Here is a 144179-nt window from a genome sequence, read left to right on the forward strand (position 1 = left end):
CCGGGGACCACGGAAGCACCGCCAACAGGCTGGCGGTGCTTCCCAGCCCATTCTCCGCCGCGGTCAGAAAAGGGGATCCGGCGGTTTCCCGACGGATTTCCCCTGCATGGGCTGAATCTCCATGGCGGCGCTGCAACCATGGAGATTCCGACCCCCTTCCTGCCATCCTGTTTCTGGCGGTTTTTACCGCCAGGAACAGGATAGCGGGAACGGGTGTCGTGGGGCCCCGTAACAGGGCCCCATAAAGATTTTCACTGTCTGTCACCCGTCGCACCCCTCCATTCGGAGCCGGCTTCCTTGTTGCAGGGCCTTTCCCGCTGGGCCGGCGGGCGCTCTTTTGGCAGTCGCCCGCCGGCCCAGCGGGAAAACCAGAATGGCATCCGCGGTCTTCTGACTGCGGAGCGGCCATTTGGCGGTTCCCGCCAGGCAGGCGGCTCCCGCCGCCCGCCAGGGTCAGAATGACCCTCTATATGTTTTGATCAGTATAGCTGCCTATTGGCTTTGACATGGCATTAGCCATTACATTTTGTATTCTGTTCAGCCGCCTATTGGCTTTGACATGATATTAGACATTACATTTGATATTTAGGTTAGCTGCCTATTGCCTTTAACGTGGAGTTAGACATTGCAGTTGAAACATCGCAGATGTCTGTATTCTTCCAAGCTGTGTTTTTCCACAAGATGAACCAAGCTGTTTTCTTCACACCAGACTAGACCTGATAAGAGAGAGTACATTTGGTGTTTTCCTTTCTGCTCAGCCTTGGGAAGAGGAGAAGTCTAGGAGATCTGGCCAGTCTCCAAAGGCTTGCGTAGTTTTCCCGAGTATGAGAGGAGGGGGCACGCTTTTGTAAGGATGACTCGGGGCTTCAGAGATTTAGATTCGGATCTGCTTGACTTCAGGCTGGAACTAGGCACCAGTTGCCAGTCTCCCGTTTTGGTAGATAATCTCTTTCTCGCAGTTGACCGGAGGCATCAACTTGCGGACCCCAGAAAGATGAAGCTGAAGATAGGTCTCAAACGGTGATGCATTTTGATCTATATGCTTTGCATTGAATATATATAATCTGCTGTGTACATTGCAACTGAGAAGTACTGTGATATATTTTGTTTTCATTGCTGCGACTACTTTTACTCTTTTGAACGTGTGCTTGAAATCTATTAATTCGTCTCTCAAGAACTTGTGGGTGGGGAAGAATTAACAACAATAAAGGTCTTCTTTGAACTCAAAAGTGCATTCCAGAGAGGTTCTGTAAGCTCTGATATGAGATAAGTAGGAAGGCAGAACATTTTGGTACCAGGAGTGGGGTCGAATTATAGATTTCTACGTGCAAAATTTAAAAGTGTAATTGTTTTTTGTTGTTTAGAGAATTACAGAAGCACGGCAGACCATGTTTGAAAATGCATGTGTAGTTAAACTGCCTGATGGTGCTGGGAGAAACATGTTTTCTTTTTGTGATAAAGCATATTTAGAAAATGTGCCTTTTGGAAGCAATGATGTTCCTTTTGTTTTTGACAGAAGGGTTTGGATACTTTTATCTACTTACAGAAAAATGCAGGAGAAATGTAGGCAGTTGGAACATGAAAATAAGAATTTACGTGAGCAAATTAGCCAGAATACATTAATGCAAGATAATGCTGAAATGTATAAAAATGCTGTTTTAGAAGAATCTGTCTTTTCCCATTCCAGTAATGAGGGGGTTAAGACAGCTGTGAGACAGTCTGAGTCTCCGTGTGAGCCAGGTTAAGTGGCAGTCAAAGTGCATTCCTTAACTGATAACACGGAGAACGACGGAGCTCAGAATGTGATTTACGAGTTACCATCGCAAAATGCACAAGTGAAACAAAAGATTTTAGAGTTTCTTACTGTTTGCACTAAGCAAGAGACACCGAGTTTCATTAGCTTGTTTGATTTTTGGGAACAGAATAGCCCTCATCTGAGTGAAATCCTAACACTTTGGTATATGGTCACTAGGAAAAATTATATGCAGCTGCGCGCTTGTGATTTGGCAAATGAAATAATTCAGACTTTAGGTTTTTGCGCAGTGCAAGAGGGAAACACTGATTTACATGTAAATCAGGAACAGGGGAAGAAAAGCTAGGATCATACACTGGATCTGGTACCTGCAAGACAGGGCTAGAGTACCACAGGTAAAAGAGTCACCAGTGAAATTGAGTGCACCATTTGAATTCGTGTCCACTGAGGATAAAAAGCATGTCTGTTTGACCAATGATTCATTGACTGAAATGTTGTTTTCTAGCACAGTAGAAGGAACAGTGTTGTACAATGTGTGTCAGATTTTAAAGCAAGAGCTGCGTGAGATGTGTAATTTTTACACTGATTCTTGGTTTATTGCCAGTGATTTAGCCGTTTGGTTTTCCACATGGCTTGAACCTAACTGGTTAAATTCCCTTGCAGATGTTAAAGAGAAAAATTCAGAGAGAGAAGTGTTCACCCAGAATTCTGACTTAGTGGGGATGGCTAAGTGGGTGCACCAGAAATGTGAACAGCTGGGAGAAAAAGCCACTTACAGGTGGGCAGAGATGAGAGAGATGCACATTCCCCTAGATTTGAAAAAAACTGTGCAGCACGCACAAGAGAAATCTGTCCCACAAGCTGTCACAGAGCCGTTGGGGAAAGGAAAGTTACCAGGACAGATATGGCAAATTGAATAGGTTTTAGGGGGAATGATTGCTGCAGATTACCAAGGAGAAATCAAAATTATGCTGATAACTAGAAAAGAATCTGATTCATTCATACAAATTGGAGACAGAATGGCCCAACTTGTCAAAAGTGCAGTGAATAGAGGTTTGGTAAAGAATGAGTCTGCCCCAGCCATTCTGATAGTGCAAGAAAAGGGAAGCTGTGGCGCAGCAGATAAAACCCTCTGTGCTGAGGTGTGGGTTGAAGCCCCAGATGACCCTCCAGAACCTGCAGAAATTATAATAAAGGGCCCCAAAAACGTCCTGCTGATTATAAAACAGAGAAAAAAGGAAGGGCACATTTCAAATGACAAATGTTATTTGCAAGAAAAGTCATACTTTTTTCTTTTGCAGATCCTACCACGTACCGCCACTGTCCCTGAGTGTGCTGTGTGGTCCCCCTTCGGGTGTGTGCGTGTGGGGTCGGGGAAGGCACCGAACCCCCAACCTGAACCTGACTGACTAAAGTGCAAGCACCATGGATCCATTTTGCGCAAATGGCGCCTTCAGTTCAAGTTCAACTTGTTTGATTACATTCTTCCACTGGAACTAAGCAACCTTAACAGTTAACTGTCTGTGTTTTTTCGTGTGGAACTCTGACTTTTGCTTACATTCCTGCAAACCTTTCAGGTGGACCGTGCACCTTTACATGAGTAAAACTCATGCTACATTAAATTGCTATTTTAGAGACACTATAATCTCATTCAGAGTATAAAAGTTTCAGTCTTTTCTGTGTAGATGTATCTGATGTGAACGGTTATGCGATCAATATGTTAATCCACTTCCATTGCTTTACAGTAATTGCTTTTATCATTCAAATCTGATTTGCTGATAATGTTTTTTTTGTGCTGATGTTTTTTTTTTTTTTTTTGTTTGAAACAAGAGATATGTGAAACAAAATCATTGGTCATAGGGTGGAATGTGATGCTATTAATTGTGTTTGACCAATGACTTTGTGTTTCACCACTGCGCATATTAGTTGCTCAGTGTTCACCAGTAGCACATTATGGGGGTCATTCTGACCCTGGCGGCCGGTGACAACAGGCTGGCGGTGCTCCCGAGGGCATTCTGACCGCGGCGGTTCAGCCGCGGCCAGAAAGGGTAAACCGGCGGTCTCCCGCCGGTTTACCACTGCCCTTGTGAATCCTCCATGGCTGCGGAGCGCGCTCCGCAGCCATGGGGATTCTGACACCCCCTACCGCCATCCTGTTCCATGGCATGGGCACTGCAGGGGCCCCCGTAAGAGGGCCCCGCAAAGTATTTCAGTGTCTGCTAAGCAGACACTGAAATACGCGACGGGTGCAACTGCACCCGTCGCACCCCTGCAACTACGCCGGCTCAATTCTGAGCCGGCGTCCTCGTTGCAGGGGCATTTCCTCTGGGCCGGCGGGCGCTCTTTTGGAGAGCGCCCGCCGGCCCAGAGGAAATGTCTGAATGGCCGCCGCGGTCTTTTGACCGCGGTGCGGTCATTCAGCGGCGGTACCTTGGCGGACGGCCTCCGCCGTCCGCCAAGGTCAAAATGACCCCCTATATGTTTTGTTCAGTATAGCTGCCTATTGGCTTTGACATGGCATTAGCCATTACTTTTTGTATTCAGTTCAGCCGACTATTGGCTTTGACATGATATTAGACATTAAATTTGATATTTAGGTTAGCTGCCTATTGCCTTTAACGTGGAGTTAGACATTGCAGTTGAAACATCTCAGATGACTGTATTCTTCCAAGCTGTGTTTTTCCACAAGATGAACCAAGCTGTTTTCTTCACACCAGACTAAACCTGATAAGAGAGAGTACATTTGGTGTTTTCCTTTCTGCTCAGCCTTGGGAAGAGGAGAAGTCTAGGAGATCTGGCCAGTCTCCAAAGGCTTGCGTAGTTTTCCAGAGTCTGAGAGGAGGGGGCACGCTTTTGTAAGGATGACTCAGGGCTTCAGAGATTTAGATTCAAATCTGTTTGACTTCAGGCTGGAACTAGGCGCCAGTTGCCAGTCTCCCGTTTGGGTAGATAATCTCTTTCTCGCAGTTGACCGGAGTCATCAACTTGCAGACCCCAGAAAGATGAAGCTGAAGATAGGTCTCAAACGGTGATGCATTTTGATCTATATGCTTTGCATTGAATATATATAATCTGCTGTGTACATTGCAACTGAGAAGTACTGTGATATATTTTGTTTTCATTGCTGCGACTACTTTTACTCTTTTGAACGTGTACTTGAAATCTATTAGTTTGTCTCTCAAGAACTTGTGGGTGGGGAAGAATTAACAACAATTAAGATCTTCTTTGAACTCAGAAGTGCATTCTAGAGAGGTTCTGTAAGCTCTGATATGAGATAAGTAGGAAGGCAGAACACAGACGCACGTGCCATTATCTCTTCCAGACCGAGGTTACAGCAGCACTTGCAGTATAGGTCCTCTCCTGTCGAAGATCAGGTATCAAGTGATTGAACAGATAGAAAATTGCGGTCACGTCCGCAGCAGTGACGTCCACGGCGGTGCGTATCATCACCGCCGGCGCACTTCGTCATTGGCTCCTGGGACCCATAGGGTCCAATGTTAACTAATGCAGCATTGCGCCACGGTCTACGACCGCCTACCGCGACGGTGTACAAAGCCAGTGCAGTTACCTCACATCCCATTGTCCCACTTTAGAGGTCAGGCATCCGCCATTTCAGGGGCCCACATGGCTTCATTTTCAACTGCTTCACTCATACCGAGGCCTGGACTCAACACACATACAGACAACTTTTTGGAATTTGTTTCGTGTACTGTATAGCTGTGGGTACATACCTCTGAATTGCTTGACTCTGTTGTCGCTGTTGTCCTTCCTAGGCACCGTCAGCTGGGACATGTGAGGAGATGGCGGAATCCTCCGGTGTACCGACCGCTGGTGGACCTGTTGACAATGGAGGAGCGACATTTAATCATCGTTTGACCGTGCCACAATCCAGGAACTGTGAACTCAGTTGGAGCCAGACCTTATGTCACCAATCCGCCATCCCACAGGAATCCTCCCTCAAGTGCAGGTGCTATCAGTGCTCCATTTCCTAGCAAGTGGGTCAGTTCAAACAACAGTGGCCATGGCATCAGGGATGTCCCAGCCCATGTTTTCCAACCTGTTGTCCAGAGTGTTGTCTGCCCTGTTGAAACACATGAGGAGCTACATCGTTTTCCCTCAGGTGGAGGATTTGGCTACAGTTAAAGGTGACTTCAATGCCCTGGGGCATATTCCTAACATCATAGGGGCCATTGATGGGACCCATGTAGCTCTGGTCCCCCCCCCACAGGAGTGAACAGGTGTACAGGAACCAGAAGAGTTATCATTCGATGAATGTACAGATGGTATGTTTGGCAGACCAGTACATCTTGCAGGTAAATGCTATGTTCCCTGGCTCTGTGCATGACGCCTACATCCTGCGGAATAGCAGCATCCCTTATGTGATGGGTCAACTCCAGAGGCACCGTGTGTGGCTGTTAGGGGACTCTGGTTACCCGAACCTGTCATGGCTACTGACCCCAGTGATGAATCCCAGGACCAGGGCAGAGGAACGCTACAATGAGGCCCATGGGCGGACAAGGAGGGCGATCGAACGCACCTTCGGCCTCCTGAAGGCCAGGTTCAGGTGCCTCCATATGACAGGTGGTTCCCTATTCTACTCACCAAGGAAGGTGTGCCAGATCGTCATCGCCTGCTGTATGCTTCACAATCTTGCTTTGCGACGCCAGGTGCCTTTTCTGCAGGAGGATGGTCCAGATGACGGTGTTGTGGCAGCTGTGGAGCCTGTGGACAGTGATGAGGAGGAAGCAGAGGAAGAAGACATTGACAACAGGGACTCAGTCATACAGCAATATTTCCAGTGACACACACGTGAGAACACTTTCTTTACTAATACTTTTACTTTCACACTTCTACCTCTATCCTGTCTGTCAATTTCAAGCAGTATTTGGTAACTGAGTTGTACATTTCCATTACGGTTTCACAGGTGTGGTTACCAACATGTGTCATCTGCTTGCATCCTTCATGGACTTGTGATGTGTGACATAGGTATGTTGACATTACTATTGAGAACGCATTTTGTCATTGTTATAGCTAATACACATTTTCAATATCACAGACTGACTCCAGATTGTTTTGTGGTTCAAGGGTGTTTATTGAAGTGCTGATTATTTGAAGGAGTGGTAAAATGGTGATGGGTGATGGTGGAGGAATGTCCATGGCAGAGTCCAGTCTATTAGTCTCACAGGTGCACTGCCCATATGGGCATAGGAAGTGGAGCTGGGCCAGTTCCAATATGGACAGGGTTACAAAGTGGGACAGTGGGATGACAATCAGGGTGGTCTCACTTCTTGGCGGGGGTCTTGCCATTGTGCTCTGTCCTGTTCCTGGATCTCAGGGACGGCTTGCGCGGTGGTTGTCCGTGTGCATGGGGTGGGGTGCTGGTGTGGTGGTCCTGTGGCGGGACGTCCTGTCCACTAGCGTCGGCGGAGGTGGTGGGCAGTTCATCGTCCAGGCTAGTGTCAGGGGCCCCTTGGAGTGCCACGGTGTCCCTCATGGTGTTCTGTATGTCCTTCAGCACCCCTACAATGGTGCCCAGGGCAAGGCTGATGGTTCTGAGTTCCTCCCTGAAGCCCAAATACTGTTCCTCCTGCTGGCGCTGGGTCAGCCGAAACTTGGCCAGGAACGTAGCCATCGTCTCCTGGGAGTGGTGGTATGCTCCCATGATGGAGGAGAGGGCCTCGTGGAGAGTGGGTTCCCTTGGCCTGTCCGCCCCCTGTCGCACAGCAGCCCTCCCAGTTCCCCTGTGTTCCTGTGCCTCTGTCCCCTGGACCGTGTGCCCACTACCACTGCCCCCAGGTCCCTGTTGTTGTTGGGGTGGTGGGTTATCCTGGGTTCCCTGTAGTGGTGGACACACAGCTGATTGACGTGTCCTGGGTACGGAGGCATGGGCCCGCTGGTTGGGTGCTGTACTGGTGTTCTCAGAGGGTGGAAGGTCAGTGTTGAGCTGTGCCTGTGCGAGGGGAACAGACAGTCCCGAGGCCCACGATGGTCCGGGCTGGTCATCTGGATCCAGTTGGACAGAGCTGCTGTCATCACTGTGGGCCTCTTCTGTGGGTGGGGTAGAGATGTCTGGACCCTCCTGTCTGGTGACGTTAGGTAGTGGTCCTGCAGGGGTATAAAAGCATGATTATTGCATGTGTGTGTGTCATGGTGTGCAATGGGTGGGTGAGCGTGTACCCCAGTGCTAGCATTCCTGTGTGGGGGCTTGTGTGATGATGGTTGAGGGGGGTGTTATGGGTATGTGCAGTGGGCATGCTTTAGTGATGGGTGTCCATGCTTTGTTGTGTCATACAGGGCTTGGTGTTGGGATGGGTGGTTTGTGTTATTAGTACATTAGTGATGAGTTGGAGTGATAGGGGTTGGGGCGAGGGTGGGGGTGTGTGATAGCATGCAGGTAGGGTGTGGGATATGATAGTTAAGATTTGACTTACCAGTGTCCATTCTTCCACCGACTCCTCCGAGGCACTCAGGGTGCATAATGCTCCTCCCATGTTGTTAGTTGTGGGGGAGGAGGTGGGGGTTCGCCACCAGTCCGCGGAACCACGATGTTGTGCCTGGAGACCACGGAACGCACCTTCCCCCGTAGGTTGTTCCACCTCTTCCTGATGTCCTCCGGATTTCTTGGGTGCTGTCCCACTGCGTTGACCCTGTCCACGATTCTTCGCTATAGCTCCATCTTCCTAGCTATAGAGGTGTGCTGCACCTGTGCTCCAAATAGCTGTGGCTCTACCCGTACGATTTCCTCCACCATGACCCTGAGCTCCTCCTCCAAAAACCTGGGGTGTCTTTGGCGTGCCATTGGATGGTGTAGGTGATGTGTGAGGTGGTGTATGTGGTGATGAGTGTGGTGATGTGTAGTGGTGTGTGGTGTTTTGTGCGTGGATGTTGTGTGGGTGATGGTGTTGTGTGCCTCTGTGTGATGGGGTTGTCTATTGCTGTGCTCTCTCTCTGGCCTTCGTCACAAATTTTTGGTCGTAGGGGTTTGTGGGTGATGTGGGTGTGTGTTTTATATTGTGTTGGGTGTGTGGGAGTGGTTTTTGTATGTGTATCAGGTGTGTGTATTTCGAATAGTCCAATGTGGCGGTGTTTTGAAGATGTGTGTGTATTTTGAGTGCTGCAGTGTGTACCGCCAATGGAATACCGCAGTTGAAAGACCACTGCGTGGATTCGTGGGTCGTAATAGCATGGGTGTGTTTCTTTTGGCGTGGCGGTGGAGGTTTTGTTTTCACCAGTTTATCACTGACCTTTGGTGTGGTGGACTTGTGTGGGTGTCTGAATTTCGGCAGTTTCCGAGATGTGGGTCATAATAGCTGTGGCGGTATGTTGGCGGTCTTCTGCACGGCGGTAAGTGGCTTTTACCGCCAATGTTGTAATGACCCCCAATATGCCCTTTTTCTCTAACTCCAACCACCAGCTCAGTGATCACTTGTACATATACCCCTGTTTGTTAGCTCTCTAATAAAGTGTACTCACCTGGGAGGATAGCATATGTATGGTGTTTAGAGTAAAGGGATTGACCTGACTGCAACTCCCAACAAGCACTGTTTCTGTAGCTTCAAACACCAGCACAGTGGACGCATGCCCAAATACATCTGTTTGTTAAGTCATAAATAAAGTGTGCTCACCTGGGGGGATACCATTTGTATAGTGTGTGTAGTACAGGGACTGCACCCCCAGAAGGCCCTTTTTCTGTATCTGCAAACACTAGCACAGTGGTCACATGCAGCAGTATATCTGTTTGTTAAGTCATTAATGTAGTGTACTTACCTGGGGGATAACAATTGTATAGTGTGTGCAGTACAGGGATTCACCTGACTGTGACTCCTAGCAGTCCCTGTTTCTATAACTCCAAACACCAGCACAGTGGTCACATACCCCATTACATCTGTTTGTAAGTCACAAGTGATGTGTACTCACTTAGGGGGATAACATTTCTACAATGTGTTTAGTACAGGGATTGACCTGTCTGCGCCTCTCAGAAGGCCCTATTTCTGTAATTCTAAACACCAGCACAGCGGTCACATGCCCCAATACCTCTATTTGTAAAGTCACAAATCAAGAGTACTCACCCTGGGGGATAACATTTGTATAGTGTGTAGTACAAGGATTGACCTGACTCCGACTCCCAGCAGGCCCTGTTTCTGTAACTCCAAACACCAGCACCGTGGTCACTTGTCCAAATAGCTGTTTGTCTACTCCCAAATGAAGTATACACACCTGGGAGTGATAAAGCACAGATCATACACAAACCAGAGATGTGTCTATCAACATAGCTCCATGTAGACCTGCTAACCCAAGAGTAAATTAGTGAGGACAGGAAATAAACCTTACCCAGCGATTACAACAAGAATTCCTTAGGCCTCAAGATGCATCACCAGATTGGTATTGACAGCAGACACATTGATACACCACTGTTCACATGATGACTTCAGTCACATACACAACAAAGTCCTGGGTCTGCCTGCATCACAACCAACTAGGCCTCTAAATGACCAAAGCCATATCTTGCCTAGCCACTGTTTTGCCTGCACTGGTGGCAAGATGTCATTTTCAGGTCATTCTTCCAAGTTCAATTGATCTGCACATCTCAGCAGCTACTTGAGTCAAATTGGGTTGGCATGCTTCATGCATGTCATGTCAATACACCCAATACCATGGTTACTTGTCATAATGGGCTTAACTACAACTTAAAGGGAGACCCTGCCAGAGGAACAACAAGCCCCATGCACCCATGCCTCTGCAACAGCAGATCCCCCACATAGCAGGGATGTCCAGCAAAGAATCTAGGAGGTGCAGATGGAAAGACACCCACCACTGCCAGTAATAAGCCTCTTCCTTAAAGACCTCTTTGTTTGTTACACATTCACTCTGGGCTTATCCCGAGCCACCTACCATTTCCAATGGGAGGACTACTCTGGACTTTGGACTCCCAATGGTGTGGCATCTAAACCACTGATTTCATTCACCATGACTGACCTCTTCACATTTGACTTTTTGTTGAGTCATGTTTCATATATTTTATGTTAGTCATAGTTGCACAATAAAATCACCCTTCACTGTCTCATATTTAGCCATATAGCTATATCAGGCAATGTGAACCATGCAATGATGATCCAAGGTACTTGTTCAAGATTGGACATCTTGCATGTACACAGTGTCCAGTTCAGGATTACAACCCTCCAATACAAACACATACATAAAAGTGTCTGGTCAAACGAAACTTTTATTACAGTGTTCAATAATATGTCTGAACTACAGAAAGAAGGATTGACTCATACTGAATAAATGGACATATTGATAGATACAGACCCCCAGACCATGGAAGGAAGGGATTTGTCAGACATTGTCCTGTAGAATAGGCAAACACTGATGTGGTTTATGTCAGCAGGTTGAGGCTTATCACATACCACACCAAAGTAATTCAACAGCACATAATCACAGGGCCATCATAATCCAATTTTCATTGATCTGCTGGTATGACACAAACATATGTCTGTGTTGTGGCACAGGCACTGTGGCCTACAATGATGAAACACATCTACAGCTTACATACAGGTCATACAAAAAATAAGGAAAAATAACTTGATTGTAAGCTAGGACTACATATGTATTAACCAAATGATGATGTGCATGATGCATCATGCCTACCACAGCACACAAAATGAGCGCAATGGGCACTTCTGAACCTCAACACAAACACTGTGTAGACTGTCTTGGTACAAGTCTCAAACCCCCATGTCAAGATGTCATGATGAAGGTACCTGTACAAAGAACAAAACAGGGAGTATAGGATTGAAACCATCCTTATGACACAAGTCATCATCATCATCATCATCATAAACGTTTATTCATATTTAAAGGAATCCATAAAAGTATCTATTAAGAACAATACTCAGTTACGCAAAACATCATACATATAATTACAAATAAATATAGTAAAAAGATAAAAATAATTAAAAGAAACATTCAAAATAGCAGCATTACAGTGATCAGTCCTTAGGCTATCAACCTAAGCGTACCAATTCATGCTACTTCTCAGGGCCAGCAATTGTTTTGTAAAGTTCAACGTTGCCCAACACACAACGTCAATGCACTTATAGGAGCCCATTGTTCCAAATGCTCAGATAGCCCTCCCCCGAAAATAAAATTGTAGTAACCTGTCTTACCTTTCAGGTGATATCAGGTCACCAGCCAGAAGGAAGGCGAGCATTAAGACAAGACTATTTAAAGCATTACCATACGCAGAATGTGAGAGGTGGGTAAGCTTTTGGTCCTCCACCTTTACTAATCTGTAACTTGTTTAGTATTTAAATTACATAATTTTATATTAAAATCCCCAACCCAAAAAAGCCTGATGTTAGATTTTGCCTTTGCTATATATGACATGATAAAATTATCAAAATCAACAATGGGCTCTGCATCAGGATCTTTAAAATTATTATAATAACAGTTGGCCACCAAGGTTTCGAAGTCCCCCCAACCAAACACTGAAATCACTCATAAGAAAGGGGATGACCATATCCTGGAAGCTTTTAAAGTAGGATTTGAAAACTACACCAAAGTTACCAAGCCTCAATTTGCTATGTCTGCCCAGGAAGGCCGGGCTAGCTCCCATAAAGCATGAAACCCTTTTAAATAGACAGCTCTTGCATCCATATTTCCTGCACACAAATTATATCACCATCCTTAACAAAATTGATCCAATATGGATTGTTTAATTTAGCTCAGTCCAGCTATACTCCAGGAAATCAGTTTAGAGCCAGCACCAATTACAAACTGAGACAAAAACAGTAATTTCCGCTCGCAGAAATAGAGAGTGGATCAAAGCAGGGAGCCTCATTTACAGAAGGATCAAGTCAGTCTAGGAGGTCCAGGTTGGCAATAGGTTCAAATGTGTTCAAAATTGATACAGCAAAAGTGATAACAGGCCCTTGAGATACCAAATTCCAGGTCACATTGGGTGGTCTATAAAAAAAGCCAAAAGGGTGGGCCTTCATTTGAGTTGGGAAAAAACTTGATTGTGTCAAAATGGACAAAACCTGACTTGCCAACTCTTTACTTCTATAATTGATCACAACACAATCAGCCACCTCTTCTTTTGGGTTAATCCCCACCCAGTCAACCCTCCTCACATGATTTATAAAATGATGAGTTATTTTAGTATTAAATTAATTTTTGTTTAACCAATAAATTACTCTATTTTTCAATTGGTCATGATCTTTAGTTACTCCAACCTGAAGAGGCGGTACTCCTTTTAACACAACAATGTAGGGGGAAGCCTGAGCTTGCCGACAGACCAAACTGGGGCTCAGAGTTCCCTAAAGGCCCTTCCCATCCAGGTTGTGACAATTTGTTTTTTGTCAAGTGATGAGCTACAGAATTCCAGGATCCCTCCTGCGAAATTAGAGGGTTAAAAATATTCTTATTCTGCTCCCCTACTGGTTCTACAGATTTGTCCTAACTATTCCAAATATTACCATCATACATAGATACAGGAACTTCCCTTTGCTTCTCGTTATCCACCAAAATATTTTCTATAGCTGGTAATAGCTGATTAAAAGTACTCTGTGGACATAGTGCTTTATTTAAGTTCATGTGCAAAAGGCCAAGGTGCTCTTCAATCTTGCCCAGACGTGACACAACCGGGGCTAAGACCTTGTTCAAAACTTTAGTAAATGCTGAGCATGGAGACTCTCTGGTGTGCTCTCTAATTGACTCACAATCCCTATCCCTGTCAACAGCACCTTGTAGTATATCCAAATAAGGGACCGCAGCACCTTGTGGTGTATCCAAAGAAGGGACCTGCTGATGGCTTAAAGAGGCTGGACAGGATATCTTTGTTTTCATACCAACCCCTATTCTCTTTCATTTGCCACATTTCAATTTTAAAGATTCTATTAAACCAGCCTCCTGTCCAGCTCTAGAAGTGGTACAAGAGGGGGAGGAGACATGGCCGATAAGCAACAACTGGTCAGATGAAGCACCCAGCGCCTGAGGGTGTGGTTGAATACCTCTATCCCCCTCAATGGTAGACTGTATTTCAATCAATGGTAACTCAACAGGTGATTCAGGGGAGGGCAGAGATATCATTTTTTATGCCAATTATATTTATTTGTTTAGCACCCCCACAGCCCACGCTGAGGTGCGATCAAGTGCTTTTATAGGGCACAGCAGGCCAGCAATAAGTGACTCAACAAACCCTGCTTGGGGACGTAGTCCCAACCCAGCAGGATCAAACTGCAGCCAAAGGGTCCCAAACATAATACATAAGTCACATAGTGTTAGAAATGGGTTCTCTGGTTGGCACTCAGGTTACCCCCTGTTCAAGCAAGGATCCTCACTCTAGTCAGGGTAAAAGAGAATCCCCCTCAGCTAACCCCTGCTTACCCCCTTGGTAGCTTGGCACGAGCAGTAGGCTTAACTTCAGAATGCTAGGTGTAAAGTATTTGTACCAACACACACAATAACTCAATGAAAAAACTATTAAATGAGACAACACAGGTTTAGAAAAATAGGAAATATTTATCTAAACAAAACAAGACCAAAATGATAAAAATCCACATTACACAAGTCAAGTTATCACTAAAAATGCAACAAGAGTCTTCATGTAATTTTAAACATACACTAACACTATTAGCTTGAAAATGTACCTTGGGCAGATCAAAAATGACCCCGCTCAGGCGAGTGTTCATGAAAAAGAGCTTGCGATGCATCAGTTTCACTCACAAGCGAGACCTTGTGTCGTTTCTCCTTTCGTCAGGTTGGCGGGTGTTGTTTCTTCTCTCCGCAGGAGAGCGATGCATCGATCCAGTCAGCACTCTCAGGTCCGGGCAGGCCTTGTGTCGTTTCTAGATGCCCAGCGGTGTTTGCATCAGAAATTCAGCTGCACGATGATGTAAAAACCACACAGCGAGTGTCGATTTGCGAGTGTCAATTTTCAGCTGCGAACCTGGCGGTGCGTTGATTTTTCAGCTGCAGATCAGAGTTGCGTCGATCTTTTCCCCACACGGCGTTCTGTGCCTGGATTTCTTCCTCTTACGCTACCAGCTTCTCCTTTTAGGGTCCCATGTACTGGATGGGCACCACTTGGCACAGTAGGAGTCTCTCCAGAGACTCCAGGTGCTAGCAGAGAGAAGTCTTTGCTGTCCCTGAGACTTCAAATAACAGGAGGCAAGCTCTAATTCAAGCCCTTGGAGATCTTCCCAAGAAGGAAGGCAACACAAAGTCCAGTCTTTGTCCTCTTACTCTGGCAGAAGCAGCAACTGCAGGATAGCTCCACAAAGCACAGTCACAGGCAGGGCAGCTCTTCTTCCTCAGCTCTTCAGCTCTTCTCCAGGCAGATGTTCCTCTTGGTTTCCAGTAGTGTTCTAAAGTCTGTAGTTTTGGGTGCCCTTCTTGTACCCATTTTGCCTTTTGAAGTAGGCTCACTTCAAAGGAAAGCCTCTCTTGATTGTGAAATACTGCCTTGCCCAGGCCAGGCCACAGACACACACCAGGAGGTTGGATACTGCATTGTGTGAGGGCAGGAAGAACCCTTTCAGGTGTGAGTGACCACTCCTCCCCTCCCTCCTAGCACAGATGGCTCACCAGGAAATGCAAACTACACCCCAGCTCCCTTTGTGTCACTGTCTAGTGAGAGGTGCAACCAGCCCAATTGTCAGACTGTCTCAGACAGGGAATCCACAAAGAGGCAGAGTCACAGAAATGGTATAAGCAAGAAAATGCTCACTTTCTAAAAGTGGCATTTTCAAACACACAATCTTAAAATCAACTTTACTTAAAGATGTATTTTTTAAATTGTAAGCTCAGAGTCCCCAAACTCCACATGTCCATCCGCTCCCAAAGGGAATCTACACTTTAATCAGATTTAAATCAGCCCCCATGTTAACCTATGAGAGAGACAGGCCTTGCAACAGTGGAAAACGAAATTAGCAATATTTCACTGTCAGGACATATAAAAACACATTACTATATGTCCTACCTTAACCATACACAGCATCCTGCCCTTGGGGCTACCAGGGCATTTCTTAGGGGTGCCTTACATGTAAGAAAAGGGAAGGTTTAGACGTGGCAAGTGGGTACACTTGACAAGTCAAATCTACAGTTAACACTGCACACACAGGCACTGCAGTGGCAGGACTGAGACATGATTACAGAGCTACTTATGTGGGAGGCACAACCAGTGCTGCAGGCCCCCTAGTAGCATTTGATTTACAGGCCCTGGGCACCTCTAGTGCACTGAACTAGGGACTTACTAATAAATCAAATATGCCAATCATGGATAAACCAATTAGATACACATTTTGTAAAGGAGCACTTGCACTTTAGCACTGGTTAGCAGTTGTAAAGTGCTCAGAGTAACTAAAACAGCAAAAACAGAGTCCAGCACACATTAACAACCTGGGAAACAGAGACAAAAAGTTAAGGGAGACCACGCCAAGGACGAAAAGTCTAACACATGGCAAGTATTAGACCTGGCAGCCTTAGGGTGGTCAACGTTTTGCCTGCCTCCCTCCACTTCTGACAGTGTTTGTCCTGGTTTTAGGACTCTGCACACTTTACCACTGCTTAGCAGTGCTAAAGTGTATATGCTCTCTCCCTTAAAACATGGCAACATTGGTTCATACCCAATTGGCATACTTGATCTACTTGTTAGTCCCTAGTAAAGTGCACTACATGTGCCCAGGGCCTTTAGATTGAATGCTCCTAGTGGGCCTGCAGCACTGGTTGTGCCACTCACATAAGTAGCCCCTTGACCATGTCTCAGGCCTGCCATTGCAAGACCTGTATGTGCAGTTTCACTGCCACATCAACTTGGCATTTAAAAGTACTTGCCAAGCCTTAAACTCCCCTTTTTCTACATATGTCACCCCTAAGGTAGGTCCTAGGTAAGCCATAGGGCAAAGGGCTGTGTAGGTAAAAGGCAGGACATATACCTGTGTTTTTTATGTGTCCTGGTATTGTAAAACTCTTAAATTCATTTTCTACTGCTGTGAGACCTGCTCCTTTCATAGGCTAACATTAGGCCTAACCTTATATACTGTTTGAGTGGTAGATTATGATCAGAAAGTGTTAAACTGATCATATTTAGTATGGTCAAAATGTTAATAGAAAATCCTGCTTATTGGTGAGGTTGGACTTTATATTCCTCTTTTAGAAATGCCACTTTTAGAAAGTGAGCATTTCTCTGCACTTAAAATCCATCTGTGCCTTACATCCTGTCTCCAATCCACATCTGGGCTGGGCTGGTTGACAGCTCCCATGTGCATTTCACCCAGACAACCACACAGGATACTCAGTCACACCGGTGCTCATCTGCATACTGAATGGGTCTTCCTGGGCTGGAAGGGTGGAGGGGCCTGACACTAACATTTCAAAGGCTAGTGGCCTGCCCTCACACAATGGACTGCCAAACTCCCTACTGGGACCCTAGCAGACAGACCTGTACTGAAAGGGGACCTTGCACACTTCAAAACCACTCTTTGAAGTCTCCCCCACTTCAAAGGCACTTTTGGGTATATAAACTGGGTCCCTGACCCCACCAACTCAGACACTTCCTGGGACAGACACCATGAACGCGATCCTGTAAAGTGTCAAGAGTAGCTGCCTGGCTGCCTAAAGAACTCACCAGGACTGCTGTGCTGTGAAGGACTGCAGCCTTGCTATTGCCCTGGAGCCTTTCTGGCCTCTGACTCTGCTGAGAAGTGCTCTCCAAGGGCTTGGATTGAGCTTGCCTCCTGTTCCTGAAGTCTCAGGGCTAAAAAGATTTCTACTCTCCTTGTGTGGTGAGAATCAACGCTCAGCCTGCCGGAATTGACGCACAGCCTGCCCAGTGTTGAAAGAATCACCACATCGTCGAACTGCAACACCGCAGCCCGGCACCCTGAGCAGAAAATGTATGCAGCGTCTGCAGTGCGATCGGAACATTGATGCTCAACCTTACTGGATCGATGCATCGCCGAGGCCGGGACAACACAGCCCAACTTCCTGCGTGAGGAATCAATGCATTGCCTGCAGTGCGACAGAAACTCCGGCACATCGCCACACCGGATAGACGCAGCACCTGTGACTTCCTCCTGCACGCTCAGGATTTCCACGCATCATCCCTGGGCATCAAAAGAACCCGCATCGCAGTGAGGATCCAAGACTGCATCAGAAATCAACGCAAAGTCCTTGCAGCGTGGGAAGATTCGATGCATCGTCTGTGTGCATCAGGAAATCTGATGCACACCTTCCTTTTTCCACTCAACTTCTCCTCTGCGGTCTTCGTGCATGTCATTTTGACACATACCAGGTACTTTGTGCATGCAAGAGACAATTGTTGAGTCTTAAAGACTTAGGCCCGTATTTATACTTTTTTAGCGCCGCATTTGTGTCGTTTTTTACGCAAAAACAGCGCAAACTTGCAAAATACCATTGTATTTTGTAGGTTTGCGCCGTTTTGCGTCAAAAAGCGTCGCAAATGCGGCGCTAAAAAAGTATAAATACGGGCCTTAATACCCTTCTTAACATTAGTTAAGCCTGACTGCTCAGTGGCAAGCTACCAAAGGATAGGCATGGGATAATTTGGATTGTGTGTGACTTACCCTGACTAGGATTGTGGTCTCTACTTGGACAAGGGTTTACACCTCTGCCAACTATATAGCCCATTTCTAACAGCAAGCATCTGGAAAACAAGTTACATTGCAAGGATACAAGGAAAGCAACATCATCAAGATGGGGATGTGGCAAACGCGATCTTATCAAGCAGTCTTTGGCTGCATATTGCAGTTTCAGCTCCCTAGCAGTTTCAAAAACACTCAATTCTACTCATTGTTGTCTGGAAGGCATATCATGACTCACTCTGCCCTTCAGGTTGCCACACAAAGCACAGGCCATATTGATGATGGGCACATGATGTACTGTCATGCATGTAAGTGGTGGAAATGTGAGTGTCATGTAGGCTCTGTATGTTCAGCCAGCAGAGACCAGAGTCTGTCAAATGTATCTCCCAGTATGGGCCATACTCCACGCTGTGGGAAAGTCACTGTGCCTATGCAACTGTGGCACTGTACCAAAACAATGTACACCAGTAAATTCTGCCACATGGCCAATATGATGCTCGAGTGGCAAAACCTGCACAGAATACCAGGAATGCCAGGAATGGGTACAGAGGTACATCACTGAACTAGTCCAGATGCAAATTTTGCATCATTGTTAATGTGTGTCTTTGACTCATGACAGGTCCCTTAATCCCGCAGCTCTTTTGTCATAGTCACATGTCATAATTGTCCTGTACAACTGTATTGCACACATGACAGATCTACAGTGCACACAGTTTTCTGGCAGACCATGACATGTCTTGGGCAAATAGGAGAAACTGTACAATGCATACCTTTGTATGATGGATGCCATCTCTGTATTTTAGACACATATGTCGAAAGAAGTGTTCTGTGGAACAGGTACACATGGCAGATGCCCCTCTGAAGTGGTTTGAGTCTGCATTTGGTAGGTCACATATCCACACATGCAGAGGGAAGACACTCCCTGTACACACCATGCTGCCCCCTTTATTGTCACTCAAGTGAAAGGGTCAAGTTTGTACTATGTTAGTTGCCTGCAGGGAATGTATGCAGTGAGTCAATCTCGATGACTATGAATGTGTGGTTCAGTCAGGCATAAAGAGTTTACCCTTCAGAAGCCACATCTGTGTGTAGTGTTTCGTTGTGGTTCACATCACAGTACATGATGCTGGAGCATTGGCTACCTGATGTGAGGAGGCTTGGTTAGGCATTGTAGGCCACAAGCAAGGTAGTTGGTTAGTCCGCAGATGGATGCAAAAGTGTGTAGTCATGTCCCTATATATTTATTGGCATGTGTGATGGCAAATTGACCATTTCCTGCTTGGTGTTTTTGACATGTGTATAACACAACCATTGTGGCAAAAACTTGTGGTTGTAATTGCTTGATTTGTCCCTTGCATCCATACAGGTAAACACCCATCAGACGAAGGAGATATGAAGAGCCATCACCCGGAAGGTGCGGACCCTGGGGGTCCACAGCTAGCAGAGTGCCCACTGTGGCGTTTGAGAGAGATAAGACACGACTGTGTACACTCCACAAACAATTTGCTCTCCAGGAACAACACATGGCTGTTTACATTGATCAATCAAGCAATGTTTGTTGTGGGTGTCAATTCTATGCTACAGACCACTACTCATCAGTGTTACAGGTCAAAGAAAAAGAAGTGATGGATCACTGTCCTAAGTCATGTGTCTGGTCAAGTGAGTAAATTCACATCTGACCCCTAGAAGCCACTTGTCTTCAGTGTGGATGAGTGCTGGTGCCTCACAACTGACTGTCATGTGAAGATGGCCATCATACATGTGACAGAGCATACATTGTTCTTTGGGTAAGATACAGATCAGAACGTTCCCTTGGTAAGTGGAAAATGTTAATTGAAAAGATTTATGTACCATTACTGTTGCCCACATTCCTTGTGCCTCCATGTTAGCATGTGTCCCTTACTTTTTTGACAAAATGTGTGCACTGCTCTTTCATGCATGGTCTACCTGTGTTCATGTGATAATTTATGTATTCCCTCACATATATGTGCATGCCAACCTGTGTTTGGAATATTATATTTGCAATTGGGCTAAATTTCATGTGGTGCCTTAGACAGGAGTGTGTCACCATTGATTGTTGGCTCACACATACCCTCACCCATCATAACATGTAATTTGGCATGTGCAACTGCAGTAGCAATGAGGGACATGACCGGGAGGACTAGAGTTTGTACCCACAATGTGCATTTCTCTGCTCTTGATTTAGTATCATGTGGAAAAGTACACTGCACATATGTAATTGGGAAGGATTGTTACCTGACTATTGGTATGTATTATGGAGTGGCTTGCAGTTATGATGGAATCATATATGGTTGGGTACAACCATTCATCCACAGACATCTGGGTTTGCAGGACCAAAATGGAGACAGTGATATAGCTTCCCATCAGCAAAACATGTTAAGGACCTTCAACGAGTACTTGCAAATCTCTGGGCCTCTCCAACATAAAATGGACTCATGGCATCTACTGATACAATCAGAGTATGGCATTGTAAAGTATGCTAGACATCAGTAGTGATTTGCCTGGGCCTTGCTGATTCATTGTGTTTTTGATTTTAGAGACCTACCTCCCTGAAACTTTGCACATTTTGGCCCTCATTATGACATTGGCAGTGACTGTTGAAGTGGCAGTAATGCTGCCAACAGGCTGGTGGTAATTACTGCCAAATCATGACCATGGCAGTGATAACTCCCATAGACAGCCAATGTACCACACCATATGTCAGGGGGTTAACAACACGCACCACAGTGGTAGCCATCAACAGCCAGGCGGAAGATAAGGTACCGCCCACCACATTATGACACAGCACACCACCAGGATTGCCGGGGCAGTATCAAAGCCATCAAAAGCCTGGTGAAAGCACATCACAGAAGACCATAGAGTCACCAACAGAGACACAGAGAAGCTCAACGCCTCCATGGAACTGGAACTCCAAGTCTTCCCAATGCTCTTCTGTGCCATGCTCCACCTGGAACACCAACATCCGACGAAGAGAGATAATACAAGGACTAGAGGTCGGCAGTACTTAAAATGTAATTGCAAGGTAAAAGCCACCATTGGAACCAATTTTAGAACAGATATACATAAACAATTGTCCAGAAAGGGCCAATGCTCAGTCCAAAGTCCATAAGGCCCACATGGCCACAGGGCACAGTCCAAGCCCCAACTTGATCGTGACTAACTGCGCACAAAACTGTGCAGGGGCAACATCACGGAAGTGGACAGGCACGTCAGGGGGAAGAGGGGTGGGGGACACCTAAGCTGAAGTTGGGAACTTGCCCACTGGTTCTGGAGGGGGCTTCATGCCCAATTCCCAATGCTGCGGAGTGCAAGGTCACAGTCTCTGAGGTGGGGAACTTGCCCACTGATCCTGGAGAGGGCTCCTTGCCCATTTTCCAATGCTGGGGAGTGCAAGGTCACAGTCTCTGAGGTGTGGAACTTGCCCACGGATCCTGGGGGGGGGGCTCCTTGTACAACAGTCCTTGGAGGGTGGCCAACATGCCCTCTGCTGGAGGTGAGGGCTGCTGGGGGAGGTGTCTCCTGGGCAGCCTCTGCTGGAGGTGAGGGCTGCATAGTCTCTTCTGGGGGAGGTGTTTCCTGGGCAGCCTCTGCTGAAGGTGAGGGCTGTTGTGTCCCAGCTGGAGGTGAGGGCTTCTTGCTTGTCATTGGTGGTTGAGTGGGAACCTTTTCTTGCATTGGTGGTTGAGTGGAAACCTTTTCTTGCATTGGTGGTTGAGTGGGAACCTTTTCCTGCATTGCTGGTTGAGTCAGAACCTTACCCTTCCTGGCTGGTGGAGTGGGAACCTTACCCCTCCTGGCTGGTGGAGTGGGATAATTCCCTTTCCTGGATGGTATAGTGGGATCCTTCCCCTTCCTGGCTGGTGGAGTGGGATCCTTCACTGTCTTACCTCCACAGCTAGGAGGTGCCTCCACTGTTCCTGTGGACTGTTTGGCTGATGTGCTGGGCTGGGTCATTGGGACCCAGCCCTTATGGGCAGGATGGGAGGAGGGGCAGGGAAGAGGTCAAGTTGGGCAAGGAAAAGCTTCTTAGGGACGGTGGGGTGGGATGAGGGAGGAGGGATGAGAGTGGAAGTTGAGAGAGTGGTTGTTGGAGGAGTATGCCTGCTGGACTTGGGTTCAGGTGCATGGGCAGTGTGCTGATGTGAGGTGGATGGCTGTTGGGTGTCTGAGTGCCTCCGTTTGTGTCCTTTAGGAGGGGAGACAGACAGGGTGGGAGAGGACACATGGGACGTGTGGATGGATGTTGTGGAGGTGTCTGCTAGTGAGGTGTGTGTGTTGCTTGGTGTTATGATGCTGGGAGTGGCTGTTGAAGCAGTGCATGCAGGTGTGAGTGTAGATGTGACTGTGAGGGAGGAGGAGGGGGAGACAGTGGAGGCAGTTGATGTGGATGTGTGTGCAACTGTCTGTTTGTGTGAGTACTTGTGTACTGAAGTGTGGTGCCTGTGTATGACTGGGCCACTGTTGTGTGATGTCTTGTGCGCATGCTCATCTGTATGTGTGCATGGGATGGGTTGGCATTGAGGAGACTGGGACTGGTAAGTGGTATTTGGAGGAGGGACGGTAGAAACAGGGACAATGGCTGCCATCAGAGAGGAGGCCAGAGCCTGACTCGATCTCTGTTGGGCCGCCAATCCATTGTGGAGGACCTCCAGGAATGCATTTCATTGCTGCATCTGGGATACCAGCCTGGATGGCAGTCACAATGTTTGACTGCCCTACTGAAATGGATCTCAGGAGGTCAATAGCCTCCTCACTGAGGGCAGCAGGGCTCACTGGGAAAGGGTCTGAGGTGCCTGGGGCGAAGGAGATGCCCACCCTCTTGGGTGAGCGGGCAAGAGCAACTCGCTGAGGGGCTACTGGGAGGGCGGTACTGGTACGGGTGTGGCGGCTGTACCTGCAGCTGGGGTGGTTACAGAGTTGTCAGCCACCACCAGGGAGCTTCCTTCGGACGAGGAATCAGAGCCAGTGTTGTCAACACCTGTCTCCGCCGTGTTGCTCCCCTTGCCCTCCGTCCCTCTGGTTCCCTCATCGTCGGTAGACTCCGCCTCCTGGGTCCTGTGGGATGCAGCGCCCTCTGTTGCCCGTGCCCCAGCTCCCCGCTAGATGATGCTAATGCACACATGAACAGGATGACAGAAGGAGAAAGGGGGGGAGGGATAGAAAGGGAGCACTGGTCAATTACAGCACCAACACCACAGTTGGCATACACAGTACCGTCACACACCGGAATGAGCACTATGCTTTGCACTTGCATTCAATTGGCTAGATGCCACAGCAAGATGAGGGCCAAACACTGCCAACTGCACCCCTATTGGGACCCACAAAGCCCTGACTGACATGGAATGCCATGAGCTAGGTTACCTGAATTTGCTAGAGGCCCATTACCCTTGAGCTGGATCACGCTGCAAACTCTGACCTGGCATTAAGGGGCACCCACTAACTCACACCCACCTCCCGGATCCCAGGACACCTACCAATGATTGTAGTAACGCCCAATGTACTCACCCCCTTGTGGCTGCTGTGATGCCTTCAAGCGCCCATCCAGCTCTGGGTAGGCCACCGCCAGTATGGGGGCCATCAGGAGGGTCAGGTTCTGATGGGCACCCCTTCCTCTTTGGGAGGCCATCGGCAGCTGGGCCTCTGTGGTGCTACGCCTCCTGTAGACCCCCATGGTCTGCATGTCGTTGGCGATGGCACGCCACAATCCCTTCTTTTGATGGGTGCTGACCTGCGGAGGTAATACAGACGGGAGGACACCATCACACATACAATCCAGCCTGTCACACATATGGCCCACAAATCCCGTTTCCAGCTCCATTGGCACACACATCTCCTGGCGTCGACCATGTCCCCCCAAATGGCACGATGCCTGCACACACATCTCCATGCAACGTTCCCACATGCATCATGCCCAAGGTGTACTCACCTGTTGGTCTGGAGGCCCATACAGCTGTCCATACTGGGGTGGGACCCTATCCGACCAGCGCTCCAACTCCTCCGAAGTGAAGGCAGGGGCCCTTTCCCCAGTCACACGGGCCACAGTAGGTTCCAGACACAGGGCACAGCAGCACACGCAGTGTAGGTGTTCTCCTGTGGAAAGTCAGGAATCAAGTGAGGTTATAGACAGAAAATGGCAGTCATGACCACGGCGGTGTACACCGTCACTGCTACTGCTGATCCCCATTGGCCACTGTACTCCATAGAACCCCATATTAGCCAATGAGGAATTGCATGGCGATACAAGACCGCTATCTCCCACAATGCCAAACATCAGCGGAGTTACCTCACTGCCACCTGTCCCTAGATACAGGACAGGTGGTCGCCATTTCATGGTGGTGGACTACATACAGATCTTCCATAACTGCATTATTGCCGAAAATTGCACATACATTGCCATTCCCACTGTCCCATCACATTAATGCTGTATGCACACTGAGGTGGTGTTTCCATTGTTCAAATTTTGATGGCCTACTCACTCTTGTGTCCCTTAGATACCTACCACTGTGGATGAATAGGAGGAGGAGACAAACCCCTGTCTACAGACCTCTTGTGGACTTGGCTACCATGGAGGATGGGCACATTATACTCACCTAGAGACTGGACATGGCCACAATCACAGAGCTGTGAGCACAATTGGAACCTGACCTGATATCAGCTATCCTGTCATCCCACTGGGATCCCCCCTCTTGTTCAGGTTCTATCAGCAGTCCAATTGCTGGCAACTTGTTCTTTCCAAGTGACAGTGGGCTCGGCAGCAGGAATGTCACAGACAATGTTCTCAATCGTTCCGGCAAGGGTATTGTCTGTTTTGGTGAAACACATGTGCAGCTACATTTCTTTCCCCCAGGTGGAAGATTTGCCCACTGTGAAGGCCGGATTCTATGCAATGGGACATATACCCAATATTATTGGGACCATTGATGGTACACATATTGCGTTTGTTCCCCCCCTGCCAGAAAGAACAGGTGTTCAGGAATCGTAAGAGTTTCCACTCACTCAATGTGCAAATGGTGTGCCTGGCGACCAGTACATCTCATAAGTCACTGCCAAGTATCCTGGGTTGGTGCATGACGCCTTTGTTCTGAGGAATAGCAGCATCCCAAATCTGATGGCCTAACTAGAGAGGCACAGGGTGTGGCTATTAGGCGAGCCAGAGTCCCCACTCACTGTATGTCAGTGTATGCCTTCAAGTATTATCCCCATAGGATTGTGTAAGGCTAGATTTTGTCCTTCAATATTTGCAGGTGATGCTGGCTACCCAAACCTATCATGGCTCCTGACCCCTGGGAGGAATTCCAGGACAGGGGCTGAGAACCGTTATAATGATGCACATGGGCGAACCTGGAGAATAATCGAGAGGAACTTTGGCCTCCTGAATGCCTGGTTCAGATGCCTGCATCTGACAGGTGGATCCCTGTGCTACTCAACGGAGAAGGTCTACCAGATAGTAGTGGCATGCTGCATGTTGCACAACCTGGCCCTGAGACAACATGTGGCTTTTCTGCAGGAAGAGGACTGGAGATGACCCTGTGGCAGCCGTGGACCCTGAGAGCAGTGAGGATGAGGAGGTAGGGGATGAGGATGTAGACAACAGAACACCAGTTATAGGTCAATTACTTCCAATGACACACAGGTGAGACAGTGCAACTGACCATTACTCTGACTATTGATGTTTCCTGTGAGGCTGTAGCATGAAGACATTCACGTCCTTTGCATCTCAACTTGCTTTCACCTATAGTTTGTCCTTCTACAGATGTTGGTGATATGACAACAGTGTCCTGATGTGTTTACTGCAGACAGCTACAGGTCATTATTTGTATGCTATCACAGAGTTCAGATCATTTGCACTAAATGTGACTGTTCCCATGAATGCACATTTTCAACATATAAAACGGTGTCACTCAAATTGTGTTCAAGGGTGTTTATTATAGTGCAAATAATTGACTGAAAAGTGCAACAGAATGGGGTGATGGTAGAGGAAAGTCCAGTGTATTCTTTCAGTCTGTTTGTAGCACAGGTCCAGTATCCAAGGGGCCATAGGAAGGGGAGCAAAGGCAGTTCAAAGTGGACAAGGTGACAGGGTGGGACACAAGGAGATAATCAGGAGAGTCTCAATTCCTGGCTGTGGTCTTGTCTCTGGCTTCTATCTGGGTCACAGGCAATGTTTGCGGGATGGTTCACCTTCTGCAGGGGAAGGGGTGCTGGTGGCCTGTGGGTCTTGTGGCGGGGCCTCCTGTCCACTAGCTGCAGCGGAAGTGGAGGGCTGGTCAATAGACTGGCTAGTGGTAGGGGCCTGCTGGTATGCTGTCCATTCCCTCATGATGTTGGCCATGTCTGCCAGCACCCCTGCTATGGAGATCATGGTGTGTTGAGAGCCTACAAGTCCTCCTTGATCTCCTGATGGTATAGCTTCTGCAGTCGCTTGTTCTCCTGCATGTTGTTAAGGATCTGGCCCATCGTGTCCTGGGATTGTTGGTAGGCCCCCAGGACATTGGTGAGTACCTCCTGGAGAGTCGGTTCCCTGGGCCTGTCCTCCCCCTGGCGCACAGTGGTCCTCCCAGTGTCCCTGTTGCCCTGTGGTTATGTCCCCTGAACAGTGTGCCCACTGCCACTGACCCCAGGTCCCTGGTTGTCTTGGCTGTGAGGTGTGGACTGGGGTTCCTGTACAGGTGGGCACACTGCTGATTGACGTGTCCTGGGGACAGAGGTGTGATAACGCTGGGTGGGCGCTGTGGTGTTGGATACTGATGCGGGAGACTCTGTGGTTGACTGGAAGTGGGCTTGGGTGACCAATGGACCAGTGGCCCCTGATGGGCCTGGTAGTTCAGCCAGATCCTGAAGTCCAGAGTTACTGTCATCACTGGGGGCATCTTCTGTTGGGGGACTGGTTAGTCGTGGCACCTCCTCTCCACTGAGATTGGCTGGGGTACCTGTGGGGATGTAAGTGATGTATTATGCTTCATGTCTGTGACATATTGTACATCCCGAGCTTCCCCTCTATCGTTGCTGTTGCCCTGCCACCTTTGTTTGTCAATGGTGATAGATTGTGGGATTGTTAGTTGTGCATGCTTTTGTGATGGGTGTCCATGCAGGGCTGGGAGGACTGTCCATGCATTGGTATTGCATGCAGGGCTTGGCATTGGGGTTAGACATATGTGTAGGTGCAGTGTGTGGGATGGAGTGGAGTGATGGGAGTGAGGGTGATGGGGTGAGATGGCATGCAGGTATGGGGGTTGATAAGTAGTACATGATGACTCACCAGTGTCAAGTCCTACGGCAACTCCAGTGAGTCCCTCAGGATGCAGTAATGCCAAGACTTGCTCCTCCCATGCTGTGGGCTGTGGGGAAGGTGCTGGGGGTCTACTGCCAGTCCTCTGTAGGGTGAGCTGGTGCCTTGCTGCCCTTGTTCTTGGATGCTGTCCCACGGCGTTCACCCTGTCCACGATTCTCTGCCATAGTTCAATCTTCCTGGCAATGGATATTTGCTGTATCTGTGCTCTAAACAGCTGTGGCTCTACCCTGACTATTTCCTCCATCGTGACCCGCAACTTCTCATCTGTGAAGCAGGAATGCCTTTGTGGGGACATGGGTGTTGTGTGGTGTGTGTAAGTGTGTGGGTGTTGGGTACTGTGGTTGGGTATGCAAAGTGGGGTGCTTGAGGGATTGATGGGTGTATGTGTCTTGTTGTCGTAGAAGTCTTGGTGTCAGGCTGGTGGCAATTATTTGTATTTGTGAAGGGTTGTGGGTAATGTGGGTGTGTTTTATAGTGCTGTGGGTTGGTGTGGTGTGTGTATCAGTGTCAAGTGTGTGTATTTGGTGTGGCCCAATGTTGTGTAGTTTAGTATTTGGTTGGCCATTCTGAGTGCACCGGTGTGTACCACCAATGGTTTACTGCCATTGACTGTCCGACGTGGTTATTCGTGGGTCATGATGTGGTGGGCGTTGTTCTGTTGCGTAACGGTATGGGTGTTGGTACCGACACTTTAGCACTGACCTTTGGGCTTGCGGATTTGTGCATGTGGCAGTATTCTGTCGGATTGGTGTGTGTGTGTCGTAATATGGAGAACGGATGCTCGCCACTGCGGCGGTATGTTGGTGCCCGTCACCGTGGCGGTATTTTGAAAGCAGGATCTACTGCCAATGGGCCTTTTATCTCCAGTGTACATTTCCATGTCAAATGTGTAGCATATCTGAGCAACATTAGTTCTACCTCCACTACCCCATTAGGACAACTTTTATATGGTGAAGTGTGCATTGATGATATTTTTCCAGTGTGACATGAGTATTTCCATGACACCTTCTCCAGGCTACTGTACTGTTGTCAGCAACTTTTAGGAGCAACTTTCTTATTGCTATGGTATTGTATATGTGACAAATAGATGGTTACATGACCTTGTGTGGGATCTGTGGGAATGAAGTTGGCATTGGCTTACTATTGAATGACAACAGGTAATTTAGCTATTTTCCATGAGGCAAAGCATTGAAGGTGATGTGGTCTCCTACTTGTTCAATGTTTACTGCGACTGCAGAACTTCAGCTATGCAATTGTAGATGTCTGAGATCTTGATTTTCCTGTGGGCAACTGTTGAAAGTTCAGATGGCATGCATGCATATGGTATGGTACATGTACGAGGTACTTTGATGTATTTTGTTGATGGTAATCACAGATGCGAATCACAGATGTTGTTCATATGTTATCAGGAGTATGTGGTGACCTATTTTCTCTTTGTATTTTCAGCATCAGCCAGGCAAGTGAAGGAGACATGGCACAACCAATTGTGGAAGCATTGTAGCATGGTACCTCATCATGAGACCACTGTCGCAGAAAGGCCCAGTGGCCCAGAGGGTGAGGGAAGTACCACGTAGGAGACAGGATCTACATTCTCATCGTCAGTTTCTACCTCAAGTGGCCACTTCCTTGTGGTGGCAGACCAATCAGGAACTACTATTGTACCATCCTTATCTGCTACCCTCACTTCTATTACCACACTCCCTCTTGCTCCCCACCCAGTTGCCCATGCACCTTCACTCAAGAGGGTGGCCGTCTACTTTGTTGAAGGCACTTCCACTCCAACCCCTTTTCCAGCTGCTGCCCTGAGTGAGGAGGCTATTGACCCGGAGGAGCATCTCTCTGGGTCAGACTACCATTGTAAATGCGATGCAGAGGTTGGCCAGCCAACTTAAGCAGATCAATACTTTCTTGGAAGGCATTCATAGTGCCATGTCCAGTCTACAGAGATCTTTTCAGGCTCTGGCCTTCTCACTGATGGCAGTCAGTCACCCCTCACATTCCATCCACCCTCCACATCCGAACCGATCCTTTCCACATTGAAGTCCTCACCTCTCAGACCTGCCCCCACAAGCTCCCATAACCCCCAAGAAGACTCCCATTCCGCCGAAGAAGACCCCTCTCCCAACCCTAACCCCAAACCCTCCCAACCCTACCCAAGGATGTTGCCTGAGGTGCCTGCCTGCTCACTTGATGCCCTTTCCTGTGGAGGTTCCCTGGCAGGGATTGGAGTCAAGTATGGGAACAACCGTGTGCAATCACATTAATTGAACTGGCCATTGCTCTGAAGATTTTCCAGTTAATAAACCCAAGTAGTTGTTTTTTGGGGTACACATTTCTCCTGCAATTCCTTTTCTACCTTTATGTTGTTCCTGAGTAACTTGTGCTGCAGATCCATTTGCTATTGTTTGCAAAATCTGACTTTTGTGGGCAGTGCTGGTATCACCCAGGACAAGGGTAGATGTTGGCAGTCCAGATATATGTTTGTTAATGCAATTGTGGTGCCATTGCAGTGTGCTCTGTTTGGTGTGGTAAGTATTTCATCTTGTGTTGTCCAATGTCAGCATGTATGGTGTTTGACTTGTCCCCCTGATACTGATTGTACATTTGTCTCATGTGTGGAAGCTAGAGTTTGTCCAGACATGGAGGATGATCAATTGTGCTAGCTTCCTTTGCATGACTGTGCATGTGCCCATTTTTATGTGTGTTCCTTGCAGCTACTTCATCTAGATGCTGTTGCAGTTGTCTGTGCTTTCTTGATTTGCACTTCCACATTCTGCAGATAGGCATGTCACTTGGCTCTACTACTGTTTGCCTCAGTGATACCTGAAGGGCCAGTTCCTGTGAAAATGTTGTTTTAGGGGCATGTGCAAACTGTAATGTCTCCCAGTGCATCATCCTTCCCTGAGTGCTCCTAATGCTGCCATCCCTATTGTGTAGGTATTCTTTGCATAGTGAACTTTGTATATTTGTCTCTCAAACTATTGTGCATCCCATTGCAATGTGGGTGATGTGTGGGTCCATTGCAGGGCTGTTTCATGGGAGTTGTGTTTGTGTTCTATGACAAATCCATACATATGTGTATTGAATCTTATGACAGTCCATGGCATGTGTGCAATGCGAGTGTGTCAGTTGTATTTGGAGATGTGATGTGCTGTGATGTTGCTGTGTTGCTGGTGTTGTGTGACACGTTGCGTACAGTTAACCCTCCATGTGCCTGAGATGAGCATATGTGTGTTTTTGTGTATTGTCGCCGTGTAGTGTCGGAGACTTGCACAAAAAGGACATTTAATGGCTGTGAATGTGTCATTTGTTGTGAATGACTCCAACTGTGTACAAACTGACACGTGTACTTGGTGCTAGCGTGAGCCCCATCCCATGTTTGCGAGGGTACAACAATCTGTTTTATGGGCTCCATGGAGACGCAGGATGTGTATCACTGCATGCAGGTGAGTTTTTCCCTTTATACTCTCCATTTCCGCCTGCTGGGATGTGGTGGTTGTACAGTCATGGCCACATTAGCGGTGTGCAACATCATAATGATTCTGGCGGCAACCCAGGCTTCATCGGCCTGTTTGCACTGCCTCATCACTGTGACAGTCTATGATGTCTGGTGGTGCTGGCGAGACCGCAGCAATCTTTGCTCTATATGCCCACCAGCGTCGTAATACAGTGATCCAACCGCCAAGTAGATCTTGGACGGAGCGCGGCCATGGCTGTGCCTGGACAGCCAAACTTGTAAACGGGCCCTTAATTATTTTTCTGGGGAGTTTTTGTATAGCGCAGACTTAACTCAAAGGTATTGGAATGATTTACAAGAGTATCAGTTACATTACACAAGGAAACATTCATTTTGGTTTTGTGCATGGAGAGATTGAGTTATTTGCCCAGAATCACAGGATGTCGAGCTGACGCCCAAAGTTGACCCTGGTCCCCCAGCTGCAAAGTCTGCAGCTCTGGCCATACAGCAACATCCTGTCTCCTACGTTTAACAAATAATCAAGTGATCCACTGGACAAAACCATAAAGATAGCAAATAAATTGAAAGTGCTTTGCCACTATTTGAGAACTCAGAAAATATGTCTTTGTTTTAGTTTTTGACAGCATTAAACATAATTTCTATGGAATGAGACCCATTTTCATAATTTCTGAAGGAAATACATTAGGTCTTACAGTTTTGATTTCATCAAGATGACGTCAGGTGTGCCACGCTTTTTTAATAAATATAGAATGTTAACAATCTAGTTGTTCATTAGAAGAATGTGGGGAGGCAGAGGTTAGGGACACACACTAGGATGATTGAGAGCAGGGAGGATGTTGTAAAGGCAACACATTGACCATGCTTGGCAGGCGAGAGGGACAGTGGCACCATAATCAACTATGGAAGGCAGGGAAAAGGGGTGAACAAACCAACCATGCAGGGCAGGCAAGAGGAGCTTTGGCAATATAACAGACCAATCAGGGCAGAAGAAAGAGGCGATTGCAGTTCAACCATACATGCCAACGGACATGGTTTAGGTAAGAGACTCCTTTTTAAGCCCAAAAGGGCTTTATTTTATCTACCTCCTGCCTAAAATGTTCCGTTTTTCAAAATAAGTCAGTGGGGAAAATCATTTTCCTAGGTTTGTTTTTTTTTACAAATTTGTTGTGGGCTAATTTTGTAGTATGTTTTCACTGTGTTACTGTTTGAAGTGTTGCACACATTATTTACACATTGCCTCTAAGTTAAGCCTGTCTGCTCTGTGCCAAGCTACCAGGGGCTTGAGCACAGGTTAATTTGGGTTTGCTTACCCTGATGAGAACTGTGGATGCTGCTTGACACGGGCACACAACCAGGTGAACCGACAACCCAATTTCTTACAACACTCCTTTCATGTCTCTATTCACACAGGTCTGTCCAAAGAACACTCTCTGCAGTGATATTTGTGACTCGAGGTGCTTTCTCATCTTTGACATAGAATCTCACTTGAAGTGTAACTCTGTCAGCACTTACAAGGCTAAATCAACATAAACTTCATGAGTAACCTACATTGTACTTTCTCTAAAGGGGCCAGGAATACTGTGTTTTATTTGGAATGAACAGTGCCTTCACTTTGCCTGCAATCATAACTTCAAACATACAGTTTAATGATGGACCAATCTATCATTATGTGCTATTTCTGTGTAGGAGCACTCTTTATGCCAAATCATAGAGTTATTCAGAAGTATATGATACTTGGGGGCATATTTATACTATGATTGCGCCAAATTTGTGTCATTGTTTTTACGCAAATTCAGCGCAAACTTAACGCCATATAATTTTATTTTGATGCTAGACATGTTTAGCATCAAAATATTAGAGTTAGCACCATTTTTGGGATGCAAAAAATGAGATATAAGGAAGGCGTTCCCATCTGAAAAATGGTGCTATCCCCTAAGCCCCATATTTATCCCCTGTGCTAAAATGATGCAAGGGTGGAAGGAGGAGCTAAATAATGACCTGAGTCAGACCAGGCGTTAGGGTACCTGTGGACTCATTTCAATGGTTAAACACTTTGGAATGGGTCCACAGGTGCCCTCCCCAAGCCCCAGGAACACCCCCACCCACACCAGAGAGATACCAGAGGATGGAGGATCCCAGGTAAGTAGGGTAAGTAGGGTAAGTATTGGTAAGTATCTTTTTATATTTATTTTTTAAGTGCCATGGGGGCCCTAACTTGGGGTCCCCTGCATGGCACTGGGTGCAATGGCCATGCCCATTGGACAGTGGTCCCATGTGCTGGCCACTGGGGTGGTGGGAATGACTTCTGTCTTTTCCAAGACAGAAGTCAGGCGTTAGGATGGTTGTGCATCAGGAAATGATGCTAGGTAGGTTAACAACAGTTGTTTTTTGCCTCTAGCCAGGCTATCGTCATTGTTTGGGACAAAACCCCCTTCGCCCTTACCACCACCCCCACCCGGCCTACTGATGGTAGCCCAAGCTTAGCGCCGGGTTGCGGCATTCCATAAATTTGGCTGGCACTTTGGAATGACGCAAGCCGGTGCTATGCTTTTTGCTGCAAAACTGTATTTGTGCAGTTTTGCGGCAAAAAGTATAAATCTGGGCCTCAGAGTTATGCATAAAGATAACCCAAGGTTATAATTACATTGTCAAATCTCTTCTTTTCATTTCTTATAATCCACATTTGGTAAAGGTTAAACTACCACACACTGAACTGAAATTGCCACTCTTGTAATGAACTATCAATTCACTAGAGGCAAAACACAAAGTATAAACTTCCTGTAAATCCTTATGACTCTCTTTAATGCAGTTTTCTATATTCAATAGAGTTAAAACATACATTAAATACTGCTGTGACTGGACAAGAGACCTAACTGGGGAGCAAGCTGTCACTTTCAGTGATAAGTTCCTTTCCCCTACTTACGAATTGATAAACACTCCATTCAGTCCAACTGTTCTTAAAATTCTGGCAGCCTTATCTGAGTGTCATTTGTCATGTCAGGCTAAGGTAAAACATTGAAAATGTTGTCACCTCAGTCCTGCAAAGATAGGAAATCTATTGGTTCAGTTCGGCACTAAACCGTATGGAGTTTGACTCAAGGAAACATAATCTATGGTTACTTGTGCATGCAACTTTTTCAGGATAAGACTTGAGGTAAGAGAGAGAGGTCCCAAGTAGCATTGTTAGAGCTATCCAGGCATCACCTGCACAAAAGCAGGGCTGGGGTCATTAAAATGGTCAAGCAGCTGGCATGCACCCCATTTTCAGTGACAGATTTTGAACTTCACATATTGATTTTGTTTCCTAGCTCTTCACTCACCTGTGTCATTGCTGTAAATTGCATCTTGAGTTGCACCTTGGCCAAGTATGGACCACAGTCCTGCTCAGGGTGAGTCAGATACTCTTCCTAAATTAACCAGTGCTCATCCTCTGGTAGCTTGGCACAGAGTAGTCAGGCTTAACTTAAGAGGCAATATGTAAAGTATTTATTCAACATTTTAACCAGTAAAACAGTGATACCATGACTTCTTAATTTAATGAACAAAACAAGACCAGAATGACAAAAATCCAATAAGTAGAAGTGGAGATATTAATTTTTAAAGAATGTCTACAATTGTAGTGCTTAGAAACTTAAAGCACTAACCGGGGCATCGAAGATCTAATGCGATGAGCAGAGGAGGTGACGTGAAGGTGATGCATCGGTTCCTATCAACGTTGCCAGGGAATGCATTGTTGCCGTAGTGGTTGATGCGATGTCTTCGAGGTGTGGCACCAAACCCTTTGTAATGAAGGTGATGCATTGTCATTGAGCCGTGCTGCTGGCGATGCACTGCGACTGGGGCTGATGGTGATGTGGTGATCCTGATCCGTGCATTTGGCGATGTGAAATCCTCAGTGCCATTGTTGATGTGTTAGTGTTGAATAGAGATTTGGTGGTTCCAATTAGTGCAGTGATGGAAATGCGTTGATTTGTCACGCATGGATTTTCTCAGAATACAACAGCAGAACCGACTTCCAAGGGCCCAGGACTGAATTGGCATCACTTGGCAGGGTAGCACTCACAGCTGGCAGAGTCCAGAATCTGTAGGAGAGATGCATGCCCTTTTGTTGTTGAAGTCCAAAGTGCGTAGCTGGTGCTTTTCTTATGAGTGCAGTGTCCAGGTGCAAGCCAGAGGTTCAGCTGTGCAGTCCTTCTTCCAGTATCTTCTTCCAGCAAGGATCTGAACTGTGGGGCAGCTCTACCAAATTTTTCCTTGCTCCAGGGGTGGTAAGCAGGGGGTATTTCTGTCCAATAGAGTGCAGGCTACCACCCTCTTAGGTGACAACCTCCTGAGAAGTCTGGCAAAAATCAATCCCAGGGAACAACATTCTTCAAAAGTCCAAGATGGCAAAAAAACAGTCTTAGATTTTAGATTTGGCTAAGTCCACTCACTGATGTGAATAAGTTCCTGTTAAAACACCCTTTCCAGCTTCTTTCCTAATCCAATCAGTTGGACTCCCAGCTATCTGCAGATGCAGGAAATGGAGGAGGTCCAGTTTCTGTCCCAAGTGGCTTTCCCTCCTTACAAGACCAGTTTGGCTACTGTTCCCCCATCCTGCTCTGCCATCTGTTGTAGCAGTTATACGTCCCCCAGATGCTTCCTTTGTGTCAGCCCAGGCCACTTCACACCTTATCAAGGTAGCCTGGCTTAGGCTGCCAGAGGCTGATCAATCAGGAAAGGGCACTGCAGGGCTGAATTTGGTAACTTTCAGAAAGAATTACAAAATTATTTCTCTGTGCTAGTTATATTAAATTAACCATTGCCAAGTTGTTAGATTTATTATAACATTACATTTGGTACCAAACTTGCTATATTTAGCTCATCTCTATTGAAAATTAATTTAAAATAAAGTCTCCAGTGTTAGCCCATGGGGCCCATTGACTACAATAGGGGAAAAAAAATTGGCTATTTTTCTCTCATGAGGGCTTATAGAACATCTTCTAGAAATTCCCTGCTTAAATTTACACTGCACTCACCCCTGGGGGCACTTAGAGCAGGCCTTAGGGGAGACATATGTAAAATTAAGGTAGTTTAGGACTTTTGAAGTACGTTTAAGTCCAATTTCGAATTTGGTGTTCACTTTAAGCCAGCAATGCAGTCCTGACTTTACAATGACACTGGACACCACATCAGTGCACCTATGGGTGCACTATCCATGCTGGGGTCCCGAAACCTACATGTCCTACCATAAACTGGGGACTTACAGGTAGGTTGTCTGAACCAATTATAATTAGGTTTCATTTGCATACACCATGTTACACAGAACACTGGCTTTGGGACTGGTTAGCAGTGCTCAGGGTAGTCAGAGTCAGTAACCACCAGTATCAGTCCAAAACATTTGGGGGTGATCAAGGTAAAAAGGATGTCTTTCCCACACTGATACACCCACTCACAGTCCTACTATGAGACTCGTGCACCCACTCACAGACCCACACAAACTCTCAGGTGCCAACTCACAGAAACACTCAGATCCTCTCGCACCCACTCACAGACCCACTCAGACCCTCACGCACCCATTCACAGACCCAATCAGACCCAATCAGACACTCATGCTCCTATTCGCAGACTCACTCAGACAATATCAAGTACCTACTCACAGACCCACATAGACAGTCATGCATCCACTCACAGACCTACTCAGTCATGCATCCATTCACTCATAAACTCATAGACTCAAGCACCCACTCACAGAACCACTCAGAGACCCATACACCCACTGACAGACCCACAGAGGTACTCCTGCACACACTCACAGACCCAGTCAGAGACTTATGCATGCTGATCGGGTAGTTATAGTGGGTAGGCTGCAGGCCCTGTGGCCAACCTTTGTCGCACACAGTCTAAGACAGTGCTTTGCATGGGGTTGGGTAGTTATGTTGGGTTGGCCGCAAGGCCTGGCCACATCCCAGACCGAGGCGATTAATGTATAGTAATTAAAATTAGTTTACATTAAAAAACATAGAAATACACTGGAAAAACCAAAGACTACAGGGAAGTTATAGTTAGGGAATAGAATTAAAAAAACATTAAAATTCACTTAAAATAAGAAAGGTTACAGGGACAATATAGTTAGGTTCTGAATTTGCTCACACAAAACCATAGAAATTCAGCAGTTAGAGTTATTTCAAGTGATTGTAACTTCTTTCCTAAGGTAACTATAGCTTTCATCTATTGAACCCAGAATGAATCCGGGGCTAGTTGGATGGCCTCCTGATCTGAAGATTCAGGGACATAATAGTTTTCCAACAACCTTGCATATGAACCTGGACTCTCCCATCTGTGATTCAGCCCTGCCAGTAGAGTCACTGCAGTCCTGGACCCTTGAAAGTGGCCTAACGTGCTCTGCCAGCCTGTGAATCCAGCAGAACTGATGCACCTCCTCTTCTGCAAGCAGAATGAAGCATTGTCACTGATGTGTGGATTGGACCCATTGCAAAGACCCAAGTCGCAGCAGCAGCATGCATTGCCCTCAGAACTGCCACTGTGTGATGCACCCTCAGCACAGGCCTTTGCTTCTCTCATTAGCAGCAGCCGAGTGTGACGCCAAACTCCGCATTGCAGCTTTTCGGAACCGCTGCATCAGCCTGACTGGGCATCACATTCCTGACACTGGACTTAGCACTGCAAGCCCTGTCAATGGGATCCTTGCCATCGATGCAACAAGACGTCACACGCACTCTTGCCGCATCTCAGAACCGAAGAATCTCCTTGGCTGCGCAAAGCATCTTTTATGCAGATCCATGAAACACCCCGCAAACCAGAATTGAAGGTACGTTTGTTCAGTTGGCCTAACTGGGCCTCTGTAGCCAGCCAGCACTCCATTGTGGTCAGCCTGAACTTTTGACATTATCCCGGTTCGGGACAATGAGATATCCACAGGTGGTGCTTTATGCCTTTTGGTGCTATTTTCTTTAAAAAACGTTTTTAATTGGATTTTTGTCATTATGGTCTTGTTTTATTTATTGAATACTGCTCTATCTTTTTAACTCAGTTGAGAGCTCCTTTTGTAGTGTGCACACTGTATTATTGTTTAAATTGTTGCACAAAAACTTAACATATTGGCCCGTATTTATACTTTTTGACGCTAAACTGCGCTAACGCAGTTTAGCGTCAAAAAAATTAGCGCCGGCTAACGCCATTCTGAAGCGCCATGCGGGCGCCGTATTTATAGAATGGCGTTAGCCGACCGGCGCTGCCTGGTGTGCGTGAAAAAAAAACACGTACACCAGGCAGCGCCGGCGTAGGGGAAAATGGCGTATGGGCGTCTCAAACTGGGGCAAGTCAGGTTGAGTCAAAAAAATCGCCTCAACCCGATTTGCGCCATTTTTTTACGACGCCCATCCCCCATTAACATGACTCCTGTCTTAGCAAAGACAGGAGTCATGCCCCCTTGCCCAATGACCATGCCCAGGGGACTTATGTCCCCTGGGCATGGTCATTGGGCATAGTGGCATGTAGGGGGGCACAAATCAGGCCCCCCTATGCCACAAAAAAAAATAAAAAAATATACTTACCTGAACTTACCTTAATGTCCCTGGGGTGGGTCCCTCCATCCTTGGGTGTCCTCCTGGGGTTGGCAAGGGTGGCAGGGGGTGTCCCTGGGGGCAGGGGAGGGCACCTCTGGGCTCATTTTGAGCCCACAGGTCCCTTGACGCCTGCCCTGACCCAGGCGTTAAATTCAGGCGCAAATGCGGGGTTTTTTGCCCCGCCCACTCCCGGGCGTCATTTTTGCCCGGGAGTATAACTACCACGCACATGCCTGGGAGTCATTTTTTTAGACGGGAACGCCTACCTTGCATCTCATTAACGCACGGAAGGTGTTCACGCCAAAAAATGACGCTAACTCCATGAACTTTGGCGCTAGACGCGTCTAACGCCAAAGTATAAATATGGAGTTAGTTTTGCGTCTAATTTGCGTCGAAAAAAACGATGCAAATTCGGCGCAAACGGAGTATAAATATGCCCCATTATCTCTTAGCTAAGCCTGTCTACTTTGTGCCAAGTTCCCAGGGCGATGAGCACTGGATCATTTGGGTTTGCTTGTGCCTTACCTTGACAAGGATTGTTGTTACTGCTTGACTAGGGTGCAAATCCATGTCAACCAACAACCCAAATTCTTATAATACTCCTTTCATATCACAAGAAAGAGAGGTGTGTTCAAACGGCACTTTCTTGCAGTGATATTTGTGCGTTCTCATTTTGACACAGTATCCAACTTGAAGTGTCACCCTGTCAGCACTCGTGAGGCTAAATGAACATAATCCATTTTATTCAAATTTCTCGAGCAACCTACATTTTAAGATCCATAAAGGGACCAGGAATAGTGTGTTTTCTTTTGTATGCACAGTGCCTTCACTTTGCCTGCAAGTATTACTTCTAACGTACAGTGTAATTAAAGGCAAATCAATCATTGTGTAATAATTCTGTTTATGACCACTGTCCATGCCAAATATGAGCTTTATTTATTACCACATGACACTCAGAGTCGTGCATAAAGTTAACACAAGGTTACAATTATATTATTTATTGTCTTTTTGACTTTTTAGAGTCCCAATTTGGTAAAGGTCAAACTACTCTACACTGAACTGAAATTGCCATCCTTGTAACGAACTATCAATTCACTAGAGGCAAAACACAAAATATAAACTTCCTATAAATCCTTATGAGTTTCCCTCATGCAATTTTTCATATTCGTTAATGTTAAAACATACATTAAATACTGCTGACTGGACAAAACACTTAGCTTGGGAACAAGCTGTCCCTTTTAGTGCTTAGTTCCTTTCCCCTGCTTGCGAACTGATAAACATATTTTCAAGTCCAGTTGTTCTTAACTTTCTTGCAGTATCGTCTGTCATGTCAGGTAAGGTTAAAAGCATTGAAAATGTTGTTACCTCAATCCTGCAAAGATACGAAACCTATTGGTTCAGTTCAGTACTCAACCATATGGAGTTTGACTCAGTGAAACATAATTTATGGTTTCTTGTCCATGGAGCCTTTTTCAGGATAAGCCTCAGGGTATGAGAGGTCCTAATTAGCATTGTAAGAACCATAAAGGCTTCACCTGTAAAAAAGCACGTTTGGAGTCATTAAAATGATCGAGCTCCTAGCCTGCACCCCATTTTCATTGACAGATTTTGAACTTTACATATTGACTTTCTTTCCTGCCTCATCACTCATGTGTGCCATTTCTAGAAATTGGGTATCTAGTTGGCAGAGGTATGTACCCTGTCCAAGTAGGAACCACAGTCCTAGTCAGGGTAAGTCAGATACACGGTCTAAATTAACCTGTGTTCATCCTCCGGTAGTTTGGCACAGAGCAGCCAGGCTTAACTTAGGAAGCAATGTGCAAAATATTTGTGCAATACTTTAACCAGTAAAACAGTGAAAATACCAAACCAAGTTAAAAAAACGAATCTTAATTTAATTAACAATACAAAACCAGAATAACAAAAATAAGTAGATGTTGAGATATTCATTTTTAAAGAATATCTACATTTGTAGTGCTAAGAAACTTAGGGCCAGATGTAGCAAAGGGTTTTACCCATTTTGTGTCTTTGGGAAAATTCTTTGGTACATATGGCCCTTAAAGTGCCAACTGGGGCTATATGATCGTGCTAGACTGGGGTAAATCCAAAGTTCAGGCTGACCACAATGGAATTCGGGCCAGCTACAGGGGCCAACCTTGTCCTGCTGAAACAGTGCCTTGGATGGAGGGTTGCATCGACGTTGAAGATCTAATGCGAGGAGCAGAGGAGGTGATGCGAAGGCAATGCATCGGTTTTGATCAGTGCAGTCAGGGAAGGTGTAGTAGTTAAGCTGCATAGTCATTGATGCGATGTACTCAAGATATGGCATCAAGCCCTTTGCGATGAAGGTGATGCATCATCACCTAGCCGCGGAGCTAGCAATGCAAAGGCGATGCACCGGGACTGATGGTAATGTATCAGTCATGATGCGTGCAATCAGTGATGCAAAGTCCGCATCCTCAATAGTGACGTGTCAACCTTATGTAGAGATGCAGGGTCTCATTGGTGCAGTGACAGCAATGCGTGGATTTGCAATGTGTGGATTTTTTCAGAATACAGCTGCACAACCCACTTCCCAGGGCCCAGGACTGGATTGGCACCACTTGGCAGGGTAGGACTCACAGTTGGCAGAGTGCAGAAGCTGTAGGAGAGATGCATGCTGTCTTTGATGTCCCTGAGACTGCGGAATAGGAGGCAAGCCAGCAAGCCCTTGAAATCACTTTGGTTCTGGCAATGTAGAGAAGGAGGTCTTTCTTACCCCCTGGCAAGGAGGCAGGAGAGCAAAGCAAAGCTTGAGTCCAGCAAAGTCCAGCAGATTCTACTAGAGTGACAATTGTTTCGTCAGCACAGCAGTCCTCCTTCCTGGCAGAAGGTCCTCAGGTCCAAAAGTGTACTGATTTGGTAGGCTTTGGGGTCCACTACTTATAGGTGGTTGTGCTTTTGAAGTGGGTAGACGTCAAGAGAAACCTTTAACATGCCCAAGGTCCATGGCCTTCCTTCCCTGGCTCCAGAGGGACAGGGGGTTATGCTGCTCTTTGTGTGGAGACAGGCACATACCAATTCAGGCGCAACTGTCAGCTCCTCCCTCTCATATAGCGCAGAAAGTCCCATCAGCATGGTGATAGGCATTAGGGTGTAAGAGGCTCACCTTGGCTTCCCTAGTGTGTGGCTGTCTGGAGGGAATACAGATGAGCCCAGCTGTCAGCCAGCCAGATGTGTTTTCAGAGACAGGCAGAGGCACAAAATGGTTAAAGTAAGGACATGCCAGTTTTCTAAAAGTTTTTCAGACTGGCAACTTAAAATCCAACCTCACCATAAGTTGTGAGTTTAAATTATGAATCCAAAGACACCAAACTCAAAATATTTATCGAGCCACAACAGGAAATTACACTTTTGAAATGTAATAGTGCCACACCAATGTTATACTATGGGAGAGATAGGCTGTGCAGTAGAGAAAAACAAATTTAATGGCTTTTCACTGCCTTAACATGCAAAACTTTAAATTACATGCCCAACTTTTAAAATACACTGCACCCTACCGTAAGGGAGTCTCAGGGCCTACCTTAGGGGTGACATATGTATGGCAGTTTAAAACTGCACACAGTCTCTACAATGGCAGACCTGATGAACGTTGTAAGGGCTAGTGAAGTGGGTGGCACAAGCAATGCTGCATGCCCACCAGTCGCACTTCATTTACAGGCCCTGGGCACATGTAGAGCACTTTGCAAGGGACTTATAAGTACATTAAATATGCCAGCTGTGGATAAGCCAATGTTAGCATATTTTAGGGAAGGAACACATGCACTTTAATGTGGTCCGGCAGTGGTAGAGAGCCCAGACTCCTAAAGCCAGCAAGAACGTAATCAGTAAAACAGGAGGTCAGAGGGCAAAAAAGTCAGGGGAAACCATGCCGAGAATGCCATCTCTAACAGTTACCTTAAGAATTTTGGGGACCCTGGGCAAGACATACTTTGGGGGCCTCGTTCAGATCATGTTTGTTTTTTATTACCCAGTTTCTAATTCAATCCAAATAATGCCAAACAATATTTAATAATATGTTAAAGGTAGAGATGAAGAAATAGAAATGAGCTAAGAAGATGAGTTGACTTTCTCACGGGTCCCTTAGAAGGTGGGGCCCCTGGTTAATTGCCCACTTTGCCTGTGTCTTAAAACACCGCTGTGCATTCATGTCCTACAGACATTCAACTGTCAAAGCATTCTTCTTCACCTCAGCACCAGCTGCAATATACCAATGGTGACAGGGCACCAGGCTTCAGCTCTAGCTGGTACATGAACATTATGCACTGCAGAACACATGCACACATGATAAACAAGCGCATAAAATCCTAGTAATTTTACTCACAATCCATTTCTAAAAATATTCTACCTTGAACTCTGCTCAGACTTAGTGAAACTAGAGACATTAAGGCCCTCATAATGAACACGGCGGTCGAAACCTCTTTGTTCGTGCTGGCGGTCTTACAAGTGACCGCCAGCTCTCCCGAATTTTTTTTTCCACCCGCTGGCCTAGAGGAATGCCTGGCCGGGGCATGGGGCTGCCACCAATGCCTCTGTGCGGCGGATGCAGCTGCATCCATCGTGCAGATCACTGCCCATAAATCGGGCAGTGACCTGCACGATGGGGCACTGCACAGGGGCCCCTGCACTGCCCATGCCAAGTGCAGGGGCCCCCAGTGGTGCCCTGTGCATCCCTTCCGCCAGCCTTTCCCTGGCGGGGAGACCTGCCAGGGAAAGGCTGGGGACTGCAGGTCATTATCCGAGGGGCAGCACCGCTGCCCTGTCAGATGATGATGTCGACTGCCGCCAGGCTGCCTGAGGGAGACAGTCTGGCGGTGAGTGAGGGTCGCCATTATGTGGCGGTGTGGGCCACCATGCCGGCTGGCGGGTTTTCCCACCACCGCCGGCACGGCGGCCCACACGGCCATGATCATAATGACCACCTAAGTGTCCAGTAGACTAGCACAACTATATCTGTACAGGCATCTGAATTATCAACCTCATGAGTGCTGTGCATACATGATGTGTAGAATTATACATGGTTACGGGTCAACAACAGCTGTTTTCAAATGAATGGTGTCAAATGACATACATATAGGTAGAAGAAGCAAAACTGAAGTTGTTTATTATGTCAGTTTGAATGTTTCCATGTTATCTCTATGTATTCATCCCAAATTGTATATTGTGTATGGTTCCCAATAAACACCCTCTTAAAGTTTGTCATATGAAGCACCTTTGGAGGAAAAAAGGAGTCATCGGGTATCCTCCCTCACCTCACCCGTATTTTCCTCAGGCTCCCCCCTCTTATGCCCTTCCTATCTCCAGCTCTACCACCAGTGAATATTACAAATAACAATAAGTAGCATCATACTAACCTCATCCCACAGGTCCCTCAGCAACATCCTCGCCTACCAAAAGGGTGTACATTTACAAGGTGTCCTGCCAAACTCCTCACCACCATCCACAATGTTCTTCATCAAAGCTCAAAAAGCCTAAGAAAAGTACCTATCTTCTTGCCACCATCCATGACAGCCCTTAGAAGTCTGCTCAGCATCTCTAGCCAAATATTATTTTTTAAAAACCTGAGGCCAGATGTATCAAGCGTTTTTGCATTCGCAAATGGTACGAATGGCCGTTTGCGAATGCAAAAATGCCTTTCATTATGTATGAAAGGCATTCGCTGTGCAATTTTAAGGAATCGCTAAAAGAGCGATTCCTTAAAATTGCAACCCCGTTTAGAAAATTTCAAATTGCGATTCTCTAAATAAGGAATCCTTATTTGCGATTTCTTAAGCACATGTATTAAGCTTTTCCTTAATGCGAATTTGGCATTAAGGAATCACAATTACCACCAAATACAATTTGGTGGTAACCAGGTGCAAATTTTAAAAACGCATTAAAAATGCATTTTTAAAATTGACATGTGACGCACACATGCCCCTTTGGCATGTGTGCGCCTACATGTCCTTAAATAAGTTTATGGGGTGCAGTAGAGGGGGCCTTAGCCACCCAGCACCCTGGGGTTTGCATTTCCCAAATTGCAAATTCCAGTTAGGAATTCGCAATTTGGGAAATACAATAAATTCACAAATACGGGTGCGAATGGGGTCAGAATCGCTATTCGCGATTCGGTAATAGCATTTGCGATTTTTAAGAAATCTGTATTAAACCGAATCGCAAATATGATACATACCATTTTGCGACTCTGAAATAGCGATTTCTTAAAAATCGCTATTAGAGAATCGCAAAATGGACTATTGATACATCTGGCCCCTAGTCCCATGTTTTCTACAACACACTCACTCTATGTAGTGTCCCATCTTCCCTGCATGACTTGCTTGATATACATTCTCACTGAACGAATAGAGATTTGGCTCTGTACTGACAGTTGCTGTCCCTCAGCAATATCTGCAAGCAAGTATTCTCCCATCAGTTATGGGTGGCAACAGAAATAGGGGTGGTCTAACAGTACCACCATCTTTATCCCATTTCACTCACATGTGTTAAGGCCTGAGATAGGAAAGGGAGAGGGCAGACTATTCAGAGATGTTTTAAAGCATGTGAAAAGTGGGTAATTATCCAGGGTACTAGCTTCTTGAGCACCTCCGCAGAAAGTGAATACTCTCTCTACCTGATCTTTCGCTATCCTATTTCTCTATCCAAGCCCCTCTGCCTTTCTGCCTACCCCTAACTCTGACACTGCCTCTCTGCTGTAAGTCATTGTAAGGATTTTTGGGGTTCTAAGCAAGACATACTTCAACTGTTTTTGTGTGACCCTTTTTAAGTTAAACATATGACTTAGGGCCTCATTATGAATTTGTCCCAACAGGGTCATGAAGGTGGTATAAATGTTGCTCAGATAGGCCACACAAGTGGCATGAAAATTGTCACTGTAGGCATCATGTCCAATATGTCAGGGAGAGATGTCCCCAAAATCCACAACACAATGAATCAGCAATCCCCAGGCTAATCACCACTAATGCCTGCCACCCCTCACAATTACATAATCTGAGTGTATTAGTAGACACTATTAGTCCATCGGCCACCATGGCGGCTGTGGTGGTCAGACCGCAGTCAGGTTGGCGGTTGGACTACCATATTGCGAGTCATGCAGGCCTATGGATCAAAGACCGCAGTGTTTCCGCCAGCACCGCAAGGCAGCACAGACCACTGCAGTCACAAGGCAGCACAAACATGGCAGCAGAGACTGTGTTGCCGCCAACCACATTACGACAGTGCACACTGCCATTGTGACTGTGGGGGTCCAACCACCGAGTCCCAGTAGGAGGAAAGGGGGACTATAAAGGGAGACACACAACTGTAGGCAGCCTTACACGTCCACTATCAGCATGGAGCCCATCACACACATCCTGCCATTGCTGATTATCCTCAAAGGATGGGCACAACCGACCGCAAGTACACACACCTAGCTGTGTCATCAACCATTACAACAGATTGATGTGCTGTCGTGCAGATGGAATGTGGCTCATGCTACAGGCACCAAATACACACCTCATTGTGTACACAGTCAGAATCATACATTAGGATGGGCACATTCACAGGCACTATACACCCTCTTTCAACACTACACAAAAACACATGTCTGACCATGGGGACAGAGAAGGATACACAACATTGTCTCACACAACACCAACAACACACCAACATCACAAATACATACACAGCTCACACACTCACATTGCTCACATGCCATGGGCTGTCATCACATCCAACACACCTAAGTATGGATGTGGCATGGAAAACAAACACTCTCAATAAACAGCCCTGCAATGGACAAACACATCACACACATTACAGCACAATGGAAGGACAATGGCATGAACAATATTCAGAGACAGAAATGTCCCAAGCTCACTATGCAAACCATACCTGCACAATTGGGATGGGGCCACCAGGAGCCCTCAAGGATTAAGCTCCACTGAAACACATATCATTATGCACATGCCCCTCAAACTACATTTTCACAGGAAATGTCCCTACATGTATCTCAGGGACAAACAATACTAGAGTCAAATGACATGTGTTAGAAACAGGGTCTCTAGTTGGCAGAGGTATACACCCTTCTCCCAATAGGGACCACAATCCTAGTCAGAGTAAGTCACACACAATCCAATTATCCTGTGCCCACCCTATGGTAGCTTGGCACTGAGCAGTCAGGCTTAACTTAGAAGGTGCTGAAGCAGATGTCTTAATTAGAAATGATTAATGAGTGTTTATGTATTTTGAATAATGAATTATGGAGCAAATGAATAACGTAGAAAAATAATGTGCACGTTTGAAATTGTGACCTCGAAGAATGGCCACCAGTGTTCACGAAATGTACTAATTATACGATTAATACATGTGAAATATTGAAAATGTATTAGATTATTGTAGTAAAATGTCATATTGAGAGTCATGAAATATGTTCTTGCTTTATTAATTGTAGGCCTTAATTTAGCGAGTGTCTTGGCTTAGTTTCGCCAGGCCTCATGCAGAAGCTGAATGTTTTAGAGTTTTATAGAAAATGCTGACAGAGTGAACTAACTGTGAAATGCTCATTGTTTTAATAAAATGCTTAGCAAAAGCTTTCCATGAGAACCAACTAACAGGAGACAGTGTCCTTAAAATTTATCATACTGTGTGTAATACGTGTGAGATGTACTTTCCCAGGACGCGAACAATGAAGACACTGACTGGAGAAGAAGATGCAACAAAATTGATACCTGACGAGCCTGATGATGAGAACATTGTAAAACAGACCAATCAACGTTGTGTGAAAGGAAACATAATAGAAGTCATAGATTTGGGACAATAATATTATTGGATAGAGTAATAACGTACGATTAACTGACCAATTGGGAATTAGGGATAGTTTGGGTGACTTTAATATAACAATGTGACAGAGGGAAAAAGACCTCAGAAGGGAGAGAGATTTTAGGAGAGAGACTAGAAATTAGACTTATGCAGATTTGGAGAGAAGAAGGGACTTTACAAGAGATTCAAAATACTGTCAGTGGACTCATATTCTCTGACTGAGAGCCTGATGTGTTGCTGATCGATTGATGACCTGAGGATGAAGACTGATTCTGATTGCTGACCCACAACGTGGATAGGTAGATATGACAATATGATTGAAAAGTATTTTCAAGCCTTTTCTTTCTAGGTACCAACTGCACTGTCTTAATTAGTTTTCCTTAGCTAGATGTGTTCTAAATTCATGTTCTAAATTGTTTTGCATGAAGCCCCACATGCTGATTCTAATCTGGGTTATTTGAGGTTATCTATATCATGACTGACAATTTGCAGAGACAAATGGTTGACAAAGTGTTTTTGCTGAATATTATGGATTGTGTAGCATTACTGAAGCTGACTTTAATGATGATTTGCACTGAAGCTTTGGAATGTATTGTGTTTCAAGCTCTAATTTGGTTGTGTTTCTTGCGTCTTTTTAGCTAATCAATATTATTCTCATTTGCGTTTTTATTTAATATTGAGACTAATCTACATGACTTTAGTATTGTCAATATGAGGGAAATCAAATTACTAAGCTTTTACTAAGGGTGTGGTTATTCATGATGGTAAAATCATGGTGTGTGACAATTACTGACTTCATTGATTATTGATTATTGATTTGACTAACGATTGTTGATTATTGTGTATTGATTATTGTTCCCTATCCTGGAGCTATGGTAAGAACATCTTAAACGAGTCAAAAGGTCAATCGACCTGTACACGTCCCCTTGTAAGTTTACTTATTAAGGACCGACGAGCTAACAGTTATGGTAGCAGACTGATGGTTTGCCTCTTTAGGAGTTTGCCATACGTGTACAATATAGGGTATTAGTGGTTTTGGTAAGGGGTCTAATGGTTATTCTCTTTGAGGGCTCGTCATAGGTGTCCAGGACGGAGCGACAGGGATTGACAGTTGTGGTAAGAGACTGATGGACAGGTGTTCTTAGTTATGGTAATAGCTTAAAAGCGATACGCTCAACAGTCCACTATTTTTAAGATTTAGATTTTGCTTTTCAAAGATGACATTTGTAGAAAATATGATGTTCCCTAAAGCCCAGAAATGACTTTCTCAGAACCTGGATCTTGTTAGTGGTGTTGAGTATTTTCTCGGTGTTCTAGTGATAGAGTGAGAGAGATAGGTTGCGGTTGCACAGCTTATGCAAATCGCATGTGAATTGTGACATATGTGAGGGAATTTAGGGAGTCTGCATACTTTAGATTAAGTTTTAGGAGGAGTGTACATACTCCACAGTATGAGAATAGGGAAGTCATCGAACTTCACATGTGTATGGCGCTTTGTGCTCAAAAATTGTCCATGTGGTTGTTGATGTACGGACCCTGCGTGGTCTAAGACTCCAGAGTATATTGAAAAGTGTATGAGACACTTTATTATATGTTGTAATTTGTCTGGTTTAGTAGGTTGACCGGGCATGGTCAATAAGTCTGTGTGTGAGTTAAGTGAGCGAGAGAAACTTTAGACTGAGATTTGGCAAGTCCTTTGTGCACCAGGACAGACCAATTGATTAGTTGAGAGTAAAATTTACGGGTCGAATTTTGCTTGCAAATCTGGGAGACCGAGAAAGAGGAATAGCTGCATGAGCAAAAGGGCCATCAGTGAAAATCTGTAAGGTTTCTGAAACAATTGTGTTACCTTTCCTGTAGTAAACCAGCAGATTTGTTTCTTTATGGTCATTGTTTTTTGATTAGTGCTCGCAATATTTTGCATTACTTTTGTGCGAATTGGAGCTTAGGAGGATGAGCCGCAAGACTTTGTCAACCGCAGCACGTGGGAGTGTGACGTTATTGGAGCTGCGCTGGGATAGGTTGGTTAGTGAGAAAGGTAGTGCACAGATTGGCAGCCGTCCGTGAGAGGCAATCGGTTGAGAACGTGGGTGAAAGGAATCTTGGGAGTAAAAGTAATTTCCTGATTTGATTTGAATACACAAAAAGTAGAAACGATGAAGTTTTTCAAGGCATTGAAAAGTGCCCTAAGGGTAGATACTTAAATTAGAGTGAATGTAGGGGAGCCTACACTGCCGGAGAATACACCGGCTTACGTTGAGATGGAGGAGCGAGGTGTCGCACCATGCCTTTGGTTAAAGCAATGGTGCAAGTTGACAGAGAAAAATGGGAGCTTAGCATTTCTTTCGAATGGGACGTTCAATTTGAGAATTTTGGAGCAGTTGTGGATGGCACTATATGAATCAAAGCCCCTTCCGAGACCAGCACAGTTTGAGGCATTAGCAGTTTGGGAGCTGGTAGCTAGGCAGCAACAAAAAATGAAATTCTAGAGGAGAGTAAGAAAGGTAGAAATGTCTTTAGCGGAAGCGAGATAGGATTGGGAACAGAAGAAATGGAGATCAGTGACATTGAAGGATGTTAAATTGTTTCCTGCCATTACACAGGAGGATGAGACGGAAGGAAGGAAAGCAATTAGAAAAACTAATAAGAGTCCGTATGGGAGTAAGGAAGTAAAAAGGTCTTCCATAGTGGAGGAGGAATCAGATGCTGAGGATCTTGTTACACAGATATTGAGAGACTGACCACCACCTTATGTGTAGTGTTGATGCAACAGCCCTGGCACAGGGAGTGGGGACATTAAGTCCAGTGCAGGTTAATGCAGACACAGGGTGTGGTGCAAGGTGGTTCTAAAGTGTTGACTACTCCAGTAGTTCAGGCACAGATGCTGCCACCACCGATACGGAGAATCTATCCCGATGTGCCTAATCTAGAGACAACTTCGAATTTAGTGGTGCCTACGGAGCAAGTGGTTCCTAGACCACTGCTGGTTCAGACTGAGCCGACTCCAATTTTGTTGCCCCAGGCACAGCCGCAGGGGATGCCGAGGTTTACACCAATGACAGGGACACAGTCAGACTTGACTCCGGTAATGAATCAGAGTATGGGAATTACTCTCCCACAGAGGGCAGGTGCCAGAGCAGCCCTAGATGCAATATCGCTGCTGATTACTGTTGGTCCAGCAGTACCATTATTTGCGCAGAAGAAATCAATTGTGAATGAGCAAGGAGTGATGTCTCAGAGTCTAATGAGGAGGAGAAAAAATGAACAAGTATAGGTAGTCTCTTCCGTGGATCAGCGTTTGATGGATCAAGGTCATTGTTGGATCTCAGTCCACTTGCTGCACTTCTAGAGGCTGTGAATGAACCCAGTGCAGGTCAGAGCTTAAAGCTACTGACAACGCAGACACTGAATGCAGTGGTACAACAGGTGCCACAAGTACATGCGAGTAACATTTAATTACAGGGATTGACAGCACAGCAGTTGACTAAATAGTTAGACAAGCTGAATATCCCACAGAATGTTTCCAAGGGTAAGGAGCAGCTCAATTGTGTCAGATTAAGCATGGAAGCGGGTGAACTGGTTGAGGAAACAATGGGGGTGAATAGATTAGAGTCCTACACAGAAGCAGAGTTGAGATACTTATGCCAGAGAATCACAAGAGAGGTGGGGAAGGTACACCAGAGATTGGCAGATCTGGCAGAAAAATATGGCATAGAAATTGAGAAAACAAAGCATCTGAAAAGGAGTTACAGACTAGATTTTGAGGCAAAGGATTTTGAGCACATGAGGTCAGCCGGAATGAAGGCACACCTTAAAGAACTATTGCAGAGTGCACAGGTTTGGGGAGCCTTAGAGAAGTGGGAAGGCAGATGGGTAAAGAAAAGAGACAAAAAGAAACAAGATTCACTAGAAGTGACTGGAATTGCACAACAAGACAAGGACCTAGTAAAGATTCTACCAATGAGGGAAATCCCAGTGGGAATTTTTGTCATGTCTTTTGGAATAGGAGTGATATTCTGTCATTCACAAACGATTATCCAAAAGTGAGAGAAAGGTCAGTAGAGTGGTACCAGCAGACAGACAGGTTTGTGAAAATTGCGAAATGTTTGTGGGAAGACTTGAACACCTTACTGGAGATAGTGGTTCCAGCTGACTTGTGGGTTGAGTGTAAGAGAGCTGTAGACTGGCCAACGAGTGAACCAGAGAGAGATCAGTGTACAGGTGCACCTTCTCCTGAAGTAATGAAATATTATTACAAGTTGATTGAGTTCCTGAAGACGAGGATTTCACCCAAAAACATTGATTGGCAGAGGATTGATAGGACAGTGCAGGAAGTAAAGGAGTGGATACATGCATACTTTGAGAGATTGTTGAAGGCATTCAAGTAGTACATTGGCAAGGAAGCAATTGAGCCAAAAGACATGCTGCATTTTGTGTTTAGGTTGGTGGAAGGAGTGAGACCTGAGATAAATCAGATGATTAAGAGTCATTTGATTTGCTGGCAGGTAAAGCTGATTGATGAGGTGTTGCAGTATGCGAAGTACTGTGGTGACGAGATTGAATTGAAGCCGAAAAAATTGAAAGAGAAAGCGATGGTGATGCAGATTAAGGCAGCTCAAACAGGAGTGCAGGGAACTTTGGTGCAACAGATGCCACAGCAGGGAAATGTCATGTTTCAGCCTCAGATGAGATGTATGGATCGTGGAGGCAATATGGATCGTGGTCTGGATTTGAATTCGATAGTGGTTCAGAATGATGTGCAGGGGATGAAGAAGCTATTGCCGTGTCACATTTGCCGAGCCGTGGGACACTGGAAGCAGGAGTGTCCGATGATGGTGCAAGAGGGTGTTATTCAGCAAAGTAACAACGTCAATTCATTTCAGAATGTGAGAGGACGGAGATTAAGGGGTCCTAATCCAAATTTCCAGAATACAGCCAATCAGATGCAACATTTTCAGCCCATGTAGCAGGTGCAAATTCCCCGTGCACAAGTGTCACAGTTGCAACCAATGCAGCAGCAAGTTCCTATGGTACAGAGTTAGCAGACACCTCAAGCCCCGATGGAGCAACAACAGATGATGCTTTCTCAACAGGACCCAGGTCAGAGACATGACAGAAGTAGTAACGCAGTGCACCAATTCCTGTTACACAGTGAGAATGAAATAAATGGTAAATGGATCAGTGATAGTTTAGATGAGGAGCCATGTGTGCTTGCAACTTCTTTAGAAGTAGATCAGAGGGGACCCTATGTGAGGGGAAAGGTAATGCGTCACAGAGTCTAATTTTTGGTGAACACAGGAGCTACACGCTCTACAGTAAGAAGTGCAGAGGTACCAAATTTGTCCCTTTCAGGAAAAACAGTTCAAGTCGTGGGGGTAGCGAGTCAGTATTTGACAAACCTGATTACGGATCCAGTGCAAGTAGAGACTGGCAATTTTCAGGGACTGCATAAGTTTGTAGTCTGCGATTCGAGTAAGGTATCCCTACTGGGAAGGGACTTGTTGTGTAAAACAAGGTGTTTGATTACTTGTTGAAATGATGGGATTGAATTCCAGACAAATAGTGATGATGAGGAAGACCCAGCTCCAGAACCCGAGAGTGAAACTATAAATGAGGAGTATCCCTTGATTGAGTTTTACCCGATGTTCACAGTGAGAGAGCTTCATTCTGCTTTGCAGGGAACAGTGCAAGATAATGTGTGGGATTTGACAGGGAAAGAAGTGGGTTTGATCAAGGGAGTGGAGCCGATTAAGGTTTCTTTGAAGCTGAATGCAGTGTTTCACAGCTTCCACAGTACAACATAACACAAGATGTCCTGATGAAAGTGGCTCAGATAATTGCAGATTTTGTGAAGCAGGGAGTTTTGAAGGAGGTCTTGAGCAGTCCATGTAAATCACCAATAACGGGCTCGAAGAAGCCATTTGGGATGGTTCGAATTGTTCAGGATTTGAGAAAAATAAAAATTATATTGTGGTCAAGTGTTGTCCCATAGTGCCCAACCCAGCTGGAATAATGTTACAGATTCCATGTGATGCAGAGTGGTTCACAGTGGTTGATCTGTCACAAGCGTTCTTTTCTGTGCCTCTTCACGAGGATAGTCAATTTCTCTTTAGCTTCAAATTCTTAGATCAAGTCTACTGCTGGTGTAGACTTCCTCATGGGTACACAGAGTCACCTTCCTTGTTTAACCAGATTTTGAAAAAGAATTTGGAGTCATTAGAGTTATCTTTTCAATCGACTCTGGTGCAGTACATTGATGATTAATTGATGGAGTCCAAAATAAGGGATGAGTGTAAGTATGACTCGATTGCCTTGTTGAATCATTTGGGAAAGTATGGTCATAAAGTGTCACCACTGATATTGCAGTACTGCCAAAGATATTGAAGTATTTGGGTCATCAGACTGAGAAACGGTCGAGAAAATATCCAGAGAGAGAATCACAATGATACTGCAGCTAAGTCCCCCGTCTTCACGGAGAGATATCAGGATGTTCCTGGGAATGGTGGGCAATTGTCACCAATGGATTCTGAATTTTTCAGAGATTTCAAAACCATTGCAGAAGTTGACTCATAAGGATGTCACCGATCCCATAGTGCTAGATCAGAATGAGATGGAAGCATTCACTGAGTTGAGAGAGAGCTTGTGCAGCGCTCCAGCGTTGGGTATGCCTGACTACACAAAGCCTTTCACATTGTTTTGTCATGAGCGTGATGCATGTTCATTGTCGGTCTTGACTCAGGCCCATGGAGGTGCTCATGGCCCAGTAGCATATTTTTCAGCTACCTTGGACCCAGTTGCAGCAGCCTTACCCGGTTGTTTGCATGCAGTTGCCGCAGTTTGTCAGAGTCTTTCACAGTGTGAAGGAGTAGTGATGGGATATCCCCTGACTGTAATGGTCCCTCACTCGATTGAGATTTTACTGATAAGGATGAAAACCCAATACTTGACTGGTGCTAGGTTGACTAGGTATGAGACAAGTATATTGGGTGCACCAAATGTGAGACGGAAAAGATGTACAGTGCTGAACCCGGTAACTTTACTTCCAAGTGATAATACTGAAATTGAAAAAGAGGAAGAACATGATTGTCTTGAGGTAACTGAGTTGTGCACAAAACCGAAACCTGACATTAGAGATACTCGATTGGAAGAAAATGACCAAATTGTTTTTGTAGATGGTTCTTGTCTGAGAGACAACAGAGGGACACTGAGAGCAGGATATGCTGTGTGCACGATTACAGGTACCTTAGAAACTTCCTGGCTTCGAGGAGTGTATTCTGCTCAAGTAGCGGAATTGGTCGCTCTTACTAGAGCATGCCATGTTTCTGCTCGATTAAGAGTCTCTATTTTAACGGATAGTCGATACGGATTTGGAATAGTTCATGATTTTGGTCAATTGTGGTTGCAGGGAGGTTTTCTGACCTCTACCGGTTCACCAGTGAGAAATGGTGAGAGAATAATGGAGTTGTTGTATGCGATACAATTGCCTGAAGAAATTGCCGCAGTGAAATGCAGTGCACATCTAAAGCCACAGGACTATGTGTAACTGGGGAATGGATATATGGATCAAGTCGCAAGGTTTTGCACACTGAACTGTATATCGTTCAAAGATAAGGGGGAATAGTTACCTGAAGGGGATACAACATGTACAAGTTTTGCATTAAAAGTAATCAACACTATGGATTAGTTAAAACCATTGCAGAGTAACTTTGACAAAGAGGAGCAACATTCATGGATTAAAATGAAATGTGTTCAAAGACAAGATGAGTTGTGGGTATCTGAGGAGGGTCAATTGGTTTTGCCAAATAGTCTGTTGTCTCAGGTGGCGAGGTACTATCATGGTCAGGCACATATTGGGAGGGATGCCATGGTTCGTCTGTTCAAAATTGATTGGTTTAACCCCAAGTTTAGACAGGCAACTGAAGCAGTTTGCCAATGCTGTGTCATTTGTCAGCAAGTAAATGCGGAAAAAGGGACCGTGGTAATTTTGAGCCACATTGGAAGAGCAGGAGGTCCATTCAGCAGAATACAATTGGATTTCATTGCGATGCCTACATGTGTAGGTGTGAGATATTTGTTGGTGATTGTGTGCATCTTTAGTCACTGGATTGAAGTGTACCCTACACGGAGGTATGATAGCCTCACAGTAGCAAAACTGTTGCTTAGGGAATTGATACTGCGCTTCGGATTTCCGATCTCTTTAGAATCAGATAGGGGAACGCACTTCAATAATGCGGTGATTAAACTATTGTGTGCAACACTGAACAGTGAGCAGAAGTTTCATTGTAGTTACCGCCCTGAAGCATCAGGACTAGTAGGGCAGATGAATGGTACTCTAAAGTCAAGAATTGCAAAGATGTGTGCAGCTACGAATCTGAATGGCCTGATGCATTGCCTTTGGTGTTGATGTCTATGAGAAATACACCTCACAGGAAGATAGGATTTGTCGTCCCATAAGATCCTCATGGGCAGAGCAATGAGGTTGCCAGCAGTTCCAGCAAATGCACTTGTCAACATTACAGATGATATGGTGTTGGATTACTGCAAGGGACTGGCTGATGTAGTCCGCTCTTTCTCTCAGCAGGTGGAGGACCCACACTGCCACCAATCCACAATCCAAGGCACAACCTGAGAGCTGGTGACTGGGTTGTTGTCCGGAAGCATGTGCGCAAGATGTGTTTGGAGCCTTGTTGGAGGGGACTGTACCAAGTGGTCCTAATGACTACGACAGCTGTGAAGTGTACTGGGATCCCGAACTAGATTCATGCGAGTCACACAAAGAAAGTGGCATGTCCACTGGATCATGAAGAAGCGTTGTTGAGGGTACCAACAAATGTGTGACAAATTACAACACCAGAACAGGAAAAGGAGCAAGGAGGAACTGAAGTTGAAACTGAGCTTGTTGAAGACGATTCCATCACTACAGTGAGAGACGAGGAGGGAGACCTCCAGGAGGATGCTGGGGAACCCAACTCAATCAATGTGGCAGGAGAGCCTAGTATAGAGGGGGTTCTCCCAGAAGCAGATGATTCTGAAAGGCAAACAGAGCCAGTGCCAGACCAAGAAGGGGAAGGAGTTGATCTGGATCAAAGTCAAGGTGGTCCGACTTCTCCTGAGCCTGTTGCAGGTCTGTCAAGAGAAAACACCACAGAGAAAGAAAAGGATTTGAGTTCAGTTCTGAAGAGAATATTGACAGAAGGTTCAAGAAAAAGAGACAAGTGGCCTGACAAGTGGCCTGAATCACAAGTGGAGAAAAGGAAAGAGGTGATTGTCGAACCAGCAGTAGAGGAAGAAGTAGATACTACGAGAAAAGAAGAGCTAAGTGAAGGAGAGCTAAATGGTGATCGAAAATTGAAAAGAATGAAAATAGCAAGTCGAAGATACGCAGGTCCTGAATGGGGGTATGCAACTACAAACAAATGGTAACAAGAGTTTATGTCTTTTTGTTTTGATAGGGAAGTTCCAAGTCAATATTTCAAGGTGACCTGAAGAAGATCAAGGAGCTGCACTGTTGAAACAATTTGAGAAAATGTTTTGAGAAAGAGACTGTTGAAAGTAACTGGAAAAGACATTGATAACCTGATTTGACTTTTTGAAACCTGATTCGACAAACTTCTAACTGATTTTGACAAGAAAGAAGGGTTCCTTGAAGGGAAACTGAAGTGCTGAAAGAAAAGCTGTCTATTTACTTTAAGTTACTTCTGCTTTCTGATTCTTTACAGCTCATGGCTGATTCTGATAAGCAGGTTAAGGATGCTAGGCGCTGTAGATATATTAGCATTGGTTTGGCAATTATGTGTGGAGTTCTGTTTATAGTGTTGATTGTGGGAATGTCTGTTCTTGATGCAAAAAGACCCAACCATACTTCTGCTTTTGAGACTACCACACTAATGGCTTTAGAGAGGTTTAAGTTAGATGAGAAGTATTTGCATGATTATACTATTGCACAGGGAGAACTTTCTTCTAATGTTTTCTATCGCTTGTTGAGTGAGTATGTTGAGACAATGGATGCAAAGGATTGTCTTCTGTGTACGCAGATTCCTTCATCAGTCGAGGAAGGAGTCACTTATCGTAGTCTTCCATTAACATACGGGATAAGTTGTAGTCTGTTACTAAGAAGGTTTTATAACCAGGAGTATATTTAGTATTTTTATTCCAATCACGACATTGTGTTTTCGTTTGTTCCTATTATTAGGTATTTGAGTAAAGTAGCTAAGGATAATGACATAGTATTGGTTCGAGGATTCTTTGAACCTACACTAATTTTTGGGACAGCTTATGCTCACAAGAATAACCTGACATGCTTGCTTACACCTTTAGAAAAGAGATTCTTAGATCATACTGATGATAGGAGAAAAGCGTTAAAGGACAAATTAGAAAGAGGCTTAGAGAAAAGGAGTTAGATGAATGATTATGCTTATAGTGTAATTAAAACGTAAGCCAAATTAGCTTTAGATTTATTACACATAGGGAAGCTTTGTGTATATATAGGCCAAAGTTGGTGCGAGTGAATGTAGGCATGTGTTTTTGTTTCAGAGTAAATGGACATTTATGTTAAATGGGCAGGACCCTGCAATTCCGGGAATCTATTATATTTGTGGACTTAATACTTATTACCGTCTTCCAAGAGGATGACATGGGACATGTTATTTGGGGATAGTATTCCCAAAGATTTACCAGATGCAGGATTTGAAAAAGTTTCAGAAAATGACAGAATTACATCATAAGAGACAGAGCACAGGAGTCCTCTTCTGCGATAGTGGGAGATATATTTAGTGTGGTGATTCCTACAGTGGGAGTCATCCTGAATTCGATCGAGATTAAAAAGTTGTCTACTATTGTGGATAACATCCTGACACATTTTTCAGGGGCCATACTCCTGATAGATGCTGAATTGGCTGTGGATAGAGCTATGACTCTTCAAAATTGTCTTGCTTTAGACATTCTTTTAGCAAAGGATGACAGAGTCTGTAAAATGATTAACTCTAGGCGCTGCTGTTCTTACATACCTAACAATAGTAAGGAGATAAGGGACTTAGGCCCTCATTCTGACCTTGGCGGGCGGCGGAGGCCGCCCGCCAAAGTCCCGCCGTCAGATTACCATTCCGCGGTCAAAAGACCGCGGCGGTAATTCTGACTTTCCCGCTGGGCTGGCGGGCGGTCGCCTTCAGACCGCCCGCCAGCCCAGCGGGAAAGAGGCTTCCACTATGAAGCCGGCTCGGAATCGAGCCGGCGGAGTGGAAGCTGTGCGACGGGTGCAGTTGCACCCGTCGCGTATTTCACTGTCTGCGCGGCAGACAGTGAAATACATGTAGGGGCCCTCTTACATGCACTGCAGGGGCCCCCAGGGGCCCCGCGACCCCCCCTACCGCCATCCGGATCCCGGCGGTCGGACCGCCGGGATCTGGATGGCGGTAGGGGGGGTCAGAATCCCCGCGGCGGTGCAGCAAGCTGCGCCGCCGTGGAGGATTCTATGGGGCGGCGGTACACTGGCGGGAGCCCGCCAGTGGTGCCGGTCCGACCGCGGCTTTACCGCCGCGGTCGGAATCCCCATTGGAGCACCGCCGGCCTGTCGGCGGTGCTCCCGCGGTCCTCCGCCCTGGCGGTCAAAGACCGCCAGGGTCAGAATGACCACCTTACTTACTAATCTGACTAACACAAATAGTGAGTTGAAGGAATTGAAAGAACCAGGTGTTTGGGAAAGGGTTGGTAAAGGGTTTGCTTCAGTGGGAAATTGCTTAGTAGTATTTGGAACGGGATATTGTTAAAAATTATACAGTGAATACTAAGGGGGTCATTCTGACCCTGGCGGTCATGGACCGCCAGGGCCAACGACCGCGGGAGCACCGCCAACAGGCTGGCGGTGCTTCCGGGGGCATTCTGACCGCGGCGGTACAGCTGCGGTCAGAAACGGAAAACCGGCCCGCTGCCCAGGGGAATCCTCCATGGCGGCGCTGCAGGCAGCGCCGCCATGGGGATTCCGACCCCCTTACCGCCAGCCTGGCTCTGGCGGTTTTGACCGCCAGAACCTGGCTGGCAGTAACGGGTGTCGCGGGGCCCCCTAACAGGGCCCCACCAAGATTTTCAGTGTCTGCCAAGCAGACACTGAAAATCGCGACGGGTGCAACTGCACCCGTCGCACCCATTCCACTCCGCCGGCTCCATTCGGAGCCGGCATCCTCATGGAAGGGGGTTTCCCGCTGGGCTGGCGGGCGGCCTTCTGGCGGTAGCCCGCCAGCCCAGCGGGAAACTCAGAATTACCGCGGCGGTCTTTTGACCGCGCAGCGGTATTCTGCCGGCGGGACTTTGGCGGTCGGCCTCCGCCGCCCGTCAAAGTCAGAATGACCCCCTAAGTGTTGTGGGTAGTCTATTAGGAACATGGGGATTATGTAAATTGTGCAAAAGAATTACATTGAAACGGTCTAAAAAGAATCAGAGGAGGGAAGAAAAGAAAAGGGAAATAATTTTTAGGGAAAATTCGAGGAGAAGACAAAATACTGAAGAAATACTGTTATAAAATTGTGGGTGGTAAATTTGGTGTGATGACACATTTAGTCATCAGAGGAGGGATTGCTGATGCAGATGTCCTAATTAGAAATTATTAATGAGTGTTTATGTATTTTGAATCATGAATTATGTAGAAAATGAATAACGTAGAAAAATAATGTGCACGTTTGAAATTGTGACCTCAAAAAATGGCCATCAGTGTTCACGAAATGTACTAATTATATGATTAATACATGTGAAATATTGAAAATGTATTAGATTATTGTAGTAATATGTCATATTGAGAGTTCTGAAATATGTTCTTACTTATTAATTGTAAGACATAACTTAGCGAGTGTCTTGGCCTAATTTTGCCAGGCCTCATGCAGAAGCTCTATTTCTTAGCGTTTTATAGAAAATGTTGACAGAGTGAACTAACTGTGAAATGCTTATTGTTTTAATAAAATGCTTAGCAGAAGCTTTCCATGAGAACCAACTAACAGGAGACAGTGTCCTTAAAATATATCATAGTATGTGTAATATGTGTGAGATGTACTTTCCCAGGACGCGAACAATGAAGACACTGACTGGAGAAGAAGATACAACAAAATTGATACCTGACGAGCCGCATGATGAGAACATTGTAAAACAGACCAATCAACGTTGTGTGAAAGAAAAAATATTAGAAGTCAAAGATTTGTGACAATAATATTATTGGATAGAGTAATAACGTACGAATGACTGACCAATTGGGAATTAGGGGATAGTTTGGGTGACTTTGATATAACAACATGACAGAGGGAAAAAGACCTCAGACGGGAGAGAGATTTTAGGAGAAAGACTAGAGATCAGACTTATGCAGATTTGGAGAGAAGAAGGGACTTTAGAAGAGATTCGAGATACTGTCATTGGGCTCATACTCTGACTGAGAGCCTGATGTGTTGCTGATCGATTGATGACCTGAGGATGAAGACTGATTCTGATTGCTGACCAATAGCGTGGATAAGTAGATATGACAATATGACTGAAAAGTATTTTTATGCCTTTCCTTTCTAGGTACCAACTGCGCTGTATTAATTAGTTTCCCTTAGCTAGATGTGTTCTAAATTCATGTTCTAAATTGTTTTGCATGGAGCCCCACATGCTGATTCTAATCTGGGTTAGTTGAGGTTATCTACATGACGACTGACAATTTGCAGAGACAAATGGTTGACAAATTATTTTGCAGAACTTTATGGATTGTGTAGCATTATTGAAGCTGACTTTATAAATGAGTTGCACTAAAGCTTTGGAATGTATTGTGATTCAAGCTCTAATTAGGTTGTGTTTCTTGCGTCTTTTTGGCTAATCAATATTACTCTCATATGCGTTTTGATTTAATATTGAGAATAATCTACATGACTTTAGTATTGTCAATATGAGGGAAATAAAATTACTAAACTTTTACAAAGGGTGTGGTTATTCATGACTGAAGAGTCAAGGTGCGTGACAATTACTCACTCCATTGATTATTGATTATTGATTTGACTAACTATTGTTGATTATTGTGTATTGATTATTGTTCCCTATATTGGAGCTATGGTAAGAACATCTTAAACGAGTCAAAAGGTTCATCGACCTATAGTCGCCCCTTTGTAAGTTTACTTATTAAGGACCGATGCGCTAACAAAGGCAATGTGTAACATATTTGTGCATTTAGTCATACAGTAACACAGTGAAAACACCATAAAAATACACCACACAGGTTTAGAAAAATATATGAATCTGGTTAAATTAAGGTCAAAAAGATTCAATAAGCGCAAGTTGAGATATCACTTTTGCAAGATAGAAAAGAGTCTTAAATCTTAGAAATCAACAGCTGTCTCTTGTTTGCACAAAGTACCTGGTTTTCATAAAAAATAACATGCATAGAGACTGCAGAGGAGGAGATGCATGGAAAAATAGGGGATGCATTTGAATTTCCGACGGGGCACAGATGATGTGTTATTTCTTTCCACGCTGCAAGGGGCTTTACATCAATTTCCTGCGCACAGTTTTGGTTCCTCACTAATATGCGGGGATCTGTTTGACACCCAGGGAAGATGCATTGAAATCGTGGCTGTGGAGTACAAAGTCACAGGAGTTGTGTCAATCCGGTAGGTGATGTGTCAAATTTCCTAATACATGGCAGGTGCAGCATCGATTCTTCACTCAGGAAGTCAGGCTGCGTCATTCTGGTTCTGCTGTACGTCAATCTGGTAGGGCTGAGCATCAAATTTCTGGCCGCAAGGCAGGCGCTGTGTCGATTCTTCACTCAGGAAGTCGGGCTGCATCATTCCAGTTCGGCTGTGAGGCGATTTCTCTATCGCACCGAGCTTAGCAGGGCAGCAGTCCTTCTCAGCAAAGCAGTCCAGGTGAGTCCTTTGAGCAGCCTGGTAGTTCCTCTTGACTGGTTGCAGGTTCAGGTCCAGAAGTGTCTGAGTTGGCGGGGTCAGAGACCCAGTTTATATACCAAAAATGCCTTTGAAGTGGGGGAGACTTCAAAGAGAGGTTTTGAAGTGCACAAGGTTCCCTTTCAGTACAGGTCTGTCTGCCAGGGTCCCATCAGGGGGTTTGGCAGTCCAGTGTGTGAGGGCAGGCCACCAGCCTTTGAAATGTAAGTGTCAGGCCCTCCATCCTCCCAGACCAGGAAGACCCATTCAGTATGCAGATGGGTGCAGGTGTGACTGAGTATCCTGTGTTTGTGGTTGTCTGGGTGAAACGCACAAGGGAGCTATCAACCACCCCTGCGCAGACGTGGATTGGAGACAGGCTGTAAGGCACAGATGGATGTTAAGTGCAGAGAAATGCTCACTTTCTAAAAGTGGCATTTCCAAAATAGTAATATAAAATCCAACCTCTCCAATAAGCAGGATTTTGTATTACAATTCTCACCATACAAAATATGACCTGGTTACCCCTTTCTTATCAGAATCTACCACTCAAACAATATATGAGGGTAGCCCTAATGCTATCCTATGAAAGAAGTAGGCCTCACAGCAGTAGAAAATGAATTTAGGAGTTTTGCACTACCAGGACAGATGAAACACACATGTAGCTGTCATGCCTTTTACCTACATAGCACCCTGCTCTATGGGTTGCCTAGGGCCTACCTTAGGGGTGAATTATATGTAGAAAAAGGGGAGTTTAAGGCTTGGCAGGTACTTTTAAATGCCAGGTTCAAGTGGCAGTGAAACTGCACACATAGGTCTTGAAATGGCAGGCCTGAGACATGGTTAGGGGGCTACTTATGTGGGTGTCACAACCTGTGCTGCATTGCCAGTAGCAGAATTCAATTTACAGGTTCTGTGCACATGTGGTACACTTTACTAGGGACGTACAAGTACATCAAATATGCCAATTGGGAATTAACCAAAGTTACCATGTTTAAGGGAGAGAGCATATGAACTTTATCACTGGTCGCAGTGGTAAAGTGCGCAGAGTCCTAAAACCAGCAACAACAGTGTCAGAAAAGTGGAGGGAGGCAGGCAAAACATTGGGGGATGACCACCCTAAGGCTGTCAGGTCTAATAACATGCCTATCTGCAAAATGTGAAAGGGCAAGTCAACAAAGTACATATAACTCCAACTGCATGGGACATACACTTACAGGAACTAGCTGCAAGGTACACATTTGCAAACAAAGGTAGCACAACTGAACACACTCCATGTCTACACAAACAAAACTCAAGCTGACACACATCAGATGAATACATGATCCTTATCAGGAGGACAAGCCTAACACCATACATGCTCACATTGGACAACACAAGATAAAATATTCACTATAGCAAATACAGTACACAATGCTATGACACCACAATTGCATTTACACGCACATATATAGACAGTCAACATATACCTTTACTCAGGAAACAACAGCACTGTCCACAAAGTCACATACTGCAAACAATAGCAAAAGGAACAGCAAGCAGGCTGAAACACACACAACAGTGGGTAGACAACACAAATTACTCAGAATCGACATAACGGTAGCAAAGAAATTGCAGGACAAAGGTGTATCTAATAAAACAACAAATGTTTGGGTTTATTTAAACTAAATAAATCTGAACTAAGGCCTTTGGCCAGTCTATTTTACTGCCCATAATAGCACAGTATTGTGTCAAAACTTGACTCCTAACTGTAATAGAACCTCCACAGGAAGGGTCATCAAGTGGGCAGGCAGGCACCTCAGGGATTATCCTTGGGTGATGGAGGGGCTTGGATTTTGGTGGGGTGTGGTCTTTTGTTTGGGAGAAGTGGTCAGCTTTTGGGAGGGGTAGGCTTCTTTTTGGGGGGGCAGGGGATCCGTGGAGGTGGAAGGGAGGGGCTGGAAGGTGGGTGGATGCCTCTTGGGTCTGGAATGGGGTGGAGAGAACAGGGGGAAGGGCAAGGTCAAACACAAAAACTTTCTTAGGGACACAGGGATAGTCAGCAGGAACGGTCAGGACTTGGAGGTCGAGGGAGTGAATGTTTGCTGTGTAGGTGTGAATGTTGTGGGTATGTGCTTCTGGGAGGTATTCATGTGTTTGGTGGGTGTCTATTGGGTGGGTAAGTGAGTGTGTTTGTGTGCCTTGGGGGCTGGGAGGTAGAGGTGCTGGGGATGGAGTTGTGGATATGTGTGTGACTGTTGGGGTTATGTCTGCGGGTATGCTGGATTTCATAGATATACGTGTGTCTGTTATTGTACTGACTGTGGGTATCGTGCTTGTGGTGGATGTCTTGGGGGTCTGCTGGGGTGGCATGTGTGGGTATGATGGGTCTGGTGGGTGTGTCACTGACTGTTGGTGTGGTGCCTGTGGGTATATTGGATGTGATGTGTGTAATGCTGGGGGTGTCTGGGGAAGTAGTGACTGTTGTGTCTGTGGGTGGATGTTTGTGTGTGTGTGCCAGTGTGTTTTGAGGTGCTTGTGCTTGTGTGTGCTGCTTCTGTGTGTTGATGAGTGCGGATATGTCTGTGTGTTTAGGATAGGTAGGGGAATGGGGATTTGGAGTAGGAAGAGGGAGTTGAAGGGGGTATGGAAGGTGGGGGTGACTGACTGCCATCAGTGTGGAGGCCAGAGCCTGAAAAGATCTCTGTAGGCCAGACATTGCAGCATGAATGCCTTCCAGGAATTCATTGGTCCGTTGTAGCTGACTTGCCAAGTCCTGGATGGCATTCACAATGGCTGTCTGACCCACCGAGATACTTCTCAGGATGTCAATAGTCTTTTCACTGAGGGCAGCAGGGGTAACAGGAGCTGGGGCAGAGGTGTCTGCAGCAAAGGAGATGCCCACCCTCTTGGGTGAGCGGGCCCTGCCAACAAGGTATGGAGCAATATGGAGGGCAGTGATAAAATGGAGGTGTCAGAAAAAGATGATACAGTGGGATGCCCCGATGGGTCAGCCACCACTAGGGATTGTCCACTGGAGGAAGAATCAGATGATAAAAAAAAAAATTGTTTAGGTCTCCACTGTGGCACTCCCTTCGCCCTCCAGGCCACTTGGTCCCTCATTTTTGGTGGTGTCTTAGGTCTCACGGCCAGATGGTTCCCCACTCAGCTGTGCCCTGTCTCCTTCCCTTGCCGGTGCTGATGCTGCAAATACAGAGAGAAATAGGGTTATCACATGCCCATGATCACACTTGAATAACAGCTCTGATCACAAAACATTACCAGCATATCAAGTAGGCCCCAGCAACAAACTCCACCTAAGTGGCCCATACATGTACCAAACCATATGCATGTATGCCATCTGAACTGCTAACAGTTGCCTACAGTTAAATCAGGATCTCAGACAACTACAATTGCATGACTGAAGTTGTGCAATCAAAATAACCTTTCAGCAAGTAAAAGACACCATCACCCTCAAACATTTGCCCCGTGGAGCAGATCCCAGTTATTTTTTGGCATACAATGGTAGGCTAATGACACATGCATTCCCACAGATCCCGCACATGGTCAAACACACATTCATTTTTCTCATACATAATGACCCTTCACTGAGAAATGAAGATACAAATTCCTGCCATGTTGATGACTAAAGTACAATAGAGTGGAGAACGAGACATGGAAATACCCATGTCACACTGGAAACATATCAACAATGCACACTTCACCAAGTGATATTTGTCCCAACAGGGTATTATAAATGTTGCTCAGGTACGCCACACGTGCGGCATGGAAATTGACAGTATAGGTATCATTTCCAATATGTTAGGGAGAGATATTCCCAAAATCAACAACACAATGAATCAGCAAGTCCCAGGCTAATGTATGGCACTCCTTACAAATACATACTCTGAGTGTATCAGTAGACATCATTAGTGCTTTGGATGTTGGAGAGTCCCTGAGATTTGCAAGCACTTGTTGAAGGCACTTAAAATGTTGCCCAATTGAAAGTTACATCATTGTCTCTACTGTGGTCATGCAGGCTCAGATGTCTATGCATGAATGGTTGTACCCAACCACATATGATTCCAACATAACTGCAAGGGACTCCATGATGCTGGCCAACAGTCAGGCCACAGACCTTGCCCATTACACACATGCAGTGCACTTTTCCACACAATGTCACATCAAGGACGGAGATATTCACATTGTGACTCTAAAATCTTGGCCTACCTGTCATGTCCTTCATTGTCACTGCAATTGTACATGCCAGATGACATGCTACAACAGGTGAGAGTATGTGTCAGACAACAAACATTGGTGACACACTTCTGTCTGTGGCAAAACATTAAATTTACCCCCATTGTAAATGTACTATTCCACAAACAATTTACCATGCACAGATATGTGAGGGAGTACCAACATCATCCCATAAACATAGGTAGACAATGCATGGGACAGAAGCTTAAAAATGTTTTACAAAAGAGAAAGGGACACATGCTATGTAATGTTGGCAAAAGTGATGGCACAGATATCATGTCAATGGATATTCTCCACTTACCAAGGGAAAGTAGCGACCTAAAGCTGCATCCAAAAAACAATGTAAGCTCTGTCACATATATTTTGGACATCTTCACTTTACAGACTGCAGTGAGGCAGCAGCATCCATCACAAGCTGAAGAAATCTGGCCTCTGGATGACAGATGCCTATATTCACATTTACCCAGACACATGGCTGAGGACAGAGATCAATCACCTTATCACCTTTGGCCTGTAACATTCAGGAGTAGTGATCTGTTGCATAGAAATTACACCCACTACAACAAACAGCAGCTGTATGATCAATGTACCCAGCCATATGTTGCCCCTGGAGAGCAATTAGTTTGTGGATTCTACCTAGTTGTGTCCTAGGTCCCTGGGCTAATATGCAAGGCACATCAATATGCAACACATGGCATGTCTACACAAACAATCACTCATCTACTGTGTGACAAATGGCTCATCCCTAATAGTAAGAGGGAGCTGTCAGAACCAAACTGATTCACTTGGCAATGTGGCAGGGAGAAATGTGCCCTGTACTCACCCCCTTGTGGCTGCTATGCTGCCCTCAAATGCTCATCAAGCCCTGGATAGGCCACCCCCAGAATGTGGGCCATTAGCAGGATCCTGGTCTGACGTACGCCCCGTCCACTTTGGGAGGACAGTCAAAGCTGGCCTCCACAATCTTTCGGGGACAGCGTCTCAGGTCCTCCCACCTTTTTCTTCAGTGGATGCTCCACTGGTTGTAGATACTGGGGTCTGCACCTTCTTGACGATGGCTCTCCATACTCCCTTCTTTTGATGGATGTTGACCAGCATGGATGCAAAAGACAAATCAAGAGATCATGATCACAAGTTTCTCACAAATGGCTGAGTCACATGCATGTCAGAAATATCAAGCTAGGACTTTCCTATTTGTCAATATTCCCCAAGTGTGACACATACAAGCCAATGAGTACAGGGACATGACTACAAACATATAATTCTCCATCTGCAGACTAGCACACTACCCTCCTCAGGACCTGCAATACCTAAGCAAGCTTATTGACATCATGTAGCCCATGCTCTTACAACATGACTGTGATGTAAGCCACTATGAAACACATCACACTTATGTGGCGTCTGAAGGGTAACCTCCTTAGGCATGAATGGACCAACACATTCACACTCGGTGAGATTGACTCTCTGCATACTGTCTCTACAGCCAACTGCCAGAGTACAAACTCAAACATCACACATGGGTAGCATTGAAGGGACAGGCATGGTAGTGTATTGCTAATTCAAAACTTAAATTGCGAACAGGAAAGAACCTAAAAGTAAAGTGAAGGGGTCAGTCATGGTGAATGAAATCATTGGCGTAGATGTCACCCTATTGGAAGTCTGAAGTCCTTAGTATTCCTCCCATTTGAAGAGGTAGGTGGTTCCGAAAGTCAACAAAGTGAATGTGTAACACACAAAGGAGGCCCCTTAGGAAAAAGGTCAGTTGCTTACGTTGGTGAAAATCTTGCCATCTGCAGGGGTATCTTGGTCTGGTGATTTCCCTGGCAGGGCCTCCCTTCCAGTGGCTAGCACTGATGCCAGTGATCCTGGTATTATTGCGCCAAAGGAAGGGGTGGAGTGATGTTCAATAGCCCTGCCCAGGGTGGTGTTGATGTCCCTCAACACCCCTGTTAGGGAGGCCATATTGTTGTCTGGGCCTCCAATTGCTGCTGCATGTCATGATGGATGTCTCTCTGTAGCTGCTTCAATTCCTGGAGTTCATTCAGTACCTGGCACATCATGCCTTGGCACTCTTGATAGACTCCCAAGATGTGGCTGATAGAGTTCTGTCTAACAGCAGCCAAAGTGGCCTCACCCAGTGGCCAACAGTATCCCTCCCATGCATAGAACCCTCACAGGCCTGTCCCCTTGCAACAGGTTGCCCTCTCCCGCTTGTTCTTGGACCCTCATTGTCCGAAATGTTGCGCTGCAACTCATATTCCAGGACTGGGGGGCATAAGATTGTCAACACTGTGCTTGGTATAACAGTTGGGGGGGGGGGGCGTATGGCTGTCTGAGATTTTGAGGCAACTGAGCAGGAAGGTATTGATGTGGGCACAGTGAGACTGAATGTAGCCATCTGACTAGGTTGTCCAGATGACCACATCCAGCAATTCAGGAGTGCTGTCCTCACTGAGGGCTTCATATGGGAGGGGGGGCATCTCCTCTATGTGCCCAGTGGCAGGTTGACCTGTTGATGTTAAAAGTACAATGTTACTGACATTTACTTGCAACAGTTTAATGTTATAGTAAATTGAGACCTTCTTCAAATTTAAGTTGCAATTGATCCAATTATGTGACCATAGTATTGGGTGTTTTGACGTAACATGTGAGAAGTTTGCCAATTCATTTTGACCCAAGCAGGTGATGTGTTGTGCAGCTCATTTGCACTTTGGAAGATGGCCTGGAAATTACGTCTTGCCACCAGTGTAGGCAAGACGGTGGCTGTGCAGGACATGGCTTTGGCCATTTTGTGGCCTAGTTGATTGAAATGCAAACAGAAGCAGGGGTTTGTTGTATATATGACTGGAGAAATCATGTAGTATGTGCAGTGTGAATATGTCTCCTGCAAATTCCGTGCCGGTGTTGCATCTTGAGGCCTTGGGGCTAATTTTTTGGTGCACTGGGTAAGGTGCCCTTCCTGTCCTCAGTAGTTTCATCTTGGGCTAGCATGTCAAGATGGAGCTAGGTGGACAGACATGCCTCTAGGTTGAGCATGATCTGTATCTTGGTCACTCCCAGGTGAGTGAACTACAATTGAGAGTTACCAAGCAAGTGTATTTTGACAAGAAACCACTGGTCTGGTGTTTGGAGTAACAGTTACAGGGTCTACTGGGAGTTGCAGTCAGGTCACTGCCTATACTCTCAAACACCTGACAAATATTATCCTCCCAGGTGAGTGAACTTCAAATGGGATTTCACAAACAGAGATATTTTGGCAAGTGACCACTGGGCTTGTGTTTGTAGTTTCAGAAACAGTGTTCCCAGGCACCCCGATTCATGTTACTTACTCTACTTCCTACACTTGACAAATGCTGTTCTCGCAGGTAGCTACACTTCATTTGTGGGTTACCTAATGAGGGTATTTGGAGACGAGAAAACTGGTCTTGTGGTTGGAGTGACAGAAAAAGGGTCTATTGTGAGCTGTAATCAGCCCATTCCGTTTACTTCACATACTGAAAAGATGGTATCCCCGAAGCTGAGTAACTGCTTTTTGGAGTTGGCAAACAGGTGTATTTGGGCAGGAGTGCACTGGTCTGGTGGTTGGAACAACAGAACCAGGGCCTATTGTGAGCTGTAGTCAGCCCAGTCCGTGTAATTCACACACTGGAAAGATAGTATCCCCCCAGGTGAGCAAACTACATTTTGGATTTCGCAAACAGGTGTATTTGAGCAGGAGTGTAATGGTGACAGAAACAGGGCTTATTGTGAGCTGTAGTCATCCTGGTCCCTGTACTACACACCCTCAACCAATAGTATCCTCCCAGGTAAGTAGACTTCAATTGAGAGTTGACAGACAGGGGTATTTTAGTAAGTGACCTCTGGGCTTGTGTTTGTAATCACAGAAACAATGCCTCCTGGCCTTGGCAGTCTGGACTCTCTCTACTACCCAACACTTAACAAATGTTATCCTTCCAGGCCTTCCTGGCCTTGGCAGTCTGGACTCTCTCTACTACCTAACACTTGACAAATGTTATCCTTCCAGGTGAGTGTAGAGCGTTGGAGTGATTTCAGACAAGTGTATTTGGGCCTGTGAAGCCTTTGCTGTTGTTTTGAGTCACAGACCCAAGGCCTGCTGGTAATTGCAGACATGTCACTCTCTGTGCTACACACATTGCTCAAGTGTCATCCCCCAGGTAAGTCCACTTCAATTGTTCTTTGTTACTACAGACATCTAGTATCATGATACCATTGTGGTAGTGTTTGTAGTTATAGGAACTGTGCCTGCTGAGAGTTGTAGTCATGTCATTACCTGTACTACACACATTGTACAGATGTCATCTTCCCAGGTGAGTATGCTTCAATTGTGATTTGCCAAACGATAGTCTTTGGACAGGTGGACACTTGGCTGGTTAGTGGAGTGACAGTAATTGGGGCAAAAGGTGACATATTCATGCATAGCATGTCATTTTTGTGACATTTTATTGTGGTAACTTAGCAGACTCCAATCTCCCAGGTATCCCTGTCAAGCCCTCAGGATGCAGGATGACCAAGACCTGCTCCTTCCAGGGCAGTAGCTAAAATGGGGCACTGGGAGGGCCACCATCAGTTTTCTTGGCCTGCAGCTGCTGCCTGGTGCTCAGGGGCAAGGGAATGGACCTTGGACCTTGCCCCTGAGGTCATTCCACCTCTTTCTGATGACCTCCATTGTGCGCATGGTGTGGCTACAGAATTCACTCTGTTGACTATCCTGTCCCACAGTTCCATTTTCCTACTGAGAGAAATATGCTGGACTTGTCTTCCAAACAATTGTTGCTCTACTCTTATGATTTCCTCAGCCACAACTCTTAACTCTTCATCTGTGAAACAGGGATCTTTAAGACGTGAAATGGAGGTGAAAATGTAAAATTGGGATGACAGGAACTTGCTTAACATGGGAGGTGCGAAAGGGGGTGAATGGTCAGGGGTGTGTGCAGAGTGTTCCATGTGATTGAGAAATAAATTAGGTTGTCTAACCTCTGTGCTCTCAAGATATAGGTGCTCTGACTTCTGGGTGTTGCAGTGTAGAGGCAAAGGACTGTAGTGTGTGAAGGGGCGTGTTTTATAGTGTCCTTTGCAGGTGTGCCCAGTGTAGCAATATGTGTCAGCTGTTTTGTTTTCAAATTCATCCAATGTGCAGTTTCTCTTACTTTGCAGACAGCGAACCGCCGTGGTTTGGACTGCCAGTGGCTGACCACCGCTGAAGGACCGTCACAGCAGCTGTGTGCTTGTAATATGCTCGGTAGTTGGTCGTGCGGCTGACGGTTTGGAGGTCGCACCGCCAAACTCGTAATGAGGCCCTTTGTATTATTTGCCATCACAAGGGCTTGATTCAACGGGAAATAGGTAACACAAATGACATTTGTTCCATACAGGGGCTCCAAAAGATGTCTTTCACTGGGCCTCCAAAATCCTTAAGATGATATTGAGGCCATCATCACTTAACATTCCGTTACTTTGCTCAGGTATCTGTAGACCTGGGCAAAGTGAGGGAAAGAATGTAGAAGAGGGTACTTCTATGTGATGTTGCAGCAGTGACAAATACATTTTTTTCCACTGCTATGATGTAATAGCAGTCAATCGCCGTATGTTGTATCCTTTATTTACGTTGGTGGCATCGAAAGGTAACAAAATGCAATTAGTACTTATTAACTTACTGTCCTGCTATTAGTTTATTAATCAATATTACTAATCATCAAGAATGTTCAGCTGTTAGTAGCCCAAAATATGGAGAAATACTTTTATTGCCTTACGGTTACAATTTCATCAACTTCATTAAAAACAGTGTTTAAGAGGTTTGGGAACTTTTGCGAAATTAGTTTTCATTGTGGAAAAGTATGCTATTGTCCAGACATACGACTTCTTTAAACTTGCGCCAGGCTTGTAAGCTACGAAATGTGATGGCAGTGATTGTGACCATCTGGCGGTACCATGCTGTGAATGTGTAGGCTGTTGTAAGACGTCTCCCATAACTGTGAATTAAAAAATGTAGAAATGGTATACAATATATTTCTTCAATGTCTAGAAAGATTTAGCTGAACAACAGCAAAGCAAGAGCAACACTTGTATTTCTGAAGACACAACACTGGCAAACAACAGAAGAGAGAGACATATTGCGGCTGACATAAAAAGACTAACGATAATTAGGTTTTAATTATAATATTTCCCTAATTAATTAAACAACCTTTAACACATTGGAACTAAGTGCTCCATCACAAGAGATTTTCTTGGCAGCAACTAGAAATAGTATGCTTTGCTCAAAATAGTGTTTTTGATGTGAAAATATAGACGACACTTTTTAAGATGTGCACAGTAACTATAGCATTATTTCCATAATTCGTTTTATGTACCTTTAAAACTACACCTGAGGAGTGGGCATAGTAATCGTAGAGCATACGAGAGCATATCGTAGCATATCGTAGAGCATATTGGCCCTTTTTGATTGTGTCACGCAGAATGATGACATCACAGCACTTGTTAAAGGTATGAGAGAGAGTGCGACCCCTTCTTGTACTATGGAAGCATTGAACTTATTACTCAGCCACTTACTGCTGACTCCTGGGCTTTCTTAGTACTAGGAGGGAAACTAACACTACGCTCACTCTCTTTTGCATATAGCATGCCATCTTTATTCCTTTCTAGGAGGTACAACAGTGGGATGAGATAGAGAATTGAGCACCACCTATCTGGCAACACAACTGAAGTTCTTTTGCTTCTGGAAACATATACTAAGGGCCTCATTTGGACCTCTGCGGTCTTTTCGCAAGACCGCCGAGGTACCGCTGTGCTGAAGACCGCCAGTGTAGGCGGTTTTCCGCACAGCGTATCACGACTGCTGGCAGCTCTCCACCCTTTTCTGGACAGAGAGCTGCCAGCAGCCATACTGGCGGTCGGAGGTGAAGTGGAGGCTGCTCCACCTCCACCGCCACGTCATCAGAACACCGCCCACCGAATCACGTCCCATGATTCGGCATGGTGGTGTTCTGGTGACGGGGAGCTGGCGGCGGAGCAGCCCCCATGGATCCTGTTCCCTTCCGGAGGATCACCGGACCAGGTAAGGTGATCGTCCGTTAGGGGAGGGGGGTGGAGGGGTGTTGTCTGTTGTGTGCGTGCATGGGGGTGTGCGTGTGAGTGTGTAGAGGGGGGTGTTAGTGCGTGTATGCATGCAGGGGGTGTGTTGTGTGTATGGAAAATGTGTGCGTATGTGTCTGTGTGTATATCTGTGTGTATGTCTGTGTGTATGTGTGCGTGTATGTGTGCATGTATGTGTAGTTGTTGTGTGAGTGTGCGTGTAGGGTGGTGTGTCAATGTTGGGGGGTGTGGGGAGGGGGGTCCTACCACATTTGGGTGGTAGTGGGGGGGGTTGTGGGTTTGGGGGGAGGATTCGGGGGAGGGGGGTGGGGGAGACCCCTATCAGTGCCAGGGTCGTTACCACCCTGGCGGTCGGATTGGAGAAGTGGTGGTTTTGCATGGCGGTCACTGACATGCTTGTAATTTCATTTTTTTACCACCCGCCTGTTTGTGGTATTACCGCCACTTCTCCACCGACCGCCAGGGTTGCAATGATGGCCTAAGTCTGTTCTTGTGTCTCTCTATGTATCTAGTTCTCTTGAATTAGAACATTGAAATGTTGGGCACTCCAGTGAGAACAATGGAGTGCACCGACTTTTTAATGGCCGGTAGAAACCCGGAGTGCCAACATTCAAATGTTTTTGTTTCCAGCTGTTGCTGTGAACAAAGGCCTCTCAGAGCCGAGGGGATTTCAATCCCCTCAGGCTCCTTGAGACTTTAGTTTTATTTATGAGAACATTCTGCCTTCTAATGGCAGAAGGTTTTCATAGCCTTATAACCCTCCATTGCTGGGCTATACTGGCATTAAAGTCCAGCTCTGTTTTTAATGCTTGAACGGGCCCTTTATTGCCGGTATAGCCCCTACGGCGGGCTATAAAGCTAAATTGGATGTTACCACATTTTGATTTTTCCTGCTTGTGTAAGAAAATGCCCTCTTTCTTGGCTTGGTTACCTCCATTTTCTGCCTGTTGTCAGTGTGTTTGTCTGTGTCCACTGGGATCCTGCTAACTAGGTGCCAGATGTAGCAAAATGCAAAATTGCGACTTGCAATTTGCGAGTCCATCCGACTCGCAAATTGCAAGTCGCAATTTGCTATGCAGTACGGTGTCTCAGACACCGACTGCGACTCGCAATGGGGTCGCAATGACCCACCTCATCAATATTCATGAGGTGGGTCGCAAATTGTGGCCCCATTGCGAGTATAGGCACTCGCAAACATGGAGGCCTGCTGTATTCAGCAGACCTCCGTGTTCGTGACTGCTTTAAATAAAGCAGTTTTTTTTTTTTTTTAAGTGGAGCACGTTTTCCTTAAAGGAAAACGAGCTGCACTTAAAAAAAAAAACGAAACCTTTAGTTTCGCTATTTTTTCAGGGCAGGGAGTGGTCCCTTGGACCATCCCTGGCCTGAAAAAATATTTTTGGGTCCATTCACAAAGTGGAAGGGGTCCCATGGGTACCCTTCCAATTTGCGAGTGGGTTACCATCCACTTGAAGTGGATGGTAACTGCGACTCCATTTGCGACCGCGTGGAATTGCATCCCACTGCGAGTCGCAAATAGGAAGGGAACACCCCTTCCTATTTGCGAGTCGGAAATGCATTTTGCGAGTCGGAGCCGACTCGCAAAATGCATTTCTGCATTCCGGTGAGGCTTTTGCGACTCGCAAACGGCGTTTTTGGCCGTTTGCGAGTCGCAAAACCCTTGCTACATCTGGCCCTAGGACCCCAGTGGTTATGCTCTCTCCTGTACATTTTGGTAACTGTACCTTTTTCTTCCCACATTTGGCATAGTGGCCCCCCTGTCGCATAGGTTCTCATTATGCTAATGAGGCTACTGGATTTGGGGGCAGAATCGCATGGACTGCGGGTACTGAATACGATTCCACACCACATGACACCTGTCAGCCTAATCCGGGTTCTCCAGCTAACCAGCAGCACCTCTTGTCTGGCCCAGATGATTGTGGCAACCGGGCTCTTGACAAGAAAGACTCCTCAAGGGAATCGTGATCAATCAGCTCTCATCCCTTTCTCTCAGTTACCAAAGTCTTACATAGGCAAATACCACAGACACAGAATATAGTTCAATAAGAATTTATTGAAGTAACTGTATCTTAGATAAAATAGCATGTATTGCAATAACTAGGATGATTAAACACAATAAAAACAGGCATGTGACTAAAAGAGTGAAATACAAAAACATTCCTACCATACTGTCAAATAGGAGTGATCTATAGTCCTCCAGCCGACGCTATTTTTGAGCACCGCATAATAAGCCTAATCCGCCTTTCAGGTTTCCCCCTGGGAGAACATCATCACTCATACCTGGAGAAAGATACATGTAGTTCAGAGAGACACCATCCCCATGTGGATCAGGGGTTCTGCTGTCTAAGCAAGTAGCTGTAGCGAAGCAATCAGCATACAGTCGTGGTCACATGGCAGGAATCTCCCGCTAACGTGTTTGGGACAAAGGGGTGTTTTTATAATAAAACAGGTGACGTTCTAAGAAACGGTCCCCACATATGAGTGTGGGTTTTTCTGTGAATGTTGGAGACACAGCATACCACGTTTGTCGGCAAACCTATCTGACTGTAGCCTTGGAGAAAGCACAGAGTGAAATAAGTCTCCTACTAAGAACGTAATGCTTTCCTAGGCGAAAGAACAATGAGATAGAGAAAATAAAACAGCACTGCAAATCTGACTATTGATGGAAAAATACAGCGATGCTGAATTAAATGTAACTGGGTTAAAAGTGCACAGCGGCAAGCCTAGTTAGCTAATATAATGTGTCTAAAATACGGCTAAAATAGCCATACAACACCCTCCTCTTACTGGTCAAAGGTGGTTCAAAAGCTCAAGTTAAAATAAGTCTAAGAAAACCCCAACAATAAAAGCATATAAGCATATATGTCAATAGTGACCTGTTAAGAGACACAGGAGCAGAAAAAAAGGACAATTTGAGAAGCAACAAGTGGCGCAAAAAGACCAAATTCAATTTTGGAAATCGCCAATTACATGCAGTACAATTGAAGCCAGGAGATGTTCCACTTCGGCAGGTGGTAAAATATCCAGATCATGTCCAAGGAAAATCACAGAGCACTTGTATTCTAAAGCCTGAACCCCAGCTGAGGCAGCAGCATTCTGTGTCGTGCCCACCCTTGAGTTAAGAGTCGCAGTATCCACAAAGGGCAACTCATAGACGGCTTCCCGTAGCAAATGCACCCTCAATGTCTGATAATGAGCCCTCATCGAGAACATCAACAGGACAGCATTCAATAAAAGTAAGCGCTGAGTAGAAAGACAGACTTTCAGTGCACATTCAAAGAGGCACCAGGGGCATCGAAACACAGGCTGCACACAATCCAAAACCTGTCGGAATGCCAAAGACCAGTCGCACTCCAGTTGTTCCAGGAGTGGTGCTCTGAAATACTGCATCATGCTTTCATGACACAGTTGCACAGGCGGAAGCGCTTTCAGTCATCCTTGCTGTGAAGGGACAGCCATTGTCCAGAAAGAGTAGCAACAGCAAAATGCCACGTAATATACAAAAGTAATCGTAAATCCTCCGAAAATACATGAAAATATTGAGTGTATGGCTGAAGGTATTAAGCCGAATATGGAGGAGAAGATGTGAATGAAACCAGAACCAACAGCCTTAAAAAAGTGGGAGATTCCAGTAGTACTGGATGCATTAAATATTTGACCTACAAGTTCACCAAAGTGTCTCCGAAAATTTGTACTTAAAAGGTACTGAGGCCCCCATTACAACCCTGGTGGTAAATCCCGCTTACCACCGTGCTGAAGGCCGCCAACACAGGTATGACGACCCACATCTCGGAATCTGCCACAATACAGACTCCCACACAAGTCTGCCACACCAAAGGTCAGTGATAAACTGGCGATAGCAAAACCTACACCGTCACGCCAACAAGAATACGCCCACACTATCACAGCCCACGAATCAATGCGGCGTTCTTTCAACCACGGTAATCCATTGGCGGTACACACCACCGCACTCAAAATACACACACACTTACAAAACACAACAACATTGGACAATTCAAAATATACACACCTGATACACATACACACACCACACCCACACACTCACACCACTATAAAACACACACCCACATTACCCACAAACCCTTACAACTAAATTTTTTCGAAAATGCAGAGAGAGAGAGAATAGCAAACACAACACCAGCATCCACAGGCACACCACAACATCACTCATACAACATCCACGCGCCTCAAACAACCCACCCCAACACAACACATCACACAGCACAACAAACATCACCTCACACATCACCCACACCACACTATGGCACCTCAAAGACACCCCAGGTTTTCAGAGGAGGAGCTCAGGGTCATGGTGGAGGACATCATCCGGGTAGACCCACAGCTATTCGGATCACAGTTGCAGCACACCTCCATAGCTAGGAAGATGGAGCTATGGCAGAGAATCGTCGACAGGGTCAACGCAGTAGGACAGCATCCAAGAACACGGGATGACATCAGGAAGAGGTGGAACGACCTACGGGGGAAGGTGCGTTCAGTGGTATCCAGACACCAGATTGCTGTGCAGAGGACTGACGGTGGACCCCCACCTCCTCCCCCACAACTAACAACATGGGAGGAGCAAGTATTGGCAATACTGCATCCTGAGGGCTTTGCAGGAGTAGCAGGAGGACTGGACTCTGGTAAGTCAAATCTTTACTACTATATCCCCCACACACTACCTGCATGCCATCACATACCCACACCCACCTGCTAACCCCCATCACTCCAACACCTCACTTTGCCCGACTATCACAACTCACACATCCCAATACCAAGCCCTGCATACAACACCAAAGCATGGACACCCATTGGCAAAGCATGTCCAGTACAGATACCCACACAGACCCCAAAACACTAATCACACAAGGGCAAACACAATAATGCAAGCACAGGAGTAGAGGGTAACTCACCGAATGCACAAGATGGCACACACAGATACTAAAACTCTGCATTTACACCCCAACAGGACCCATACCCAACGTCACCGGACAGGAGGTGCCAGACATATCCAGTACCCCCACAGAAGAGGCCAACAGTGATGACAGCAGCTCAGCACGCCTGGATCAAGATGACCAGCCCAGCCCATCAGGGACCTCTGGACAGTCGGTTCGCCTGCCACAGTCACAAGCCACCACAGACCCTCCCGCCTCAGGAAACACCACCACAGCACCCACCCAGCGGGCCCATGCCACTGTCCCCAAGACACGTCAATAAGCAGTGTGTCCACCACTACAGGGACCCCAGCCAAACCCACCAACCCAAGACAATCAGGGACCTGGGGTCAGTGACAGTGGGCACACGGTTCAGGGGACAGAGGCACAGGACAACAGGGAAGCTGGGAGGACTGCTGTGCGACAGGGGGAGGACAGGCCCAGGGAACCCACTCTCCACGAGGCACTCTCCAACATCATGGGAGCATACCACCATTCCCAGGAGACCATGGCCACGGTACTGGCCAAGTTTCAGGAGCCCCAGCGGCTGCAGGAGGAACACTACCTTGGGATCAGGGTGGACTTGAAGTCCATTAACACCACCCTGGTCACTATTGCAGGGGTGCTGGCAGACCTGGCCAACACCATGAGGGACACAGTGGGACACAAACAGGCCCCTGACACTAGCCTGGATGATGAACAGCCCTCCACCTCTGCCGGCGCCAGTGTACAGGAGGCACCACCACAGGAACAACAGGCCACCTTCATCCCACCCCCTGCAGAAGGAGAACCACCCCGCAAACGGTCCCTGAGATCCAGGAACAAGACAGAGAACATTGCCAAAACCCCGCCAGGAAATAAGACCCTCCTGATTGTCACCCTTCTGTCCCACTTTGTCACCCTGTCCACCTTAAACTGCCTTTGCTCCACTTCCTGTGCCCCCATGGACAATGCACCTTTGAGACCAAGAAACTGAACTCTACCATGGACATTCCTCCACCATCACCCCAGCACATTGCACACCCCCTCGACTTATTAGCACAAAAATAAACACCCTTGAATCACTAATCAGTCTGGAGTGAGTCTGTACTTTCACAAATGTGTAATTGCAACCTCTCTGAAATTTAGCAATGTCAATGTTCATGTTCACATACCAATGTTACACAGTTGTTGGACAGCAGTAAACATAGCAGAGGGCACAAAGTGGGACCCAGATCTGTGAAATGGAAAGACAAAGTGAAACGTGAAGGTCCATACACAGAGGTAAAAAGTCAGATTTATGCTATGTCCTACAGTAGTATGAGATGTGTGAAGCAGTGCCATCCTCTTCCCTGTGTCTCACTGGAAGTATTGCATGATGATGTTGTTTCGGTTGTCTATATCTTCTTCTTCTGCCTCCTCTTCTTCACTGTCCACAGGCTCCACAGCTGCCACAAGACCAGCTTCAGGCCCATTCTCCTGCAGAAAAGGCACCAGGCGTCTCAAAGCCAGGTTGTGCAACATACAGCATGCCACGATGATCTGGCACACCTTCTTCGGTGAGTAGTATAGGGAGCCACCTGTCAGATGGAGGCACTGGAATCTGGCCTTCAGGAGGCTGAAGGTGCGCTCTATTATCCTCCTAGTTCGCCCATGTGCCTCATTGTAGCATTCCTCTGCTCTCCATTCCTCACTGGGGTCAGTAGCCATGACAGGTTGGGGTAACCAGAGTCACCTGCAAATATCGAGAGACAACTGTTAGACATCCTCCAAACAGTATGGAATCTCCCATACCCAGACACCTATTTAAACTGTGTGTGGACCTTGGGCTCACCTATTAGCCACACACGGTGCCTCTGGAGTTGCCCCATCACATAAGGGATGCTGCTATTCCTCAAAATGTAAGTGTCATGCACTGAGCCAGGATACTTGGCATTCACATGGGAGATGTACTGGTCTGCCAAACACACCATCTGCACATTCATAGAATGGTAGCTTTTCCGGATTCTGTACACCTGTTCATTCCTGTGGGGGAGGGGACAAATGCCACATGTGGACCATCAATGGCACCAATGATGTTGGGGATATGTTCCAGTGCATAAAAGTCACCTTCTACTGTGGGCAGACCCTCCACCTGAGGGAAAACGATGTAGCTGCTCATGTGTTTCAGCAGGGCAGATAACACGCTGGACAACACGTTAGAGAACATTGGCTGTGACATTCCTGATGCCATGGCCACTGTTGTTTGAAAGGACCCACTTACCAGGACCTACATTAGACAGGACCTACATTAGAGAGGGGATTCCTGTGGGATGGCGGATAGCTGACATCAGGTCTGGCTCCAACTGGGCACACAGTTCCTGGATTGTGGCACGATCAAGTTTGTAAGTGATAATGATGTGTCTGTCTTCCATTGTCGACAGGTCCACCAGGGGTCTGTACACCGGAGGATGCCGCCATCTCATCACCTGCCCCAGCGGACATGCCCTGTGGAGGAGAATGGTGAGCAGAGGCTCATACACCACATAGGTTTCACAAGGCTGTTTAGCACAATCGTGAAATAATCTTTGTGTGCCTTTGTCTGTCCATATTCCTGGCCAAAATAGCTGTGATGCAGTTAGTTTACCTGCCATGTGGCCCCCTGAAATGGTGACTGCCTGACCTGTAAGGAGGGACAAGGGGAAATGAGGTAACTGCGCTGGCGTTGTGCAGCGTCGCGGTAGGCGATCGAAGACCACTGCGCAATTCAGCATTGGTTATCATTGGGTTCTATGGGTTCCAGGAGCTAATGACGATGTACGCCGGCGGTGACGGTACACACCGCCATGGACGTGACTGCTATTTTCTAACTGTTCCTCCACTTGATACCTGACCTTCAACAGGAGAGGACCTACACTGCAAGTGCTGCTGTGACCTGCGTCTGGAAGCAACAATGGCTACAGTGTCTGGGGAAAGGGCCCCTGCCTTAACTGCGGAGGAGTTGGAGAAACTAGTGGATGGGGTCCTCCACCAGTACATGCTACTCTACGGTCCTCCAGATAAACAGGTGAGTGAACCGTAGGCATGATGGATGGGACATGATTGTATGGAGTGTCGTGGATGGAAGAGACAGGGGGGCAGGCCAGCATGTGAGGGTGGTGAGTGTATGTTTTTCTGGGACAGGGTGGGAGGTTTGTGGCCAATGTGTGAGAAGAACTGTACGGGGGAGTAACATCCATTTTTACTTCACTATTCCTCTAGGTCAGCGCCCACCAGAAGAAGGGTATTTGACGTGCCATCGCCAAGGGAGTGCGGACCCTGGGGGTCTACCATAGACGGAGCACCCACTGCCGGAAAAGATGGGAGGACCTGTGCCGCTGGAGCAAGAAGACGGTGGAGGCCCAGCTAGGGATGGCCTCCCAACGTGGAAGGGGTGCACGACGCACCATGACCCCCCTGATGTACCGAATCCTGGCAGTGGCATATCCTGAGTTGGATGGGCACTTGAGGGCATCACAGCAGCCACAAGGGGGTGAGTACACTCTCATTCAGCTGACTCTGCACGCTTGACGAGGTGTCTTTGTGGGTTCCCCTAGGTCATGGCAGACCCGCAAAGGTAGATCCATTGATTTGCAGGCTTAGTCCCACTCCAACCCCAAAGGTGGTAGTTGCCCTCTACACCTAGTCAGGCTCCTATGGGTTCCAGCTGTGCATGAAATGTGTCTAGACAGAGTCCCCCATGGGCATGTGCTTTTCCCCTGCACTGTTAGTGCATGGCTTAGTGCTGCATCCTGTGTGTTGTGTCCGCCAATGGTAGTGGTGTTGCAGGCATTGACCATGTATCTGCTCTGTCTTTCCCCCCTTTTTGTTTTGTCACCCTGTCCTTGTGTGCATTAGCATCATCTGGAGGAGGAGCATTGGCACCGGAGCAGGAGGGAGCTGCAACCCACATGGTCCTGGAGGGTACATTGACGGAGTCAGAAGGCACCAGTGGGGTGGAGGGCGAGGGGAGCTCCACGACGGGGATAGGAGCAGACACCAGCGACAGCGACTCCTCCTCTGATGGGAGCTCCCTTGCGGTGGCAGGCACCTCTGTGCTCACCGTAACAACAGGTACAGCCGCCACCCCCCTACCAGCACCGCCCTCCCAGCAGCCCCTCATCGAGTTTCCCGTTCCCGCTCACCCAGGAGGGTGGGCATCTCCTTCACCCCAGGCACCTCAGGCCCTGCCCCAGTCAGCCCTGCAGCCCTCAGTGAGGAGGCTATTGACCTCCTGAGATCCCTCACTGTTGGGCAAGCAACCATTTTGAATGCCATCCAGGTTGTTGAGAGGCATTTGCAGCAAACAAATTCATACCTGGAGGGCATTCAATCTGGTGTGGCGGCCCAACAGAGAGCATTTCAGGCTCTGGCCTCAGCACTGATGGCAGCCATTGTGCCTGTGTCCAGCCTCCCCCTCCAACTTCCTCTACCCAGACCCAATCCCCTCTACCTCAGCCTATCCCAAGCACACCATCAGACCAGCATGCACACTCATCAACACACAAGAGTGGACATGGCAAACATAAGCACCACACATCCCACAGGCACTCACACAAACACCATCCCCATGCAGACACACCAACATCCACTGTCTCCACTGTGTCCCCCTCCTCCACGTCCTCCACCTCCCTCCCAGTCTCGTCTCCACCCACACCTGCATGCACTACATCCTCAGCCACTACCTCCATCACCAGCATGCCCATCACTACTCTCCGCTAATGTGCAATCACCACCCCCACTATCATTCACACGTCCCCTGTGTCCTCTCCCAGTGTGTCTGTGAGCTTTCCTCCCAAAGTACACAAACGCCAGCACACACCCACTCAACAGCCATCCACCTCACAACAGCCTCCAACCCATGCACCTTCACCCAAACTTAGCAGACATACACCTCCTAAAACCACTACCTCTTCCTCCACTCCCAAACCCCCTCCATCTTCCCGTCCCAGTGTGTTCAAAAAAATTTACCTAGCTAACCTGGAGCTCTCCCTACCCCTCCCCCATCCCAGTGTGTCTAAGAAACTCTTTCTGGCTAACATTGACCTCTTCCCTACACCCCCCGTCCTTCCCCTAGGGCCAGGATGTCCAGGTCCCAGCCCAGCACCTCATTCACCAAATCCTCCAGCACTGTGGTCTCAGCAAGTCCTGTCACATTGCGGGCGGCACCCATCAGGGCCACCAGTGTGCCACCTAGCGAGGCAAAGGATCAGCCCATTCTGCCACCTGCCAAGGTGAAGAAGGTGCCCACATGCCATAGGGAGAAGCTGCACCAACCACCTAGCGAAGGCTCCTCCAAGCCAAAAGGGGACAGTGCCAAGAGACCAGCAGAGACATCAAAGATGGGGAAGGGACACAAGACAAAGGGCAAGTCAGGACAGGGCACTGAGCCTTTGGCTGAGGGACCAGAGTCACCCCTTCTGGCAACCAGAACAGCAACCAGTACTGCGGTGGACACCGCCACCTGCACGACCACCTGCATGTCTGCTGCCTCAGAAACAGTCCCTAGGATCATCCCCAGTGGATAGCCGTCCGAGGCAGCAGGAGATGTCCTGCTGTGTCCCTCCACAGGTGCTGACACATTCACCACCGCCAGCAACTCCGCCACAGACACCGCCGCACCCACCGCCACCAGCCCCGCCACATGCTCAGACAGTGCCACCACAGCTGACATGGCTATCATCCCCAGTGGCCAGCCGTCCGAGGCTGCAGGAGACGTCCTGGACCCTGCACAGTGTACATGAGGCACAACACCCAGCACTGTTTGTACCTGCAGGTGGCAAGAAAGTCACAGCAGGGTGGAGTGTGTCTCTGCCTCCATGGAGTATCATGCTACCTGTTCCCAGGCAATCTCATGGCACACACACCCAGGTGAGGGAATGGGACCTGCCACACTGCGTGTGAAGCACTCTGGGCACAATGCCCCCTCCAGAACCAGTGGAGAAAAGCATCCACTACCCCAGTCCTTGGCAGGATGAAGCACTCTGGGCACAAAGCCCCCTCCAGAACCAGTGGAGAAAAGCATCCACTACCCCAGTCCTTGGCAGGATGAAGCACTCTGGGCACAATGCCCCCTCCAGAACCAGTGGAGAAAAGCATCCACTACCCCAGTCCTTGGCAGGATGAAGCACTCTGGGCACAATGCCCCCTCCAGAACCAGTGGAGAAAAGCATCAACTACCCCAGTCCTTGGCAGGATGAAGCACTCTGGGCACAATGCCCCCTCCAGAACCAGTGGAGAAAAGCATCCACTACCCCAGTCCTTGGCAGGATGAAGCACTCTGGGCACAAAGCCCCCTCCAGAACCAGTGGAGAAAAACATCCACTACCCCAGTCCTTGGCAGGATGAAGCACTCTGGGCACAATGCCCCCTCCAGAACCAGTGGAGAAAAGCAACCACTACCCCAGTCCTTGGCAGGATGAAGCACTCTGGGCACAAAGCCCCCTCCAGAACCAGTGGAGAAAAGCATCCACTACCCCAGTCCTTGGCAGGATGAAGCACTCTGGGCACAAAGCCCCCTCCAGAACCAGTGGAGAAAAGCATCCACTACCCCAGTCCTTGGCAGGATGAAGCACTCTGGGCACAAAGCCCCCTCCAGAACCAGTGGAGAAAAGCATCCACTACCCCAGTTCTTGGCAGGATGAAACACTCTAGGCACAAAGCCCCCTCCAGAACCAGTGGAGAAAAGCATCCACTGACACTATCCTTGGCAGGATGAAGCACTGTGGGCACAATGCCCCCTCCAGAACTAGTGGAGACTGACATCCACTTGAGAGACTGTGGCTTTGCACTCCCCAGGATAAAGCAGTGGGCAAACCACCCACTTGAGAGAGTTGAGAGACTGTGGCTTTGCACTCCCCAGGATAAAGCAGTGGGCAAACCACCCACTGGAGAGACTTGAGAGACTGTGGCTTTGCACTCCCCAGGATAAAGCAGTGGGCAAACCACCCACTGGAGAGACTTGAGAGACTGTGGCTTTGCACTCCCCAGGATAAAGCAGTGGGCAAACCAACCACTGGAGAGACTTGAGAGACTGTGGCTTTGCACTCCCCAGGACCAAGCTGTGGGCATGGAGCCCCCTCGTGGAGCAGTGGCGTCATCCGTTCATCTGGCTGAGGTGCCCCCCCACCCCCTGAGGTGCCTGTTTATTTTCGATCTGAAGCCCCAGCAGTGTTCTCTCCGTTTCGAGTCAGGTATCATGTGTGGACTCCACCCATGCATTTTGGGACCACTGGACCACTAGTTCACGGACAATGATTTCATTACTATCCGGACTTGTGTAGTTGGTGTACATATTTGAATATACTAATGATTTTAATTTTGATTTTTCGATGATTAAATTTGTTACAATCATTTCATTTGGTCCTTGCGTTATTCTAGGGGGTAACGTGGTGTAACTGTAATGTTGATGCGTGTGTGCCACTCTCTTTTCCCTCCTCCCCTCCACTGTGTGCTAGGTGCAGTACTCACCGTGGTAGTCGCTGGCGTCTTTGCCGCTCCTGATAGCAGAGGAGGTAAACCAACATGGGCAGGACCTGTAACTCGGGCTCCATGGCCTCCTGGTTCCTCGTTTGGTGTTGAGAGGTGAGTGGTTTCATTTCCACAGACTGTTTCCGCCGTGCTTTTGATGGCGTTGGTACCACCCCGGAAAAGCTGGCGGATTGGTGCCTTGTAATACGGTGGGCGGTACATTGTGTTCCGCCTGTCTGTTGGCAGTTACCGCTGCGGTGTTTATTTCTACCGCCATGGCGGTCGGAGTGTTAAAGTAGCTGTCTATGTTGGCGGTTTCTACCATGGTCGTGATTCCATTTTTTTTACCGCCGGCCTGTTGGCGGTCTTACTGCCGCTTTAACACCGACCACCAGGGTTGTAATGAGGGCCTGAATCTCCGCTGATGACCTCGCAACCCGAAGCACATAGGTTGTGCGTGCAGATGTAAGCACCACATGTTTTTGAAACAATAAAACCTTTAGTCTGCTCAACTTGTCAAAATTCACATCAGAAGTAGCAATATGAGGCCAAACCTCTGCTACTCGTTTTAGTTGCGTAGGGGGAAAAAGGACATTCCCGCAACACTTAATAATTTGGAAGACAGAAACAACATAAGCTATTTCAGCTGGCATTCCACAACAGCTCTCACTGTTAAGGAGCACGTAGCTGCCATTTGAGAGCACCTAGAATGCGGGTCTAATCAAGGGGACTGGGACTCCCAGATAACAAGCCAAGATTGCCGCAGAGGCATTACATGCCCCGTGCAGGGATAGCTGTTTACACCCCATAGAATGACTCACAGAAGTCTTGCATTCACTACCGATAAGAAAGACTTCTTTCATGGCATTGAAGCATTTGTACGAAGCTCCTCCCAGCCTTTCATATCTGCCCACTGGAATGTGTTTCAAACAGTATGTTAACTGAAGTGTTGAAATGGGCAGATTTATAACCCCATGTATTACCCACACAGAAGATGGTATTTCAGTCACAGTAAAAGGCAACTATTCTAATTCCTCAATATTTAACATGACGTATGTTGCTTCCTTCTTTGCCATTATTTGTTGTTGTTGCGTTAAATTAAATGTTGAAAAAACGTGACCTGCTTTCAGTGTTTGTAACGTCCAACCAAACTGCATAATGGATCTTAGCTGACTTTGTCCAAGTTGCAAAAATGACACACCACTCTGTACTATGTCTATTGCAGAGGACACAATATTATTGAAGGTGTATATTCGGTCGGACAATGTGTTAATCCCATTATCTACAATGGCTAATGCTTTCTGTACATTTTTCTGATCTATTTAACTTAACTGGGCGGCTGCTTTTTGTTGGGAAAGTCTCATTATATGTTGCATATAAGAAGTGTTTTCTGCGTTGTCTTCTGGGGCCTAACAGGAAATCCTGTAAATCTATGTTATTGGACAGGAGACTAAGATGTTCTTTGAAAGAATCCAGTGAGGAACCCTTAACCATTGCTGCGGTAGTTTTCCTGCACTATATGTTGTCACTGTACCCAAGTGTTCCGAGGACATATAGTGAGGGTTCGGCCTATTTGTTCTAAAACCCTTCTGTGGAGTTTACAAAACATATGTGGAACGCATTGGTGTCTATAGGCCATAATACCCACCCACCAGGACATGAAAGTGATGTGTTGAAGGTTCCATTCTGGACTCGTTCATCAAGCTGATCTTCAGAAGCATTTATATACTTTTACCACTTGTACAATTTAGCAGGAGCAGGAATACTGGGCGCATACAATTGCTTAATGTTTGCTAAGCCTAAACAACTTCTTTGTTGTACTGTTTCATTTAAAAATATCATTTCAACAGGAATCATGCAGGCTCTAAAGAAAGCTTCTTTTCCTCTTATTTGCCAATTTTTAGTTCCCCACACACTTTTTAAGTCAACCAACTTCAACCAGTACTCATAGCCTTCTAGAGCCAATCAGCTAACAAAGGAATCAGAATATAATAATTTTGTATCTGTCAATAAAACATGTTGACTTTCCATTACTGACAATTTGAAATAATATGACTCAGCATTTTTAACATTGTGCCCAGAACAATATGCAAACTTTTCAGTATACGTTTTGGAACTGCCTACTGGTGGAGTTGGGCAGTGTTCCCACTGTGTGTATTCAAAGATAGTCTTTGGGGTAAACGCTCTGTGAATGAAATAGTGTCATAGTAATTATACCAGAACATCAGACATCAGAGCATCAACAGTTTTCACATCACAATCATCAGAAACCACTCCGGGTGTAATTACATAATTCATAGAAAGTTTGAATATATTTGGTATTTGAATGACCTCCAGAGGCTCATATATATCAAATAATACTTTATCCCAAACAATTCCAGCAGGATTTGGTATAGCTGAAATTTTCCCTACGGAGAAGTCTCTGTGAATTTTGTGTGATGAAAAATGTGTTTTTAGAACCTCTTCCACCAGTTCAACTGTAGAGCATTCAGAAACGTAATGACTGTGTAGGAAGTTGGCTCTGTATATACTATCTCAAAGTAAGAGATAGTGTGCACAGAGTCCAAGGGTTCCCCTTAGAGGTAAGATAGTGGCAAAATTATATAATTCTAATGCTCTTTTTTGTGGTAGTGTGGTCGAGCAGTAGGCTTATCAGAGGGTAGTGTTAAGCATTTGTTGTACACACACAGGCAATAAATGAGGAACACACACTCAAAGACCTAACTCCAGGCCAATAGTTTTTATATAGAAAAATATATTTTCTTAATTTAATTTTAGAACCACAAGTTCAAGATTTGAAATAAATACATAAAATGCAAGGTACTCCACACAGGTAAGTTAGGAACTTTGAATTAGAGTTTTACCATATAAAGTTTTAGTTAAAATGGCAATAAGCTATTTTAAAAGTGGACACACTGCAAAAATCAACAGTTTCTGTGGGAGGTAAGTAATGAATAGTTTATCAGGTAAGTAAGACACTTACAAGTCTCAGTTCCTTGGCATAGGCAGCCTACCATTGGGGGTTCAAGGCAACCCCAAAGTTACCACACCAGCAGCTCAGGACCGGTCAGGTGCAGAGGTCAAAGAGATGCCCAAAACACATAGGCGCCTATGGAGAACAGGGGGTCCTCTGGTTACAGTCTGCCAGCAGGTAAGTACCTGGGTCCTCGGAGGGCAGACCAGGGGGATTTTGTAGAGCACTGGGGGGGACACAAGTAGGCACACAAAACACACCCTCAGCGGCACAGGGGCGGCCAGGTGCAGTGTGCAAAGCAGTCGTCAGGTTTTGTATAGAAAACAATGGAGGGACCCGGGGTCACTCTAGCGTTCCAGGCAGGGCACAGGGGGGCTTCTCGGGTCAGCCACCGACTGGGCAAGGCAGAGGGTCGCCTGAGGGTCACTCCTGCACTGAGGTTCAGTTCCTTCTGGTCCTGGGGGCTGCGGGTGCAGTGCTTGGTCCAGGCGTCGGGTTCCTTGTTACAGGCAGTTGCGGTCAGGGGGAGCCTCTGGATTCTCTCTGCATGCGTCGCTGTGGGGGACCAGAGGGGTTGTCTCGGGCTACTCACGAGGTGGCAGTCGCCTGGGAGTCCTCCCTCTGGTGTTGGTTCTCTGGTGCTCGAGCCGGGGGTGTCGGGTGCAGAGGGTGAAGTCTCATGCTTCCGGCGGTAAGAGTGAGGTCTTTAGAAGTTTCAAGAAAGTTGCAAAGTTGTTGCTGTTGTTGAGCAGAGCCGCTGCTCACGGGAGTTTCCTGGTCCTTTGGTTCAGGGCAGTCCTCTGAGGCTTCAGAGGTCACTGGTCCCTGTCGGATGCGTCGCTGTTGCAGTTTTCTTCGAGTCAGGAGACAGGTCGGTAGGGCTGGGGCCAAAGCGGTTGGTGTCTCCATCGTCTCTGCAGGGCTTTCAGGTCAGCAGTCCTTCTTCTTGTTTCAGGTTGCAGGAATCTGATTTCCTGTGTTCTGAGGTGCCCCTAAATACTAAATTTAGGGGTATGTTCAGGTCTGGGGGCAGTAGCCAATGGCTACTGTCCTGGAGGGTGGCTACACCCTCTTTGTGCCTCCTCCCTGAGGGGAGGGGGGCACATCCCTTATCCTATTGGGGGAATCCTCCAAACTTAAGATGGAGGATTTCTAAAGGCAGGGGTCACCTCAGCTCAGGGTACATTAGGGGTTGTCCTGACTGGTAGGTGACTCCTCCTTTATTTTCTCATTATCTCCTCCAGCCTTGCGGCCAAAAGTGGGGTCAGTGGCCGGAGGGGCGGGCATCTCCACTAACTGGGATGCCCTGTGGCGCTGTAACAAAAGGGGTGCGCCTTTAAAGGCTCACCACCAGGTGTTACAGTTCCTGCAGGGGAAGGTGAGAAGTACCTCCACCCAGTACAGGTTTTGTTCCTGGCCACAGAGTGACAAAGGCACTCTCCCCATGTGGCCAGAAACTCATCTGGTTGTGGCAGGCTGGCAGAAACTGGTCAGCCTAGCACTAGGAAACGGACTGGTATTCAGGGGGCATCTTTAAGATGCCCTCTGGGTGCATTTTACAATAAATTCCACACTGGCATCAGTGTGCATTTATTGTGCTGAGATGTTTGATATCAAACTTCCCAGATTTCAGTGTAGCCATTTTGGAACTGTGGAGTTCGTATTTGACAAACTCCCAGACCATATACTCTTTATGGCTACCCTGCACTTACAATGTCTCAGGTTTTGCTTAGACACTGTAGGGGCATAGTGCTCTTGCACATATGCCCTCACCTGTGGTATAGTGCACCCTGCCTTAGGGCTGTAAGGCCTGCTAGAGGGGTGACTTACCTATGCCACAGGTAGTGTGAGGTTGGCATGGCACTCTTAGTCATTTTCTCCCCACCAGCACACACAAGCTGTGAGGCAGTGTGCATGTGCTAAGTGAGGGGTCCCCATGGTGGCATAAGACATGCTCCAGCCCTTAGAGACCTTCCCTGGCTTCAGGGCCCTTGGTACCAGGGGTACCATTTACAAGGGAATTATCTGAGTGCCAGGGCTGTGCTAATTGTGGAAGCAAAGGTACAGTTTAGGGAAGAACACTGGTGCTGGGGCCTGGTAAGCAGGGTCCCAGCATACTTTCAATCATAACTGGCATCAGCATGTAGTGTGGTTAGTTTTACGTATTCATTGCGCTTTAGCTTCAGGCTTTAGGCCTTTGTGAATTTTGCCCTGAATATATTTTATTCATTTGCTGACAGCTTAGAGCCTCTGTGCACTTTGCTCTACATGCTTTTTATTAGGCTTCGTACTGTTATTTTTCAAATAGCCAGTTCTACGGTGTTGTTTTTTATTCATATCACACTGTTTTGCCTACTTCAGCACTGGAGTTCTCCATAACATATTTACTCTGTGCTTCAGTCAAGGATACAGTCTGGTACATTGCCGATAGACGTGGTACGAGTTTAGACTTGGCATTCCTGCGTAGGGACATTTTGTGATCACAATGACATGTTAGTTATAAAATCACTTCCTTGTCCCAATACACGCAAGAGGGAGATTCCGACCAGGGAACCACAACTTGATGCTGACTGCCTCGTTGCAGATTCTGAACCAAGATCACAGGTCTTTGCTCAGGTATGAGGGCTGATATCTCCACGGTGATTCTAATAGGCAAGCTAGAAGCGTAACATGCTGTGCTCTAGATAGAACAAGCTGAGGGAGAGTAGAAACTGTTTGACAATATGATAGCTTTGTTTTTATGTTTTACTCTCCTGGTAACTATTACAATCCTACTGTGTTGTATCGTTCTGGTTATTGCGGCTCACGCCTTAATATCTAAAATACAGTAGTTTTATTAAAACATTATATAAAACTTATACTGTCTTTGTCATTTGTATATGAGATCATATTGGAAATAAGAGAGTTGGTTTGGATCTGAGTAACCACGACTTCCCTGAGAAGTTCCAAAGATATCATGCGCTCGGCTGCCAAATCATTCCTTCCACATGGGAGAAATGAGGCACTGCTAGTTAGCCGGAGCAAAAACCGGATTTAGGGTGACAGAGTTCTTTACACATGGGTCAGACTCAGTCCCCCACACCGTTATCGATCCTGCTACCTAGAAATCCAGTAGTCTCATTTAGAATAATGAGAGCCCACGCGACAAGCAAAAGCAAAAAGTCAGGGGGTAACCATGCCAAGGAGAAATTTCCTTACAGGTCGTGTATAAGAAAATAGAAAACAATGACAAACCCATTCCAAAGGAGGAAAGCAAATATAGTTAATGAAAGCCATAGATAGTTCCATGGACAAATGAAATAGTTATTTTTGAGCCAAAGTATCAGCTTACGTGCCATTGACATTTCTGTTGCATTAGAGGCAGATGAGTCTGTGAATGTGTCATTAACATCAACAAAATAATCAGAATCAGTTTGTGCAAAAACTGGAGCTGTGTTTTGAAGAGGAGAACTTGCAGAAGACTCTGTTGGTGGTTCATAGTAGACTATGCCTTTCATTTGTGTAGAATTTGAATAAAATTTTTCATTATCACCAGTAATTATTGTAGAAGTAGTTGTTAGTGGAACCAATGAAAGCTAATTTTCTACCCTCCCCAAGCCCCGAGGGGTATCAGCGTTGCTGTTGAAGACTTGTAGGGGAACATCCTGGTGTGTAGTGGGAGGGATTTTGGTACTACCCAGGAGTCCCATAGGTCTGCTGTGCAGGATCGGCCACATGGTGTAACTTAACATTGTCAATGGAGACAAAGCGATTTTCTTTAGAACCAGGCAGCTGTAGTAGAATGACAGTTCTGGTACCCTGTATTCCCAGGACTGGAACCGGTGCACAATAAGAAGGACCAAACTCCTTTTTCACAGCACTCTTTTCATGCATTGGGGCCCATATTTATACTTTTTGATGCAGAACTGTACTTGCATCATTCCAGAGGGCCAGCCGGGTGCCAAATTTATGGAATCCCGCAAGCCATGGCCTAGCGTCTGGTAAAAGAATGTTAGCGGGTTGGAGGTGGCGGTATGGGGGGATGGGGTTTTGCCTCAAAAAATGACGCTAGGCTGGTTAGAGGTAAAGAAAATGCAGTTAACTAGCCTAGAATCAGTCCCTTATGCAAAACCATCCATACCAAATGACTCCTGTCATATAAAAGACAGGAGTCATGCTCCCCACTCCAAAGACCAGCACAGGGGACCAGTGTCCCCTGGGCAGGACCATTGCACCCAGTGCCATGTAGTGGGGGGGCATTTTTCCGGGCCCCCAATGGCACTTAAACATTTTTTTAAGAATACTTACCTATACTTACCCTACTTACCTGGGATGGAGCCCCCAATCCTCTGGTGTAACGCTGGTATGGGTGTTCCTGGGGCTTGGGTGGGCACCTGTAGGCCCTTTCCATGGTATCAGGCTTAGTGCCATTATTTAGGCCCGCCTTCCACCTGTGCACCTTTTTTGCACAGGAGGATAAATCAGGCACTAGGGGCTTTGAGTCATTTTTGGAACGGGAACGTTCATTTATGTCAAAGGGTGTTTCTGCGGCCTCTGCGCCAGGACCATCAAGATCTGGAACATACATTTGTGTTCCAAACAGGCGTTCGTATGAAGTACGCCCCCCAGGGACCTTCTGGGAAGATGCTTAAGTGCTCTCTGGAATCCACACAGGTGTGTAAGCCAATTATGACCAGTGCCTAATATTCTGGCTGTTAAGGATTGCTTTAAATCTTGGTTTTGTCACTCCACAACACTATTTCCCTCGGGATGAAATGGAGACGAGTAATGCAGTTGGACCCCTAATGAAGCCACTGCGTCCCTGAAAGCCCTTGAGGCAAAAGCAGGGCTCTGTTCTGAGTGGAAAACTGCAACAGCATATGCCAGCTGAACGTTGTGGCCAAACCCATAGAAATCTGGAGCATGAGACAAAAGCAACTAGGATGTATTTGTATGCACTGTCTGGTGTCAGAAGACCACAATGGTCCAATTACACACATTGTAATGGTTTGTTAGACATTAAAAAGAGTGTCTGCGGTGGGCATTTGATGCTGGATGCTTTAATTTGCTGGCAAATGTCACAACAAAGTACACACTGCTTGGTCTGTTTGTAGAGACCTGACCACCAATAACATGCTTCTAAGAGTGTAATTGTAGACGCCACACCAGCATGGGCAGAAGCAACTCCCTCATGCGCTGCTTTTATTAACTCAGGTCTTAGGTCTTTATTGGGAGTCACACAATCTTCCACACCTGATATTGTTACTTGTGATGTAAAAATGCCTGCCATATGGTAGGAATATTTAGCAGGATATGCTTTAGGTAAGGGCGTGCCGAAGCTTTCACAGTTGCCAGTGTTTCATCATCCACTTTCAATTTAAAAATAGTTACTGCAGCATCAGAATCCAAAGCACCTGCTGATTTGGCTGCTTCATCAGCCAATGTATTGCCTTCAACATGTATTTCAACACGCTGCTGTCCTAGTATGTGTACAACATGGACATTAGGTAGCGTTTCTTTCAGATCCGCTACTTTCCCCTACAGAAGTCTGTGTTTAATGGTGTTGCCTTTTGAATCTCTGAACCCATTTTGATGCCAGTAATGCAGATATTCATTGAAGGACTTGACACAATAGTAAGAATCACAGACAATCAACATCATCTGCTCAGGATCAGTATGTTTCAGTGCCATCACCCGAGCCTTAAGCTCTGCAAGTTGTGCAGTGCAGTCCCCTAGAGCCTGCATGTAAGTATTTTGTGTATAGAACTTGCCATTCTTCATGTATCCACTAACGACTGCACAAGCAGCGGAGTATTGATGTTTGGTGCCTATTGCTGTTTGGGCTGAACCATCAGTGTACAAGATTGTCTGATATTATTTAATAGACAATGTATTTCCTGGAACTGGTTACTCAAGTTCATATTGTAAGACTTCTTGGGTCTGTAATTTGGAGTCAAATACATAATCAACATCAGTGGCCATCAGAGACATTGCCCATTGAATCCAACATGGATGTAATGCTTTTGCGTTTAGAATTCTCGCTTTGGTAACAGCCTCAAGGGCTGGAATGGGGGGAATAACAATAATGCGCTTCCCCTGGACCAGAGGTCTCTCTTTAAGCACAGCCATCTGAACAGCAGTGAGAATTTTCTCATTGGGAGCAAAGCGTTGTTCAGCTGTGGAGTATAAGTGTGATTTGTATGCAATCGGGATGGTCTCACCCTCATTGAATGTCACATAGGTGAAACCAATGGCACCAGCAATTACTCTGATGACCAAATGTGTTTATTGTCCCTTGTATGTAAGTGTTTTGCTTCAAGCATGTCTTTTTGCAATGCTCTAAGGATTCGTGTATGTTGGGCTGTTCAGAATTTGCTGGTAAAATCAGGACACATTAAGTCATATAATGGTTTAATACGCTGCGCATAATGTGGAATATATGTTCTGTCAAACTTTTAAGAAGCCCAATACTGACAGTAGCTTTTATATTGTGATTGGTGGTTGTAGTTGTGTGTATTTTTCAAAAAAATGGGGCGCAAGCCTCTTGCCTTCATCCGGCAGTTCGTATCCCAGAAACAGGACACTAAGGAAAGCTATCTTTGTTTATCTGAGGTTGAATTTGTAGCCGATTTCAGAAAATTCTATAGCAATGCGGGCTACCCGTCTTAAATGTTGCATGAGGTTCTTGTCTGTGAGATTGATGTCATCCACCTATGACAATGCCTCAGGGTCTATGTGATGTAAAGTAGATTTTACACGAGATGGGAACAGTCCTGGCCTGTTCTTATAGCCTCATGAGTGTGGGGACACTATTTTACGCATGTACTGGACATAGGTCACTACGTATGTCCAGCTACACACTGGTAACTCCGAACCTGGGCATGTTTGGTATCAAACATGTCGGAATCATACCCCAATACTGTTGCAGCTTTTGGAAGTATGATTCCATGCACTCGGGGGTTCCTTAGAGGACCCCCAGTTTTGCTAACACCAGTCTTACAGGGTTTTCCAGGCAGGCCCAGGCTGCTGCCATCCCTTGGACAGGTTTTTGCCCTCCTGCTGCTTGAGCTAATCAAGCCCAGGAAGGCAGAACAAGGGATTTCCTTTGGGAGAGGGAGGTAACACTTTGGAAATAGGTGTGACTGGCTTGGAAGGGCTAGCCTCTCCAAGCCACTGGTATGCTGTGAAGGGAACATTTACTGCCCTCTGTGCATAAACCAGTCCACACCGGTACAGGGACCCCCAGTCCCTGCTCTGGCGCAAAACTGGACAATGGAAAGGGAAGTGACCACTCCCCTGTCCTTCACAACCTGAGGTGTGGTGCTCAGAGCTCTTCCAGAGGGTCCCTGGGTTCTGCCATCTTGTTTCCAAGGTTGGCAGGGAACTCTGGGAGCATCTGAGTGGCCATGCTAGGCAGGTGACGTCAGAGGTACCTTCTGATAGGTGGTCACCTGGCTAGGTGACCAAGCCCACTCTTAGGCCTGTTTTGGGTCTTCCTCTTTGGTGGGTCCTCAGATTCGGCTTGCAAGATTCCAGCAGGACTCCTCTGCAACCTCCACCGCAACTTCTAGCCACTGAAACCGTGACTGGACCCTCCAGGAACCATCAATCTGCATCCACAAAGAAGACTCTTCTTGCAACATTGTTTCCAAGGTTCCTTCCAGCTTCTGCAACATTTCCCCAAGTGTGCATCCTCTGAGGGCAGCAAGTCTTCAGTCTGCATGAGAAGGAAGAAGGAATCTCCCTTGGATTGAAGCCCTGCAGGCACCTACTGCAACAATGACTGGCTGTGTGGATCTCCTTTCATCTTGAGCTGCATGGATCCTGCATCACGTGTGGTGGTCCAGAGTAGTCCTCTTGTTCCTCTCTGCCAGCTGTCCAACTTTGGTGGAGGTAAGCCCTTGCCTTCCCACTCAGGACAGTACTCCCGTTCACCGCGTCTCTTGCAGCTGCCAAGGCTTGTTTGCATCTCCTCCAAGGGAACCTCAGGCTACATGCAGCTCGAGCCCTCAGTACCCCTTCCTGCGATGCACAGCCCTCTGCATGATTCTACTGCGGCGTGGGATCCCTTTCTGTTGTGCTGCATGGGCTTCTCCTGCAACTTCTGTGTCCCCATCCTGTGAGACTCCTGTGGGCGCTGCTCTGCTTTCCTGGGCTCTCTGTGTCGCTCTCCTAGGCCTTGTTGTGCCTTGGGCAGCACCATTTTTCCACTAACCGCAAATGTGCCCTTGCCAAGGCTTGTTCGTGGAATTCCTACACCAACACCCATCTGCAATCTTCCTTTCAGCGTGGGACATCCTCTGCATCCCTCAGGAACTCTTCTCCGGCTCAGCAAATGCATGTTCATGTGTTACAAACGGCGTTTGGACAGAATTTCGAAAATAAATATTGTGATACAAAAATATTGCATCAAGAATATCAGGACATCAAAAATATAATCAACAGGAATATCAAAGGGAAAAATATCATTTTTAGCATTGTTTTCAAAATTGTTGCAAACAATATTGTTGTTAAAAATGACTTTGGATGTAATATCACTTGTGTTAATTTGTGTGTAATTTGCTGAATTGTGTTTTTTGTTTCTGTTTAAGTTTTTTTGATTAGTGTTTCTAGAAAACTACATTTTTTGTTAAGACATGTTTCGATTTCTATATTTAGTTGTGTTAATAAATATAAATACTATTTTTTTTCAGTAGTGGTATACTGAGCTTTTATAGGACAAGGGGAGGGAGATTTTTTAAAATATGTGTATTTTAAATTACAAATATTGTTAACAAACTTTAAAATATGCAAATTCATAGATTACATTTTCAATTTTATTTTCAATTTAAGCAAACATGTTTTCAATTAAGAAATATATTAATTTTATAAAAATATATATTTAAACAATGTACAAATATACACAATCTTTCATAAAAAATAGTATTCGCATTTTTTCTTAACCATTTATAATTTTATAATCCTCATATTGTATTACATTTTTGAATTTTGTTATTTTTGTAAATTGTAATTTTATTTTAAATATATATTTTACATATATAAAACTTATTTTTTTTAAAATAATTTTCAATTTTATGATTGTGAATTTTGAAATCATAATTTATTTGCTATTTCATGGTTTATAGTTTTGGAAAGTTTGAAAAAGTAATTCATGAATATTCTATTAATAATATTAACATAATTATTGTTTTCAATTTTAATAATTTAATTTGAGTATGTTAGTTTGCCATTTCTGTTAGTTTACTTTTAGGTAAAATTATAATTGATCATACATTAAATAAATGTGTATGATTTTGGAATATTGATATTTTTTACATAGAAAGTGATATTGTTAATTTCACATATTTAGCATCCATCACCTTTTTCAAATATGCTTAGATGGGAGTAGGATTATTAAATGCTATCCTTTTAGTGTCCAAGACCTTCCTCCAATATCGTTAGATTGGAGTGGGAATAGTACATTTCACCCCTTTAGTGTCCAATGCCTTCCCAAATTGGTTTTGAATGGGGTGGAAATAGTACATTTCACTGCTTTAGTGCCCAGCACCGCCACAAATTGGTTCAGATTAGAGTGGAAATAGAAATGTCACCCCTTTAGTGTTCAATGACTTTTACAAATTTGTTTGGATTGCAGTGGGATAGAAAATTTCACCCAGTTAGTGTCCAACACTTTTCTCAAAAAGGTTTAGTTTTGAGTGTGAATAGTAAATGTCATCCCTTTAGTGTTCAACACTGGTAGAACTGACAGCCTTAGGGTGGTCCTCCTCCAACCTTTTGCCTGTTTCCCTCTAGTTTTATGATCTTCTTTTTGCTGGTTTTAGGACTCTGCACACTTTACCACTGCTGCCCAGTGCTAAAGTGCTTGTGCTCTTTCCGCTAAACATGATAACATTGGCTCATACCCGGTTGGCATATTTAATTTACCTGTAAGTCCCTAGTAAAGTGCACTAGATGTGCCCAGGGCCTGTAAATTAAATGCTGCTAGTGGACCTGCAGTACTGATTGTGCCACCCACATAAGTAGCCCCTTAACCATGTCTCAGGTCTGCCATTGCTAGGCCTGTGTGTGCAGTTTCACTGCCACTTTGACTTGGCATTTAAAACTACTTGTCAGGCCTTAAATCATCCTTTTCGTTCATATACATTACCCCTAAGGTAGGCCCTAGGCAGCGTCCTATGTAAGTAAAAGGCAGGACATGTACTTATAAGTTTTACATGTTGTGGTAGTGGAAAACACCCAAAGTTGCTTTTCACTACTATGAAGCCTGCTCTCATAGGTCAGCATTAGAAATTCCCTTATTTGCTTTTAAGTGGTAATTTCTTATATGAGAGGAATAGACTTGTCATGTTTGATATGGTTGGAATGGTAGTGAAAAATGCTACTTACAGGTGAAGTTGGATTTTACATTACTGTTTCAGAAAGGCCACTTTTAGAAAGTGGGTATTTCTCTGCACTTACTGCTATCTGTGCCTTACAGCTTGTCTCCAAACCACGTCTGGTCTGGGCTGGTTGACTGCTCCCCTTGTGCATTGTGACAGCCATAAACGCAGGATACGCAGCTGCATCTGCATTCATCTGCAGACAGATGGTTTTCCCTGGGCAGGAAGGCTGGAGGGGCTCTCACTTACACTTCAAAGGTCAGTGGCCTACCATCACACAAAGGACTAATAACTCCCAGCAGGACTCCTGGCAGACATGACTGGGTTGAAAGGGGAACTTGTGGACTTCAAAACCACTGTTTGAGGTTTCTTCCACTGCAAATGCACTTTTGAGTACATACATTGGGTCTGTAACCCTACCAAATCAGACACTTGTGGACTTAAAACTGGACTGTAGAAGAGGTACTACCTGGCTGCCCAAAGAACTAATCTTGACTGCTTTGCTGGAAGAGCTGCTGGCCTGCTTGTTGCCCTGCTGTCTGCTGACCCCTGACTCTGCTTGAAGGACTCTGCTTTCATTATCAAGTGCTCTCCAAGAACTTGGATTGAGCTTGCCTCCTTTTCTGAGATCTCAGGGCTGTCAAAGACTTCACCAAAGAAGAGAAAATCTAGCACATCAGAAACTCAATGTAATGCCTGCAAAAATAAACACAACGCCTGCTGGATTGATGCAGTGACTTCCTTGCTGCTAAAAAATCACTGCATCGCCTGTCAGATCGACACAGTGCCTGTTGCCTCTGCTCAACGTGATCTAGGTTTTCCACGCATTGTGCCTGGGCATCAAAATTTCCCTGCATCACAGTGAGGAACCAAAGCCATACTCCTGGATACTGATGCATCACCTTGCAGAGTTGAAAGAAACAATGAATCACCTTTGCCACACTGGAACAATTGATGCATGGCTTTGCTTTTTGATGCATCTCCTCATCTGCGGCCCCTCTGTGTCATTATATTTGATGCATCACCACTGATTCGTAAGGATTGAGACTCATTTAAACCTTTAAAGCATGATACCTTGATTTGTGCATATTGGATTTTTGTCATTTTGGTCTTAATGTATTCAGATAAATATTATCTATTTTCCTAAACTGGTGTGGAGTATTTTTTGTGGTGTTTTCACTGTGTTACTGTATGAGTTGCCGCACAAATACTTTAAACATTTCCTTCTAAGTTAAGCCTGCCTGCGCTGTGCCAAGCTATCAGGAGCTATCAGGAGGTGAGCACAGGATATTTAGGTTGTGTTGTTACCTACCCTGACTAAGATTGTGGTCCCTACTTTGACTGTGTGCATACCTCTGCCACCTAGAGACTCAGGCCCTGATTCTGACCCCGGCGGTCTGAGACCGCCGGGGCCAGGGTCGGCGGGAGCACCGCCGACAGGCCGGTGGTGCCCCGCAGGGCATTCTGACCGCGGCGCTTTGGCCGCGGTCAGATTTGGAAAACCGGCGGTCTCCCGCCGGTTTTCCGCTGCCCTTGAGAATCCACCATGGCGGCGGAGCGCGCTCCGCCGCCATGGGGATTCTGACACCCCCTACCGCCATCCTGTTCCTGGCGGGTCTCCCACCAGGAACAGGATGGCGGTAGGGGGTGCCGCAGGGGCCCCCGTAAGAGGGCCCCACTCTGTATTTCAGTGTCTGCTTTGCAGACACTGAAATACGCGACGGGTGCCACTGCACCCGTCGCACCTTCCCACTCCGCCGGCTCAATTCTGAGCCGGCGTCCTCGTGGGAAGGTTGATTTGCCCTGGGCTGGCGGGCGGCCTTTTGGCGGTCGCCCGCCAGCCCAGGGCAGATCCCAAAATACCCTCAGCGGTCTTTCGACCGTGGAGCGGTATTTTGGTGGGGGAAGTCTGGCGGGCGGCCTCCGCCGCCCGCCAGACTTAGAATGACCCCCTCAATTTCTAACATTGGTGATCAGCTGTGACGATAGGACTTGTGCTTGTGCAGTGCCATACAATAGCTACGTGTATACTACCTACCCACTTTTAAAGACCGTCTTGATTTTTTCTTCTGCAATTTTTCCCTTCTTCTCATTTTTTTATTCATTTTTTTTATTCAATCTATTCAGCATGTCCCTGGCTGGTTCTGCAAGTGAAACCATAGAGTTTGAGCTGGCAAAGCTGGAGGATTACAGTGTTAACTAGTAGAAAAGCTTCTGCAAAGGGATGGGGTTACCTACACAAGGAGCCACCTAAGCGGTGGAGTTGCAAAAGGCACTGAGGGCCTGGGCAGAGTCCCACACCCGGGGGGATTATGAGTTGGAGGAGTCTGTGAATGGCTCTTCTGACGAGTTACCTGCAGCAGTGGAATTTTGCTAGGCACGGCCTGAACGCAGAGGAAAGCAGAGAGGAGAGAGAATTCCAGCTGCAGATGGAAAATATTTAAATAGAGACAGAGGAGAGGAAAGCTTAAAGAGCCTTAGCAGAGAGGAAATCACTTCTGGCTCATGAACTGAGTCTAAAAGAGCTGGACCTCAAGGCTGACAGTCTGAGTCCAGCAGTGATGGTGGAAGCCCATATAAAGTACCTGATGGACAGAAGAAGGTTCGTATGCCCATGAATTTGATGCCCAGTTATGTGGTGGGAGATGACATTGATAAGTGGTTTCCTGCTTATGAAGTTGCTCTGAGGGTCCAGGGGATTCCTGCAGAGCTCTGGGGGTGGGCCTGTGGAAACACATGCCAACACTTGGGAGGGATATACGTCTGACATTAGAGGTGGGGGTCGGGGGCCCGACTAAGTACACTTCAATGAAAGCCATGTTGATTACCAAATTTGGACTGATCCCTGAGAAGTATCACCAACGATTCAGGGACAGTAACATGCTCCCAAACCAATCCTGGGTGTATTTAATTGATTACTCCAGTAAGGCACTGATGGGCTGGGTGTTGGGCACCAAAGTCAGAGATTATGTTGGGTTGTACAATATAATCCTGAAAGAGCACATGCTCAGTATTTGTTTTACAGAGTTGCGCTAGCACCTAGATGAGAGTAAGCTGACTGAACGCAGGAGGCCTTCTGAGGAGGAGGATCTCTGGGCTAGCACCAGAATATCCGAAAAGATATCTGGTGGGACACTCACAAAGGTGGTCAGGGTCCCCCCTGGTGTCTAATGGTTGCCGTAAATATTGTGTGTCTGTCCTGTAATTGTCTTTCTCTTTGTGCTTTTTTATGCATATTATTGCTTTTTATTGCTCTGTATCTCCATGTTCAGACTCCTTTGCTGTGAGCCTTTTTGCCTTCTTTTCTCTTGTTTTTTGGCCTTTTTTGGCTTTTTCAGCCTCTCTCTCCATTTCCCTTTTCCCACTGCTGCGTCCCCTGCGGCCCCGCCCCCCTCACGCCCCCATTCGCCCACAGCTCCCGCCTCCCAGCTGCTCCTCCCTCCCACCTCCACTTCTTAATGGCGGCCGCTGCGCAGTGCTAAGAGTGACCCCTGACCTGATGTTAGGTCGGGTTTCACTCCCCACACCGCTCTGCTCCTCCTGACTTCCTCCGTGCCCTCTACCCCGCCTTCGCTGCTGCTGCGAGTTCGAGGCCCTTCACCACCCGCAGGCACCTGCCTGTGCCTCATCCCTGGTGTCTAGTGGTTGCTGTAAGTATTGTGTGTCTGTCCTGTAATTATCTTTCTCTGTGTGCCTTTTTGGGCCTTTCATTGCTTTTTATTGCTCTGTATCTCCGTGTTCAGACTCCTTTGCTGTGAGCCTTTTTGCCTTCTTTTCTCTTGTTTTTTGGCCTTTTTTGGCTTTTTCAACTGCTCTCTCCGTTTCCCTTTTCCCACCACTGCGCCCCCTGCGGCCCGCCCCCCCTAATGCCCCCATTTGCCCACCGCTCCCGCCTCCCAGCTGCTCCTCCCTACCACCTCCCCTTCTTAATGGCAGCCACTGCGTGGCCACGCAGCTGGTGTGCCTGCGGTGCACAAGAGACAAGCCCGTCTGCGCCTGTCCGCACCTGGACCTCACCCAGCGCCAGAGCCCCTGGCCCCTGCATCCCCCACGCCGCCCAACACAGGCCGCTCTGCCTCCTGCTTCCAAGCCACCCCGAAGATCACCCATGGACCCTTCACCTTCAGGAACTGCAGCTTCTCCTGTCCCCAAGCCGCCAAACACCACATCAGAACCAAATGCAACCACCTCAGCTGCATCCTCCTCAACACCGGCTCCGTCCATGAGCACGCCGTGGAACTATGAGACCTACTCACCTCATCATTCCCAGACGTCGCCTTCCTCACCGAAACATGGATGAACCCCTCCTCAGAACCCGACATCGCCATAGCAATCCCTAAAGGCTATAAGATCATCCACAGAGACCGCTCCAACAGACCGGGAGGAGGGGTCACCATAGTCCACAAGAACACCGTCAGAATCTCGACCAACACTGATGATGCCCTTGACGCCGCCGAACACTTACATTTCCAGGTTTACATCAACGCCAACACCACCCTCAGAGGAACCCTTGTCTACAAGCCCCACAACCCCAGGCCAGAGTTCAGTGACTCCATCGCCGACTTTATCAGCACCCACGCCCTTGCCTCTACTGACGACATCCTCCTCGGTGACCTGAATTTTCACCATGAGAACGCCAACGACAGCAGCACCCCCGCCTTGATCGCCAACCTCGCCAACCTCAGTCTCAAACAACTTGTCACAACGTCCACCCACTCCGCCAGCCACACGCTCAACCCTGTCTTCTCCGCCAGCAGCCATGTCACCTTCAACCATACCACCGGACTCCATTGGACCGACCACCGCTGCGTCCACTTCACCTTCCAGAAACCGGCAACACACAACCACCCACAACAGATCCTCCTCCGCAGCTGGAACAAGATCACTGAAGACCAGCTGATCTCCACCCTCGCCCATGCCCTGCTGCCCATCACCACCGACCCCAACACAGCCGCCCTCAACCTCAGATAATGGATAGACGACTGCGCCAACACCCTTGCCCCAATCAGGAAACCCTCCAACAACCGCACCAGCACTAAGGCCATATGGTTCAGCACCGACTTCAGGCTTCCAAGCGCGAGTGCTGAAGAATTGAGAGGAAGTGGCACAACGAACAAACAGAGAGCAACCACAAGCCCTCAAGACAGCCATCCGCAAGCACCACCAACTAATCCGGATCACCAAGAGGTATTTATACAAGGAACGCATCAACAACAATGCGCACAACAGCAAAGAGCTCTTCAGCATCGTCAAGGAACTCACCAACCCCAGGGCCTGCTCCATCGACCCCCCTCCCTCCCAAGACCACTGCGACTCCCTCTCCACCTTCTTCCACCACAAGATCATGGACATCCACGACATCTTCAACACCTCGACCCCCACAACCACCACAGCCACCACAAACCCTAACGTACCAAGCCGCACCAACCTCCTGCTCTCCTGGACCCACATCAACGACGAGGACACCATCAAAACCATGAGCACCATCCACTCTGGATCACCCTCCGACCTCTGCCCCCACCACGTATTCAGCAAAGCAAGCCTAATCATCGCCCCCCAACTCCGTATGATCATCAACATCTCCTTCGAAACCAGCACCTTCCCGGAGAGTTGGAAGCACGCCAAAGTCAACACCCTGCTAAAGAAACCCAAAGTAGACCCTGAAGATCTCAAGAACTACAGAGCGGTCTCCCTCCTCCCCTTCCCAGCGAGGGTCATCGAGAAGATCGTCAACGGCCAACTGACCCACTTCCTAGAAGACAACAATACGCTGGACACCTCTCAATCTAGATTCCGGAAGAACCACAGCACTGAGACCGCCCTAATCGCCGCAACCGATGACATCAGGACCATGCTCGACAAAGGCAAAACTGTGGCCCTCATCCTCCTAGACCTCTCCGCCGCCTTCGACACCGTCTGTCACCACACCCTCCGCACACTCCTCCACGATGCAGGGATCTGCCACAAAGCCCTGGACTGGATCACATCCTTCATCTCCGGCAGAACCCAGAGGGTCTGCCTCCCTCCCTTCCTCTCCGAAGCAACCAAGACCATCTGCAACATTCCCCAAGGATCTTCGTTCAGCCCAACCCTTTTTAACATCTACATGGCACCGCTCGCCAACATCGTCTGATCCCACAACCTCAATATCATCTCCTACGCCGACGACACCCCGCTGATCCTCTCACTCACCAAGGACCCCGCCACCGCCAAAACCAACCTCCAATACGGAATAAAGGCCATCGCCAACTGGATGGAGAGGAGCCGCCTAAAACTGAACTCAGACAAGATGGAGATCCTCATCCTCAGCTCCAACCGGTCCACATGGAACGACTCCTGATGGCCAGCCGCCCTTGGAATCGCACCAGTGCCCACCAACCATGCACACAACTTAGGTTTCATCCTAGACTCAGCGCTCACCATGACCCAGCAAGTCAACACCATCTCATCTTCCTGCTTTAACACCCTCCGCATGCTCTGTAAGATCTTCAGATGGATCCCCACCGAAACAAGAAGGGCAATCACCCACACCCTCATCAGCAGCAGACTGGACTACGGCAATGCACTCTACGCGGGAACCAAGACCAAACTCCATAAAAAAATGCAGCATATACAGAACGCCTCCGCACACCTCATACTCGACATCCCACGTCGCAAACACATCTCAGCCCACCTGAGAGACCTACACTCACTCCCTGTCAACAAGAGGACCACTTTCAAACTCCTCATCCATGCTCACAAAGCACTCCACAATGCTGGCCCTACCTACCTCAAAGAGCAACTCTCCTTCCACACTCCCATCCGTCAACTCAGCTCCGCCAACCTCGCTCTCACCACTGTCCCTCGCATCCACTAAACTACAGCCGGTGGGACATCTTTCTCCTACCTCACTGCCAAGACCTGGAACTCCCTCCCCGTCCACCTACAACAGACCCAGGACCTGCTGACCTTCAGGAACCACCTCAAGACCTGGCTGTTCGAGCAGTAGCACTTCTCCCCCCCTCCTCTCGGCACCTTGAGACCCTAGTGGGTGAGTAGCACGCTATACAAATGATTGATTGATTGATTGAAGGAAGAGGGAGAAAAACTTAAAAATATGGAGTTCTCTAAAGGCCCCCAAAATAATTCCCAAGGGGATAGTGGTAACCAATCCCAGTCTGACCGTAAGATGAAAGGGTTATTTGATCACAAGACAGGGAGGTTTGTACCCCAATCTGCAGAGTGCTCCAAGTATGGACACTCTAAGGGTGACTCCAAATGTCCCATGTGACCACCCCCCACTGGTGGGTAGACACCTGTGTTAGCTAGTGTAGCACTGGGGCGGTAGTCCCAAATAGGTTTGGGGAATAGACAGAGGTAACCCTAGTGTCCCTGGGGGATACAGATATGGTGCTAGATATGGTACCCACTGCAAATACACTGAGGGTGTCTTCATACGGGGCCAATAGAAGTGGGTGACAAGCCTGGCAAAGGGTCTTGTCTTGCACTAAATGTCCTGCAAGGGGTATGTCATGAGCCAGACCAAGTAGGAAGGCCTGGTAGCACTGAGGGGGATCCTTATCCCAGTAGATTAGGTGATCCCCAGAGGCTTCACATGCTGCATGGGCTGGGGCCTCTCGCCTTAAGCCCTCAAGAGTGGGACACTCTTTTTGTGCTTTGCAGAATTCCTCCCTGGTGGGTCCACCCTCAATCTAACAAACATCTTCCTCAAATTGGTTTAGATTTGAGTGGGAATACCAATACCAAATTTCATCCCTTGAATGTCCAACATTTTGCCCAAATTGGTTTGGAAGGGATTGGAAATAGTAAACGTCACCCCTTTTAGTGTCCAACACCTTCCATAAATAGGTTTACATTGGAGTGTGAATAGTAAATTGAACCCCTTCAGTGTGTAACAATTTGTTTTTAAAAATGATTTATATTGGAGTGTCATTATTTAATTTGATATTTTCTTTCTGAAATCTTTTATTTTCTATTTATTTGTCTGTAGTAGAAATAGTTTGCTATTTTATTAGCACTGTTGTACATCAGTAATATAATAAAAAATTGTTGTAGGCTTGTATACAGTAATATTAATTACATAGTTTTGTATAATAAAGACGTCACACATTTTTCTCATTTTATTTCTGCTTTTAATGTTTATTTTTTGTATATTATCTTTCTATCTACGCATACATATTTTCTACATCATTTTAACACATATCATTTTACGCATGCCCCTAAAACAACATTTGCACAGGAACCTGCCCTTCAGCTATCTCCGGGACAAGCACTACTAGAACCAAGTGACATGCCCATCTGCACAATGTGGAAGTGCAAGTCATGAAAGCACATACAACTGCAACTGCATGGGTCAGGTATCTAGATAAAGTAGCTACAAGGTACACACATCAAAATGGACACATGCAAAGTCAAATGTTAAGGAAGCTAGCAGATCTGAACACCCTCCATGCCTGCACAAGTAAACTTGAGCTCCTACACATGAGAAGAATGTACAATCCATATCAGGGTGAGAAATCTAACACCATCCATGCTCACATTGGACAATACAAGATGAAATACTTACCATACCAATCAGAACACAATACAATGACACCACACTTGCATTAACAAACACATATTCATACAGGCAACATCTACCTTTGTCCTGGGTGACACCTGCACTGCCCACAAAGTCAGATATTGCAGACCACATCAAATGGATCAACAAGTAGGCTGAAACACAGACTGTTGGCAGACATCACAAGTTACTCAGAAGCAAAATAAAGGTAGGAAAGGAATTGCAGGACACATGTTTACCCCCCCAAAAAAAACTATTTAGGTTTATTAACTTGAAATGCTTAAAAGTAAAGGCCATTTGCCTGTCCATATTGCAATGTCCATGCACATCACTGTGCACACACTTGACTCCTATTACTGTGAGGAACCGCCACAGGAAGGGGCATCAAGTGGGCAGACAGGCACCTCAGAAATCATCCTGGGGGGGTTCGATTTGGGACGGGTAGGTTTGGGTTTGCGAGGAGTGTACTCTTTCTTAGGTGTGGGCTTCTTCTTGAGGAGAGGGGTATGGGTGCTTGCAGGGGGGCAGGTGTGACAGGGGAGGACTTGGAGGTAGAAGGTGTGGGTTGGGGCCTCTTAGGTTTGGTATGGGGTTGAGGGAACAGGGGAAAGGGCAAGGTCAAGCAAAAAACTTTCCTTAGGAACACAGGGACAGTCATCAGAAGGGGGTGGGGATTTGGAGGTCGAGGGAGTGGTTGTCTAATGTGTTAGTGTGGATGTCTTGGGTATGTGCATGTGTGAGGTATGCTTTGTTTGGTTGGTGTCTGTTGCATGTGTGAGTGCAGGCATTTGTGTGTCTTGGGGGCTGGAAGGTAGAGGTGCTGGTGATATGGGAGTGGAAGAAGTGTGTTTGTCTGTTGGGGTGGTGTCGGTGGATATGTTGTAGTGGTGGATATGTGTGTGTCTGTTGGGGTGGTGTCTGTGGGTACGGTTGGTGTGGTAGATATCCATGTGTCTCTTGGGGTGGTGTCTGCAGGTTTGGTTGGTGTGGTGGTTGTGTCACTGTCTGTTGTGATGGCACCTGTGGGTATGCTCAATGTGGTGTGTGGGCTGGCAGGGGGGTGTGGGGAAGTGGTGGCTGATGTTGTGTGTGTTGGTGCTGGTGTGTTTTGTGGTGTTTGTGTTTATGTGTGCTGCTTCTGTGTGTTGAGGTGGGTGCATGGGGATCTGTCTGTGTGCTTGAGCTAGGTAGGGGAATGGGGGATTTGGATTGGCAAGACGGAGCTGGAGGCGAGACAAGGGGTGCAGAGTAACTGGCTTCCATCAGTGAGGAGGCCAGGCCTGAGAAGATCTCTTTAGGCCACACATGGCACATAAATGCCTTTCAGGAAAGCATTGGTCTGTTGAAGTTGACAGGCCAATCCCTGGATAACAGTCTCAATGGCAGTCTGACCCACAGAGGTACTTCTGAGGAGGTCAATAGCCTCCTCACTCAGGGCAGCAGGGGTATGAGGGGTTGAAGTGGAGGTGCCTGTGGCAAAGGAGACACCTGCCCTCTTGGGTGAACATCCACGGCCAACTGGGTGGGAAGTAACTTGGAGAGTGACAATAGAACTGGGGGAGGTGGACAAGGATAGTACTGGAGGGTCCTGATGTATCTGCTATCACTAGTGGATGGCCACTGGAGGAAGAATCTGATGATGAGGATGTAGATCCCATCTCCTCTATGGCACTCCCCTCAACCTCCAGGCCACTGGGTCTCTACGTGTCAGAGGTGTCTTGCGCTGAGGTCCAGTGGCCAGATGCTTCCCCACTCAGCTGTGATGTGTCTCCTTTGCTTTTCTGGATTGATGCTGCAACACTTCAACAACAGCTGTGATTAGCAAACACTACCATGATGTCAAGTAGGCCCCAGCAACAAACTCAACCTAAGTGGCCCATGTATGTACCATACCATATGCATGCATGCCATCTGAACTGTCAACAGTTGCTCACATGAAAATTAGGATCTCAGACAACTGCAATTGCATGGCTGAAGTAGTGCGATCACAATAATCTTTGAACAAGTAGGAGACCACATCATCTTCAATGCTTTGCCTCATGGATCATAAATCACTTACTTGTTATCATACAGAAGAGCCAACTCCATTCCCACCGATCCTACACAAGGTCAGGCAGACATCTATTTGTCACATACACAATGCTATAACTATCAGGAAAGATGTTCCCAGAACATGTCATGTTTCTGACAACAGTACAATAACCTGGAGAAGGTGACATAGAAATAGTCATGTCAGACTGGAAACATATCAACAATGCACACTTCACAAAGTGAATCGTTTCCCAATGCAGTTATGGAAGTAGTACCAATGTTGCTCAGATATGCCACACATTTGGCATAGAAATGTACACTGTAGTCATCTTGTGCAAAATGTCAGGAAGGTATATCCCTAAAATCCATAACACAGTGAATCAGCAAGTCCCAGGGAAATATCCACTAATTTCTGGCACTCCTAACAATGACATGCCCTGATTGCATCAGTAGACGCCATTAGTTCTTTGGGTGTTGAAGAGACCGAGAGTTTTGCAAGTACTTATAGAAGGCCCTCAATCTGTTGCCCAATAGGAAGCTACATCAAGGTCACCATTTTGGTCATGCAAACAAAGATGGCTGTGGATGAATGGTGTAACCCAACCAACAGTGATTTCAACATAACAGCAAGTCACTCGATGATGCACGTCAAATGTCAATTTACAAACCTCCCCCATTACACATGTGCAGTGCACTTACCCACATGATACCACATCAATGGCATGAAAAGGCACATTGTGACTATAAAATCTAATCACACACATTTTGTTCCTCATTGCTACTGCAGTTGTACATGCCAAATGACATGCTATGATGGATGAGGGTATGTGTCAGCCAATAATCAATGTTGACACACTCATGTATCTGGCACAACATGAAATGTAGCTCCACTGTAAATGTCCTATAACACACACAGGTTGGCATGCACATATATGTGAGGGTATACAGAAATGATCCCATTACCACAGGTAGACCATGCATGAAACAGCAGCTTCCAAATGATTTCCAAAAGAGAAAGGGACACATTCTGACATGTAGGCACATGAAATGTTGGCAACAGTGATGGCACATTAATCATTTCAATGGACATTCTCCACTTACCAAGAAAAAGTAGTGATCTGTAGCTGCACCCCAAAAAATGTATGCTCTGTCACCTTTATGATGGCCATCTTCGCATTACAGACAGTAGTGAGGCACCAGCACCCATCACATACTGAAGACAAGTAGCCCCTGGGTGGCAGATGGCAATATACTCATTTTACCAGACACTTGGCTGAGGACAGTGATCCATTCTTTTGGCCTATAACATTTTACATCCACTATGACAACAAACAGTAAATGGTTGATCAATGTACACATCCATAAGTTTTTCCGTGGAAAGCAAAATGTTTGTGGATTGTACAGAGTTGGATCCTAGGTCTCTGGGCCTGTAGGTAAGGCACATCAGTATGCACCACATGACATGTCTACACAAACAATCACTCAACTACTGTATCACTAATGGCTCATCCCTAATTGTCAGGGGGAGCGGTCACAACCTAACACATACACTTGGCAATGTGACAGGTAGGAATATGCCTTCGCCTTCTACTTACCCCTTTGTGGCTGCTGTGCTGTCCTCAAACACCCATTGAGCCATGGGTAGGCCACTGCCATAATGTAGGCCATTAGGGGGGTCATGGTCTGACGTGCACCCTGTCCACATTGTGAGGACAGCCCCTGCTGGACCTCTGCAATCTTCTGGGACCAGCATCTCAGCTCCACCCACCTATTCCAACAGTAGGTGCTCTGCCTGCTGTGGACCCCCAGGGTCCACACCTTCCATGCGATGACTGTCCATAGCTCCTTCTTCCAATGGGCATGGACCTGCATGGATGCAAAAGACAAATCAAGAGATTGCAATCACAGGTTTTTATCCAAATTGTTGAGTTACATATGTGTGAGAAACACCAAGCTAGAGCTTTTCAATTTGTAAACACTCCACAAGTGTGAAATACACAAGCCCATAAGTACAGGGACATGAATACAGACATATATATTTCCATCTGCAGACTAACCCACAAACCTGCTCATGGCCTACAATGACTAAGCAAGCTTACTGACATCAGGGAGCCCATGCTCCAGCAACATGTACTGTGATGTGAGCCAGAATGAAACCCTACACACATATGTGGCTTCTGAAGGGTAAACTACTTAGGCTTGAATGGACCAACACATTCGCACTCTGTGAGATTGACTCACTGCATAGACTCCCACAGGCAACTTTCATAGTATAGACTTTACCATGGCACTTGAGTGACAATGAAGGGACTGGCATGGTGGGCACAGAAAGTGTCTTTCTTGTCCATGTGTGGACATGTGGCCTAACAAATGCAGACTTATCCCATTTAAGGGGGTGGGTTCTATGGTATGTACCTGTACCACAGAACACTCCTTTTAACATATGTGTCCGTCCTACAGATATTGTATTCAACATTCAAAGGAATGCATTGTACAGTTACTGCTATGTGACCAAGCTACTGACTTGCATATCATGGCCTACCAAGAATCAACAAACTGTCTGCACTGTGGGACTACCATTGGTGAAATAAGCCAGCACAAGAAAAATATGACCTGTATGAAAGTGACAACAGAGCTGCGGGAGTAAGGGACCTATCACGAGTCAAAGACATGCATTGTCAATCATGCAAAATGCACATTTGGACCAGTTTAAATATTTACTTCAGTACCCATTCCTAATCTAGTCAGGAGACTGAGGCATTCAGGGCAAGTTTTGCTACCAGAGCATCATATTGTCCACATGCCAGGAATGTCTGGTATACAGGGCATAGCCACAGTTACTCTCCTACAGCCTAGACTAGGTTTCATGCTATGAGATACATTTGACAGGCCCTGCCTCTGTAGGCTGAGCATACATGATCTGCCTGCCATTTCCATCACTTCCATGCATGACAGTACATCATGTGGCCATTAGCAATTTCTAATCTGTTTGGCAACCTGAAGGGCAGAGTGAATCAGGATATGGATTTCAGACAACAGTTTGGTGAGGCAAGATGTGGGTTGAAGACTTGTGGTCTATACATATTGCTTATAAGATTCTAAGGGGCATATTTATACTCCGTTTGCGCCGGAATTGCGTCGTTTTTTTTTAACGCAATTTCGACGCAAAACTAACTCCATATTTATACTTTGGCGTTAGACGCGTCTAGCGCCAAAGTCCATGGAGTTTGCGTCATTTTTTTGCGTGGACACCTACTTTGCGTTAATGAGATGCAAGGTAGGCGTTCACGTCTAAAAAATCGACTCCGAGGCATGTGTGTCGGATTTATACTCCCGGGCAAAATTCACGCCCGGGAGTGGGCGGGTCAAAAAAAATGACGTACGGCCGATTTTGCGCCGTTTTTTATCGCCTGCAAAAGGCAGACGTTAAGGGACCTGTGGGCTCTGAAGGAGCCCAGAGGTGCCCTCCCATGCCCCCAGGGACACCCCCTGTCACCCTTTCCCACCCCAGGAGGACACCCAAGGCTGGAGGGACCCATCCCAGGGACATTAAGGTAAGTTCAGGTAAGTGTTTTTTTTTTTTTTTTGTGGCATAGGGGGGCCTAATTTGTGCCCCCCTACATGCCACTATGCCCAATGACCATGCCCAGGGGACAGAAGTCCCCTGGGCATGGCCATTGGGCAAGGGGGCATGACTCCTGTCTTTGCTAAGACAGGAGTCATTTCTATGGGGGTTGGGAGTGAAAAAAAATGGCGCAAATCAGGTTGAGGCGAAAAAATTTCCTCAACCTGACTTGCCCCATTTCTTGACGCCCAAGCTCCATTTTCCCCTACGCCGGCGCTGCCTGGTGTACGTCGTTTTTTTTAACGCACACCAGACGGCGCCGGCGGCTAACGCCGGCTAACGTCATTCAATAAATACGGCGCCCGCATGGCGCTTCAGAATGGCGTTAGCCGGCGCTCATTTTTTTGACGCAAAACTGCGTTAGCACAGTTTTGCGTCAAAAAGTATAAATATGGGCCTAGATGACTCAAATGACCCATACAAGATGCATACATGTTGCTCTATGGTTTTGGCCACATGTCATGTTGGCTTGGTGCCGGTGCAGGCCAATGAACAAGTTGATCGCCACATAAAATACTTCCATTCCATCAACATGCAAGTTGTCTGTTTGGCAGATCTCTGCATCTCACATGTCTGTGCCCGCTATCCAGGTTCAGCCCATTATTTCTTCATAATGTGGAACGGCACCATGTCCCAGCTGATGTCACAACTGAACCCAGAGAGGGCCTGGCTGGTTGGTAAGTCACATCTGTCCTGATTGATTATGCATGAGCAATGCCAGGTGCTACAATCATGATGCGAGTGATTCATTGTTGTACTTCTGTCCCATTCCATTACAGGAGACTCAGCATACCTAAACCGTGCTTAGTTATTGATGCCGCTGAGAAATCCAACTACACCAGGAGAAGTCAGCTTCAATGAGGCCCATGAAAGAATGCAGTGGCTAAAGGAGTGGGCTTTTGGGCTCCTGAAGGCCAGGTTCTGCTGTCTGGGCCAGACTGGTGGAGCCCTCCTCTACTCACAGGGGAAAGTGTGTCAGATCACTGTGGCATACTGCATACTCTACAACATCACCCTACGAAGAAACATCTCATACATCCCAAAGGAAGGGGAGCTGCAGTGCCACTGGGTGAGACACCTGAAATGCCAAATATTGTCAGTGGTGAAGAGGAAGGAGCTGACTTGTGGGAAAATCTCATCAACAGCAACTTTTCATAAGTGTATGTCATTTGATAATATGACTATGACTGTATGATGAATTGTAGTTGTGAGAATGTGTGGAGTTGAGTGTTTGGATACAGCTAAGGAGATGATATTCTGCAATATTCAGTCAAAGGCTCTTTGATAAGATTGCTTTTGACACATCCCCACCTTGATGATGTTGCTTTGTTAGTGTCAGTTTCCTTGCAATGTACTTTGTTTTCCAGTTGCTCGCTAAGTGACTTGTTTCATAGGTATAGTTTCAAGCCTAAACACCTTTATTTTGTTCTTAGGACAAGCAGCTTCACCATGTCATTTACATGTGGGGATTTCAGAGCTGCAATATTGGCAGGTGTCTGATGCTGTTCTTACATACAAAGTGGTCATGGATTGTTCCAGGTAATGTAGGTTGTGGAGTTTGGATGTGTGAGCCCTGTACCAAGAGAGTTTGCACAGTGTTTGGGTGGAGGTACAAAAGTGCATATTGGACTTGTTTTGTGTCTTGTGGTGGGTCTGATGCATCACTTGTGTCATCATGTGGTCATAAGATATGTAGTCCTAGCTTTTGACCAAGTCATTTTACCTTCGCATTAGCAAAACACTACTTTTTTCTCTGACCTGTATGTAACTGTAAATGTGTGTCATAATTGGAGTGCCTGTGTCACAACACTGACATATATTTGTGTCATACCACCAGATGCATGAGCATTGGATTGTGATGGGTCTGTGATCAAGGAATGTTGTACTGCTATCTGTCTGTCTCTTGGGCGATGTGATGTTGGATTACTTTGGTGTGGTATGTGATAAGGCTCAAGCTGGTGACATCAAACACTTTAATGTTTGCCTATTCTACAGGACAATGTCTGAGAAATCCCTTCCTTTCATGGTCTGGGGATCTGTATTATGAAATATGTACTTTAACTCGGTACTCACACATTCTTGTTTATAATAATCCCAACATATTGACAGCCTATGGGCTGTGCACTGTAATTAACGTTTTGGTTTGACCAGACACTTGTACTAATGTGTTTGTGTGTAATGTTTGTAATCCTGAACTGGACACTGTGTACCTAAACACATCCTGCCTTTGCACAAGTAGCTTGTGTCTTTATCATATGGTTCACACGGTCTCACTATCATCATAGCAAAAAGTTGAAACTTAAGCAAGTAGACAATGAGTTTGTGATGGGTGAATTTATTACAGTGATAATGCAGAAAATGAATTTAGGACATGAAGAACCAAAAAAGTACAGTGAAGGAGTCAGTTGCGGTGAATGAATTCACTGGAGTAGATGCCACACTATTGGGAGTCCAAAGTCCAGAAAACTCTTCCCATTGGAACTGATAGGTGATTCAGGATCAGTCAATAGATTGAATGTGTAAGTCACAAAGGAGTACCCGAAGGAAGAGGTCACTTGCTGGCACTGGTGGGTGTCTTGCAATCCGCACCTCCTGGATTCATCATTGGACATCCCTGCTTGTGTGAGGGGAGGTCTGCTGCTACAGAGGCAGGGGTGTCTGGGTCTGGTTCTTCCTCTGGCAGGGCCTCCCTTCCAGTGACTGGCACCAATGTAGATGGGCCTGGTGTTGATAAGCCAAAGGAAGAGTGGACTGTTGTTGAAAAGCCAGCTCAGAGTGGTGTGAATATCCCTCAGCACCCCTGTTGGGGAGGGCATGTTGATAATGTGGGCCTTCATCTGTTCTTGCATGTCTCTGTGCATGTCTCTCAGTGGCTGCTTGATTTCCAGCAGTTCAGTCAACACCTGGCCCATCATGCCTTGGGATGACTGATAGACCCCAAGACACTGCTGATGGTGTCCTGGCCAGGAGCAGCCCCAGTGGCCTCACCCTGCTGGCCCACAGCATCCCTCTCACACACCCTACCCTCACAGGCCTGTACCCTTGCCACAGGGGGCACTCTCCAACTGGGTCCTGGAACCTCAATGTCAGAAGTGTTGTGCTGCAGCTCAGGATCCAGGACTGAGGGACACAACATGGTAGACGCTGTGCTAGGTAAACAGGTTGAGGGGCGAATAGTTGCCTGTGATGTTGAGGAAACTGAATTGGGAGGTGTTGATGTGGCCACAGTGAGACTCACTGTTTGTGTCTAACTAGTTTGCCCAGATGGGCCAGAACCATCCTCCATGTCCAGATGTCCAGGAGTGTCTTCTTCACTGAGAGCTTCATCCAGGAGGGTAGTGGCAGTCTCTTCTGTGGCCTCTGTGCTCCCAGTGACAGCTCGGCCTATTGATGAAAAACATACAATGTCACTGGTTGTATTGTGACATTTACTTCCAACAGTTCAGTGTTACTTTAAGCAGAGACCTAGTACTAAGTTAGGTTGCAGTTAATCCTTTTGTGGCAAGTACCCATGGTATTGGTTGTATCGACATGACATTTGTGAATCATGTGATTTCCATCTACCTAAAGAAGCAGCTAAAATGTGCAGATCATTAACACTTAGGAGGATGGCCTGAGAATGCCATCTTGCCACCAGTGCAGGCAAAACCGTAGTGAGGAAAGATATAGCTTTGGCCATTTTCAGGCCTAGTTGTAAATGAAGTCATCATATTGTCAGTGCAGTGTGAATGTGTCTGCTGCCAATACCATTTTGATTATGCATCTTGAGGCCTCAGGTATCATTGTTCTGCACACTGAGCAAGGTGTCATTTCTGTCCTCAAAGATTTCATATTGGGTTAGCAAGTCAAGATGGATCTATGTTGACAGATACGTTTGAGATTTGGGCATAATCTGTGCTTGATCACTCCATTTGAGAGTTGACAAGCAGATGATTTGTCGCATGTGACCACTGTGCTGGTGGTTGGAGTTGGATGAACAGTACCTCCTGGGAGTTGCAGTCATGTCACTGTCCATACTACACACGCTTAATAAATGTTATCCTCCCAGGTGAGTAAACTTCATTTGAGAGTTAACAAACAGGTGTATTTATGCAGGTGAACACTGGGGTGTGGTTGGAGTTAAAGAAACAGGGCCTCCTGGTAGTTCAGGCCACTCCCTCTCCTTCCCATCACTTAATAAATGGCATACTACCAGGTGGGTAAACTTCAATTGAGAGTTTACATATAGATGTATTTGGGCAAGTGAACACTGGGCCGGTGGTTGGAGTTAGGGAAACAGGGCCTATTGGACTTTGCAGTTCGGTCACTCCCTCTACTTCCCACCACTATACAAATGGCATCCTCCCAGGTGAGTAAACTTCATTTGAGAGTTCACTAATAGATAAATCTGGGCAAGTGAACTCTGGTCTGATGTTCAAAGTTACAGACACAAAACATCCTGGCTTTAGCAGTCATGCCAGTACCTGTACTACAGGCACTATGCACATGATATGCTCCCAATTGAGTAAACTACATTTGAGAGTTTACTAACCAATGGGTTTTTTCAAGTGAACCCATGTCTGGTGTTTGAAATTACAGACACAAGGGGGCATATTTATACTCCGTTTGCGCCGATTGTGCGTCAAAAAATTTGACGCACAATCAGCGCAAACGTTGCCGCATATTTAAACTCTGACGCCCGAGCCCGCGGATGACAAAATTCCACTGTGTGTGTCATTTCTTGGATGCGGCAACCCGCCCTGCGTTAATGATATGCAGGGTAGGCGTTCCCGTCCAAAAAACGAGGCAAACAGCTGTGCGTTGTATTTATGCTTCTGGGCAAAAATGACTCTCGGCTGGGAGGTGGAGCAAAAAAATGACGCACAGCCCGATTTGCGTCAAAATTTAACGCCTGGGTCAGGGCAGGCGTTAAAATGGGGCAAACACACCTGTATTTAATCAGAACACACAGAACAAACAGCAGAGCAGCAGAGCAGCAGAGCAGCAGAGCAGCAACAGGGAGACATGGAGGTGATTTTTATCCAGCGTGCACGTAGACGCAGAGCCCAGCAGCAACAACAGCAACTACAACAACACCAGCAGGGACCCCAAAGGCAGCGCAGAAGGCAGGAGAGAATATTCCGCCCAAGAACAACCCTCCATGGCCTCAGGGAACACGACATCATACAGAGGTACCGGTTGAACTGTCAGGCCATTCAGCAGCTGCTGAGCAACATTGAACCGCAGTTGGCCCCCACTTTAGTGACACCCCGCACCATCCCAATAGAAACAAAGCTGCTTGCCGTACTTCACCTGCTGACAAGTGGCTCATTTCAAACAACTGGTGCCCTGGTTGGCGGAATATCACAACCATCATTCTCCGCATTTCTGCCAAAAGTACTGGATGCCATCATTCGCCTGACACCCCTCCACATCTGCTTCCCTAACACACTGCAGAAGCAGCAGGAAACAAAACAGGGGTTCTACGCAATCAGTGGCTTCCCACACGTCCTTGGTGCAATCGACTGCACACACGTACGCCTTGTGCCACCTGCTGCTACAGAACACCTCTACCACAACAGGAAGCACACACATTCAATCAACGTGCAGGCCATAGTCGATCACCAGGGATTGATCAGCAACATCGTGGCTAAATATCCTGGGAGTGTACATGACTCATTCATCTTCCGTCACAGCACCATCAACCAACACTTCTAGGATGGACGGTATGGCAATGGACTACTTGTTGGTAAGTACAGAAACCTACTTATATACACACTGCACAGCAACCCTCTAGGACACACAACACATACACCACAACAGCAACATCTAGACAGTAACACACTGAGGTCCTTACATCACTAGCCATGTTTCTTAAGTCACCATTGAACCTGTCACACATTGGAATTTACTGTACAGCCTAATGTGAAGACATTAATGAGTGTGGTTGCCTAAATGTCACCTTGCAAATTGTAAGTGTCACAATGATCTTTACATTAATACATTGCATAAGTTTCAAGGTATGGGATGTACAGGGTACTTTGATATGAACGTGTTAACAACACTTCCAAATTTAAATGTGCATGGAACTATCATCTCACACTCAGTGAAGACACACGGACACCTGTATCACAAGTCACAATGCTAGGGAGGGCACACTGTACTGCAAATCCCAAAACATACTGATGACAAACGGTTAGCAGACAATCACTCGTTCAGCCAAGGAAACAACACAATGCAGATGGTATAGCCTACAAGTATAGGATGTCACATTAGTACACAAAAGAGTCACAGACAACACAAGACAACTACTGCCATTAAAGGTCTTTTCAATAGTGCCAGCTACATCAACATGATCCTATTCTGTGTTTTTCTTTCAGCTGATCAGGGGTATGGCATCCAGCCATGGCTAATGACACCATTTGGGAACCCAAGTACTGCTGCAGAGTGGGCATACAACGACGCCCATAAGAGGACACGCAGCATTGTTGAGCGCACCTTTGGGATCCTCAAGTCAAGGTTCCGCTGCCTTGACATCACTGGCGGTAGCCTACTATATTCCTCCGAGATGGTCTGTAGGATCATACTCACATGTGCAATATTGCACAACATTTGTGTAAAAAGGAACATTCCCCTCCTCGAACCAGACCCATACATGCCTGAAGACGAAGAAGAGGAGGATGCTGGCCTGCAACAGGAGGGGGAACAACCAAACACAGCTGCTGGAGTGCGTAGGCGCCAACAGATTGTAAATAATTTCTTTTCATAATTATCACCATCACCATCACCACTTAATGCACTATTGTAAATAAACACTGATAACAAACACCACATCATGGTTTGGCCTATTCATTTCTGCCCACTTTTAGCTTGAAATATCTGAAGAAGAATGTCGCCTCATTGAGCAAGAATGATATAACACTCATGACACAAAAAAATACACCACAAATGTAATGGCTACCATACAATGGTCAAATACACACACAATGTAAATGACAGACATCCTGTACAGTTCACCTTTGAAGGGCAATAGCTGAGGACCACACATATGACTCACATACATGTAGTAATCATGGATCATCGCAGCAGATGGCACACAACTAAAACACCATCACTCAACTAGGGGAAAACAGGCCTCATACATCAGGCAGTTCACATGCTAATGCTTCAGGAACAGGAATGTAGTACTAGACTCTTGCCAACAGTAATTCCAACTACTTACTATCATTGCAATGACTATCTGTCACTAGAGTTACACATAAGCAGAACATACACAGCACAAGTGCTACACCTATGACAAGCATCCAGCACATCACATCCCATCTACATGTCAGCCCTTTTCTAAAAACATTACACACACTTGCAGCTGCTCACACCCCACCTGTCTGAAGAGGTCCCTGGAATGCCGATTTGTATACACTGAGATTCCCTCATCTACACACACACACTCACAAGAGTCATCCAGTGTGCCACACCCTTTCCTATGCCTACCATTGTCATACTATCATCTCACTGCATGGAACTCAGCTCATATAATACACTGGCTTGGAGTTTATAAGGCCTGGTATCACCTGTAGATTGATTCTTCTGTGAAAGGTACTGTAGGCAATTTATCAGCAAATCCCATCTGACAGGACTAGTGAGACACAGATGGAAGCCACACCAGTGATCCCTTCCATGCACACCACCCAAATGTACATGCCCCTTCCCTGCTGATGCCTCCTACTGCATACATGTTTGAATTTGAGCTATTACATCATTAAGCTTTGACACTAATGTTGCCGTAGAAAACTTTATCAGGGTTCATGTGTCACCTTCAAAACAACACAGGACATACACAGTGTGACATCTCAACTGTCTACTGCTCCCTCTGACCAGTCCTAGTCAGAACACGTGATCATGTAATTACTGAAAGAACTTGCTCCTGATTGACCCAGCATCCTGTCAGCCTTACTGGCACCTGTCCGTATGTCACTACAGATATCTGGGGTCCACCTATGGACCACACGTGCTGTCCAAAACCTCTTGTACCTCAGACACTAATTTGTAATTAGCCTCATCAATGTATACTCAAATACATAGTATTGCATCATCTGACTGTTATTTGCATCCGATTTGTGACAGTGCCCTTGAATAGCCAAATCGTGGCCCTTCCGTTGTCTGGCCCCCATTAATGCCTAAACTACAAAGTGTGACAGTGGACCAGGATCATAGTGTATGATGGTGTAAATGGCCTCCATCAAAGCCAGCAACCTCAGATAATGTCCATGAAAAGGTAACATATATCAGGACCCTGACTGTTCAAACGCTGAGTAACATTTTTCAAATGATAAAGATGACTTGTGTGTTGAATACCAGCCATTTACTTCTGCACAGAGGCTATGATGTTTCCTGATACATTACCATCCACAGAGGCCAACTGGAGTAGAAATGTTGCAATGACACATGTCGGATCCAGACACACGAGACATTCTCTCACTCAGCACACCAAGGTTGCCCAGTTGAAAGTCTCATTACACGTTTTCAGTGACAGGGTGGGACCATCCATGTGTAGGTGACCATGTCCTCAATGGCTTCTCTCAAATTTTGCTACAAACAATACCCAATTGAAACAAGATTAGCTGCCACTAACTCATGAGGAGACCTGGAAGTTACAGTGACAACGTACACCCTGACAGTTGATACTGGATCAATATTGGACCACACACATAAACATGTACCATCCAATCAACAAAATATTTGCAAGCAGCCGATCACAGTAGTGTCCCAGTTGTAACCTAGCAGGAAGAATGAAACATGCCACTAAACCAGGTAATGCATAAAGGGCCACATACATCAACAACCTATTTGCCATCAGGACATGAAGAACGTTGAGATTTCGCAAAAAATATCAATGCAAAATGGTATGTCAGATTTCTCCAAAGATTTCTCCAAAGAATCAATAGGGCAAACGTCAAATGGGCAAATGGGATTGCAGAATGGCAAACAGTGAATCATACCCTATTTGCTTCCATGAGCCTGCTGCTCCAGGTTTAGCATTACTGAATTTGGGAAAACCTTGGATAAATTTGCAAGTCTGGAAGAGCAAACCCTAGGGTGCTGGGGGCCTAAGTCCACCTCTACTGCCCCCAAATAGACATTATATATGCACATGTGAAGCACACACATGCATAAGGCGCATGTGTGGCCTACATGTCAAAAGTAAAACACATTTAAGATACATTAACTCGTAATTAGGACATGGTTACCCCCTTAAAAAGTGTAGGTGACAATTGCACTACCTATTTGGCCTTTATATAATTTTGATTACCGTGATAAATGTGGACACATTTTTGCTAAGGAATACATCCTGGTATCCCATTCATATTTTGAAATTAGCCATAAGCAATTACCCACATATGTGTACAATTATGAGTAATATCCATTCTGACCAATCATTACTATTGCACTGTGAATACCTTCTATGCATCCTATGAGGGACATTTGCCATAGCTAACCCCAAATGTGTATCACTTAGCACCGTTTGGTCATGACAAAATTATTTTCACAATTTGACAAATGAAAGACATATTTGTCATAATGCGTCATATTTCCACGCATACAGCTTGTAAACTGTCTAGGACTGTAGCAACCAGTATGTTACACATACTTGTGACCATTTGCAACTTTGTTTTGAACCTAGTGTACACACTCGGTTATGGCACATGAGTTCTATACTAGCAAAAACAATTACAAATGGCAGATATTGAGGGTTGTGATTGTTATCACATAGACTGACATATGTAGTCAAGGCAATAGGCGGAGGAGGTGCAGCCATAATGTCAGCTGCATTACCAATTATTTTTATGAGAAGTTTAGGCTGATGTCACCCATCATGTATAGACATGTATATGCTAGGTGTTAGATGCCCTTTTGTATGCAGGCTTCCCATGTACTTCCTCTGACACTTTCAATGATCTATGTGGTGAAATTAGCTTTTACAACTACAGTAAAAGTAATTTCCAATTGACCCATTGGGCTATTCCACCCAATGCATTTCCTATGGTAAATAGTTGCACTTTCTCTTCACAGCTGCAAACATGAGTGCCGCACAGAGGCATGATTTTGAAAGGCGGGCAATGAGATACCGGCACATCCTGCAGGTGCAGTCGGGGTTCCGACGGATGGCCTGAAAATACCAGGCGGATCGGGCCTCCGGAGCATGGTGGGCCTCACCACAGGGTGGCCCAACGTTTCCCACTACAGCCACCACCACCACATCCACCAGTTCTCCCCAAGTGGCCCCAGCAACGGCGGGGACAGTTGTCCCTGCCTCTGCAGCATGACCTGGACCCAGCAATTTCAGAGCTGCAGGACAGTCCAGTGGGCTACAAACAACTCCCACACCGAGCACCTCTGCCAGCACACAGACAGCAGCAGCACCTCCAATTGGCCCTGCGGCATTCCAGGCTTTAGACCGGAAAATGGACAAGTTCATTCGGAAGGTGGACAAGCTGAGCCAGGATGTGGCGTACATTAAGAAGCGGGTCAGGTCCATCAGGCGGACCCTACGGAGGGCCAACCTCTAGGACTTATTTGGTTCATTTAAATTTATCCCTCCCCTCTCTCCTCTTTCCTTTTTATCATGATAGGTGGGTTTTGGGGATTAGTGTTAGGTTAGTATAGGTTGTTAGCTTAGTTAGTGTTAGGGAGGAGGGTGGGGGGTCCTTATTCTTTCTAGTTTTCATTTTTGAGTGTGTGGGTGGGTGGGTGTTGGTCAATGTTGGGATTCCTGTCTGTTTAGAAAAAAAAAAAAATTATAAACAAAATACAAAAAAAATATGATTGTTTAGGATAGTATACTATGTGTGTAGGTTAGTATGTGTTGTCCTGCATGTTTCCTGTCTCATAATGGTGGGTGGGGGGTTGATGTTTAGATCGATTCGTTATATGTGTAGGGTAAGTTTAGATTAGGTTAGTTAGGGACAGTTGTGGGTAAGGAGTAGTCAGGTTAGATTAGTGTAGGTATGACTTTTCCCTTAGTTGCCTCTGGTGTGAATACATGTGAATAAATATATAGTTAACCCTTTGCATTATGTGTTAACTGCTACTTGATCATGGCCTTGACATCAGTGTAGGTGATTGTTTTTCTATGACATTTGTGTCCTATGCTACACACCGAAGAAAATAGAGATTTAAAATGGCAGCTACCCCTGTGCTAACTTGGTAAGTATCCACCATTTGATAGAACCACCATTTGTAGTTTACATGGATCACCAAGGAATTGTGTTGATGAGTATGTTTTCTACATCACAAAGTGTGCTTCCAGACTTGGGGGGTCATTCTGACCTCGGCGGTAAAAGCCGCTTACCGCCGGTCAGAAGGCCGCCACAATACCGCCGCGGCCGCGGTCAGCCGCCACGGACATTCTGACCCACAACTGCAAAACCTCCAAAAATCCGCCCTCCACTGCAGTCCGCCACATCAGCGGCCAGCGGTAAACTGGAGAAGACCAAACCTCCACCGCCACGCCAACAGAAATACGCCCATCCCATTATGACCCGCAAATCCACGCGGCGGTCATTCAACCGCGGTATTCCATTGGCGGTACACACCACTGCAGTCAAAATACACACACCTTTACAAACCCCTGCCACATTGGACAATTTGAAAGGCACACACCTGAAACACATACACACACCACTCCCACACATCCAATACCATATAAAACACACACCCACATCACCCACAAACCCCTACCAACAAAAACCAGAGACGAAGGAGAGAGAGACACATCAGAGAATAGATAGCCAGACACACAGAGGCACACCACAACATCACACACACCACATAGTAGCACAAAGCACCACACACCAACACACACATCATCACATACACCACCCCACACCTCATACACACCATCCCATGGCACCACAAAGGCACCCACGCTTTTCGGACCAAGAACTCCGGGTCATGGTGGAGGAAATCATAAGAGTGGAACCCCAGCTCTTCGGCTCACAGGTTCAGCACACCACCATAGCAAGGAAGGCGGAGCTCTGGCAGCGGATCGTGGACAGGGTCAACGCGGTGGGACAGCATCCCAGAAATAGGGACGACATCCGCAAACGATGGAACGACCTACGGGGGAAGGTGCGCTCGATGGTCTCGCGACACAACATCGCAGTGCAGAAGACTGGCGGGGGACCCCCACCCACTCCACCCGAATTCACAACATGGGAGCAAGAGGTACTAAACATCCTGCATCCTGATGGCCTCGCTGGAGTACACGGAGGAATGGACTCTGGTAAGTACAAGGCCAACCACTTCACCCCCCCCCCCAGCATGCTAACCCCCACCCTCACCCCCAACCCCCCAGCACACATCCTCCCTGAGAATGTCTCTCCAGCACAACCCACCCAACACCAACCCCTGCATGCCATCCCCAAACTATGGACACCCATCACCTAAGCATGACCACTGCACATACCCATCCCCCCCCCACAAAACACCCTCACAACACCTCCCCCAAGGGAATGCCAGCACTGGGGGAAAAGGGCACCCATAAAACGCAAGCTAATGCACACACAGAAACAATAACCATACCCTCTTACCCCATGCAGGACCCGAACGACAACACACCGGTCAGGAGGGACCAGAAATGTCCATCCCACCCCCGGAACAGGCCCCTAGTGATGACAGCAGCTCTGTCGACCTGGACCCTGATGACCAGCCCGGACCATCGGGGACCTCTGGGCAGTCGGTTCCCCTCACCCAGACACAGGCCACTGCAGACCCAACCCCCTCTGGGAACAACAGCACAGCTCCCACCCAGCGGGCCCATGCCTCTGTCTCTAGGACAGGTCAAGCAGCGGTGTGTCTACCACTACAGGGCCCCCAGGGTAACCCACCAACCCAACAACAACAGGGACCTGGGGGCAGTGGGAGTGGGCACACCGTCCAGGGGACAGAGGCCCAGAGAAACAGGGCAACTCGGAGGGCTGCTGTGCGACGGGGGGGAGGAGAGGCCCAGGGAACCCACTCTCCAAGAGGCCCTCACCACCATCATGGCAGCCTACCACCACTCACAAGAGACGATGGCGACGGTACTGGCCAGGTTCCAGGAGATCCAGGCACAGCAGGAGCAACGCTACATGGGGTTCAGCGACCAACTCACCAACATCTCAACCGCTATGGGGAGCATAGTCCAGGCCCTGAACCGTATAGAGGACACGTTTCGGGACCATGTGGCATCACACAGGGCCCCTGTCACTAGCCAGGAACAGGAACAGCCTACCACCTCCGCCGGCGCTAGTGGACAGGAGGCCCCACCACAACGACAGCCCACCAGAACCCCACCTCCTGCTGAACAACAACCACCCCGCAAAAGGAGCCTGAGATCAAAAAAACCGACAGAGTAGGATGTCAAGACCCCCGCCAGCATCCCATACCCCCTGAAGTCCTCCCACTGTTCCACATTGTCACCCTGTCAAACCTTGAACTGCCCCTGCTCCATCCTGCCACAGGCATATGGACAATGCACCTGTGAGACTGAAAACTGGACTCTGCCATGGACATTACTCCACCCCCACCCATCACTGTTTCACTATCATGTACCAATATCTATGCACTAATAATAAATCACACATTGCACTGAAATCAATCAGGACTCAGCCTGTCTTATTTACAAATTTATGACACATTACATATCAATTACGTATTTTTAACATTGTGAATTACACATACCGAGGTAACTTAGCATTAGTCCATGGGCCAACCAAGCCGAGGTCACGCAGTGGCTCATACAGCACAGAAAAGGGAAGGGAAAATCAAACATCATGTTTATAGTTCTGGGGGGAAATCGACAAAGTTGAGATGCAGGAGGCTTTCAGGAAATGTAAAATGGCATGGGTGATTATTACCTGTGTGCTACTGGAAATACTGTTCTATTACTCTGTCCCTGTTGTCTGTGTCGTCCTCTGAGTCTTCCTCCTCTTCACTCTCCGCAGGCTCCACAGCTGCTTCAACACCACCATCTGCACCATCCTCCTGCAGGAAAGGAACCTGACGTCGCAATGTCAGATTGTGAAGCATACAGCAGGCCACGATGATATGGCACACCTTCTTTGGTGAGTACATCAGGGATCCCCCTGTCATATGCAGGCACCTAAACCTGGCCTTCAGGAGGCCAAAGGTCCTTTCGATGATCCTCCTAGTTCGCCCATGGGCCTCATTGTACCGTTCCTCTGCCCTGGTCCGGGGATTCCTCACTGGGGTCAGTAGCCAAGGCAGGTTGGGGTAACCAGAGTCACCTATTAGCCACACACGTTGTCTCTGTAGCTGCTCCATCACATAGGGAATGCTGCTATTTCGCATAACATACGCGTCATGCACTGACCCTGGGAACTTGGCATTTACATGGGAGATGTACTGGTCAGCCAAACAGACTACCTGGACATTCATCGAATGATAACTTTTTCTGTTTCTGTACACCTGCTCATCGTCTTTTGGGGGTACCAAAGCCACATGGGTCCCATCAATGGCACCAATGATGTTGGGGATATGTCCAAGGGCATAGAAATCACCCTTCACTGTAGGCAAGTCACCCTCCTCTGGGAAAATGATGTAGCTCCGCATGAGTTTCATCAGGGCAGACAACACTCTGCTCAAAATCTTTGAAAACATAGGCTGAGACATTCCAGATGACATGGCCACTGTTGTCTGGAATGACCCACTTGCCAAAAAATGGAGGACTGACAAAACCTGCACCAGAGGGGGAATCCCTGTGGGTTGGCGGATGGGGGACATCAGGGCTGGCTCCAGCTGGGCACACAGTTCATGGATAGTGGCACGGTCAAGTCTGTATCGAAGTATTATATGGCGTTCTTCCATTGTCGACAGGTCCACCAGCGGTCGGTACACGCGAGGATTCGTCCTTCTCCTCGCAAGTCCCAGCGGACGGTGCCTAGGAAGGACAACATGGAGCACAGAGTCAGGCAAACCACAGGTACGTACAGACAGCTTGCACAGTTAAAGAATGGCAATGGGTTGAAAGGCGTGTATGTGTGGCAATGCAAGGCCTAGGCCTGTGTGTCGCAGTCAAAATTAAGCCATGTAGGCCCTTGAAATGGCAGCTGCCTGACCTGTGAAGTGGGACAATGGGATGTGAGGTCAATGCGCTGGCGGGGCACACCGTGGCAGTAGGCGGTCGAAGACCGCGGCGCAAAGCCGCATTGGTTAACATTGAACCCTATGGGTTTCAGGAGCCAATGACGATGTGCGCCGGCGGTCGCGGTACGCACCGCCGCGGGCGTGACCACCATTTCCTAGCTGATTGATCACTCGAGACCTGATCATCCACAGGAGAGGACCTATACTGCAAGTGCTGCTGTGACCTCTGTCTGGAAGTGACAATGGCTGCTGCGACTGGGGAAAGGGCCCCTGCCTTCACGTCTGAAGAGTTGGAGAAGCTCGTGGATGGGGTCCTCCCCCAGTATGCGCTACTCTACGGTCCTCCAGACCAACAAGTGAGTACACCGGGTGCACATGGAATGGGCTATGCCTGTGTGGATTGGGGTGGATGTAAGTTGGTGGGGTGGGGGGCGAATGAGGAGTGCAACGCACGACTGATGAGAGCATGTGCCATATGGCAAAGTTGGTGGGGGGGGGGCCAATCACATCTAACATGCAGGTCATTGATGATTTCCTCCTTTCCACCCTGTACATGTCAAATAGGTCAGCGCCCATCAGAAGATCGAGATTTGGCGTGCCATCGCCAAGGAAGTCCGGAACTTGGGGGTCCACAACAGACGGGGCACCCACTGCCGCAAGAGGTGGGAGGACATCCGCCGCGGAACAAGGAAGACCGCAGAAACACTGCTGGGGATGGCCTCCCAACCTAGGAGGGGTGCCAGTCGCACCATGACCCCCCTGATGTCCCGGATCCTGGCGGTGGCCTATCCTGAATTGGATGGGCGCTTTAAGACATCACAGCAGACACAAGGGGGTGAGTATCAGCACATTCTCCTATCTTTCTGTGCAGTGGAGGCGTCTGGGTGGGGGAGGAGGGCTGTGGGTGACATTAGGCCAGGGCGCTTTCTGTAGTGTAGTCCTCTCCCTTAGGCATGGCCCTGTGCCCCCGGCCCCCACCTCTGTAGGGTGACAAGTACAGCCATTGATGGTCCAGCATCACCCATGTGCGCGTTTGACGTCTCTTGGCCTGTTGTCCTAGTCAGTAGTACTGAGTAGTGTACCCCGAATGCGCGGCTTAGTGCATGAGGCTCCTGTGTCTGTCCTCTCCGCCAACGGTGTTGACATTGCATGCACTCAACCTGGTCTTCTTTTTTCTCCCCCCACCCTTTCTCTTCATCTTCTTGTGCATGTGTGCATTAGCATCATCAGGCGGGGGAGATTTGGCATCGGAGCACGAGGGAGCTGCAGGACACAAGGCCCCGGTGGGCCCAGGAACAGACACCGAGGGCACCAGTGATCCGGAGGGCGAGGGGAGCACCACGACGGGGACCGCTGGTGAGAGCAGCGACAGCGACACGTCCTCGGATGGGAGCTCCCTAGCGGTGGCGGCAACATCCGGGCCCCCCGCCTCTACAGGTACAGCCGCCACCCAGCGCACCAGCACCGCCCTCCCAGCAGCCCCTCAGCCTACGCTCCGTGCCCGCTCACCCAGGAAGGTGCGCGTCTCCTTCGCCCCAGGCACCTCACTCCCTGCCCCTGTTGCCCCTGCTGCCCTCAGTGCGGAGCTCATTGACCTGGTGAGGACGCTCATTGTTGGGCAGACGACCCTTTTGAATGCCATCCAGGGTGTGCAAAGGGAGGTGCAACAGAGCAATGCGTACCTGGAGGGCATTCATTCGGGTCAGGCTGCCCATCAACGAGCGTTCACTGCTCTGGCCTCAGCACTGACGGCAGCCATTGTCCCTGTTTCCAGCCTCCCTCTTCTTACTGCCTCCAGCCTGTCTCTGTCTCCTGTTCCTCAGCCTATCCCATCCACACCATCAGACCAGCCTGCACACACCTCAACACCCAAGAGCAGCTCATCCAGACACAAGCACCACAGATCCCACAAACACTCACCCAAGCAACACCCAGATGCAGACATTCCAGCAGTCACAACCACCTCTGTGTCCCCCTCCTCCTCGTCTCCCTCCTCCCTCCCTGTGACGTCTACACTCACACCTGCATGCACCCCAACATCAGCCAGTGCTTCCATCACCACCTCACCCTCCAGTACAGTCCACACTTGTGCAGTCACCACCCCCACTGCCATTTACACGTCCCCTGTGTCCTCTCCCACTGTGTCTGTCACCCCCTCTTCCAAGACACACAAACGCAGGCAGACACCCACCCAACAGCCATCCACCTCACGTCAGCCTACAGCACCAGCACCTTCACCCAATGACAGCACACCTGACTCTCCTACAACCACATCCTCTTCCTCCACTCCCATCACCACTTCTCCTACCCTTTACCTTGGACCTAAAAAGCTTTTCCTGGCTAATCTTGACCTCTTTCCCTCCGATGAGCTCCCCCCTCCATCTGCAAAGAGTCCCAAGAGCACCGCAGCCACCACCAGCCCAGCTTCGAGTGTCACTGTTGTGCATGGGTTCTGGAGTCCACCCTTTGCCAGCAGTGACACATCGATCAGCAGCAAGGACACGTCCAGCCCCCCCCCCCCCGGCAAGAGGACCCGCAAAAACAAGGGCCGCCGTGCGAGGACTGACAGGGCTGCCCCCAAGGAGCAATGTGCGGCCACTTCACCAGCCACACCATCTAGGGGAGGCAAGGGCCCGAGAGCCCCATCAAAGGAGCGGAAGGGCAGCAGGAGCGCGGAGAAGGTGGACCCCACATGTCACATCCCAGCTGGGAAGGAGGACACTAAAGAGGCCAGGAGTCCGTCCCCGAAGGGTCCAGAAACGTCACGGTCCGAGGGCGACTGAGCAGGGAGTCCAGGCCAGGTCTGGCTCCCTTGACCTGCTGGATGAGCACCACTGAACAGGGCCCGCGGTGCAGAAGAGCACCGCTGAACAGGGCCCCGCCGTGAAGATAGGCACCGCTGAACAGGGCCCGCGGTGCAGAAGAGCACCGCTGAACAGGGCCCGCCGTGGAGAAGAGCACCGCTGAACAGGGCCCGCCGTGGAGAAGAGCACCGCTGAACAGGGCCCGCCGTGGAGAAGAGCACCGCTGAACAGGGCCCGCGGTGCAGAAGAGCACCGCTGAACAGGGCCCGCCGTGGAGAAGAGCACCGCTGAACAGGGCCCGCCGTGGAGAAGAGCACTGCTGAACAGGGCCCGCGGTGCAGAAGAGCACCGCTGAACAGGGCCCGGCCGCGAAGATAGGCACCGCTGAACAGGGCCCGCCGTGCAGAAGAGCACCGCTGAAGAGGGCCCCGCCGTGAAGATAGGCACCGCTGAAGAGGGCCCCGCCGTGCAGAAGAGCACCGCTGAACAGGGCCCCGCCGTGCAGAAGAGCACCGCTGAACAGGGCCCCGCCGTGAAGATAGGCACCGCTGAACAGGGCCCGCGGTGCAGAATAGCACCGCTGAACAGGGCCCGCCGTGGAGAAGAGCACCGCTGAACAGGGCCCGCCGTGGAGAAGAGCACCGCTGAACAGGGCCCGCGGTGCAGAAGAGCACCGCTGAACAGGGCCCCGCCGTGAAGATAGGCACCGCTGAACAGGGCCCCGCCGTGCAGAAGAGCACCGCTGAACAGGGCCCGCCGTGAAGATAGGCACCGCTGAACAGGGCCCGCGGTGCAGAATAGCACCGCTGAACAGGGCCCGCCGTGGAGAAGAGCACCGCTGAACAGGGCCCGCCGTGGAGAAGAGCACCGCTGAACAGGGCCCGCGGTGCAGAAGAGCACCGCTGAAGAGGGCCCGCCGTGCAGAAGAGCACCGCTGAAGAGGGCCCCGCCGTGAAGATAGGCACCGCTGAAGAGGGCCCCGCCGTGCAGAAGAGCACTGCTGAAGAGGGCCCCGCCGTGCAGAAGAGCACCGCTGAAGAGGGCCCGCGGTGCAGAAGAGCACCGCTGAAGAGGGCCCTCGGTGCAGAAGAGCACCGCTGAACAGGGCCCGCGGTGCAGAAGAGCACCGCTGAAGAGGGCCCCGCCGTGCAGAAGAGCACCGCTGAAGAGGGCCCCGCCGTGAAGATAGGCACCGCTGAAGAGGGCCCCGCCGTGAAGATAGGCACCGCTGAATAGGGCCCGCCATCTCAAGGACCGCTCCGCTGGGCCCTTCTTCTCAAGCACCGCTCCGCTGGGCCCTTCATCTCAAGCACCGCTCCGCTGGGCCCTTCATCTCAAGCACCGCTCCGCTGGGCCCTTCTTCTCAAGCACCGCTCCGCTGGCCCCTTCATCTCAAGCACCGCTCCGCTGGGCCCTTCTTCTCAAGCACCGCTCCGCTGGGCCCTTCATCTCAAGAACCGCTCCGCTGGGCACCGCCGTCTCAAGCACCGCTCCGCTGGGCCCTTCTTCTCAAGCACCGCTCCGCTGGGCCCTTCATCTCAAGCACCGCTCCGCTGGGCACCGCCGTCTCAAGCACCGCTCCGCTGGGCCCTTCATCTCAAGCACCGCTCCGCTGGGCCCTTCATCTCAAGCACCGCTCCGCTGGGCACCGCCGTCTCAAGCACCGCTCCGCTGGGCCCTTCTTCTCAAGCACCGCTCCGCTGGGCACCGCCGTCTCAAGCACCGCTCTGCTGGGCCCTTCTTCTCAAGCACCGCTCCGCTGGGCCCTTCATCTCAAGCACCGCTCCGCTGGGCCCTTCATCTCAAGCACCGCTCCGCTGGGCACCGCCGTCTCAAGCACCGCTCCGCTGGGCCCTTCTTCTCAAGCACCGCTCCGCTGGACACCGCCGTCTCAAGCACTGTTTATGGTTCACTGTGCCCACCATGCCTCCTCCTTGACCAGTGGAGACTGTCATCCACCTGATGGACTGTGGCTTTGCACTCCCCAGGATGGTACAGTGGGCAGCCCACCCACTGTAGAGACATTGAGAGACTGTGGCTTGGCACTCCCCAGGATGGTACAGTGGGCAGCCCACCCACTGTAGAGACATTGAGAGACTGTGGCTTTGCACTCCCCAGGATGGTACAGTGGGCAGCCCACCCACTGTAGAGACATTGAGAGACTGTGGCTTGGCACTCCCCAGGATGGTACAGTGGGCAGCCCACCCACTGTAGAGACATTGAGAGACTGTGGCTTGGCACTCCCCAGGATGGTACAGTGGGCAGCCCACCCACTGTAGAGACATTGAGAGACTGTGGCTTTGCACTCCCCAGGATGGTACAGTGGGCATGGTGGCTTCTCGTGGATCTGGCGTCGTGGACTCATGTGGCTGTGGTGCCCCCCCCTTCCCTTCCCCCTGTGGTGCCTGTAGTTTTTACATCTGATGCCCCAGCAGTGTTCTCTCCAAAGGACTCAGGTCTCCTGTGTGGGCTTTGCCCTTGTTTCTCAAAACTTTGGCCCACGGACATGATGAATTTGTAGGATGTGCAGGACTTGTTACTTCAGTTATACACTGATGTGTATATCATTTGTTTTCTTGTAAATATCTTTCATGGTTGTACGATAATTTTCAGGAGCTTTTTGGTACATAAATATTTATTCCAAATTTGATTATGTCATAGCATTTTTCAGGGGTGTTTGGGTGGTGTCACTGTGACTTGTTGCTCTGCATTGGTGTGTACATAGTTGGGGGGGGGGGGTCGCATATGTGTGTGGCCGTAACCTTTCGTCCTCCCCCTCCCGTGTGTCGTAGGTGCAGTACTCACCGTTGTCGTCTGCGCCGGACTTCGTACTCGTGGTAGATGAGAAGGTAGACGAGAGCAGGTAGGATGTTTAATTCGGGTTCCATGCTGTCCTCCTTCCTCCTGGAGTGCGTAGTGGTGTGCGTTTTCCCGTTCGTAGTCTGTTTCCGCCGTGTTTTTATCGGCGGTGCTCCCGCCCCGGAAAAGGTGGCGGATTGGTGAGTTGTGATAGTGTGGGCGGTACATTGTCTGCCGCCTGGCTGTTGGCGGTTACCGCTGCGCTGTTTGTTTGTACCGCCGTGGCGGTCGGAGTGTTAAAGTGGCTGTCTGTGTTGGCGGTTCCCGCCAGGGTCAGAATTCAATTTTTTTGACCGCCAGCCTGTTGGCGGGTTGGCCGCTGCTTTAACACCGACCGCCAGGGTTAGAATCACCCCCTTGGTATTGTGGGTAATTTATTAGGTCGGACTGCAGTGTGATGTTCAGGGACATCTTTGTAGATGAGGTGTTGTTAACACTCTTGTCTTGTTGTCTTCATTGCTGACATAGATCATGTGTGCAAAAATTCAGCATTACTTCCCTTCATGGAAGTATACTTAGAAAGGGTGATTGATGCTATGTTTAGTTGTGTTTGCTTAGATTATACTGCATAATTTCATGTTTTAGTATTGCATGGTGCCCACATTTTTCAGCCACCATTAGTTGACTTTGATTGCTATTGATGGAGCATTATTCTGTCCAACACAGCATGATTGTGTGTGGTTTCTTCCTTCATCAGTTATTCTCCTCAGGATGGTCAGGCTATGATGCAATCCTGGTCACTGCACAGATGTTTCAGACTACATGATGTCAGGACAGTTGTATTGGCAAGCTACATGGTTGTCACACAGGCACTTTAGAGTTATCTACTGCACAGTTGATGTGTCAAATAACACAGAGACATATTAGTTGGGCAAGTGCTATTTATTGATAGGTGCTGTAGTGCAAAATGTACATTGTCCATGTTTGCTGAGTCCGTTCTAGTGCATTCTTACATGGTGATCCTACAGAAGGGGTGTGGATGATGCTCCTGACATGCTGGGATGATGTTACAGACAGTGCAGAGGGACAGGATTTGCCGATTAGTAGGAGAGAGACATTCACTGGCAATGCTGACAAGTCATACAGTGGTTAGCAGAACTGTCATTGAGTATAGTTGTACTGAGACTGGCAATTGACAAAACGTAGGACCTTGGTCAAAGTAGGCCATGGTGCAGGGACTAGTGCTTCCGGGTACTCTTCCGTGTGAATGTGATCTGTTCCATGTCTTCTTCTTCTGATGTGTGTGTTGCCTGCTTTGTCCTTGTTGTTGTTGGTTGTGAAGGGGCAACACACACCTCAGTGTTAGAAGACGTGGAGTCAGACATCCCAGTGGCTGCTCCCTGTGAAGTTCTTAAGGGCAGTACTGCAGCAAGGAGGGCCTGCTGGTTTTTGAGAATAGCAGCTACATCACGATGGTAGGCAGCCAGGTCGGCCCTGAGGGAGTCATGATTGCATTTGTGCATGCAGTGGAAAGTTTGGGGTGCGAGGTGTTGTGGCAACTCCCTTACTGCAGTGGTGAATTCCTTTATAGTTTCTTGTAGTCTTTGCAATATGGATGTTAGGGCTTGCATAGCTGCTGCCTGATCTGCAGATGACATCATGCACGAGCGCACCCCCTCAAGGCTGGCTGCCATAGTTTGCATCCCCACCCGCACCTCCTTGGCCAGCTCCCGCTGTACTCCAACTACAATTCTTTGAAAGCTGGTGCCAGTGTTGTCAGAGTCCTCAGCTGTATTGGAGCTGGCAGGTCTTGGAATTGGGGTGGTGGGTGGTGCTTCTGTGATGGCTGCTTGTTCTGTGCTCCTCCTTGTGACTGAAGGTGGGGTCTGGAGGGTTTCAAGGACCTTTTGGATGGTCTCCTGGGGAATGTTTATGGGCTCGTCATCCATGTCATCAGGGAAATCAGGGACAAGCATATCGGCAGGAGATCCATGTTCCTCTGCAATGAAACAGGGTACAATTAGTGTGTCTGTGTTGTGACAATTTTTACGTAACATGCCAGCCTTTTGATGAACTCACTTTGTGATCTTGTTTGGTATTGGTATCTGCTGTCCTTCATATGGGCATTGTTATAGGCCTATGGCCCACCTGTGTGTCACATGTATGATATAGAGTTATCTGACTTGTCTGCCTAATCGCCTCTAGGTGTTGCTTTGTACCAAATAGGGAATAGCCATCTTTTTGTCCTACTCGACCCTCCGTGTATATCTATTCTTATCGTGAGACCTTTCACTGGCTGTGGGTGTTGTGATTGCCCTGGCAGCACTCTTGCCTCTCAGGACCTGCCCCAATCCCTGATTGTTCACATTGACTTAATTGTAATTGACATGTGGCATATCCTATGCATGGAAATGTTATGATGTGATATGGATGTAGACATTGTTAATGTGTCCAGCTGATGTTGGGTAATGTGTGTTTAATTGGATTGCCCTGTTTATCGTATCAATGTCCTATATGGTCCTCTGACTGTGCAGGTGTATTTCAGTGACCAGTTGCATGTGTCCCCTCCTCAATGCTGTTGTCTGAGCATTATGACATTTGTGATGTTGCCTTGTTAGCCAGGCACGTGAAGGACCCTGACATATGCAGCATGTGTGTGTCCTTAGTGCTGTGTGGCTCCTATTGCTGTTTACTTTGGCTGATGTATGTGACAACTATGGGCATTGACAAATTAGTGTACTGGGGCCTTTGTCTTGTTTCAGAAGATTGTTGCAGATGTCATCCTCACCCCCTAATTTAGGTATGTATGTTCCATGGGGAGGTTACTGCCATTGGCTACTTGAGCTGCACAGAGATCAGAGGTGTTAGTGTCAACTGTTGTCGCAGTTACATTGCAGTTGTTGTTTTAGCTACTGGATTACTGATAGGGCCCTAGTTGATGTAGGAGATATTTTGGCTGACGGGTGCCAGGATGTAAGTTTGACGTAGTGGCCTTCCCTCCTGTCGAGGCTTTCCCTTAGCTCCATTGTTGTCATGACAGGATGCCCCCATGGGACTGTTGTTGGTGTTGTGTAATGTTGTGCCCCAGCTTCTGTATGTGCAGTGCATGCCCCCATGCGGTGCCCCTTTACCCATGCCACTTCATGTATATGCTGACTTACATGCAATGTGTAGTGGTATTTCCCCCCCTGCTTACAGTCAACATTATTGCATTATAATTCCCCATGTGACTTACCCTGCATGTGCCTTGTCTCGTGGTAGTCTGCGCTGTCCTGTCCTTGAATCCCTGTGACGATCTCCTCAGGGATGACGGCTGCGACCATCTCCTCCATGTGGTCCAGGGCCTCCTGGTGTGCTGGACTCCCCCCTCCAGTCTGCAGTGCTGACTTCCTGTTCCTGGCCATTTTTTCCTTTGTCCTACATTTGCAGTCATGCCAGCGTTTCTTACACTCGGTGACTGTTCTGCGTACTTCAGCCAAACTGTCGATCTTGTCAACAATTTGTTGCCATATGGCCTCTCTCCTACTGATTGGCAACTTAGAGGTGATGAACAGTTGGTGCTGGTGTTCCGTCACCTCTTTAACCAGGATTTCCTGCTCCTCTGCACTGAAGCGACACGTTCTTTTTTTTCTATATAAGTCCTGGTTCCTGTATGGATCATCCTGGCTGGTTCCTGGTCTGCTGTCATCTTCCTGGGGTCTGTAGTGGCACCTGGGATCCATTTTGGCTCTCCTCTGCTGAAAGGGCAGTGTTGGCGGGTATTTTTGACGCTATTGCGTAAACAAAACGGCGCTTTCTGGGTTGCGCTGTTGTAAATCGACCCACAGTCATTTACGTCGCGTTAACGTTGTTTTCCTTTACGACTTGATGCCCCGATGTGCGTAAAAAAAATGATTCCCACCTGTTGGTTGTGCCGCTGTGCGTCAAAGTATAAATTTGAAGCCCGCACGGCGCATCGAAATGGCGTTAGCCGGCGGTAAATTTTTTTACGCAAAACTGCGGCGGCGCAGCTTTGTGTCAAAAAGTATCAATATGGCCCAAGGTCTCCTGGGTTTAGCGGCCATGTCAGTCTAGTTACTGCACACACTAAACACATGGTAAACTCCTGGGTGAGTACACCTCAATTGAGTGATAACAAACTGGAGTATTTAGAGAACATGTGCTTGGGATGGGTGAAGGGAGTGGGGTGCCGGAAGGGGCATAGGTGGTTTGAGGGGGACGGAAAGGCCAGGGACACTGGCTGCCGTCAAAGAGGAGGCCAGAGCCTGAAAAGATCTCTGTAGGCCAGACATGGCACTGTGAATGCCTTCCAGGTATGCATTGCACTGCTGCACCTGGGATGCTAGCCCCTGGATGGCATTCACGATGGTTGTATGCCCTACAGAGATGGTCTTCAGGAGGTCAAGAGCCTCCTCCGTAAGGGCAACAGGGCTGACTGGGGCAGGGGATGAGGTGCCTGGGGTGAAGGAGATACCCACCCTTCTCGGTGTGCGGGCACAGGCAACTGGGTGGGGAGCAACTGGGAGGGCGGTGATGGCATGGGGGGGTGATGGAAAATGACAGAGAATGGCTGGGCCCACTAGGGTCCGCCACCACCAGGGAGCTCCCATAGGAGGAGGTAACAGAGTCACTACCACCAGTGGTAGGAGCCTTCCCCGTGGTACTCCCCTCGCCCTCCAAGCCACTGGTCCCCTTGGTGTTGGTAGACTCTGCCTCCTAGGAACCGTCGGCCGCTGCATCCCCACTCACCGGTGCCACTGTTCCCTCGCCAGATGATGCTGATGTACACAGACAACACAAGAGAACAGGGGTGGGGAGACAAAACATGAGAGAAATATGTAAATACCTGAATGGATGTACATATGTGGTTCACTCATAATAGTCATGCCTATGTCCCTGACTAGTGGCCACAACCCTAGCATACAACTCTTCTCCCACATGACACAAGGACCTGATGAACTGCAGACCTACCCCTAAACATCTCTGTGCACATGGGACCCGATTGCTGTAAGACACCCGTCAGAGTACCTGGCACTAGATAGCATACATCCGACAGCACCCTCAGACATCCATCAATGAGGCATGATATAATGTTTGTACTCACCCCCTAGTGGCTGCTGTGCAGCCTTCAAGCACCCATCCAAGTCTGGATATGCCACCGGCAGAATGCCGTGCATTAGGGGGGCCAGGGCCCGATGGGCACCCCTTCCTCATTGGGAGGACTTCCCTAGCTGGACCTCTCAGGTCTTCCTGGCCCAGCGCCGCAGGTCTTCCCACGCTTCCTGCAGTGGGTACTCTGCCGGTTGTAGACCCCCATGGTCTGCACCTCCATGGCGATGGCCTGCCAGAGTGCCCTCTTCTGATGGGCGCTGACCTGTAGGGGATACACAGAAAAAAACACAGAGTTCAGAAAATGGCTTTGTGATACCGCTTATTATATATCCCCTATGGGAAGGACACTTCACAAAATCATTTCACCACCTCACTCACGGTACTTGCCCCACATTCTACGCCTGTGCAGGTACATACTGAACACATACATACAGTCATCCGCCACCATCACACACATCCATGCACTTCAACTGCCTACTCACCTGCACCCCTGGAGAAGTTGGTAGGACCCCGTCCACCAACTTCTCCAGCTCTTCCGTGGTGAAGGCCGAGGCTCTTTCCCCTGTGGCTCGTGCCATTTGAGTAACCAGAGTCAGGACACAGCAGCACACTCAGTGGAGTACTTCCATGCACCGAATCTGGGAGTCAAGTGAACCTGAGGTGACGACATGGCGTACGCTCCACGGCGGTGTGCAACGTCAGCGCCGGTGGCGATCATGATAGGCCCAGATTCCCCATTGACAACCATGTTAACCAATGAATGGGTGCAGGGTGGTGAACACCGCCTTACCCCATTACAACAACCGCCAGCGGAATGAGGTCACTTCCACTGCTGCAAATCTGGATGGCAGGGGGTTGCCATTTTGCTAGCACAACGCAGATATTTAATTGTCATTGGCCCCATGCAGGCCCTATGGACCTCATTCCTCAGTCGCATGCCCACATGACTCTTTCCTCCCCATAACAGTCCACACATTACACCTCAAACATGTCCCTACAGTTGTACATCATACATCGCTTGTGTGTAACCTACATATTGTACAGCAGTTATTCACATACAACATGTTGTGCATTTGTATCTGTGTCCCTCACATGTGTTCTCCACTTCCCCTAGGTACAGACCCATGTGGCGAGGGAGGGCCCCATCTGTGTACAGACCTCTTGTTGATTTGGAGACCATTGGTGGAACATCACATCATTATCAACTACAAACTCAACCGTCCTACAATCCATGAGCTATGTGCATTTCTGGATCCAGTACTAAGACCTGCAAATCAGAATCAGCATGCCATCCTTACTGAAGTGCAAGTGCTCTCTGTACTCCATTTTCTGGCCACGGGCTCATTTCAGGTGACAGTGGGCATGGGTGCAGGGTTCTCACAGCCAATGTTTAGCATCATCCTGTCCCAATTCCTGGATGATTTTGTACTACACCTGCAGACATATGTGAAGTTTCCCAAAAGGGCTGATCTCTCTTCCATCAAGTATGAATTTTATGCCTTTGCTAACATACCCCATGTGATAGGTGCCATAGATGGCACCCACAGAGCTCTCATCTCCCCAAGAGTAAATGAACAGGTGTACAGGAACAAGAAAAACTTCCACTCAATGAACATACAGTTGGTGTGTACTGTAGACCAGTACATATCACATGTGAATGCCATGTTTCCAGGATCAGTCCATGATTCATTTGTCCTGAGGAACAGCAGTGTACCACATATGATCAACTATAAAGGGACTTAGGATGGCTCATAGGTGAGTGTGTATGACACTGGTTCTGTACATAGTTGACAGCCAGGCTGTCTGCAAGTAATGGCAGTCTGTTACAGTCCTGTTTCAAAACATTTTCGCAGGTGATTCTGGCTATCCCAACATGCCTTGGCTCCTGACACCTGTGGGAAATCCTAGGACAGATGCAGAGAGGAATTACAATGAGGCCCATGGACGTACTAGGAGGGGGATAGAGCACACTATAGGTCTCCTCAAGGCTAGATTCCGTTGCCTCCATCTGTCTGGGGTTCCCTGTGCTATGGCCCTGAGAAGGTGTGTAGAATAGTAGTGGCCTGCTGCATGCTGCACAATGTGGCTGTGAGGAATGTTATCCCCCTAATGGAGGAGGAGGGTGTTGTATATCCAGACTTGCATCATGTGAGAGGGGATGAGAGTGATGGCGAGGATGAAGAGGGGGAAGATGTCCACTCCAGGAACCAGCTGATCCAACTATACTTCCAGTGATCATGAGGTACTGTTCACTGATGATGTTGTCTACAATGCATAATAACTGTCTGACTTATTGACTATTGGGATGTGGGGGCTGTAGTCATTGACAGTGTTACCTGAATATAGAGGTGGCATGTGCCATTGAGACAAACGTGGTGTACATTTCTGTTTACTCCACACAATGTTGTGCGTTGGGTGCCATTCCTGCAATAAAGGTCTGATTATGGAATTGACTTGAAAATTCATTCACATTTACAATTGATTCATCAATAAGACAGGGGACATACAATTTGGTGTACATGTGTTTCATTTGGTGTCCTAAATGCATTGGTGTGCTTTACAGAGATAGGGAGTGGGCTAATAGTGGATGTCCATACTAGGTACATGGGCTGGGCGACTGGTGGCAGTGGGTATAGGTCCATCTGTCCATTGCAAGTTGCTATGTTGCTATTGGCGGGTGAAGATGGTGGCACAGTGGCACACTTGGGAGATGGCCCATGTCAGAGTCACTTCTTGGCGGGGTCCTTGGTCTTGGCAGGTGTTCCTGTGCCATATCTGGGTCTGAGGGACCGTTTGAGGGTCTGGTGCTGGGCTGCAGTGGTAGGGGTGCTGGTCTACTGTGTGTCCTTTGCCAGTGCCACCAGTCCAGCTGCTGCTGCTGATGTAGATGGCTGGTTAGTGTCCTGGTGAGTGGTAGGGGCTTCCTGGTTTGTGGGGGCCTCAGGCTGGGTTAGGTGGTGGTGCTGCAGCACCCCTGCTATGGTGGCCATGGTGGCATTCAGTTGTTTCCACTGCTCCATTGTCTCTTGATGTTGGGCTATCTGCAACCTTTGACTCTGTTCCAGGGTGGCCAGGATCTGGCCCATCCTGTCATGGGTATGGTGGTATGCTCCCAGGACCTCAGAGATCACCTCCTGGGCTGAAGTATCCATCCTTTGGCCTCCCCCCTGGGCCACTGATGCCCTCCCACTGGGCCTAGCCCCCTGTGCCTGTGTCCCCTGCACAGGTCTGGCAGTACCACTTGTACTGGGGCCATCATCATCCTGCCTGTTAGTAGATGGAGACTCTGGCCTCTGTACTTGTATTCCATCAGTCTGTGACCTGGATCCACTGGTGTGGGTTCGTTTGGCCAGAGCTGATGTTGGTGGCTGGGTGGTCAGGGTGTCAGTGGTATCCTGGGTGGGGCTGCTGGAGGGTGACAGGTCAGGACTCTGTGACGGGCCAGGGTATTCCTCACTGTCCACACTTCCCTCTCCAGTTTCCTGAGTGGGGCCTCTGTCTCCATGTGGGGCCCTGGCACTCCTTGGCCTTTCCATCAAGGTGGCATGGGTGGCGGTGCCTGTGGGGGGGAATGGACATGTAAGTTACATTTCTAAAATCGGATGAGGATGCCGCTCTGCCCTATTTTGTGCAGTTTCTTCCCCTGTTGGGCCATGCAGGGACCTATAGTGGGGTTGCCATTGCATTTTGCATGGGATGTAGAGGTGCCTTGTGGGTGGGGTAGTGTCATTGTGATTCCTTGCAGGGGTGGGTGGCTGTGCACAGGGGGAAGGATGTGGGCCTGTTAGTGGATGTAGTGATTGTGGCCTTGGTGGTGTAGTGGTCCTGGTGGTAGTTGGAGGGGTGGGGTAATTGTAGATGACTTACCTGAGTCCATTCCTCCAGTGAGTCCCTCAGGGTGCAGGATGGCCAGTACCTTTTTCTCCCAGACGGTGTAGTCGGGGTGTAGGTGGGGGTCCTCCCTCAGTCTTCTGTACTGCGATGTTGTGCCTGGATGCCATGGACCTCACCTTCCCGCGCAGGTCATTCCATCTCTTGCGGATGTCGTCACTCGTTCGTGGATGGTTTCCCACTGCGTTGACCTTGTTCACTATTGTCTGCCATAACTCCATCTTCCTGGCGATGTGTGTGTGCTGGACCTGTGCCCCGAAGATTTGTGGCTCGACCTTGAGTATTTCGTCCACCATTGTTCTTAGCTCCCTATCTGTGAAGCATGGGTGCTAAGGGGGTGCCTTGGTGTGTGTTGTGTGGATATTGGTGAGGATGCTGTTGTGTGGTTGGGTGAGTGACTTGTGTGATGTTGCATTCAGTGTCTGTGTGTTGTGTTGTCAGTCTCAGTTGTCCTATTGACAATGCAAAGTATTGGGGGGTGTGTCTCTGAGTGTTTTATAGTGTTGTAGATGTGTGTCAGGTGTGTGGGTTTTGCTGTGGCGATTGGCGATTGGATCACTGCAACTTTGGCTGTCTGACCTCCACATTACTATGCTGGCGATCAGACTGCCAGCAGACCCCCTGCACCACAAGGAGCAGAGATCCTGAAGGATTGGCATCAGTGCAAGGTC

The sequence above is a fragment of the Pleurodeles waltl genome, chromosome 1_2 (assembly GCF_031143425.1).
Source record: "Pleurodeles waltl isolate 20211129_DDA chromosome 1_2, aPleWal1.hap1.20221129, whole genome shotgun sequence".
Lineage (NCBI taxonomy): Eukaryota > Metazoa > Chordata > Amphibia > Caudata > Salamandridae > Pleurodeles > Pleurodeles waltl.